Source organism: Protopterus annectens, chromosome 5.part0 (genome assembly GCF_019279795.1).
Source record: "Protopterus annectens isolate FY-2018-M chromosome 5.part0, PAN1.0, whole genome shotgun sequence".
In the NCBI taxonomy this organism is placed as follows: domain Eukaryota; kingdom Metazoa; phylum Chordata; order Ceratodontiformes; family Protopteridae; genus Protopterus; species Protopterus annectens.
The window spans coordinates 1,044,587,532-1,044,731,710 of record NC_056735.1 but is presented as its reverse complement, the minus strand read 5'-3'; positions in this window follow the sequence as shown (position 1 = coordinate 1,044,731,710).

Here is a 144,179-nt window from a genome sequence, read left to right as displayed (position 1 = left end):
GAGAGAGAGAGAGAGTGAGAGAGAGAGGAAAAAAATTATACCTTCAAGAAAGTTTGGGGTTGTGTTACAGTGGAAACAACATAACAGGTATGTGAAACAGAAATGCATTTACTGGCATGTAGTATATGAAATAGAATAATAGGATGTATACTGTGAAAGGATGTATGTGTGCCATCAGTACTTGTTCCTGTAATGATGTTGTGCTCAACAACAGAACTGGACAGTAGTGTCAGTCCCTGGGGACAGTGGGACATACCTGGCAAATGTATAGACCAGCAGTGAATGGCAAAGATGTGACCCATGATATCTGTGTTCTGTAAATTACTGTGGCCAATGGCTGGTGGGGGCATTAATACTGCCATGATAGACACATGAGTGAGTGACCACACCACCTGCAGGACAGCCAAGTTAAAGTGCAGCATAGCATGCCCAACTGCCATGGCAGTATAATATGCTTATCTAATGTTTGTCACCATATATACCCCCTTAATGTTACTCTAAGTTCACATGTGACAGCTGTCTGTGTTGCAGCAAGGGTGAACAGTTCAGCTGTGAAGTAAAGAGGGTACATGAGCGTGGTCCAGATGGTTGTATGCACTCCACATACAGATATTTATATGTGTGATACATATTCACAGCTGTGTACGTGTACAGAATACAGAACCTCGGACAGTTATACATTCACATGGGTTTATAAACAACACAAAATGATATCTACACATATATGCACATATGCATATATATATATATATATATATATATATATATATATATATATATATATATATATATATATATATATATATATATATATATATATATATATATATATATATATATATATATATATATATATACACACACATATATATATATATATATATATATATATATATATGTATATATATATATATGCATACAGACAGATATATATATATATGTGTGTGTGTGTGTGTGTGTGTGTGTGTGTGTGTGTGTGTGTGTGTGTATGTGTGTGTCTACATATATATCTATATAGCTATATACATTTCTATGTGTGTGTGTATATATATATATATATATATATATATATATATATATATATATATATATATATATATACATGTCAATACATTTCCCCTGCCATGACATGTGTGAGAGAACATCACACATCAATACACAACATATCTACACACCAGTACATGGCTGCAAGACGGAGTGTGGAGTGAAGTGTGTAACCCATGTTGGGAACACATTGCAATTGTATGAGATGGTGGGATATATATGTTGGTGAAGGGTATTAGGCACATATTGGTATGTAGGTCTGGTTGGGTGACAAACAAGACAGCATACGTGGCTGGTATATGACACATGTGGTGGTTAAAAACTGTGGACGCGTAGTTACATTTGGAATGTGGAGGCCATTAAGCCCCCACAAGGGAACATGGTGCCCACCCATGGACAGTCACAACAGCATCTACATGGACCTAAAGGTGCCTGGGCTGTGCGCTGGGCAGCAGGCATTTGCATATCGTACCTTGTGTATGTGTACTGCATGCCTCCAGGTGATGTAGCACATACCCCATGTCTCTGTGGAGCTCCCTATACACAATACCCACAACCTAACTGGATGACAGGCACATGTCTGTGTGTGCTCCATGGGGGGGGGCACCATCCTCTGAGGTGGTTCCACATGAAGGTAGTGATGGAACAGTAGATAATGAGGTTCCATGGTGGGCCACGGATGTGATGTGGACTGGTAACATGTGCACATTAGGTTGGAGTAGTGTTCCTGCTGGCAAATAACCTCTACACATACTGGTGTGTAACTGTCATGGGACATATGTGGGCTCTAATAGTCCACACAATCCCAGAACATGTCCAAAAGCATGCATGGATATCCCCAATACCACAGAATGGCAGAAGTGTAGCAATCACATAGCAGGCCTACCACATGCATATGTGTAAACATAGTAGCAGTGACAATGGCATGCACGTGAAATACCCTGTAACAGCCCTGCAATCTAGTGTCTCCACAAAGAGCATGTCTATAACCACATAGCAGAAAGTGTTGTACAATACAATATATGGCCCAATGGTACACATACTGGACACATACCACTAGCGTAGTGTAAACGTTATGTTGGAGCTGATATGGTGTCAGGAGACTGATATGTGTATTGTATTATGGCAAACTTGACATATGAGTTGCTCAGACATATTTCCATCATTATTTCTTTCAGGGGATATGGCACACCCAAGGAACCCCACCTACAGTGCTGCTGAGGAGGACATAATCATCACCAGCATCATCCACAACTATCAGATGTTGTTCTCATGGACAAGCCAGGACCAGCAGGAGAGAACAGCTATGTGGACTGATGTGGTCTGTAGGGTGAATGAGGTGGGGATGCACAGCTGTACTTATAATCAGGTCCACCACTATTGTAGTAACCTGCTCCGACAAGTACATTGTCATGCTGCTGTCATGCGGGGTGACCACCTTGCAACAGGGGAGACCATAACATCCATCCCCTCTCACCAGAGTGGAGGAGCTACTCATCAGCCTGGTAGCACCTGCCCACCCGCAAGAGCTCCAGACTTATATAGTCATGGATGTGGGTGCTACTCACACACCACACATTGAGCATGCAGGTAAGGTTACAGGGCATATCAGTAGACTACTGTAGTGTATGCATCTGTACAGGTAGACCATGGACATGTGAGATGTGTGGTATGTTGCTGTGTAGTACCAATAAACAGTAATGCATAAACTGTAGTACTGTGGACTTCAGCTGTTGTTGTACTGTAATATTGCAGCCGCCATATAGCAATGTCACAGCTGTGGCCACTGACATCAACTCTATCCCATCTCAGTGTAGGTACCTCTGGGATACCAGCAAGGCAGCGGCTGGATGCTGGTGAGTATGGTTTAAGGTTTTGCTTGGCAATACACTGTGCATGTCATAGCTAAGGTGTAGGCCATGTACACATCTAACACACCTACCCATAATGCATGCTGTACATGTGCACTGACACAACACGCACCTCACTAATGGGATTACCAGCCTCAAACACATGCAATACACAGTCCATCTCAGACAACTGTGGCTATACTTCAGTGCACATTGTCTAGGCACAGCTGACATCTGCCCAACATACACAGCTATGTCATACACAGAGCAGTTGAAAACGCTACATATAATGACATCCCACTCCCTCTGCTAACACAGGCTCCAGGGTCCTAAACCTAATCAACACATTACACAGAACATACTGGAGGGATAGGGGCCCTGTCCTGGGGAATCCCCACACTATGGAATGGACTACCAATGCATGTCAGGCAATGCTACTCATTGGCCCTCTTTACAGAACACTTGGCAATTGGATGGGGAATGGGGAATACACCCTGAGTAGCATGTCTGTATCACAGCCTGTCAGGGGCACAGGGGAATAAAATTAGTGGGTACTGCATGGCTGGGAACCCCTGTGGCTAGGCTTATGTAGGCCCCAGGACCAATAGACCAGTACTCACCTATGAACCTATGTGTACCAAAGGCAACATCAGCCAGGGCCCAATTACGGTCAATAATGGTCTCTACACTCACCGTAGGTACAGTACACTGTGTCTGTAGTCAGCCTAATGGTAGTCTACCACTCATGCATGCACCACTGATGATGACATATGTGAATACACATCAAGCATTCACTAAACACGTGTACACATGTGACCCAGGAGCACATAGAGGCTTTGAGCAGCAGCAGAAACACAACTGACATACAGAGGCACATCCTGCAATGGTGTGTACACCCGTGAGGTATGGTGCACAGTACATGCCAGGGTGCTGAACAGATCCACAGCAATGCTGTGGACATGGGTCCAGAAAGGACTAACCCATCATTTCTTACTGCACCACTGTTAAGAGAACTGTAGTTCTAAAGGCACCTTCGCTGACTCTCGAAATGCAAGTTGGAATACATATCGTTAATGGCGGGAGGCATGACTCCCTGCACCCCCCTCTGGGGGGCTGGAACCCACAACCCTCCTACTGTGACATACAAACTCCTAGTGTGCACTACAGTGGGGATAGGCAATTATTACCCATCCCCAGTATAGTGGCATCTGCAACCAAATTGCCTAATCTGCAATGAGCGAATGCACAGTGACATTCTCTCATTGTACATTCCATGCATGTATTGCAAGACTGTGCAATGTTGCAAACATACTTTTGGCCTTCCAGCTTCCGGACAAATGGATTTCGCCCTCTGAAAGGTGAGCCATATATATGCTGACATATATGCATTCCTAGTGCTGTATATATGTGGACATGTGGATATATATATATGTATATATATATATATATATATATATATATATATATATATATATCTATGGCAGTATGCGTATCTATGTATATATGTATTTATTGGCTTATATACATATATATATATATATATATATATATATATATATATATATATATATGTCTATACCTTTATCTACATATATAGATATGTTATATCCATTTAATGATAGATATATATACATATATATATATATATATATATATATATATATATATATATATATATATATATGTATACACACACACACACACAAATACATCTACATGGCAGAATACATTCCCTGTAGTGTTGTATACTTGGACTGGATGATATGTATGTGAAAACATCATAATTATGCATATCTGCCATGGCTTAGTAGTAAATCACTTTGTGTATGATGTGCAGTGTCCTGATTACGAGCTTTGCAGGAGCTGTTTATTTTGTTGCTGGGCACAAACCTGCTTATAACTGCTTTATGGTGCCTTAATCACTCTCTAGCCAATGGGCTGTGTTCTGTCCAGCAACAAATTGAGCAGCTCTTGCAAGGCTCAAACCAAAGACCCTGCACACCTTAGCAAACTGGTATACCACTAAGCCATGACAGGAACGCAGATATTCAATGTTTCAGAAACATATCAGCCCATGCAGCAGTCCAGAGAATGTATACCAACATCTAGATGTGTAACTATAGTGCAACCTTAACAGATACATCATACCCATATATGTATAGACACACATATATTCAAATATATATGTTGTTTTACTGACTCTATATACATATATATCATTATCTATGCACATATACCTATATATCTGTTATCAGATAAATATATCTATATAGGTATATATGGCCATACATCTGTAGATAGCAATTGCAGATTAACAAATACACCTATGTCCACATGCACCATTAATGGGGTTGAGAGGCCCCACACACTATACGTCTTGTTTGACTAGGTATCCCCCACAGCCAAACACATGCGCCCTGCAATACACTACAAGCACAGTCTGCCTCCCACAGGACATGTAATATGTGGAAGCTGTCAACGTCCCCAGGATACAGATACACAGACACATATATGCAGATACAGATATGTATATATATATATATATATATATATATATATGTATATGTATATATATATATATATATATATATATATATATATATATATATATATATATATGGGTCTACCTGACATGGTCGACAGTTCATATGGTCAACAGTTTATTTGGTCGACAGTTCATTTGATCGACAAGCATTTTGTGACTACACATACACATGCAGATATATGTACAGTAAGACACATATGTAGGAGGTGCACACAATATGGAACAGCCACTATGCCTACATTTAACACCTGAACAACTGGACACTGTAAGGGCTACACATACTAATGTCAATCATTGCCTGCAACATATACCTATAGAAAGGTCATAGGAAAGACACCACACACAAGTTTGAAGAAATGGGACTCTTTTAATTATGTACCATAACAGTCCTATATGCCATATCATATAGCTGTTCAAATACTGATAACCATATAAACGGAGTACAGCAACTGTGAAACAGTTACACTTATACAGTAGTCTGGAAAGGTTCACAACTGTTGCAGTCCAAGCCAAGCCCTTCAGAATGTACAATAGTGCTGAAAGACTGGGCCACAGGGTACCACACAATCAACAGTATGTACTGCAGGCATGTAGTTCAGCAGCCTCTGTCTACACTCTGTACAAACTGTGTAGAAGCTAATGACGTTTTGTGATCAAATGGGTTGTACCCAGAACATAACAAGGCATAACACACAGAATATTGTTAAAATTGCTGTTCTTAATCGTGGACTGAAGTTCATTCCTACTGTAATCTCTTGTGTACATGAGATGAAAAGTGATGTATATAGATTTGGTAGAAAGTTACATCTAAAAAATTTTTTTGGTAATGTACATAATCATTTACAATCTATATCTTCTGAAGACAGTATCGATGTCTCTTCAGAAAGTTTTTATTCCTGTACATCTGATGTAACGCCTGATGCATACTATAGATTTGATACTGAATGTGTCCAAACAACTAATGGTTTTGTACCTCCAGTTTTAAATAATGATGTCTTGCATTTTGTGAATATGCTAAACTTTTCCATTGCATCTGCATTCAGCGAATATATGAAAAATAGAGGTAACATACAATATAATTTATGTTTTAAAGAATGGAAAGCTCTAGGAGCATTGAGTAACAATAGACAAATTATTTTTAAACCATCTGATAAGGGTAATAAGTTGGTTGTTATGCATTTTTCCCAATATCATAAAATGTGTATGGATCATTTAAATGACAGTACTGTTTATGAAAAGGTGGAATGGAATTTATACAATACTGCCTTAGATGAGTATAAGGAGCTATTAGATAAAGGACAAAGGTTAGGCTATTTTTCTGCAGCAGATGTAAAAAAACAAATTTAAAACAGAGGGCTGCAAAATGGCTACCTTTTTCTGTCTCCCTAAAATACACAAAGATCTGAGAGCTCCACCTGGGAGACCCATTGTTTCTGGATGCAATTACTTTTTACACAGTTTAGGTGATTTTCTACATAACTTTCTCTTAACTAAAGTTAAAACTTTGCCGTCATACATCTCTGATGTCTTTGGACAAGATAAGGGATGTTAAATGGAACAGATGTATGTATTGGGTCACGGTTGACGTTAAGAGTCTATATACCAATATTAATCGTTCTTTTGGTATAGAAGCTATAAGGTTTTTCCTAGGTGACTATCCAGTCACAGAGTATATTGTTGAACTTATTTATTTTTCTTTAACTAAAAACTTTTTTGAATTTAATGATTGTCTGTACCGACTAAAACAAGGTACAGCCATGGGGGCAGCTTTTGCCCCTATGTATGCTAATCTTGCTATGGGTCTTTTTGAGTCTGAATTTTTATATAGGAATATTTTTTTTCGTAAATATGTTATTAAGTATTATAGGTTTGTGGATGATTTAATTTTTTTGTTAGAAGATGGTGAAGCTTTGGTATATCAATTTATCTTAGATTTACACAATAATAGATTTTCGTTGAAATTTGATGGGTTCAAAAAAGGTGTTTCTATTTCCTTTCTTGATATTGTGTTAAATATTGTTAATGGTAAAGAACTAGTTACATCAGTTAATAGGAAGTTTGAAGGAGGTATACAATATGTACATGGCACTAGCTGTCACCCTCCTCATACAATAGAAGGTCTACCATATGGAGAAATGGTAAGAATTTCCAGACTGTGCAATAATGAGAGTGTATTTAAAATGGAATTGAGTTCATTAATGGAAATGTTTCATCAAAGGGGCTATAGTGATGAAATAATAACAAATAGTTATAAATGATTTTTTGGATATAGGTACAAAAAAGTTATTAATAATTTGTCTAATAGAGATTTGGTACAGTTAAATGGTATGAATAATAGACAGAAAGCTATAATGTATTTTGTTACAACTTTTGGCTGTTTCAGTGATGAATTGGTTAAAATGGTCAATCATTTTTGGAAATATTTTAGTTCATTAAGTAGTGTGTCTTTATGGCTGAATGCACATTTGAAATTTTCTTATAAAAAAGGTAAAAATATCAAAGATTTTTTAGTAAAAAGTAAGTTTACTATGCCTGTAGTTACTATACAGCATAGTTTATCTATGAAAGGCACTCTGAGATGTGGCAAATGTAAAGCTTGTAGTTTTGTAGTGTCTCATTTTTCTTATATTAATAATATATATTTTAAAACATGTAATGTTTTCAATTGTAATTCTGAAGGGGTGATATATGCACTTAAATGCCCTTGTGAAAAATTTTATATTGGAGAGACTAAAAGGGCTTTTAAGGTTAGGCTTTTAGAACATGTTAGGGACATTATTAATAATAAGGAAGAAAGTTCTGTGGCTATGCATTTTAAAAATTTCCATCAAAGTAAAAATGAGGGGTTACAAGGTACTGTTTTAGAGCAAATACATCATTCCTGTTATTCTAATGTTAACATTAAACAAACTTTATTATATAAAGAAGCTGCATATATTTTGAAATTTAATACACTACATCCCCATGGTCTTAATGAAGACTTTAATTGGAGAGTATTGATTTAATGCAATGAATATGACTAATTTATATTAATTGATTTATTGTATAATTGTTTTGTGTAGTAGTATAAATGTAGTTTTGGTATTTGTAAGGTTTATACTCCTTGAAGGCTACAGCCGAGACGTCAGAGAGAGAGAATAAATTTGTTTTGGAAGTTGTGGATTCTCCTGTTGTTTTATAACACACAGAACAGTCTATATGGCAGGAGGCAGTAGGCTTGCAGTACCCCAAGTCATGTAAATAATATCAATATAGGTGGAGTATATGGTACTGTACATCCACATACCTTGTGGTAGCTCACCCCTGATACCACCACATTTGTAACAGCCTAGGTCATTTATGATGCTCCCCACCTGGACTCAATAATACAACACAATATACCACTGTTACATACACTGGCCTCTGCAGTGCATAAGGGTGCACATGTGCTGTGTAGGTGATGCCCACACATATATGGCCCCAGCCCCACTGTATGTGTGGGGAATACAACAGCAGTGGACTAATAGCAGCAATGGCAGTGTGATATACTCACAGCCTACTACAGAACAACCCCCAACAGCATGACATATGTGCATAACTTGGTATGTAGATGGGGGACAGAGGCTGGAACACATGCATATATGTGGAACACTGTCGCCATACACTAAGCAAGGTGCTGGTGTTACAGGATAGTCTGCAACATACCCTTAGTCAGGGAATTGAGGTTAGATATAGACATGAATGTAGCCATGTACTGATAGCATGCAACACACACATACTGCCATTGTCATATCTGACACAGGACCTGTGCGGTGGATGGACAACACATGAATGGCATACCTCTGCCCAGCAAGAGGTTAGGCCCACAGTAGTGAGCTATACAGACAGACCAGGGAGGGAGTGGGGGAGGCAGACAGATGCAGATACATGTCAGGGAGGGGTGAGAGGGTAAAACTGAAGCATGTTTGTGTAACACACCTACCAGTACAGGGTATCAAACCCCCAACAACTATGTAGTGCTATCACAGTTTGATGCAGTTATTGGATGCACCATATGGGTTACCTGATGTGGAGCACTCAGAACATATAGGTCAGGGTGAGTGACATCTGCAACAGGGATATGGTAGATATACGGTAGGTGTCATACGTGTGCCTATCTGCATGAACATGTCCCAGTGTCAACACAGGCACACTCATACAGGAATGCACACACATTGACACACTTGGCAGGGCCAGGAGTGCAACTCATCAGTAGTGGGATTGCCACAACACATCAATGTGCAGGTATCACATGCACCACACAGGTCATACGGAGGCCGTATGGGCAAAGAGTATGAGGAGATGTCAGACATCAGACAGTATGCTTCAGTATGCCCTGGGGGGGTTGTAGTGAGTGCGGATGTGGACAGATGCACCATACAACACACACACATGTACACACAGAATGCCAGTTCTGACATGCATGGGTGCATGTCTACATGGGAGTGTGGTGGTCAACTGTGCCAGCAGGCTGTACAAGGGTAGGCAATGGGTATACCATGGCATCAGGCCACATGACAATGGTCTGCATTTTGGCTCAGGGCTGTAGTTACTGCATTTGCCCATACAAGTGGGTATTGCATCCCCCATCCAGTCAGCTGAGTGACTACTGTGTGTGGCCGATGCTGTACACTACATGACACGTATGTGTTCCTTAGTCCATGACATGGATGGTGTCTGGGATGTGCACACCTCCAACATGCATGTACAGTGACATGTGGAACTGTACCTGGGGTGTCTGGCCCATACTGTGAATACAGCTTATCATCAGTTGTGCCAGTCTTGCCCACCTGTGGCAGGAACTGGTAATGGACAGCAGGTTTACCCTTCATCTACAATGATAGCATGCCAACAGCATTCCCTGATGTCAGTGTCATCTGTCCATACAGGGCATGTTGTCAGGCATGATATGTCCATTGTGAGTCACATGTGGAGGCACCACAGGTGGTACAGGTGTCTATTGGGGAACATGGTAGAGGTGCACTGTCTGCATGTACGTGCATATTGGACAGATGGTCAGGGTGACATGTCCTCTGTAGCCCACTGCTATCACTGCATAGTTACTATCAGTGGCCAATATGCAGTGGTACTAACCATATATTGGCTGTTGCCTAGGCATGTGTGTGCATATGACACATGGGTTGAGTGTGTGCTCTGGGTAATAGTGGGGTTGCTAATTTGGATTGGCTGGCCTTGATGTCACATGTATGGGGTATGGGTTTGCACCCCAGCCTCCCAGCTAATTTACATGTGTTATCCATGTATGGTTGACATTGTGATATATAGTAGGGCCACCATAAAAGTAATGAGCAAAACCCCCTCCTCATTGGCCACACACTCACCTCTACACAGGATACAAGTTACACACAAACACACACACACACACACACACACACACACACACACACACACACACACACACACACACACACACACACACACACACACCTGTTATGTCTGGGAGTTGAACCCCTACCTAGCTAATTTATTGCACTACAGCACTACACAGTTATAGTACATGCCACAGACATTACTAGAGTATTTTTTCCCCAAAGGTGTATTTCACAGTGACTGACATCATCAGGATTACAAAAGTAGGGCATTTCACCTATACTGCGAGTGACTAGCCTAAAATGCATTGCTCTCTACACAAACAGTGGGACACACACAAAACATCCTCAACTGTCATGTGCAGGTGTAGAACCCCTGCCAAGGCCTATGTTACACTACAGCATGAAGCAGTTATAGGATGCACCACAGGGATTACAAGGAGTTTTCTCCTCAAAGTAGTATTTCACAATGAATGACGTCAGCAGGGTTGGTAACGTACGGCATTTGAATTTTACTGCACGAGTAGCTTTTGATGCATTGCTCCATACACAGACATTGAAACACACGCAAAACATCCAGAACTGCCATGGGTGGTGATGGAACCCTACCACAGTTCTAAATCACAATACAGCAGTGCACATTTACAGGCTGTGCTACAGACATTACGGAGCTACGACTTTCCCAGAGGTGTATTTCTAGGTGAGTGACATCAGCAGCCTTGCCAATGTTGGGTATATGAAGTCTAAGGAGTGTGTATGACCTAAAAAGCATTGTCTGGCACTCAGTCATAAACAGACAGACACAAAGATACACAGATTCACACACACAATTGCCAAGACTGGAGTTAGAACACCTACCTAACTACTTTACCACACTACAGCAGTGCACAGTTACAGGACACGCTATGGAGATTACTGGGTTAGGATTTCCCCAGAGGTGTATTTCTAGGTGAGTTTCATCAGCAACCTTGCCAAAGTCAAGTATATGTATTGTACGGGGTGTGAGTGGCCTAAAAAGCATTGCCCTCCACGCAGTCAGACACACACAAGCACACAATTGCCAGGTCTTGGGTTAGAATACCTACCTAACTACTTTATCACACTACAGCAGTGTGCAGTAACAGGATGTGCTACAGAGATTATCGTGTGATAATTTCCCCAGAGGTGTATTTCTAGGTGAGTGACATCAGCAGCCTTGCCAAAGTCAAGTATATGTATTGTATGGGGTGTGAGTGGCCTAAAAGCATTACTCTCTACGCAGTCAGACATACACAAGCGTCAGGTCTGGGGTTAGAACACCCACCTAATTACTTTATCATACTACAGCAGTGCACAGTTACAGGACGCACTACAGAGGTTAGTGGGCTATGACTTCCCCAGAGGTGTATTTCTAGGTGAGTGACATCAGCAGCCTTGCCAAAGTTGAGTATGTGTATTGTACAGGGTGTGAGTGGCCTAAAAAGCATTGCTCTCTACACAATCAGACACACACACACAAGCAGACAGTTGTCAGGTCTGGGATTAAAACACCTACTTAACTACTTTATCATACTACAGCAGTTATCAGAAGTGCTACGGAGATGACTGGGCTATGATTTCCCCAGAGGTGTATTTCTAGGTGCGTGACCTCAGCAGCCTTGCCAATGTTGTGTATATGAACTGTACTGTGTGTGAGTAGCCTAGAAAGCATTTCTCTCCACACAGGCAGAGACAGAGATACGCACACATACACACACTCACACAGTTGCCAAGTCTGGTATTGGGACTACTACCTAACTAGTTTATCAGTACAGCAGTACACAGTTATGGGACGCGCCATGGGGATTACTGAGCTACAGCTCCCCCAAAGGTGTATTTCACATTGGATGACCTCAGCAGGCTTGTCATTATACTGCTATGGGGAGAGCGGCATGTGCATGGGCTGTAACCCATTCATATAGGGGCTGACATGCTGTATGCGGGGATACATGGGGTCATATGCCACAAGTACGTCTATACAGCTACTAGGTGACAACTTCCTTGTGCAGTCATGTTGCATAGCTGACACGTGCAACAAGCCATCATGCTGACAGATACAGGTGGCTAGTATCTGCAGTGAGTGACACCTGCACCTCATGTGTTTGCGGCCCTTTGGCTGTGTGCTGGGTGGGAAAGGCCCAGATGGCTCCTTGTCATGGTCACCCTTTTCAGCACATCTATGTCCATCTACCTTTGCCTTATTATAGCATGTTGTCCTTACATATATGTCTGTATTCCTATCCACTGTGTGTGCAAGGCAGGAGTGGTGCATACTGACATGTGTCTGCACTAAGAACTGCAACTGCCAGATATGTCTGGTCCACTGTTGTTTGCTGACATAGCCTTTATGTGCTTAAGTGTGTGAGCATGCCCAGTATGGCCTTTCAGTATGTTGTTGACTGACATTGTCTTCGTTCTTCTAAATGTTTGAGTATACCCAGTATGACCATCTATATTGCATGTGTGGATCAAGTCCAGGTAGTTTGTACTGTGGTGCTGACCTTTGTGTTTTACACTGAAAGGTAGCATGCTGTGTCTGCTGGGTATACATCAGCCATTTGGCATTGACTGTTTCTACATTTCTGCATAGCGGGGGGGGGGGGGCACCTGACTGTTTCTACATTTCTACACAGAGGTGGGGGGGGCACAACTGACTGTTACCATAAGTGTACATAGGATGGTGGGGCACACCTTACACTTACACAGTTGCTAGGACTGTACTGGTATGTCAGGTACACCATTTCAGTCTGTAGTCTTACCTATCAAGCTTGCTAGAGGTATACCAGTGTACTACAGATTGCAGCTTTCACTACCTACATATTAGTTTCTGATTTCCTTCACAACTTACATCCAACTGGCTGGCCTGCTGTATTCTGTCTGTGTAGGGCTAGGGTACGGGTTACCCATGGGGCTCATTAAGAGGTCATAGTACAGCATTTGTTTGTGTTTGTCTACACCTATCCTGTTGGCTGTGACTGTTGTTGGGTATGTGCCCCTCCCCACTGGCATGTGTGAGTCACTTACCTTCTGGGTGTCCCAGTATTGAGGTGGTGCTGCAGGCTGTCTATGTCAGATGCACATAGTACACTCCCTATATATGGCTGAGCACACGTAGTGTCATGTTTGGCATCCCTTTTACTGTATGTGCGAGTCGGAGAGAGGTGTCATTCTCTGGGTCCCTACTTTGTCAGTGCATGTGCTATGCATTGCCTCTTTGCCAAGGCCAGGGCATACAGGGCACGCCTCCTTCTGCTTACTGGGGCAGGATCAGGTTGTTCCTCCTCCGAGTCACTCTGCACATATGCAGGCCTTGGCACTGGTGGGGGGCTGTGTGTCCCTGCCCCATGCTTTTCCTGCTGCAGCTGTTTCCGCAGGATCATATTGTGTAGCATGGCACATACAAGGACAATTTGGGTACATGTAGTTGGTGAGTACTGCAAGGCTCCACTGGATGTGTCCAGACACCGGAACCGTGACTTGAGTATCCCAAACACATGCTCTATTATGATTCATGTTTGTGCGTGTGCCTCATTATGGAGTTCTTGTTCAGGTGTGTGTGCATTTCTGATGGGTGTCATCAGCCATGGCTCTAGTGCATATCCAGCATCCCCCACTAGGTGACCATGTGGGATGTCCCCATTTGCAAATGTCTGGTACAGCTGCATCAGATGCCAGATGTGGAAATCGTGGTAGCTTCCATGTCAGCCAGCACACACATTCATTATTATGCCTGGGCATCACACAAGACCTGGCAGTTGATGGAGGGAAGCCTTTGCAGATGATGTAGACCCTACCCCACTCACCTGGTGGTACTTTAATACATATGTGCATGCAGTCTATTGCACCCACTACCTCAGGGTATTCTGCTATTTGGTGGAAGAGATGCATATTGCTGGCCAACGCCTCACGAGTGATGGAGAAATATACATGCTCACCGACATGTGCTGACATGGCATCCAGGAACTGGTGGAGTACCCCTGGATGATGATGCCTGTGAGATCCCCATCATATCCCCAGTTGGCCTTTGGAAGGTACCTGTAGCTAGTATTCTTAGGCCTACACATACCTTGGTATCCACTGGGATGGGTACCCTTCTGTTGGATGTGTGTGTCAGCCGTGGCCGGCACAGTTCAACAATATGCTTTAGAAGGTCCCAGTCCACCCTATAGCACTCCACTATCTCCAGCTCATGTAGCCCTTGGTAGGTTACCGTGGGTCTGTACACTCTTCTCCATCTCCTCACTGTGGGTTGCTCATCAGCATTCATATCCTCACCACCCTCAGCCTCTTGCACATGCTGGTTTATGATAGCAGAAGCAGCCACTAACATTTTTTTTCTCTTGTTTTCGTTTTGTAAAATTTCCCTGTCTGTATACACCGGTGGTGCAGAGTTTCTGGGAAAAACAAGGGGGAAAGGTGTTTGCATAGTTTATGGTGGTGTGCTGGGCTAGTCTGGTCTGCTGCCTGTGTAATTGGCTGATTCTGATACATTTCACCTGTCAGCTAAGCTAGTTCTCCTTGATTACCTTCTTACTGCTGTTTTCCCTTTGCATTGCCTCCCTGTTTAAGCCTGGGGGTGTGCCGTGCAAAAGGAGTGTTCAAATGTGCACAGAGCTGCTAGGAGCAATCCTGAGCCACAGGTCTCCAATCCACTTACAGTTTGCCCGACAACCCCCCCCCCCATGATGTCACCTATATCCTAGTCTTGCACCCAGCTGCTCTCTTGGGACCTACCTCACACCCTGGGAAAAATTGGGATTCACTTAACCCTTCCCTCATTTGCATAGGATTGCCTGCTAATGCATAGTTACATGTCCCACACTGAGCATCCCCCCTTAGCAACCATTACTCACTGGCCAGGTTGCCTTCTGACTGCCATTTACTTGCATGGCAGAATACTGATTTTAGTTAGAATGCTTATTTTAGGTTTATTTTATTATTTACCCCCAGATCCCATTTGTGAGTCACTGCCCTATGCTTAACCAGGTGAGATTGTCGAAAAGAAAATTAAAAGTTGTTTTTTTTTTTTTAACAGTTTGCAATGCCAATGGCTTTCTGCTTGGATATTGGTATGCTTCCTCAGTGATATGCAGCCTTTATTTGGTGCTGTGTTTTGTAGAATGCAGAAATGTACTCGGTTACTAACCGAGTACATTTCTGCACACTGCACACGTCCTGCACAAACGGCTGCCAGCTTCCTGGATCACATATTACCCTTATTTGCATGGTTATCACCTGCAAATGAGGGCAATTTGCATACAGGAGCTCGGTTCGTGCAGGATTAGCCTAAGCGCTCACGTGCACGTCCCAGGAGCTCGTTTCTGGATCGCACATCAGCCATATTGCCGAAAATAGCTCTTAAACTAATCCTGCAAGCTATAAAGGGCTTTGTAAATCTGGGGGTATGTGTTTCTATTGAATAAGTTAATTGTGCGTGTTACCTTAGATATGTTACCCCTATATCTCATTAATGTATCCTAAACTATTATTTAACAAAGGAATACAGTTGGTTCTTATATAGTGTAGTTCAGTAATTCAAAAATATTCATTTACCATGTATAATATATTACAAATAAGAATAATAGCTAAATCCTATATGCAGAACATCTATTTATCCTGTGTCTACTAAACTAAACAAAAATATTAAAATAAGTAAAATAGTAATAAAAATAAATTTTAATTATGCAAATCACAACTGCTGCTAAATCCTAAACTGAGATTAATTTTGTGATTTTTTTAATTCTCAATGTTTACTAACCAAGTAAGCAAATTAACCTAATGTACTTTTTTCAGTTATGACCTGAGCCTAGATAATATTAAAAACATAGATAAATATAGATATTAGTATTAGATATTATGTGAGTAAGCAACAAGACTTATTAGTTTTAATATTTCAGACAGGCTAAATAGAGTAATATTGTGGAAGAATATTTGAAGAAATGTCATAAATATAAAACAGCAGATATTTAAAACCAAGTAAATAACTGTCAGATTCAGGCAAGCATATGTTAGACAACTGATAATGCTACACCTCTGCTGGACAGCTTACAATACACAACCTTTCTGTATTCAGGTTAAAGAAAACACAACGCTAAACTAAGTAATCAGATAAAACATAATAAAGTCAGTTGTTCATCAAATAACAAACTTACTTCTGATGGTAGAATATCAGAAAGATGCTTTTTAGATCATTGCATAGCACTGAGTATTTTAGTTGAGATCAATAGCAAACGTGTTTTATAGCTTTAATTAGTTAAAAATATAAAACTGTAAAAGTAACTGTAAATAAATTTAACATTGTTCATATTAGTAATATTAATTATTCTTATAAATCATTACGAACATTTTATGCTGGGAAGAAGGTCACTGTATGCTTATTGACTGCATCCGTGGCTTTTTATCCATATGTAGCATTGAACTTTCCCTGTTAGGAAAATGTCACATTTAGTCACTTTTGGCAAGTGTCTTACTACTTAAAATACTTATTGCATTCTTGATGACAATTTCACCTAGTAATATTCCGTAAATCATTACAACTTGTTGTGGGGGCTCTTATCCCCTGGTATATCCCTATTTATTTTAAAATGTTTTATTTGTTGAGGCTTTTCTGCCCTTATATATAATTACTTATCAGCTATTGTGATATATTTTTATTTGTGTCTGTGGAGCCTTTCTTTCCAACTCATTGTAAAATATTTAATCTGATGCAGGGCTTTTTTCTCCTAGTATATAATTGCTCATCAACTCATTGAAAAATATGTAATCTATTGCAGGGTTTCCTTCCCCTTTTTTAAATGTTTTTGAATTGGTTGTAAAGCTTTTCTTCCTGAGCTTCCATTGAAAATGGGCCATGGGCTCAATCAGACTTTCATGATTACCAAAGGACAAATAAAATAAAATTATATGAGTAGTTTCTACTAGATGCATTTTAGCCTAATTACTTTAATAATGTATTTTTCCTCTCATGATCTTCTACTGTAAGAGACTCTGTCTTTTAGTATCTATACTATATTCACATTAGTCTCTTTCATAGGTTCATAGGTGTGTACTAGGCTATTGGCCCTGCAGCCTTTACAAGCCTAGCCCATAGAAGTGCTCTGGTATCTGCCACCTGATGTTAGTTCCCAGTACCTCTATCAAGTAGACCCACTGGAGTGATCCCTGGGGTGAACTTTCTATTTCCCAGCCACTCATCAAGATTTCTCTTGAAGAGGGCCTGTGAGGTGCTCTGCTTGACATGTATGTGAAGTCTATTCCAGAGCATGGGCAGTCTCTGGGTTATTAACCTGTCCCTCCAGCATGTTCTTTTGATTGTGGTAATGAGGTTGAGGTCTCTGGAGCATGTGGTGTGGAGGAATTGGGATTTCTTTAGATGTAGCATTTTTAACAGAGCTAGGTCAGACATGGCTTTGTAAGTCAAGCAGAGATTGCCTCCTAGTAGACAATATGAGATAGAGAATAGCTGGAGTTTTTTGAGTCTGTCCATGTAGGACATGTGTTTAAGGCCTAGGATCCTCTTCATGAGGTACTTCTGTGGCCTTTACAGCTGTTGCATGTGTCTGGTGAGGTACATGCCAAGTGGGGCATTATACTCGATGATTGGCATAATGAGGTAAAAGTAGAGAGAGATGATGACCTTTTTCTTCCTGGATGCAAAATCCTTGGTAATGAATGTGCCACGTAGAAGGACTTTCTCACCACAGTGGCAATGCGGTGATCAAATGAGAGGTTGCTGTCAACCTGTGTGCCCAGATCTTTTATAACACCTTCAGTGTTCATTGAGGTCCCATTGATGTGGTAATTAGATGGAAACTGAGTTTTTCCCAAAGGGGATGACCACACATTTTTTGGCATTAAGCTTTGGAAGTTAATAATGGCTCCCAGCTTGCAGTCATCTGTGAACTTGGCCAGAGTCCCTCCATATTGGCCTGGACTTCTGAGAAATAGATGCCAAACAAGAGAGGATCCAGGACTGATCCCTGTGGGACTCCACTCATGACTGGTCAGCAGTCTGACTTGGATTCCACAACTTTTACACCGTGGGTTCTATCTGTGAGCCAATTTGCAACCTACCTAGTGATATAGGGTCTATATTAAATAATCAAAAGGGCCGTTCATCGAACGGCATTTTCGGTGCTAGTACATCGAACATGCTGTTCACTGAACTGTCCGTAGTGAGATCGTCAAACAGTGATGATCGGGAAATTTGCCCTTTCCTCACTGTAGTGTGATCTGGGAGTTGGTATATATAATTAGCAGGGGGTGTGGGGGGCTGCAGAAATCACTGAATGGCATTTTCGATGTAATGCCGTTCGGTGACGGGAGATTACGATTATTTAATATAGACCCGTGATATAGGGGTTGATGCCTAGTTTCGTGAGTTTATCAATAATAAACCAGTGACAAGTTGAGTACCACAGGGTTCAATCCTAGGTCCTCTCCTGTGTGGTATCTACTTCTCTAAAGTACAGGCTAACACAGAAGGTCTTTGGCTAACAAAGTTTGCAGATGACTGCAAACTAGGAGCCATAATCAAATCTCCTAATGATGTGGACATCCTACAAAAGGGCCTCAATGAGACAGATGCCTGGTGTCAAAGCCATGGCTTCAAGTTCAATGCCAAAAAGTGCATTGTCATCCCTTTTGGTAAAAACTCTGCACCCATGAACTACCACATAGGCGGTAGTCTACTTAACACTGAAAGTGTGATAAGAGACCTTAGGACACAGGTGGGCAGTAGTCTCTCCTTTGATAATCACATCACCACAGTAGTCATGAAATCCTTCTATGTGGCACACCTCATCACATAAGGTTACTCATCCAGGAAAAAAGAAGTCATTGCTCCCCTCTACTCATTACTCATTTGACCCATTATAGAGTACAATGCCCCTTTTGGTATGTACCTCACAAGACATCTACAGCAACTGGAAAGGCCACAGAAATACATCACAAAGAGGATTACTGGCCTCAAACAGATGCCCTACGCAGACCGTATCAAAAAACTCCAGCTTTACTCTGTTGCATATCGCCTACTCAGAGGCGATCTCTGCCTAACATACAAAGCTATGTCAAACTCAGAGCTGTTGGACATACTCCAAGTAAAGAAATCCCAATCCCTCCGAGCTACACGTTCTAGGGACCTAAACCTTGTCACCACAATAAACCGAACATGCTGGAGGGATAGATTCCTGTCTCAGAGACTTCCCATACTCTGGGACAAACTACCTATCTATATCAAACAAAGCTCCTCATTAGCACTCTTCAAGAAAAATCTTGATAATTGGATGGGAGATAGGAAATTCACCTCGGGATCACGTCTGTGGCTCTGTTTGACAGAGGTACAGGAAAATCATTTTCTTGGGTGCCAAAAGCCAGGGTACCATTTGGCTTGGCTTATATAGGCCCTAGGGCCAACAGCCTAGTACCTACCTATGAACCTATGAACCTATTCCTGAGTGGGAATGGTATCAAAGACCTTGGCCAGATCAAGGTAGGCTGTATGAACAGGTTGAGTAGGCATGATCTACCTTTCACAAAACCAAATTCCGGGGGATCTAGAATTTGGAGATTCCCTATATCCTTGTTAATTAAGTCCATGATGATGCACTCCATAGCCTTACATATCAGACATGTCAAGCTAATGGAGCAATAATTCCTAGGGTCTGTTGTCACTCCCCTTTTATGGAGAGGGATGACTGTAGCAGTGCACCATTTGATAGGGACAAAGCCTGAGGTGAGGTTGTGATTAAACAGGACACACAGATGTGGTGCCAGTTCACTTTCTAGTTCATGTAGATCACATCCAGGGATATTGTCGGGTCCCATGGAAGCTGTATTCTTGGCCTTGGACAATGCAGCTTTAGCCTGTGCTGCAGTAATGCTGGGTGCCTGGCATTCCTCCGGTATTGTGATTTGTACTTTGGGGGGGAAAGAGGGGTAAAGTTGGCAATATCTGTTGGCTCAGTATAGGAGGTACCCTTGTGCAGTAACTCAGAGCAAACCTGGGTATTGCCACGGAGATTCTTGATTTAACTATACAAGGCTTTGTGGTTGATTTTAGTGTCTGCCACACTTCTGCCTTAATAGCTGGCTTTAGAGGTTTTGATGAGAGATCTCAACTTTTTGTTGAGGCTAATAAGGGAGTTTTTCCAGTCTTGGGACTTCACCTTTTTCTGCAAAAGTTTTTACATCTGTTGCAGAGTTTATTAATGGCAGGGAACCACCAGATTGGTTTCCTTTTTTTTGAAGGAGAGCATCTTGGTTCTGTTGGGTATGGCTAGTTGCATGCATTTATGTATGTGTTCATACAGTGCAATGGTGTATGATTCAGTAGTCATGTATCTATTTTCCATTGACCTGGGTGCCATGAAGTTAGCCACCTCTGATTTTAGTAGCCCAAAGTCAGCTTTGGAGAAGTTTTTCATGGTGGTTACCTTTGCGGGGGGTGTGGGTGAGATGTGGATTTCCATGTTGATGAGTTTGTGGTCAGATCTACCAGGGAGGAATTGACTACTGGTGTAGAGCAATGGTTGTCCATGTGAGTAATAACCAGGTCAAGGATGTTGCTTCCTGTAGTGGGGGTAAGAATGAGCTGGTACAGGGCATTGGAACTGATGAATTCCAGGAAGTGCTGGGCCAGTGTATTGGTGCATGAGTAGTTTTCCCAGTTGATGGAGGGGTAGTTGAAGTCACTTAGTATGAGAGTGACCAGCAGGAACACTGGACAATTATACAACATATATGAATTTGGCAACTGTAGCATGGACTATGTGGGTCAGACTTCCAGACAGTTCAGGATTAGAGTGTCGGAACATTTAGGGGATATTAGAAATGCACGTATTACAAATGCTTTGTACAGACATACCATTAACCATCCTACAGCCAAATTCTCATTTATTATTATTGATCATATTATTGGCAATCGGTCATTCAAAACAGGTTGGCACGACATACTCAATAACAAGGAAAGAAAATGGAGTATTAAATTGGGGGGCCTTTTTTCCCCAGGACTGAATGATAAATTGTAAGTTTTCTATTCTATTAATCATATTTATTTGCACTTCATTTTCAGCTTGTTTGTGCTATTAGACACCATTATCAAGTAGGTTCTGATTAATTATACTTCATCTTTTGTTAACCATTATTTTGTATGGATTTATGGTAACTATTTAATTTTTTCCTAAGACAGGAAATGATGTCATATTCTTTATTGAAACTTGTGTATAAATTACTGGCTCCTGCCAGGGTTTCCTTTTATACTACTGAAGAAAGCTATATGCTGAAACCGGTCTAGTTCACTTGTTTCTATAATAAATTTATTCATTTCAGCTCATCTTGGGTGCTGGCACTTTATTTTGATGCACACTAGTTTGGTTGCCTTGCATCAGCCGTACTTGCTAGCTTTTTGTTGTTGCAGTTTCATTTTTGTGCTAGCTGTTGGCGTTTAGAGAGCTGTGGACTAACACCACTTTCCTGGTGTTCTTGGTTTAAGAAGAAGGATTTCTCCGGCTGTTTGATTAAACATTTCTACTTCATTTCCTGTCTTGGACATACTACAAACATAAGAATTTGATTCTTAGTGCTTTTTATCGTTGGGGACCAGATTGGATATTTTCCTACATATATTACATTGGATTACGTTCATCGGTCGTTTTTGGATGTTCACTGCCTATTAAGGAATCCTTTGTCTGGGATTATTACTTTTTCCATCAACGCTGTTTTGAAAAAAACATATATTTGGAGTTTGACTGTTCTTTGGGTGAATTCAAGTGCTTTGTTTATCCTAACTGAGGGAAGACTACATTGCCTGCTGATTTGGCTTAAAGGTACATTTTATCTTGTCTCCCTTCGTTGGCGACGGCTTGCTTTCTTTTCAGACTTTGGATTTATCCACTGAACACTATCGCTAAACTGATATTGAACTTTTGTGGTTGAGAGGTTGATTTTTTTATGCATTTACATGATTATTTCTAATATTTTATAAGTAACATCAGTTCATGTATGAATATTTACAAAGTGCATTCACAGCTCTGGACTTTATACTACATTTCAGTTTGTTGGTAACCTTTATCTTTTTATATTTTTTTGGTCTTATGTGCATAAGCTCTTTGAGCTTTTTTCTTAGTTTTGACTAATAATTACTATCCACCTTTGGTGGCTGGATATGAAACACCATTGTGTTTGTGAAGATTTAATTACATTTGTATATACAATAATAAGCCATTTGTTCTAGTACAATCATTGATTTTTAGACTACTTATCAATACATACTTTCAACCTTTTCTTTGACGCTTGCATATGTCCATTATTCAGTTTGCATTTGGAATATTGTCACTGATTTAAGAATTGATAGCTGCATAATAATTATTTTAGGGACTTCATTTGCATTTCCCATTGTGTTTTTTTTAAATAAGAACAGAATTGTACCAATATTTTTTACTTGGATGTTCAAGGTTATATATTCTAGATAGCATTGAATAGAGGTGCTTTTTGGTACCATCTGGCTCTATATTTCCAGCCTTGGTTGGTCTCATTTTCATGCCCCACATTTGTCACGGTTGTTCTTTTTACACTTTAATACGCAGCTAGGATGTTCCTCAACTTTTTGGTTGTAGGATAATATACACAGTTTGGGATACTAGCATCCAAGATTGTGATTTACTGCTTTGACATATATTTAAATTATTAACACAGACAGCTAGTATTACCCATTGGGTATCCATCTTGGGAATTTTACCCTCTTTTTCAATCAATATTGCATTCAGTAAGCAATATCTGTCTAGTGGTATTAGGGTGGTTTATTAGTATCCCTCAAGCATTTTTACGGTTTATTCTTACACCAGATTTACTGCTGACGGATCTGTGACTAAGGTTACTTTGCCAGAGACCTTGGCTTCTCCCTTATTTTGGACTCAAACTTGATCTATAAATTGACTTCTTTTGGTGTTTTTGCTCAGCACTGTCCCTGTTATTTTTCTGTCCCTCTATTTAGTAAGTTTTAGCTCTCAGGTTGGACTGTATTCATTTTCAGCAACTTATTGTCATGGATCTACATAAACTTTTGTCTGGCTTATGTGCAGACAAGGATGACATCCAAGTGTTTGGTATTAAAACAGCACAGACACGCCTTACTGAAGGTCAGAATTCGGATCCAGTTGACGGTTGCAATTTACTATTTAGCCAGTTGGGTAAAAAAGTTAAAATCCTACGGACAAATATATGGCATTCTAAATTATTTAAAGCTTATCAGAACCAACAGATTTCACCTAGAGGCCTTAGGTCAAAGGTACAACCATTAGTTAGTACACCGGATGACATTGTACTAAAAGATTGGCAACAAGCCCAACAGGAGGCTTCAATGTCATTTGTCAATATACTGGCTTCCTTCTACCATCGTACAGTCCAAACTAACATTGGAGATGTTGAGAAAATATGCAATGATTCACTATGATTAGTGTATTGGGCAAGCTGTTTTGCATAGGGGAAAGTGGCTTAGGTTGAGGGGCACACTGTGTAGGTGAGCTGTATGTCTTGTGGTTTGTGCTGTGTTGTGGTGGTTGAGTGCGTTTCTGCCTTGGAGGTCTCTGTTGTTTGGGTAGATTTCTATTTAGAGCCTCCATGAAGGTGGGTGTGTGGTTTGTGTTTTTATGTGAGAGTTGTGATGGTGGGTGTTCTGGAAGGCTATGTGTTGCATGTGGTGTGGTGCAGGTGTTGACCTTCTCCTCTTGACCAGCTATTCCAGTCTTAGCTTGAGAGTGCATGGCTTCCAATTTGGATATATAAGTGTATCTCTCACAAGTCTGAGTGTTGGGAGGTAAGAGGAGAGGGTTGTCTGTGTACATGAGGCAGTTGCTACATTGTCTCAGAATGCCCAAGTTCATCAGGTTAATAGGAGAAAGCACAGGGAACTGACGTTTAGACATGCCAGGAGGGATGGTCATTATCAGTAAGTGCTGGAGCTGTTTCCTTATATATTCCTTTTACAGGAAAAATGTTAAGGTGTCTGAGTCTGTACAGAGCACTGCCAAACACTTGAGGGGAAATTAATACATAGACCCTGAAAAGTTAAGGCTGAAGTATTTAGGCAGATATTCTGAAGTTAGAAATTAATCAAACAGTACTTACTGAAAAATAAAGAATTAGCTTGTCTAGAATGATGAAAAGAGGGGAGTCGCATGAATGGCTACTGCCTGGCTACTACTAATGCTGGTCTCACCACAGCTTCACTCTGCTGGGATACAATACTCCTTTGCCTGTTCTCTCACCAGAAGCAACATGTTAGCACCGATCCCAAGAAGAGAAGCAGGCTATGGTCTGTTTCGTGATCCACAGTTTTGTCCCAGATGATGCATTATTATAAGTTACAGTAATCTTGCCCTCAAATACTTCCCAAAGCATATTGGTGATAACATGGTGCAGACAGCAGCAGCTATATAATAAAGGAGGTATTCTGATGTTACAACATACATAAAAGTTGCATAATATAAAAAGGCAACAATTATTACACTATATTATACGAATTAGAACACTTTTATGATCCTAAAACAGCCAGATAACCCTTGCATAAACAACTGTAGCACTTCTCAATGCAAGAAAACAGTACAGGGCTGCCATTTTGAGCAATACAAGTCAACATGTCCTTGTAAGTCAATCCATCCAGAGCTGTGGCAGAAGTCATGTAATTTTATGAACAGCTATGGCAGAAACCAAAGAAGACTGCCTTGCCCATGTAAGTCCCATCTCGGTCTGCACAATGGTTAGATTTTTTTCTTAATTTAATATCTTGCTGCTGGTTTTCTAGTAAGGAAGATGACCTGATGTGCCATTCAAAGGAACTTCCTTCAAACAAAACAGGCACACACTACCAAAGCCACAAGAAAGGATTGAGTGGTGAGACTTCCTGCCCCGGACACTAGATTGCACAGTTCTGCCAGTAATAGCCTATTGTTATGTATTGCATGCATTACATATACATTACCATTCCAAGAAGGGAAGCAAAAACTGATGCTTCTCTTCTCCTTCCACAGTTTCCTGCAATAGCAACAATCCTGAGTACAGAAAATGGCAATGGAAACTGAGAAAGACTCAAATGTATTGTAAAATCATAACTTTATTATTTAAACACATTTAAAACACATTAAGTGCATTTATTCCTCGTTCGGGAACTTCATCAGAAGAATGAGTGCCCTGTATACAGTTGAAAATGGCTTCAAAAAAGTTTAAGATATGCCAGTTTAGGTATTTGTTGCCTGGGTCACAGCTAAAATAGTTTCCCATTCATTTCCACCAGCACCCCCAAGGTGGAACATCATGCCTTTAGCAATTGAGCTTCCACATTCATGTTTGCTTTTAGTTTTTAATTTTAGTTGTTTCTCATGTTTTTCATTATCTTTATTTTGTTTTTTTTTTACATTTATGGTTATTTCTGGTCTTAATTCTGTGCACTGTGGTATAAGGTACAGGGACAAGAAGGCTGTGATTGCTGCTAATTTCAGAGAGATACAATATCACAGACCCTTTAGTGTAGGTGTTTCAATTTTTTTAGTTTACAGTCATTAATTCTGAATACGGCCATGACTGCCATATACAGGTTTAGGCGTAATTACATGAGAGAGAGAGAGAGAGATTGACAGTCATAAGATGTTTGGTTTCCACGATTGGAGGGACACATTCACTACCAACCCACAAGATACAAAGAAGCCACAGCCCAATCGGCAATGAGTTAGGCAAATACATCTACCAATCCATGACTACAAAACTACGCCCCCACATTGGCTGTTCACATTCAAGCTAGACTAATGAAGTTAAGTAACCACACACCAATAATGATCCCCTTAGGAATGCTGCAAAGAAACTAATCGGATAGCTGTTCTTGTGCCCTAACCCCAGCCAGCCAATTAACTGTGCTTTCTAAAGTGACACCAAGTAACTCTAGCACCTATTCCCTTAGCAGTTTCTTAGTGAATCAGAATCCAGACTTAGTTTTCCATACACCACCTGTAGAACCAATTACACTAGCCTACGGCACATTTCAGCAATTTGTCAGCCCCAAACAAATCACAAACAAACACTTTATTCCTGTCATAACCATGGTCCTATCCATATAATTCAAGTATTAGCGTATCAAAAGTAAATCTAGCACCAATCGCCTTAGCTGTTTCTTAGTGAATCAGATTCCAGCCTTATTGTCCTGTCCACCACTCGTTCAACTAATTATGCTAGCCTACATCACATTTCAGTGACTGGTCAGTCTCCAACAAATCACATCAAAGTGTTTATTCCCACCATAACCACGGCCTTATCTGCATACTTTAAGTAGTAAGTGTATCAAAGGTAAATTCCCACTGCACTAGCCCAATCAGCTGGGTTTAATTTTCCACCTACCAAACACCCTCGATCACCAAAACAGCCCAATAATACAATGAAAATTACATCCAACCAAGCTCATTTCTGACTTTCACACAGCATTCTTTGGTTTATGGAATTCACCAATAAAATTTTTTAAAATTACTAAAGGTCCAATCAGGAATTTCTTGCGATATGTCATTATAATTTCTTTATAATCTAATTATCAAAACCAATCAGGTTTTATGAATTAGCCTGAAGATTTCTAACAATTAATGGAAAATATATAGTTTTCAGTACTGTATATAAATAAAAGCTTGAAACAAACATACAGAATGTTAAAATGGATTTTACAACAATGCTCATCTGTCTACAAAATTAAATAAAATACTACTCGAAAAAGGAGAATCACCACACTTTTTATTATCACTTAGACTAAAAAGTAATAGGAATTAATACAGAAATACAATAAAGTGAATACGCCTATTCAAGCTTGGCACCTCTGGTTAGATGTGGAATAGCTAACCATCATCAAAGTTTTGTTTTACGTTATGCCACAGTGGGAACATACAATACAGAATATAACTGAAGGTTAGAAAGGATTTACAGATTTTACACTAAAAAAATAAATTATTTATGTCACATCATGACCATGACCACTTCACTGACTTAAAACTATATTTGCTTTAATATAAGCTATACTGTGGACACATGATTATGCTATATAAATATCCACATTTTGAATTACTTCTCTGTCACCTTCTGGTACTAAATTCTCCTTACACCATGCACAAACAGGAAATATTCATTATCAATCACCACTGAAAGATTTACTACAGAATTAAATTAGTTTTCCTGTTTGAGTAGCAAGATTATAGAACTGGATACCAGCGAGTATGGCAGGGAACAATCCCAAAGACCTAAATTGATAACTAGTTGAAGAACTGTGTTAAAGTTCTTATTTTCTGAAACATAGACACACAGATAACCTCATAAAACATTTCTTCAGTCCTTCATCTTGACTGATATTGCAATGTTATATATTAGAACCTTATTTGTTGCACATTCCACAGCACAAAGTCATTTCCAAGTTATCTGAATTTGTACTCTGTGTTATTTGTCATTGCAGATGTGAACTATGAGTTGTAGTCTGATATCACAGATAGACTTAACATCAATAAACATAATGCTACTAGTACTGTTAGTACTAGTAGTGTTAGTAGTAGAGATGATTATTATTATTATTAGTAGTAGTGGTAGTAGCAGTATAATGATAGTAATAAATGGAACAAGGGTTAACCTTATCTGATTTATTTCTTATTCAGGAAACATACTGTATGCAGCAAATAATGCAGGTGAAGGAAGTACATTTTAAATATGTCTAGGAATGCAGTTTACTTTTTATGTTAATAAAACTTTGCCCTTACCTGAAAGCCTTTAGAGCAAACCATAGCAATGGCTATCCCATGTAGATAAAACGCTGTTTGAAGTTAAGAACATATACAATACATAGCATTTCAGTGATTTAGTTCTTGAATTTAGGCAATAGTAAACTTAATATAATCAGGATCCTTTGTGCCTTTCACAAAACCTGCTTGCTAGGTCACATATAGTTGGTGCACCTTCTTTAACCAAACTCCCAGCATACCTAAAATGTCTGCACCCTGTACCATTAGAAGGCATGACAATATATTGCCGATGGACTGGTTTGCCCTTTCAAGAGCTGAGGAACACAACACTGCATTTTTGAACACAACGGTGTGCATTTTTAAGTGCCTTTTGTTTTATAATATTGTCAGCATGTTAGAATTTTCCCATTTGCAAACACTTAATAAACAATTATTTTTCATTTACATCTCACTGCTTGTAATTTTAGTGTGAGTTTCTTTGTTTTAAGCTCTTATATATTGACTTACATTTTTGCCTTTGTGCTGATTTTTGTCTGGTATGATAAGATACATCTGGGGTATTTCCATATGTCTATGGAAAGATAATATTTATGCCTGCTCAAGTCTCCTTTTTTATGTATACAAAAATCTTTGCAGGCTCATCCATATTTGCCTTCCACATCACTAACCTTTCATTTTGAGTATCCTTGTATTTGTTGCACTGTTCTTTCACACTTTCTTGTCTTCATCCTTCCTAGATGACAATTGTTTAGCTGGTCTCACTCTTTGTTTTGTGTAGCTGTGCTAACCACCTTGGGTACGGGCGGCATTCTCAGAGTTTACAGAATTTCACTCAAGATTAAGCTAGAAGTATCCAATAATTTTCTTGAGTAAATAATATTGTTTCCTAGTGCTTTTTTTTCTAAATTTCCTCTAAATTTTATTTTCATTTTCTTAATACATTCACTTGATTGAGAGCTTCCCTGGTTATTTAAATAAATGAACTTTAAGAATATTATGAGAGCCATTAATTAAAGAAGAACCTACTATATTTCTAATGCTAAATTAATGGGTAACATTTCAAAGAACCAGGAAGCAACATGGTGCACGTATGGCAACTGCTCATCTGAAAAATCCACAATGTTAAAACAAAATAGCCAGCAGAAATGGTGGAGTACCAAACAGGGTGAACCAGTTAACAACAGAACTACTTAAGATAGAACAAGTTCTAAAGGATAAAAAATTGAAAAAGATCCAAAGGGACATAGGAGATTATGAAGGAGGCAAACCATTTCATATGCCTAGGAATGTTACTTTTAAGCTTCCTTATAATAAACCTTTGGCACCCAAGAGGAAAAGACCTAAATCTATTTTGAAACGCAGCTCAGAATTATTGAGCTATACATCAGGAGAGGATACGTCCTCCAACACTGAAGGGGAGGGAAACCACACAGATTCCTCATCTGATCCCAAAAGGAGGAGTTTGTCACACCCTCTGGGTTCAGACGAGGGGGGAGGAAACATACAAAATGTTAAACCCATGAAGGGTTTGGAAGGTTTGCTAAAACAATTGATAGAACGTTAATAAACAGTACAAATGTACATAATATTTCATCTGTACACCTAAATGATTTACAAATTAAAACTCTTAATAAAGGGCTTAATTTTGTTCCTGGCTTTTTTGTTCCGGAATATACTTTAGCACAAGATGTGATTCATTTTTGTTGTCTTCTTATTTGAAATTGTTTTTTGATGATGACATTGGTCAGGCAGTTCCAGGGTTTAGATTTAAAAAATCATCTTTTATTCCATCTATGTCACATTTGGTATCCACTTTTCAAACTAATGTCCTGAAGGATTTACATTGTAATCTCAAAGATTTTCAGGTATCTTACAACAATCTTTCTAAAGAGGAGGTACAGTGTGTTAATGAGCTTAAGAACAATAAAGACATTGTGATAGTACAAGCAGACAAGGGTGGGGCGGTAGTGATTCAGGATAGGGCAAAATATAATAAGGAAGCAATGAGACAATTGGGGGATAAAAAATATTATATGCCATTGGACCCAACTAATCACGTCCAAACCAAAATTGACTCATTCCTGTTACAGGCCCAGGGAGAGGGCATCATAACGGAGTCAGATAGAAATCAGTTGACGGTTTCATCTCCATGTAAACAATATTTTTATCTTTTACCTAAAATACACAAGGATGCCAGATGCCCCCCCGGGAGACCGATTGTATCAGGACATGGCTCAATTACCGAACCCTTGTCCGAATATTTGACTTATTTTCTGAAACCATTATTACCTCTGATAAGAGCCAGAATTCAAGACACTACTCAGTTTTTGGATATTATTTGCGACACTCAGTTGGAGCCTCTTTGGTTGCTATGTAACTTGGACATAACCTCTCTTTATACTAATATCCCACATTGGGCAGGTTTGCAGGCTTTGGACTATTGGTTGTGGAGATCTGTTTTTTTACCAACCAGGCTTTAACACTTTTTTAGTGTGCCTGGGTGAATACATTCTTACTAGTAACGTATTCTACTTCTAGGACCAATGCTTTTGGCAGGTCAAGGGTACAGCAATGGGTGCCTCTTTTGCACCCATTTATGCAGACCTTTTTATGGCCTATATTGAGGAGGTTATGATTTATGACTCTAATCATAATATATACATGGATGAATTAGACATCTGGAGGCAATATCTGGATGATTGTTGGTTGGTGTGGAAGTTGGATGAAATTTATCTTCAGGAATTTATTGGCTACCTCAATGATAATGTGTGGGGAATTGAGCTTAAAGTAAATTACCACAAATCTAGGATTGTTTTCCTTGATGTTGAGGTTAGCAGGAATCCTGATGACACTCTTTCCACTCGGATGTACAGCAAATTTCCTGAATATAACTCACTTTTACATGCTACCAGCTTCCACCCACGACATATCATGGAGAATATCCCCAAATCACAATTCTTAAGAGCCAAAAGGATTTGTTCTAGCCAACAAACTTTTGAGACCGCTAGAGATGATCTAATGTGTAGGTTTCGTGAGAGAGGTTACCCTCCAGGTACTGTTAGCATTGCTTGCCATTGGGATTCAAATCAGAACAGAGTTGACTTGTTACATTACAAAGATAAACATAAGGATTCATCTAATGATCTGGTTCATCTAGTTACCACTTATGGATGCAATACATGTGGGTTCATGAATATTATTAACAAACATTGGAACATTTTGATGGCAGAGGAGAAATTACACCCTTTTTTGAGGGATAAATGTGCTTTTTCTTTCAGGAGAGTTTGGACACTGGGATCCCTGTTTAGCCACTATAAGAGGGTGGGTCTTAATTCCCCTGTATCTATTCAACATACATTGAGAGGTGGCCCAGTGTTGGGTTGTATACCATGTGGCCACTGCTCTTATTGTAATAAAGTTCAACATACGAGGGAATTTAGTAGTTGCAATACTTCTGAAATCTTTAATATCAAGTTTTGGGCCAATTGTAATACAGAGTGGGTCATCTACCTAGCCACCTGTACATGATCCTCATTCTATGTTGGACAGACTCCTAGGTCTTTTCGCATTAGGATTGGGGAGCATCTCAGTGATATCAGGAACAAACATGCTAATAATGCCTTGTTTAAACATGTTTGTAAACATAATTCTGCTTCTTTCCATTTTATTGTCATTGACTGTATTGTAGGTAAATGTAGAGATAAGTTAGGGTGGCACAATTTACTGAATTTCAAGGAACGCAAATGGATCATCAATTTTTTTTTATTTCCACCTGGTCTTAATGACCAACTTTAATTGACCAATGTATTGTCTTTATGTCAGTGTATATATAAACTTATGTATGTAAATGGTCGTTATCTCCACTGAAGAAGGCTATTGCAGCTGAAACCGGTTAGGCTATTGCAGCCGAAACCGGTTTGGATGGATAGGTAGTAGGGTATACTACCCTCTACCTTAATCTTTATTGTATTAATAAAGTTTGGTACTCCACCATTTCTGCTGGCTATTTTGTTGTAACATTTCAAAGAAGCAGTTCAAATTCTGCTGCTTGGGCACTTGGTGGATTTTATTAGTATTAAAGAAATTGTAATGCCAACTTAATAAAATGTCATATTGTAGTATTTTTGAATGCATGTACACAATATTTGCATAGAAGTCACTAATGTAAGTGGTGACACTTCAAAATATGATAAGTTGCTAGTATGTGACAACTCCACTAAATCTCAGAAGTATATCATATTCAGAAATTCTTGTTCTAATTTTGATGTTCTGCTGCAATATCTAGTTACCTCTAATCATGGTTGGAGACTCTATACGATAGTGCTCCTGGAGATACAGACTGAGTACAAAAAGAACTATAAGTCATCTGGGTCTGGATGCTAAGGGTTCTACAGTACTAGTTTACCCTGAAGGAAATTAACCCTGTAAAGTACAATGCCTGTGCTGTTCCTCCTTTTCCACCTCCACGGTAATGCTCACCAACTCCTAAAATAAGATTTTCACAGTAAGATGCTCCTTTTATTGGTTTAGCTCAGCTATTCTCTCCAATACAGACAGGACCTAAAACTTGTTTAGTTTACTTATATTTTTTGAAACTGACATTGTTTCATTTTATATTGAAGCACAAGCCCGATGGCATTCATGGTATCTGAGTTAGTCATTTTTGGTTCCTGTGACAGTCATTCTACTTACAACTAATATGCACTCCAGCCAGCTAGTATCCATACGATACTTGAAATACAGGTGATCATGTGATCTTGTAAAAAAAAGAAATATATATATATATATATATATATATATATATATATATATATATATATATATATAAATATATATATATATATATATATATATATATATATATATATATATATATATATAGTTTCACTTCAGAATCCTGAAATATCACAATCCGGAATTTCAGAAAACTTCATTATCTGGAAGCCCAAAATCCTCAAAACTCAAAATCCTGAATCCCAAAAGACTGAAAACACACAGGATAAATATACTGACTATAGAGAACACAAACCAGATTACATTCCACCAAATATAAGCAGGGGGGCTGAGCCCCCCACACCCCCGCTACTAAAATATATCACCTCCAAGACTGCACTTCAGTACACTATCATGAGTTATGTTGTAGTATAGCAAGTTAAAAGGGAATGTTACTAAGGTTACAACAGGGAGTCTTGAACACATGTGATGGTATGTTTGCCATTTTTTTCTGTGGAGTGCAATCTTGAAGTTTATATATTTACTTAGCAGGGAGTGTGGGGGTGGGCGCAGCCCCCCACATGGGGGGGTGCAGGGGGAAAGCCCCCTGCCCATACTTGGTGAAAAGTGCTATCCTTTGTCTTGTATGTGTCTCTCTGTCTCCTTGTACTGGAATATTGTCATTCTTTGTGTCCTGTATATTTTCAGTATTTTGTGACTCAGGATTTTGAGTTTTCAGGATTTTGAATTTTCAGGATTTTGGGTTCCGGATTGTGATATTTCTAAATTTCGAACTTCCAAAATGTCGACATTTCATTCTTATGGTCGAGACCATAAGATTGAAAAATTTGAAACTTTGAAACTGAAATAAAAAAAACTTTTTGCGGGGGGGGGGCCCCCTTCCACCTCCTGCTAATTCAATATACCAACTCCAAGATTGTACTACAGTAAGGAAAATGGTAAATATACCATTCTGCTCTGTACGGCAATCTCCATTTAAACAGTCTGAAGTTTCAAAACTTCGGTCTTACGGTCTCGACCATAAGAAATTTAACATTTCGAAAGACCCATATATATATATATATATATATATATATATATATATATATATATATATATATATATATATATATATGGGTCTATGTCATAAGATCCAAAGTTCAAAAGACTGAAAATCAAGATATTGAAAACATTTTAATGCAGGGGAAAAGCCCTCCTACACTCCTCTTGTGGAGTGCTGTGCCCCCAACACCACCTGCTAATTATACATTGATCAGACAACAGTGTGGAAAGTCAAATTCCTATTTTGATATTTTAAGTGTGGCATGCGTGGATAGCAAGAGCATGTTGTTATATAGTTGAGTAAAGGTGACAGTAGTCATTCCTGTTTGGCAAAATAAGTTACTGGCAGCATGAGAAGTGATGTTAGTTATGTAGTGGAGATGCTAGGTAGGAGGCAGCAGCACAGACTCTTGTCATGTCAAGATGATAAAGCTCTGCCATGATTGAGATATGCTTGTATTTAGTATCTGCAGTGGGTCACGAGAGGAACAAAAGGGGATTTGGTGGTAGATCATTTTAGTAAGACTTGAACCAGTGGATTGCATTATATTGTCACATCACTAGCACTATCCCCTACTCTGGGTCAAGAAATTCAAGTAGTGCTGCTTGTGTTTGGGAAATGTACACTTCTAAGCCCAGGTGTTGTCCAACTTGTGGAGCTCCATTTAGATACAGGAACCCAGCAGCCAATCATGCTGACTATTGACAGTGTGACTCAGGAAGTCACACACAGCTTGTGTGAGAATTGCAGGAACTGTTAAATCTGGGAATAAGTCAACAATCTACTAGTTACTGGGACTCACTGGTGATGATGGTACCACAAAAAGTTGGAAGCACCACATTTTATGTACACTATCAAAAAGTAATCAGTCACATAGAAGCAGATAGAGACCATAATGAAAATGAATTTTTAAAGCAGTTGGACAGGCAAGGCATCTGATCACTATTGATCTAACTACCTATTGTCAGACACCCTTGATACCAGTAGCAAGTGGGAGGTCAGCATTTGTTAACCCATTTAAGTTGCACAAATTTATTCAAATACATTTGGGGATGAGAAATGTCCCAGTAACTTTCCAGAGGCTGATGAATCACAGCACAGCATGATGAACAATTTCCAACTGAAATAAATTATATTTCTAGTCAGTCCTGGAAGAAACATGTACAACAGAAATGTGTAAGGCAAATTAGGAAGGGCTGGAATAATTATTAAGGTAAATAATGTCAGGTAGAAATGGAAGAGTTAGCTTACAGTGGGCATTTTCTTGAGAGGTGGGAAAATCTGTGCAACATCTGCCAAAATAAAAACTATCAAGGCATGGCTTACCTCAGTTAGTAAAAATATATAGACATTCCTTGGAATAGCAGAGGTATTACAAGAAGTTTGTCCCCAGCAGAAATTTATTTTTCAAGTAGAAGAAGTTTTAACCACTTACTAGGGGCTACATTTAGTCAGGTTGCAACATTTGAAGAACCCTAATAGTATGTTTAACTTGATGCCCGCTGAACAATGTATTCAGAAATAACTACAAATGAGAACTGGGTAAATAAACTGGAAAACAAAAACAAAACCCAAAACCATTGCGAACATTAGTAAAAGACAGAATCCAACTGTTAGCGCTTTCATTCTCTTTACTTATAGAACTTCATCAGAATGATTATAATGTATTCAGAAATGCAAAATGAGTACAATACAGGCTTTACAAATTTTTCCAGCCCTACTTGTTTGGCAGGTAAATCACAGTAGTGACAGACCATAACCACTTAAAGTAGTTAAAGAGTGCAAATTATCAAAATAAGACTCCTCTGAGATGGATTCAGATATTGCAGTCTTGCAAAATGTCTATTACAAAAGTTGTGTTAATAATACAAATATGGATGCCCTCTCTATGCAAGAAACTGAGTAATGTGACATGAAACATATCTATTTCTTGAGAGTATCTCAGCAAAATTTGCATAAGTTCTGAAAGTATGAATATGTGTTAGGAAGGTAACATACAAAAACTATTGGAAAAGAAAACCAGCACTAAAAACTTAGAGAAAGGAGTCGGCACTAGACCTTGTGGAAGTTGTGGTCAATGTTTTTGCATTATTAAAACTACTAGTATTACATTGGGCAACTTAGCAAGGACCAAAGTAACATTTATTAAAGGGAACTGCTCAACTGCCAGGGTAGTTTACCTGGCTAAATGTGAAAAATGCAGTAGATTTTATGTTAGAAAATCTGAAAGCACTTTCAAGAGTAGACTCTATGAGCACAATTATATTCAAACTAAAAAAAAGAAACCAATGCTTTATACAGGCACTCCACAGTTGATTTGAGAGGTTCAGTTTTGGTATTTTGGAAATTCTCAATATGGACCAAAGAGGGGGAAACTAGAAAAACCTTTTAAGTAAAAGAGAGTTACAATGGCAGCTGAAGTTGGCTGCCAATTTTCCAGCTGGATTAAATGACTCTATCTCCTTAGTACCAGCACTTAAAGAAAGGGAAGATAGGTTATGAGGTTGTGTAACAAAGTGACACTTTTATTTATTTCCAATAAATTAAAATAATAACTGATTTAGAAACATATATACATATATTTTTACACTCCCATTACTGAAGGGTCAAATACAAAGATAGTTTTTGTTTTTAATATAATTATTTTGTTTTGTTTTTTTACAAAAAACAATTTTTAGATAAAAATATATCGTATGTACACATTGAGTCAAAATCATGGGATTTGTTTGGTGAATTGCAAAAAGGTTCATTTTTGACCACTTAAGTTCTTGGGTTGGTTATTTAAGTGTTTTACTGATTTTTACATTCATTCTGATGAAGTCCCCTGAGGAGGGATGAAAGTGCTCAGTTATTTCTGCAATAAATTTTATTGCTGTCTTCCTGACCGTGTGTAGTTTCTTTTGGGTATTAATCATATTTTTGTTGATTTAGTGAGGTATACCAAATTATATTTTATCTTTACATTATGAGTGATACTGGAGGGATGAGTAGCTTTGACTGGATGGTGCAATAGACAATGCAAGAGAGATGAGAGCTTAAAATTTAGGCTGTATGCTCACTGGCACTCTCCATTTGTCATTTTCAGTTGGTTGTGAGAAGCACTACAGTGAGAGTCTAATTTCATTGGCATGTATTTCTTGAGGGCCATCTTGTTTTTGAAAAAGACCGTCTCTGTCATTACTATTCCCCTTAGCTGATATGTGGGAAACATTTTTCAGCACTGTGAACATTGTAGTTTTCTTTACATTTCAAATTTTTGTGCATTTTAGTGAAGAATTCCAGAACTAACTAAATACAAAAAAATTATCTTCAGATAATTGATATTAAAATTTATGAGCTTATATACTTTTTTGCACTCTGTATATAATCAGGCTGCATATTACCCCACCATTAGTCCTTTTCATCTCAAATCCCTTTCTGTATACATTAATAAATATGGTGACATTTGTAATATCTAAAAAGTGACTTTAAAATGTGATTAAAAAGATATCACTCTGTTTCAGTAGTTAAACCCCTTGGAAAAGCATTTCTCTGGTGTGGAGGTCAGACCAACAGTTGGGCAGAGGCCTAGCACATGAGCAAACTTTGAAACACACCTAGCCTACTTTTCAGATATATCTAACAAGTTTTGGTGCCTAAAAGATTGTTTTAAGGGGTATATTTTGAGTGGTTTCTGTAAGCTAAGGCAGGGGGAGTCAAGCATTTACAGGATGCCTCTATCCATTAGAGACATAGGTGCTAGACAAGGGTGAATTTATGATTTCTCCTCCACATGTTGGGAAATAGGAAATTAGCCTTAATTAGCCTCTGCTATAGTCCCTAGCAGTGCATTTTCTCCATTGAATAACACCACAGTGATGTGACTGGTTAATTTAGGAGGCGAGAGTAACTGACTGGTATGGTGCATCAGGAAGTGAAGAAGTGAAATGCATACAAAATACAAACTGAATTATTCATACACCTATGCAATACATATAGCCTTTTGCTGCTGTTTTTTTGCAGGCAATTGTCCCACTTTTGTAAACTGTTCAGTATTCTTAACAGTGTGACTTGTTATACTGGTTCAGGTTAATCGGTGTTGAAATTTGTAAAATGAACAATGCTTCCTTATATGGAGAACAGTCTTCTCAGCATTACTGTGGGCACACTAAAATCTTACCTGTTAGTTATGCCCAGAACCACTAATTATCTGTTAGTTATGCCCAGAACCACTAGAAAATTGTGGAACACCTAATAACCTAATTAAAAAAAAAAAAGTGAAAATATCTTAGAAAAGTAAGGAAAATTGGACTCCCTGTTTAAATATCAGCACTCTGCCAGCGCACACACACACACACACACACACACACACACACACACACACACACACACACACACACACACACACACACACAAACAAAGACTCTGCACACCTTGATGGATCACCTAAACTTATACATATCAACTCCGAGATTGCTATACTCTGACAAAAGGGAATATTCTGGAAAAATGTCCATCTCAGTAAGTCTGCCTTTTTGGCCATTCAGTCTCCACATATGAGTACTTAGTGTAGTGGATCCAGGCATTTCACATGGATACCAGAAAATTGTGGGCTTTAATAGGCAACCTCATTACTTCAAATTGTATGTTACATCTTGTATTAATCATATAGCTTACTAGTCAAATGTGCTGCCATGTGTACTTGTTTTTAATGTGAGATTTTCTGAAATGCATTGCAGGCTAATTTTTACACCGAACATCTTTTATAACCTTAAACAACAGAATCACAACAACACATACATGGCCAATCATTAATTAAGATACTCCACTGAAACAGGTTATAGTAAAAACTTAAATACTTATGTCTATTTTGCTATAAAATGAATTTATAGATCAATTAGTGAATCATAGAATAAATGTGGCAACTGGGCCATGTGGCTATTTATTTTTTGATGATACCCACCCATAGACCTTACTTCCTTTTTCAAGAAGCAATGGGATAGTCATTTTGTGGTTGATTATATGAATTCCCATCCAATCCAATCCAAAACTAGTTACAAAAATAAAATTGCCAAAGATTCCAAAGACAACCAAAAGGCATTCTATAGCTATGTCAAGAATCTAAATGGCATTGCTCAGATCTGCTCTGAGCTACAACAGAATGACATTAAATATACTGATCCTAAGGATATTGTCAATATCCTGGCAGATCGATTCAGTGGAAACTTCACCCCCCTCTCACCCCCATATAGGGCCATCTCAATACCAAAAGATTGCCAAATTCTGGTAATAACGGCCACACAGGTAAAAAATGCAGTCTTCAAAGCTATGAATACAGCATCCATGGGATCAGACGACATACCAAACTGTGTAGTACATGAACTATAAAATGAACTGGCACCTCACCTAAGTGTCATGTTTAATCATAGTCTCACCTCAGGCTTCATTCCCACTGAGTGGCACACAGCTACAGTTATCCCACTCCACAAGGAGGGATCCATCTTGGATCCCAGGAACTACCATCAGTCTGACGAGCCTGATCTGCAAGACCATGGAATGTATTATCATGGAACTTATAAACAAAGACATTGGCAACCTTCAAACACTGGACCCCATGCAGTTTGGTTCGTGAAGGACCGATCATGTCTCCTGAACCTGATTGACTTCTTCGAATCAGTCTCCAGAGCTGTGGACAAGGGTAAAGTGGTTCACAGAGCCTATCTGGACCTTGCCAAGGCCTTTGACACCATCCCCCTCTCTGGAACCATAGATAAACTTACTAAGCTAGACGTTAATCCCTACATCACTTAATGGGTTGCCAACTGGCTTACTGACAGAACCCGCACTGTAAAAGTAGCCGACTCCAACTCCAGCTTCAGACAAGTGACAAGTGGAGTACCTCAGAGTTAAGTTTTGGGACCACTCTTGTTTGGCATCTACTTCTCTGAAACACAGGCCAACACTAAGGGACTCTGGCTAACAAAGTTTGCAGATGACTACAAACTGGGAGCGATTATTGAATCAACAAATAATGTGGATATTCTACAAAAGGGCCTTACAGAAGTAGATGCTTGGTACCAGAGCCATGGGCTCAAGCTCAATGCCAAGAAATGTATAGTTATCCCCTTTGGGAAAAAAACATGTACCCGTGAATTACCACATAGGTGGCAGTAGACTAAACACCAAAAGTGTGATAAGAGACTTAGGGACACAGGTGGACAGTGGTCTCACCTTCGATAACCACATCGCTACAACAGTCAGGAAATCCTTCTATGAGGCTTTTCATCCAGAAAAAAGGAGGTCACTGTCCCACTGTACTCATCTCTTATTAGACTCATTATAGAATACAACGCCCTGTTTGGTATGTACCTCTCAAGGCATCTGCAACAACTGGAAAGTCCGCAGAAATACCTCACTAAAAAAATCACAGGCCTAAAGCAGATGCCCTATGCTGACCGTCTAAAAAACTGCAGCTATAAACTGTCGCATATTGTCTACTCAGAGGCGATCTCTGCTTAACATAAAAGGCTATGTCAAATCCAGAGCTGTTGGACATGCTACACTTAAAGAAATCCCAATCCCTCAGAGGCACACGCTCCAGGGATCTAAACCTTATCATCACAATGAACAAAACATGCTGGAGGGATAGGCTCCTGACCCAGAGACTCCCCAGACTCTGGTATAGACTGCCCATACATGTCAAACAGAGCGTTTCTTTGGCCCTCTTGAAAAGGAACCGTGATGATTGGATGGGAGATAGGAAATTCACCCCGGGGATCTTGTCAGTCACCCTGCTAAACAGGGGCCCAGGTAAGTAAGTACTGTGGGAAGAAATAGCAAGGGGAATTGTTATGGCTAGGTTTGTATAGGCCCTAGAGCCCCTAGCCTAGTACCAACCTGTGAACCTATGAACCCATAATTGTCTCATTTCCTCTTAAAGGAAGATAATGTGTCACATTGCTTGACCTGAAGAAGAAGTTTGTTCCAGAGAAGAGGTAGTTCTCATGTGACACATCTGTTTCTCCAGCATGATTTGCTTATTTGCTAAAGCAATTTCACATCTTTGGTTCTAGTATTGCAGAATTGCTTGAATTGTGAGGAACTAGGAGGTCTTGAACTTCCAGATCACCAATGGTCCAGAAGATAAGTTATGGATCACCCCTAAGGACTTCATAGGGCACAGAATATAGGAACAAGGCCCCAGCCAGGTCTCTAGGCCTATCATATTTTTGTCAGGAAAATTTGGGTAGAGGGGTTTTTCAAATGCTTGATTTGTTTAGTAAGACACATCCCATACAGGGCATTTTATTCTATGATGAGCATGATCATTTCAAAATACAGGGAGATAAAGACTTATTTAGATCTATAGAAGGATTTACTGACCCCGTTTGCAACATGATAGGTAAGTAGATTCATAGGTACATACTAGGCAATCAATCTGCAGACCATTTCAAGTCTAGCCAAAAAAAAAATATTCAAAGTTTCCCTCTAGCTTCAAGGAGGGCAAGACAAGATAGACCAGAAAAGAATTTGAAGCTGCCTATCCAGTTATCTAGGTTTAACATGAAGGTGGCAAGGGTGCTACTCTGCTTGACATGTAGTAGAAATTTGTTCCAGAAGTGAGGGGTATGCTGAGATATGAATCTATCCCACCAATGTGCCTTATTTACCTGCTGATGAAGGTTTAGCTCCTTTAACCAAGTATTCAATGTGCCATTAGTTCTATAAAGAAATAGGAGATCAAATAGGGTTGAATCTTTCATGGCACGAAAAGCTAGACATACATCTCCACAGAGGAGTCTGTAATAGACTAAGTATAGAGAAATGGCTGACAGTCTCTCATGATCTCAATCATCATAATCTTAAGATTTTTAAGACCACTAATTTGTTTTAGTTATAAATCTCTGAGGTCTCTCAAATTGCGTTTTATGTTTAAATAAATACAGTTGTGTCATATTCAACAGGAATGATAAGACAGGAGTAAATGGGCATTAAGACTTCTTTGCATATAGTGGAGATGTCATTGGAAATTAAATGGGCCAGATAAAAGGCTTTCTGAACTACTGTGGAGACATGATGCTCAAATAACAAGGAATTATCATCAAGAATACCCAGCTCCCTTACAACATTGTCTGATTGGAGGGTTGTGTCTCCTTTACAGGAAGTGAAATTGTTTTGTTTACCAAAATGAGCTATGCTACATTTTCTTCCATTTATTTTGAGACAATTGCTCTTGTACCAATTAAGATGGTCAAGCCATGGTGGACCAATTGTGAATCAATTGAAGATCGAATAACAACACCCAGTTTGCAGTCATCTGCAAACCTAAACACAGGACAGAAGTGTTGGCCTGAAGGTCTGAGAAATATATGCAATATAGAAAAGAGCCCTGTAGTATTCCACTGGTAACTGTTTTGCTTTCAGAAGTGGCACCTGCTACTCTAACCATATGGGTTCTATCATACGACCAGTTAGCTATCCATCACACATAATGATAGTAAAGACTTATATTAAGATTTACAAGTCTGTCTAGATATGATGTATGCACAGCATAACCATTGTCCACTGCTTCAGATACTTTTTAAAAGAAATTAATGAGGTTAAAGAGGCAGGACCTTTATTTGATAAAGCCAAATTGATAAGGATCAAAGGTTGAGAGATTTTCAATGTCTGTATTAATGAAGCCTGAGATAATGTGCTCCACAGCTTTACATATGAGGCTAGTGAGACTAATGGATCTGTAGTTACTAGGGTCCGTGGTTGGGCCACCCTTGTGTAATGGCATTACAATAACCTATTTCCAGGCTTCAGGAATATAATCAGTGGATATACTTAGATTAAAGAGTTTAAGCAGAGGTTCAGAAAGACCATATTTGGCACTGATAATCAGGCATGCTGGTATGTTATCCGTGCTCATGGATGAAATGTTCTTAGTTTTTGAAAGGGCTGAGAGAACTTGTACAATGGTAATTAAAGGGGGTGGCTGGGACTGAGGAACCTGTAGGATAGTTATGACTGTGGGTGGAGTAAAAATTGCACTAACATTTTTAGCTTGGATATTAGCTATTTCCTTTGGGTCAGAGACTATAGTATTATTGTGGACTAGTTATTTTTGGCTTAGGTGGCTATTTTAAGTTCTTTCTCAATGTTGAACTTTAATGGTTCCCTTAAGCTTTTTGTGATGATCAATGGAAAGGTAGCTATCATCTATGATCCAATGTCACTCACAACATCTTCATTTTGGAGTGAGGTGTTCCTTATACTATTAGCTTGGTGAGGTGTTTGTTTACCAAAGGAAACAATATTGCATTTTTAACTTTTTTATTCTAGACTCTTTTCAGAGCACCAAGCTATTTACATGTGTAAGCTCACTTAACGTCTGCAAATCAGTAAGAAAATGAAGTATAATACCCAATTTACAATCGTCTGCAAACTTGATTAACCAGAGTTCCTCATTTTTCATATGGAGGTAAGAAAAGTATATTCCAATTGGCAGAAGACCTGCACAGATCCGTGTGGTATCCCACTGGTTACATTCTTGCTCTCTGGCAACATACCTGCCACCATCACAGTATGGCAGCCATCAGCCAGTTAGCTATCTATCTAACTACATAGAATGCATTTATTTATTTTTTTATAATATTGGCATGTGATGCTGTACCAAATGCCTTGTTGAGGTGTAGGTATGTAGTAGGAACAGTGTGACCACTGTCCACAGTCACATTGCTCCTTCAAAAACAGATCATCACATTCATTGAACAGGAGCTAACTTTAACAAAGCCAGATTGTTTGGGGTCAAGTCTTCTAAGATTCTTATATTATACTTCAGCAGATAAGGCTCATCAAGCTGATGGATCTACAACACCTGGAGTCAGTGGTGGGAGCTGCCTTTCAGAGTCACATAATAGCTGATGTGCAGCAGACATTAGGTACAAAGCCACTGGATAAGCTCAGGCTGAATAGTTGGAGGAGTGGGTCCACCAGTGCATGTTTAATGCTATTCAACAGGCAGTTTTCTATGTTCTCTCCCATAGAGCATGCATGTTTTGCTTTAGATAGTAATTTTAATAAGTGTTCTTTTATAATGATAAGCAGGTTGATAACTATAGTCATATGTGGGTTTTGTACAGCTGTCTGTGAGGTGAAAATTTCACTGAATCGGTTTGATAAAATATTTACAATAGTCACTTGATCAGTCAGTAGTGCCATTGTAAATAAGTTCAGTATAAAGTTGTGTGTTATTCTGTGACTTTGTGATGTAAATACTGAAGGATCTGCAATTTTCCTGCTTCAGAAGCCAGTCTTTGTTTTCCTGGTGGTAATTGTAAGTACCTTGGATAACCTTTTAAAGTTGACCATGATTTGCGGATCTTTAATTTTGCTATGTATTCTAGAGAGCATTTTTTTTCTTTTACTGTAATGTTTATTAATGTAGGTAGTCCACCACACTGGTTTGCTCACACCCTTCTTATTTTGCTTAGTTTTGTTAGGTATGGACAAACCTATACAGTTTTCTACATGAGTGTAGAATTTATTTGCATAACTATTAGTTGTGTCTCCATTAGGGGGATAACAGTTATACTTGAATGTTGAGACCTCATCATATAATAATAGGAAGTTTGTATATTTGAAGTTTTTGAATAATGCAATATTTACATTGGTTGGTTTGGGGATTTTGAATGAGAAGGTTATCAATTTGTGGTCAGACTTGACTGAAATGAATATATCAATGGGGTAGTGCAGGTCCAGATCAAAAACATTTTTTTAGTGGGCTCTTTGAATTCTTCTTTATGAAACTAAGGAATTTTGGGGCATTGCCTACTTTTGAAGTATAGGTCTACAAGTTTATCACTATATAATTATAGTGTACCAGGATGATGGAGGTTTTGTGTATGTAAAGTTCATCCAATGTATTTAAGAAATGGACCTGGCTTTTGGGGGTCATCAAGGGGACCTGTAACTTGCTATGATGTAATAGCTGTTTTTTATTTAGAGTGAGCTGACACTCAATACGTTTGGTTTGTGGGTCTCTGGGAATCAGCCTTGAGGTAATGTGGTCTTTAACAAATATGGATACTCCACCATAGCTTCTATTGGGTCTAAAGGCATGGTAGGCACAGAATCCTGGTATAGAGGAAGGGATTTCTGTATTTTTAAACCAGGTTTCAGCAATAATGGACATATGAATGTACTCTGAATGTGGTTAACTTCAAGCTCAGGCAATTTGTTATTCAGACTCCAAACATACAGCAGAGCCTCAGTGATATTGCCCTGTGCTTTGTTTTGTTATATTTCTTTTTTCAGTTTGGTAGATCCATTATCTGGATTCTGTATTAAAAAAAAACATTATGGGGAGGGGGGTAGCAAAAAGCTTTAGCCAGTATGTAGAAGTCGTGGAAAGATGGAAAGCCATCAGCTGCAGTGACACATACTGGAACCCCTTCAAATGACACCAATTATTCAGCCAATTGTTGAAATAAGTGATCTTTTCTTAGTACCCTGGCATCATTCTCAGTGAAGGGAGGATTCTGCTCTGTAGTCTTTCCTGAAGATATGCTCCCCAGGCAATACATTTAACAGTAACATTTAATTTCTGAAAATTGTCAATAATAAATGGGTTCATGTGTATTTTGGTATCTTTTATGAGAATTCTATCACTTAACATACCTCGCAATATGCAAACATTGAGAATGGTAGCAAAAGCCCCTGAAAAGTAGGTGCATCCAACCAGAAATCTGGAGAGAAAATTAGTATAAAAATTGAATATCAAGTTACACATAAATCTTCCTACTTCAAGAAGGAATATGGGATGCTACACAGAAACATATGTTTAAAAATAAAGTGACAAAAGTGATGGAAAAATGTAAGCGCATTATCAAAGAGACAGTGAAATTCTGTAGACTTTAATGAAGAGTATTGCAAAATTCTACCATACAGTGTCATTTATTTTTGCTTCTAAAAAGGAACATGTAAGATGTGAGACCTCTTTAAATGTTTTGTGCCACTAGTATGTTGGTTATGCAGGGTGGTTTTCTGTGTACTACAGAGCTTAAAAAAGCATGTGTGATAAGAGGGTTTCAGAAAATTACGTGAAGGGGTAAATCATGGCTGGAAATATGGATACACTTTCAAAACAGGGGCAGCTCAGAGGTTTGCGCTTATACTAGCATGGAATCTCTGTATTCAATCCCCTTAAATATATTCAACATTTTAAATGGCCAACACATTTAAGTTTCTCACATATTTGTGAATTTATATTAGGAAAACTTTAAAACCAGTATTCATAGTTTGGGCTTAATAACTTAAGATTATCTATGAGCAGAGGTGCTACATGGATATATAAATAAAATCAATGAAAGTCATTTGTGATGACTAAGGAAAACCTGCCCACCTCTAGCAAAAGCGAACATTGTGTAAAGTCCAGTATTTTGAAGTTGTGAATTACTTTGCCAAAGCTTGAGGGTTCATGTTACTTTTTTATTTCTGAATATTACAGGGGAGTGTGGCTAAATGTAGTCATGTCTAAAACATTTAAGGAATACTGGAGACTGTGCAGAGCTTAAAAATAACTTTTCAAAAAGAAAAGGGGTTTACAGTGTTTTATATGGGGGTATCTTTTTTGTGGACACCCTGATGGTTTCATTAAAGAATAGAAAGAAGGTTATAGGAAAGACTGAAAAAAAGGGAGACAAAAAAGAGGGGAACATACAAGGGAAACATCAAGAGGGTTTGTGCTGGAGGAGGTCAGAGAGGATGGACACTATGTTTTTGTTGGGGGATAAACCACCTATTTTTTTTGAATATTTTTTATATGAGAGTTTACTGTTGAAAATAGGTAAGAGGGTATAGGAGAAAGGATAAGGGAAGAAGGGCTGAGGAAGTTCCAGCAGTTGTGCCAGTCCACAGAGCATCAAACACGTCCACTGCCAGATGATGTTACAGTGGAGGACTCTGATACCTATGGGGTAGTGGCTTGTGTTGGTAAGGGAGTCGACCCCAATTGAGAGACCATGTCTTGCACATGCTCAAGAGAGGCTTCAACTGGCTGAATTTTCCTGTTCAATACCTTCAACAGCATGTCCTCTATGAAGTTACGAAGCTGCCTTTTGATGACACTTGCCAGGCTGCCATGTGCATGGGTGCCTGCAAGACCGCTGCCTCCACCCTGACCCTGCAAGAATGTCCCCAGACAGGTAGAGATTGAATGTTCCCTATCCTGGGAGGTACCTGCTAGGCCTGATTCTGAGAGATTTGAATGTGTAAAAAAAGGAAAATAAATAGGAATGAAACAAAACAATAAAGGAGAAAGAAATACATAATCAAAATAAGAAAAACAAGGGGAACAAAGGGGAGGCAAGACATAAGAGAAAATGCACAATAAATCCACACATCATGTTTACATGTCATTTCATACACTACTGAAATATTGCAGTAAAATGGGAGTAGTCATTTGAAAAGAGCTTCTGTACTTAGGGGTGGGAGGTTGGCATAGGGGGTGAGAGGTTGGCATAATGGTTAAGTTGTTTACCTTACAAACACAAGGTACATAATTTGATTCTCAGATGGGGTAACTAGCTAGGCTTAAAATGGCCCACAAAGCCAGTTAGCCTAGTACTAACCTATGAAAGAATGATAGGAGTAGTGCTTATGTGTACTTCAGATGAATTCATGTGGCAAGTGCTTGTGACTTATTGAAGGGAAGTGCGTATCTCTAAAGTTATGTACATACAACACTTTTGATACAGTACTAAAATACCTTTTGTAGTTATTAGAAGCAATCAGGTACAAACAGTAGCACTGGCTTGAACTGTAATGGTTTCAGTTCCATTTCTTTCATCTGCAAAGCTATAAAAATACTTTCCTTGTGACCAGTACAGAAAACAGTTGTAAAAAATGCAACTTTATATATGGATATATTTCTCTTTCTTTTTGACAGTAATATAATGATTTCAAATCTTTTCTTATACTTTTTATACATATTACTAGCTAGTAAGACAGAATTTTGTTGTTTCAGTTGTTCTTACCAGAAGATTCAACTAGCCTTCCCATTCTTCTTTGTTGTTACTGGTGATTATATTTCTCCTGAGTTGTAATTAAAAGAGAGAAGACAATTCTTGCTAATCTGTATTTGCATTTGTTTTATATATTGTGTGTGAGTGGATTTGTATGTATTCCTGTTTAAGCTCTAGCTCCTTTTTGTTTTCTCTTTTATTTTCTCTTGCATAGGCATATCTGTATGAATTTGTACAATACTACGCCAATATTCCCTGTCATGTAAGAAAAAATTAAATGAAATACTATGCTGTGCAAGTAATACTATGTTCAGGAGTAACTTACAAACACAGAAACATATGGAAGCTTGCATTTCCTTTGCTGTATAAATGTATCTGATTTGACACTGGTAATGTAGAAGTAAAACAACATTTCTCAGTAAACTTTGTGCTGTTCATTTACTTGGCATAGCAACCCACAACCCCCTCCTCCAACCTCCAGTCTAACTAGGACATGGTTATCTCTGACTTCAGCCATGTTGTATATGCAGGTAGAAATACTTTGCTACGCATCTGTATCAGCTGTATTTCTATTGCCTACACAAAACTGGCTTCATGTAATGTAACTATTAAGTCATTTTATGCAATAGCAATAAACTGTAATGTGTAATTTTAGTTTTATTTTCATTATTTGCAAATCCATTACCAAATACTTCTTCTTGTAACCGAGTACATAATTTACAAAGATTTGCAGAGATTATTATTTTACTAAAAGTATGCCATATTTGTATATATTATTAAAATCTGTTAATACATTAGTCATATCCATCTTTTTTTAAAAAACGATGCATGTATGATTACAAACATGCTCACGATTTCCTATGCATTTTATAATGGCATTATAAGTAATGCTTTCAGGTACACATATCTTTCTTGGAAAATACCTCTAGTTATGCAAACTTGTTAAACTTCTTTTATATTTAACATGACTAAATGAAATAGTGAACATTAAGAAACAAAAGTTTTTTTTTTTGCATAAATAGAACTCTGGCATTCTCGCTGCTAGTGGTCCTACTCACTTGGCCAGCTGGTCAATGCTACTAATAGCCATGGCACTGGTGGCTGGAACAGGTTATACCTGTCAGAGTTTATTGGTGGTCACCCAACTTCTACCAGATACTGATTTTTTTTCATATGGTATGCTTTATGCATGCCTTGATCTTTTCCCAATTTGAATCATTGAGAAAGTGGAACATTATCATGGTCTCCTTGTTGGACCAGCTTACAGGTGATGTCATCATTCGAAGTGCGGAACAACAATGATGAAAGCATGGTCAGAGATGTATTAATTAAGCAATAATGCATGATTGTTGTGGGTAATACTGGAATTATCTGCGGCTGGTGTAATTTGATCACAATGGTAAAATCCAGCATTGCCCACACCAAGGAGTGGGTTATTGCTATTATACAAGATTATTTAAGAAGGAAACTGCTTACCTTCCTCAAATAATGCCTTTGTATAATGCACTGTAGTGTTTTGTTGTGTTTTCATAGGTTTATAGGCTCATAGGTAGATACTAGGGTCTATATTATAAGATCAATGGTTGAAAACATCGAGCATATGGTCGACACCATATGGTCGATGTCTTCAAATGTCGACCTTATAAAAAAACAAAAAAAAAAAGAAGAAAAAAGTACCCTAATGTGTTTAAGCAGGCGCCCACACCCCCTCTTACTTAAATATACCAACTCCGAGACCGCTTTACATTGCAGTAAACGGAAATCTCCCCTTACGGAGATTTCCATTTACATGCTCGAGATTCTGAGCATTCAATATTCTCATGTCAATAATGTCAGATTCGACATTGTCGGCTTTCGAGAATATGATATAGATCCAGATACTAGGCTATTGGCCCGAGGGCCTATATAAGCCTAGCCATAAAGGTACCCTGGCTTTCGTCACCCAAGAAAATTATTTTCCCATGCCCCTATCAAGCAGAGCCACAGAAGTGATCCCTGGAGTGAATTTCCTATCTCCCATCCAATCATCAAGATTTTTCTTGAAGAGTGCTAATGAGGAGCTTTGTTTGATATAGATAGGTAGTTTGTTCCAGAGTATGGGAAGTCTCTGGGACAGAAATTTGCCCCTCCAGCATGTTCTGTTTATTGTGGTGACAAGGTTTAGGTCCCTAGAGTGTGTAGCTCGGATGGATTGGGATTTCTTTAAGTGGAACATGTCCAACAGCTCTGGGTTTGACATAGCTTTGTATGTTAGGCAGAGATCGCCTCTGAGTAGGCGATATGTGACAGAGTAAAGCTGGAGTTTTTTGAGATGGTCTCGTCGGGCATCTGTCTGAGGCCAGTAATCCTCTGTATGAGGTATTTCTGCGGCCTTTCCAATTATTGTAGATGTCTTGTGAGGTATATACCAAAAGGGGCGCTGTATTCTATAATGGGTCTAATGAGTGGCGAGTAGAGGGGAACAATGACGTCTTTTTTCCTGGATGAGAAACCTTTTGTGATGAGTTGTGCCATGTAGAAGAATTTCCTGACTACTGTGGCAATGTGATTATCAAAGGAAAGACTACTGTCCATCTGTGTCCCAAGGTCTCTTATCACACTTTCAGTGTTAAGGAGACTACCGCCTATGTGGTAGTTCATGGGTACAGAGTTTTTACCAAAAGGGATGACAATGTACTTTTTGGCTTTGAGCTTGAGGATATGGCTTTGACACCAGGCATCTGTCTCAGTGAGGCCCTTTTGTAGAATGTCCACATCATTCGGAGTTTCGATTATGGCTCCTAGTTTGCAGTCATCTGTGAACTTCATTAGCTAAAGACCTTCTGTGTTAGCCTGTACTTTAGAGAAGTAGATACCAAACAGAAGACGACCCAGGACTGAACCCTGTGGTACTCCACTTGTCACTGGTCTGAAGTCAGATTTGGAGTCTGCTACTTTCACAGTGTGGGTTCTGTCAGTGAGCCACTTGGCAACCCATCTTGCGACATAGGGATTTATACCTAGTTTAGTGAGTTTATCTATAATTCCAGAGTGGAGGATGGTGTTGAAAGCCTTGTCAAGATCTAGATAGGCTGTGTGAACCACCTTACCCTCATCTACGGCTTTGGTGACCGCTCCATTTTTTATGCACTGCGCATGCGTATAGGACTTATGTTCCCATGCTTGCACAGTACATAAGTGCTGTGCAACAGAAGCAATGGAGAAAAAAGAATTGCAGTTGCTCTTTTATTTCTTTTAGTATGAGGCAAAAATGTGGTCATTCTCTGAAAATCTAGATAGTTCAGAAGTACGACAGTGTGCCGAGTCTGTGCAGAATACAAGGAAAATTGGGTACATTTCCACTTCTTCAGATTTGCAAAACATATCTGATTTTTCTTGTATTTGGTCTGCCAGTGTAGTATATATCAAAGAAAAAGTCTGACTGTTCAATAGTACTTCAGCAGCCGGACTTTTTTTCTATTGGTACATGCTCAGTTTACAACAGGAACACTGGTTGGGCTGACCAATAAATATGCACATTTTGTTAATACTAATGAGAAGTCACAGTATAATCATAGGTTCATAGTTTCATAGGTTTGTACTAGGCTATCCACCCTAGGGGCTATACAAGCCTAACCATAACAATTACCTGGCTATTTCTTCCCACATTATTTACTTCTTTGGACCACTGTCTAGAAGGGCAACTGATCTGATCCCTGGGGTGAATTTCCTATCTCCCATCCAGTTGTCAAGGTTCCTTTTGAAGAGGGCTAAAGAGGCACTCTGCTTGACATGTATGGGCAGTCGATTTCAGAGTCTGGGGAGTCTCTGGGTCAGGAACATATCCCTCCAGCATGTTTTGTTCATTGTGATGATATGGTTTAGATCCCTGGAGTGTGTGTCTCTGAGGGAATGGGATTTCTTTAAGTGTAGCATGTCCAACAGCTCTGGGTTTGACATGGCCTTGAATGTTAAGCAGAGATCACCTCTGAGTAGACGATATGCGACAGATTATAGTTGGAGGTTTTTTAGACAGTCAGCATAGGGCATCTGCTTTAGGCCTGTGATTCTTTTAGTGAGGTATTTCTGCGGCCTTTCCAGTTGTTGCAGTTGTCTTGAGAGGTACATACCAAACAGGGCATTGCATTCTATAATGGGTTTAATGAGGTATGAGTACAGTGGGACAATGACCTCCTTTTTTCCTGGATGAAAAGCCCTTAGTGATGAGGTGTGCCACATAAAAAGATTTCCTGACTGTTGTGGAGATGTGGTTATCAAAGGTGAGACCACTGTCCACCTGTGTCCCTAAGTCTCTTATCACACTTTTAGTGTTTAGTGTACTGCCACCTATGTGGTAATTTACGGGTACATGTTTTTTCCCAAAGGGGATAACTATACATTTCTTGGCAGTGAATTTGAGCCCATGGCTCTGGCACCGAACATCTGTTTCTGCAAGGCCCTTTCGTAGAATATCCACATCATTTGGGGATCCAATAATGGCTCCCAGTTTGCAGTCATCTGTCAACTTTGTTAGCCAGATTCCGTAGTGTTGGCCTGTACTTCAGAGAAGTAGATGCCAAACAAGAGCGGTCCCAGGACTGAACCCTGAGGTCCTCCACTTGTCACTTGTCTGGAGCTGGATCAGGGTTAGAACGATTCCCTGTGGAGTTTAACATCACGGTAACCAAACCCTGTTCACTAGCAGGGGTATTATAACAGCTACTTATATAATTGTCAAGTTTGGTTTAACCAAAACTAGTTAACTTCTCCTTCTATACTTGATTAAAATGTAAATATATGATTAATAACTGCTATTTCTAATTCTCATTGGCAAAGGGTATTTTTTTGTCCAGTAAGACCAGTATGTCTCATATAGCAGCAGTCCCCAACCACCGGGCCGCTGACCGGTACTGGGCCATGGATCATTTGGTACTGGGCCTCCAGACATGAAGTGAAACGAAAAAGTGAATGTGTGTATGTATGAATGTGTTTATGTGTCTGTCTGCATATGTGAGTTAATGCGTACATAAAAGCAGAATGAATGCGTGTGTGTGTGTGTGTGTGTGTGTGTGTGTGAAAGAAGAAGAGACTGTGTGGCTATTAGAGAGAGTGAGCAGTGAGATCAATCGAGCCATTATTTTACACTCGCTAAGCAGCACTTTTGCTATTTAGCGAGTGTAAAATAAAGTCAAGGAAACTGAAAAAAGTATGTGCGTGTATGTTTTTGTCTGTGTATGTGAGTGAATGCGTGCATGAAAGCAGAAGAGTCTGTTTCTGTGTATGTTTTTGTCTGGGTGTGTGAGTGAATGCGCGCATGAAAGCAGAGAAGAGACAATGTGTGTGTGTGTGTGTGTGTGTGTGTGTGTGTGTGTGTGTGTGTGTGTGTGTGTGTGTGTGTGTGTGTGTGTGTGTGTGTGTGTGTGAGAAAGAGAGAGAGATAGATTGAAGAGTGAGAGTGATCCCTGGCAGCAGCAGCAATGCAATTTGCATACATCTCAACAATACTATTCAACCACCTGCACAATAAATCTGGACAGAGCCAAAATAATAGGGACAGATTTTAAATATTGCTCTTATAAACTTAGAAAGTCAATAAGGTTGCCATTAGGTTTACTTATGTCTCGACCATAGAAGAGCAATGTTATGCTGTTAAGCAGAATGTACACTTTTTTTTTTGGTAATTATTGCCAATTTTCTTTTTATTGTACTTTGAAGCTTTTCTCCCCAGGTCTTGGTTGAAAATGGACTTCTAGTCCAGTTGGGGCTTCCCAGTAAGCAAATGTCAAATAAATAAATCAATATTATGTACTTTATTATGCTTGTGTGATGGCCAGTCCGTGGAAAACTGTCTTACATGAAACTGGTCCTTAGTGTAAAAAAGGTTGGAGGTTGCTGTCATATAGTACTGCAGAATTTTTCTTTTATTTTTTGGGGGGTTGGGGTGGAAATAAATGTCATTATGCATGTTATTTTTAACTGTTAAGAAGTTATGATTTGTTTGAGGTGCTAAGGTACTATACACAATGTTGGATGGGCAAGGATTACACTTCAAATTGCTGCAAATTTGACATTAAAATGACTCCATTTTGTATTACTATAACTACATTCTGATTTTTTTTTCAATTAACACCAGATAAAGTACCTTCTATCCATCTGTGGGGATGACTATGACACAGAAAATGGTGGAATACAAATCATTTGAGGTGATATGGACACTGCTCCATCTTATTGTCTGCAGCAACCCCAATACTCATCTGCTCATCAAGGTTGATTTAACATTAGTAATATACATTTATATAGAGAAAATTGAATGCTGACAAGGAATGATGTAATTAAACATGTCACAATTAATAATTATTGATGAAACTTGTACATCAGCAAACAGTGGGAATTAAGCCAGAGTGCATGGTAATTGTCCCACTCAAGCCTTGTAAGTATGCATCACTGTATGATATTCCATTATTATTGTTTTCAAATATTTTTATAGGGTCAGTATCAGAAATAAACAGTCCAACAACAGCAATGCATTTTGATGATTTCAGCAGCAGAACGGATGCTGTTACTGATGCTGCTGATGATGATGGTGACACACATATTTATTAGGATGCCTGAGGGAAGTGGCAGGCAGCCCCCAAGTTTAATGACGGGATCTCTCAGCCCACAACATATTAGTAACTCTGTAGAAAGTGACAGTGCATCACAAAGTCAAGCACAAGTTGACATGTCACTAGCACTTGTACAGGAGGTACACCCCTGCACCTCTATACCAGTATTTCCAAACCCAGAGGAACACTTTGAGGATGATGGCAGGCATTCAGAGGTAACAGTGTCCAAAGTAACAGCTTTATGAAAGAGAATCATGCACAGGAATTACAGCTACTGCAGGAAACACATAAGGCATTGTCTGTCATCGGGAAATGTACTATGACATTGTTAGAGCTCAGAGCACTGCCACAGAGTCAGCTGGAAAAGTTGAGAGTCCTCTAGGGTATGTGTGATGATTTCCAGCACTTCTTGGAAATGGCAGAGAACAGGGATAATGCTATGATCACACTGATGTGTAGTGTAGTGGCACATCAAGCATGCATGGCTGCCTCCATTCGTACACTATTTAAGACATACCAGAATCAAGCTGGAGTCAGGCTTGCCAAAGGCAGAGGATGAAGTACTGTCCAGATACATAGACAAGGTCACAGGATAATACCACTGCATCTCTGTACAGTAATGTCAGTAGTCAAGGTAAACAAGCACAACATATTTCATGCAGTCCATGTCACTATTTATCTGCACCTGTCATAATATCACATTCTAGGTCATGATCACATCACATAGCACTGTCAGGTCAATGACAGCAGGATCACCTGCATCAAGCAGGTCATTACATCTGACCAGCTCACCTTACAGTTCTCATAGTAGCCCCTCCTCAAAATTACTCACATCATCACCTAGTTTCTCTATAAGAGATGTGTATGACTTATTTGATCTTGAATTATTGTGAATCAGCTTTGAAGACACATTGTATGTTTAACAGGAATGGGGTTGCAGGTTGTGAATGCATTCATTTCATCCCGCAAAACTAGTATGTACACCATTAATGAAATGTAAACAAAAACATGCTGCATGGATTACCATTCCTGCAGGTGGCAGTTACAACATAAAATTACTAATATACATATAATTTCTGGAAAAATATATCATAAGCAAATAATCCATTAAAATGAATAGCTAGTCATGAAAACTAACACTGTTGCTACTTTACCCTCCCTACTGCACAAATTATGATAGATTTTTATGTTTCTGAAGTCAGAGATTATTGTGTATGAAAGCATATAATTAATCTGATATGCAGTACAACAGAATAATCTAAGAAGAGATGGCATAATATAAAAAAACAATACCACTGAACCCTAGTGCATTTTTCCCTGCGGTTTTCTCCTGGCCACTGTACAGGCAGCACAGGTTTGAGGACCTTAACAGATACCCTGCAACTCTAACTATCTGTCCAGAAGCCACCATTTTAAGCTTAAAATAATACCACTGAAGTATGTGTCCCAGTAAATAAGTACTACATAAGCTAATATTTTAATTAATGCTAGACTTTATAAGCACAACAAGAATTTACAGTGTTTTTTTGCTAGTCACCATGAAAAGCAGACGCCAGCAGCTCCTATCCTTTCTCTTTGGTTACCCACTATCCTCATACTGTTTCTTTGTATATTCTCCTGTTCTGCACTTTACCCTTCCCTGAATTCATTTCTAGCCTCTCTAATAATTGCCTTTCCTAGTGCACCTGCCCTATTTTACTGTCTTCAGACTCTTACATATTAATGTTTTTTTTATGTTTTGCCCTGCTTTTAGCTGCTAGTAATACCTCTCTCTCCCCCTGCAAAGCCCCTCTCTATTGTAGCTTATTTTAACCATACAGCACTGGGTTTCCTTCATGTAAATCTACTTGTGCAGCTTGAGGCCAGTGTCCTTTTGTAAGCTTACTTCTTCCCATATTTTATTTCTTTTTATTTTATTTCTGGTGACTATACCTTTAGAAAATTTATATCCTTGTCTCTCAAGATAGTTTTTCACTATCTTTTCTGATTGTTTCTATGACTTCATCTTGACCAGGGTGCTAGCCCAGCCCAGTATTAGTCATTACCCCTCCCCCTCACCTCACTTTCTCTTCCTAGTCTTCATAAGTGCCTCACAACAGCAGGAGCCATTTTGAAACCTTCTTTCCCCTTCATGCTGCTGAGCATCTGCTGCTCTGTGTAAGGTAAACTTTTGATTCTTTGGCATTAACTGTTTTGTGATGTATTTTCTGTTGCCTTAACTGCTTTAAATCTTACAATATTTGGTGATTATTCTGTTGCTTTATCGGCCTTAGGTCATAAAGTATTTTGTGATTATATTTAGATGAATGTTGCTTGCATATGCAGTTTTGGTGTACTTTTTCTCGAGACTCTAGTTTTGTGAATATTTAAAGTCTATTTTCCCTGTCGCAAGGAGCTCCAGCACCTTATGATCATGGGTAGCTTAGCATTTGAATTGTACTCATATTATTTCTTGTTTTTTAATGAAAGAAAACTGTAAATGTGAATATTTACCAACTAAGTTTCTTGTTGCAAAGAGCAACAGGCACCTTAACTTCACATTTAGATGTATCTATAGTATTTCCATTGTAATTTCTTGGTGTAGCACTAAAGTAAAAGGAAGAACTATTGCCTGAAAGTGTACCAGTTGTTGTCCTCAGTATCCTGGATTTCTGTTTTCCTGCTTTGTGAATTATTGCCTTGTGTATGTCTACACTGTGCTGTTGTTAACTACTGTTGTTCTGCATTACTTTATGCATAGGTGTAAACATTGCTGTGTTCTTAGCTAGCTATGTGTGTAAGACACTCATACAATGGAAATTAATGCTAGGTATACTGTCTCTGCCTACCTGTATTAATTTTTTTCTCTCTACCCATGGTATTTTTGTCTCTCGCTCTTTTCCTGAATTACTTGCTCATAACTAATCTCCCTCCTCTCTGTTTTTATAGCCCTAGTGGATTTTCCCTGCGGTTTTCTCCTGGCCACAGTACAGGCAGCACAGGTTTGAGGACCTTAACATATACCCTGCAACTCTATCTCTCTGGAAGCCACCATTTTAAGCTTAAAATAATACCACTGAAGTATGTGTCCCAGTAAATAAGTACTACAGAAGCTAATCTTTTAATTAATACTAGACTTTATAAGCACAACAAGAATTTAGTGTTTTTTTGCTAGTCACCATGAAAAGCAGACGCGAGCAGCTCCTATCCTTTCTCTTTGGTTACCCACTATCCTCATACTGTTTCTGTGTATATTCTCCTGTTCTGCACTTTACCCTTCCCTGAATTCATTTCTAGCCTCACTCATAATTGCCTTTCCTAGTGCACCTGCCCTATTTTACTATCTTCAGACTCTTACATATTAATGTTTTTTTATGTTTTGCCCTGCCTATGACTTCATCTTGATCAAATGCTTAACTATTTACTCATTGAATATTCAGATTCTAGCAAATAAAGTCACTGAGCTGCACTCATGGATAGCTCTCAATACCCCTCACATCCTCCCCCTATCGGAAACCTGGCTCAAGCCACACATCTCTAATAGTGAAATACTCCAGCCAGGTTATAATATCTTCCGATCTGATAGACCTGTAAAAAAAGGTGTTGGCGTGGCCATCCTCTACTCAAACATTCTTAACCTCTCACCATACCCTTCCCCAATTCCTGACTTCTTCCCAGCTGAAATCATCATCCTTAACTGCCATCTGAATCCCCATAAAAAACTTGCAATTGCCTCTATCTACCTTCCCCCTGGTAACAATCTTCCCATTCTTGAAAACATCCTCTCCTGGTTCTCCCACAACATACCATATAAGACACTTGTCCTTGGTGATGTCAACATTGATTGGTCCAAACTCACAACTGACTCCCCCCAACTCAGTATCCACCTACACGGCTTCCACCAACTTATAACATCTCCCATTCACTTCCATAAAAATTCCTCTTCCAGCTCCATTATAGACTGGATCCTTACCAATTCCCTCCACCAATATCACAATCCCACCACCTTACCTGACTCCCTCAGTGATCATCTCCCTACCACTATCTTAAGACACTACTCCCATATTCCTAAACCCCACCTTATCAAAGACTGTTGAAAACTATTGACTTTCAATTCATCCCAATTTAACTCCATTCTCCACAACATAGATTGGTCCATTCTAAAACTCCTCCCCTTAAACGATGCTGTAAGCACTTTCAATAGCATCTTCATGAATACTCTAAACTCCTTAGCTCCCTCTAGGAAGATCAGACTAAAATCAAACCATGTTCCCTGGCTCTCCAAAAAGACTAGGTCCCTTATGAAACAAAGAGATCATGCTTGGGAAAACCTGGACTAAAACCAAACAACCACCTTTTCTTCAGAAATACAGGCAACTGAGGAACCTTGCAAAAAAACATACAACTAATGACAAAAAGTTATACTATAGCTCTGCTCAGCTCAACAACAAATCCAATCCTCAAACATTTTGGTCAACTCTCAACAACATCCTCTATCCTGAAAAGCCCTCTAATCACTCCCCATACCTTAACTCTTCCTCTCAGGAAACAGCTACCCTCCTGAATAAACACTTTATCTCTTCCATCCAAAATCTGGTAACCTCTAAGCCAAACTCTACTTCGACACCCACCTCTCCAAGTCCCACTAACACAACTTTGTTTTCTTTTGAGCCAGTTCCCATTACTTACATCAAATCTCTACTACTCAAGCTAAAACCTTGCTCTCCTTCCACTGACAATCTATCGCCTACATTCCTCAAATTTGCTGCTGACTCAATTGCCTATCCTGTATCTATACTACTTAATCAATCTATTCTGGAATCAACTGTCCCCACCCTTTGGAAATCTTTCTTCACTATCCCTCTTCATAAAGGTGGAAACTCCACGGACCCCTCAAACTACCGACCCATTGCCATTCTGTCCCCCCTCTCCAAGATATTAGAAAAATGTATTCACTCACAGCTTCTCAATCACCTCCTCACACATCACTTACTTACCCCTACCCAACATGGATTTCATGCTCACCACAGCACCACCACTGCCCTCCTCTCCTTCACTCATATCATTGCAGAGGCCCTAGACAACAATAAACTCATTTCCTGTCTCTTCCTAGATCTCTCCAAAGCCTTCAATACTGTCTCTCATCCTCTACTACTATTCAAACTCGCAAATCTCTACCTATCCCCCTCCCCACTTGCCTGGTTTAATAGTTATCTATCTGGCAGGGAACAATCTGTCAAATGGCTCTCATCCTCCTCACGTTTCCTTTCCATCTCCACTGCTGTTCCCCAAGGCTCCATCTTGGGACACCTTTTGTTTAACATCTTCACCAATGATCTTTACACCTCATGCAAAGAATCCTCCCTTATTCAGTATGCCGATGACTCCACACTTGTATCCGTCTCAAATAACATTCCTGAACTACACTCCCTGACCCAACAGACCCTACTATCCACTGAACAATGGCTCTCTCACAACCTATTGATCCTAAATCCCAAAAAGACCAAACTCCTACTTTTCCTTCCCTGTTCCTTTCTCATCACAAAACCTCCTTTTTTATTACATCTTCTAACAATACAAATATCCAACCTGACACCCCCACAAAACTCCTAGAGGTCATTATCGATGACAAACTCAAATTTAACCTACACATACTCCAATGTATAAAAAAAACAAACCAGAAACTAGGTCTGCTATATCGGAACAAAAAATTCCTAATCCCTGAATCTAGACTTACCCTGGGCAAGGCACTCTTCCTCCCCTCTCTCTTATATGCCACCCCAGTTCTTACCAATATCCAGGCCTCCACTCTAAACAAACTGCAACAGACTTACCATAAAATAGCCAGATTCATTACTAACTCCCCATACAACTCACACCACTGCATTTCTTTAAACTCTCTTCAATGGCTTGAAATTCTCCAGTTTCTGCTATCTTATCAATTTCATATGCTACACTCTATTCTTTATAAACCCTCCTTCTGTCCATCTCTATCTTCCTTAGTCTCCATCTACATCCCATCCCGGACCCTCCATACTTCTAACCAACAATTACTTGATATCTACCACCCAAAAAGGTCAGTAGGCAAACTACTCTACAAACACTCCCTTGCCCATGCTTGGAACAAACTTCCCCTTGACTTGCGTTCAATCTCCCACACCTCACACTTTAAAAAATGAACTAAAAGCTTATCTTCCAAGTTCCAGAACCTGCCCTTGCCATTACCCTACCTAGTCTTCCTACCCTTTATGTACCCTCAAAAGGACCATACTTAGTACCTCATTACACTTCTCTCTCCAATGTGTCTACTATGCATTTGCACAATTTTATACAAACAAAAAATGTTCATTGTTGACCTATTGAACTATATCAATGTAAAATTGTTACTTAGCTTCTTTTTAATGCAACTTTAACTTTATGCATGTATCCCAACATATGTGAATTGTTTTGCTATAACTGCTATTATATCAATATTATTTAAAATTGTACTTGTTTTAAAATGTATTACTGGAGCTTTTCTCCTCGGGTCTCCACTGAAAATGGGCCACAAGCACAGCTGGGCAAACCCGGTTTACAAATGTCAATAAATAAATAAATAATTCATTTTCCTTTAATCTGCAATGCATTAACTCAGTATTTCACTGTTAACAATATTCATTTGTTTAATATAATTAAGTAATCAGTAAAGCAGTATTTATTTATCAAAGCAGACAAAAATGTGAATTATTTTTATATGTTGCCTTATGATACCGCTGAACAGGGGTCAGTGAAGACATGAGTTTAAGTAACAATAATTTGAGTACATTTTCTAAAAGAAAATAAAAAAGTATTCTAAGATAAAAAAAAATATCAGATGAACAGCAACAGCAGACAGTACACCACACAGCATAACCTACAGCTATCACTGCATGCATCAGTTATACTCTAAGTGACTTTTACAATAAAAGAAGTACTAACCTGAATGTCATGGTCTGTAGTTGTGGATTAGAAGCCACCTCTTTACCTGTACATGTACATGCCATGCATGAACCTGCCTCATGGGGTCGCTTACCACTGCTGCTGGCTGGTCATCATTACTCATATTTGGAGTAGAACTAGGAGCTGCAGTGACAGCATTAGTCACTTCACCACCAGACCAGCACATCATCATTTTATACAGAATGCAACATGCTGTAAACATTCAGCACACAGTAGCTAGAGCAACTGATGGGCATCCCCTAAACTCTTCCAGACACCTGAATTGCTATTCAGGGAGCCAAAGAGCCTGTCAATGACAATAGAGGTCTGGGGCAGTGGTATATTATACAGATCATCTGCAGCTCCACTTGGATTCTCACTTGTGTTATCAAACATGGCTCCAGTGGCTATCCAGCATTACCTGGGTGAGGGTGGTGATAGGAAGACAAAACAAACAAAAAAAGTTTAGTATTCAGTGAAACATTTTAATGTGAATAACTACTTAAATGCAATATCAAAAAAATATTTTTCCCCCTTGCCAACAAGATGATCACCGGGCATCTTATATATAGGAAGAGGTGATCCAGATATGGGGATCATGTGCATTGCCACAATGCTAGGCAGAGACATTGGTGATGCACCCCCACGCATTACACACTCCCTGGTAAGTAATGAAATGGTAGCCCTTTCTATTGCAGTACTGCTCCCCCTGTGGACAAAGAAGGGCCCTAATTACAACATGGGTGCGATATATCTCACCATGTACCTCATGTACATGTGCCAGCCCACAAAAGGCATGCATAGTCCTGACTTGGTCCTGAGGTGACAATGGGAAATAGATACAATGACCCACACATGCCAAGAGTACATCCAGAAACTGCTGCAGTGTCCTTGAGAAAGAAGCCTGTTAGATCCACAGCATATCCCCAGTCTGTCTCTGGAAGTCCCTGTAGCAAATATAGTGAGAGCAATACCTTGGTGTCCACAGGGATAAGAAGTCCACCTATTCCGTTAGTTCGTTATGGGGTTCATACATACCCAGTAACACTCTTATAATGTCTCTTTCCATTTGGAACCTATCCAGAAGTTCCTGATTATCAAGTTACAGTGAGTTTTTCTTTGCTTATATTTTTACCTTCTTGCCCGGTGAGTGCTATTAGTCACAACCTGTTCTGGCCAAGACAAGACAAGCAACTCAGACCTGGAAATAGCAAAGCTAGCAGCAAGTGAAAGCATTTTTGCAGATTGCAGCTCTGATAGATTTGGTGAGGCTTTTCTTTATATAGCACATTTGTGACTAGCTCAGAAAAGCAGGAAAATCTGACTATGAATTGCAAATGGTGTAAAACATACTTCATTACCGTATAACGATTTACATCACTCCTCATTTACATCTCATTATTTGCACATTCAAGATCATTGCACATTGGTGCAAATGGCCTCTGTGAATTGCATCTCAGCTGTACTCATCCACGAACATCTCAAATAGCCTCAGTGCATTTGCATAACTGACTATGTATATCGACATTACGTTTACAGAACAAAGCTTTGTGATCACTTCATAGTCTCTTCACAATAAATGGGGACATTTTCACCTCTTTTTACACCCATTGTTTTAAGTCTTTTTATTACTGAAAAGATTTCTTACTTCTAAAGAACTCTTACACATAGTCTGAATGATGAAACCAAGCTTACAGTAATTAATTTGAAAGATTATTATTGTGACTTTCTTTATCATATACTACAACATGTTGTTAAATTGTTGACACCTTTCATTAGATTTTTTCTGGAATAAATGAGGTTTGTTAACAAACCAATGTGTCCAGGAACATCTTCAGAGTGGGGTTAGATAAATATATTAGTTGGAGTTAGGAGTATGGGGGAGGGGTTAAATGGAAAGTTGGGATAATTGGGAGGAAATGAAGTAAGGGTAAGGAGGGGCTTAAGGAGTTTATGCAAGTGTAACTGGGTAAGGCATCACATTTTGTCATGAACTTGCTAAGGCAAGGTCATGTCCGAGACAACCTGTAGATGTGCCAGGAATGTAGGTAGGCTTCAGGTTACTAGTAGATGGTCGGTTGGTCGATGGTAGGTGGTTGTATGGTTTGTATAATTATTTTTTTTCTCATTGCTTATTTGCTCTGGTTTGAATATAGGACCAGAGCAGCGGGGATAGTGATGGTGGTGGCATTCATGCCATTGACTTGGCTTTGCTGGCTTAATTGTGTCCTGTTGTCATGGGGTACTTTCAGATTTTGAGATAAGGGAGGGCCTTCGCAGTATCACTGGTATGGGGGGGGGTTACCAGCTAGTGGATATCCCCTCCCCAATAAAATAAATTAACAAAAATAAATAAATAAATGAATGAATATGGTATAAAACAGAGGGGTAGGCAGGGGTTGGTGCATGTGGCTGGCTGTGTTTTTCTCATTTGGCTTCCTGAGCTTCTGCTGCTGATTACTTGATGTGGAGGGCTGCTGTGTAGAGGCTTGGGGTGAACTGGTTGATTGGGAGATATGGTACACATGTTGGTTAATCAGTGGTCAAGGCGGCACTCTTTTGGATCTTTCACTTTTTGCATGTGCTGCTTTCTCCCTGTATCATAACCATGCTGGGTGCTCTATTCAGCTGAAGCTGCGAGTAGCTTTTCCTGGGTTCTGAGGAAGGTTAAGTAACAGCTGCCGTGGCGCATGCACAGTGTGATGCTAATTGCAAGTAGAGTGGGGCCGTACCTCTTAATGGTGCAGCTTTTCACAGAATGGGAGGGGAGTTAAAGGAGTATGCCTCTTGGCTGTACAGAGTTTTGCTGTATGTCCACATTGGTGCCATATATTTTTGTGAGTTTTATGACAAGTAAGTAGCAAATCATTTCAGATCAAAGTTTGACAATGAGGACAAACATTTGAGTTTCAGATTTCCTACTCTTTGGCACATTCATGCTAAGGCAAGACCTATTATTCTGTCAACTTTGAGTTTTCCTGAGTTCTGCCGGCTTTCTGGGTGGGTGGGGAAAATGTTTGAGTAGTATCCCCGGCTTGGACTTTTGTTTTCCCTGGTTTCAGGTTTACTGTATTTCTGGATTGACAGGTTGAGAGGTTGTCAGAGGGAGTGCTTTATTTCTTGTATGGTGGATCATGGTTTGGCTCTGTTGCGGTTCCAAGGTTCCACTGTTCTGTCACCGTAGAGGTTGCTGATGTGCTAGGATTTGTGTTGACATGCGATTTCTAGATGGTATGGGACTCATGTGAGTGTCATTTGGGTGGCCATTCTTAGATTTTCCAAAAAAAAAAAAAAAAAAAAAAACATTGGTGGCATACCTAATAACTGGTTCATGTTTCTGCCTCATAATTTTGGTCTGCTGCTCTTAAAACTTGTGTTTTTTCTGGCAAATCACTGGGATGATCTGAGGAGTGAAGCCACCAACTGGTGACATGCATTTGAGTTTCGGGCTTCACATCTTTTGGAGTTTAGCACAGGCCGTTTCTCGGGCAACTTTTTAAGTATAGAGCAATGTTTGAAATCTGTCCCTGTTGCACTTCTGTTATAGCAAAAGGAATAAATAACAGCCCAGTAAATTTTATTACACATTGCGCTCAAGTAAAGCATTTACCAGAATAGGATGCTAGGGAAGAGATATAGATAGGCGGTGGAAGTCTGAGAAACTTGCCACAGAGTTGCTAGCTGCACTAAAAACACAACAGAGCTAACATGCTTTGCTAGTGAAGTTTCAGATCCAGTTGCTTGCTGTGTCTTGTGCTACATTAGCTTTTTTTTGACTAGTTCTTAATGGAATGGAGTACTGGGCGGAGTTACTGCAAGCTTATTGCAACATGCACTTTTAATAAACGTGGTTTTCTGGCAAATTAATGGCACCTTACTAATGAAGGAAGTTAGGAAATAACAGACGTGCGTTTTAGACTTCATACCCCTTCAGAAAATTCATGCTTCTGCAAACCTCATTTCTTTTGGATATTAGTCCCACTTTATTTTTGGTTTATCTAAATTTCTTGCTGTAAGAGGTTGAGTGGTATGCCCTCGTAGTGTCAGGTCAGCCATGCTGCAGCACAAGGGTGCTCTATAGTGAGCGAGCTCTATTATATTTTGAATTAGGCATGCCAAGGGTGTGCAGTTTGCCTTTAAAGGAAATCTGTCCTTTAGTGACATGGTGAATTTGCATCTTTTATTTGGAATAATGCATACCTTGCCCCCTAAGTGTGAGTTGTCTGTGTTTAGGTGTGGCCTTGACCAGCTTTCTTGCTTCGAGCAGTTGAAACATATGACTAGGGTGAGAGCATGAAGTGTGGGGGGCATGAAGTGAAACAGAATTCTAATGGTTTGTTAACAATGGCAACTAGCAGGGTCAAAGAAGGGTTAAGGTATACTGTTCATTTATACAAGTATATAAAAAAACTTAACAAAATAATATGGTTAATTGTGATTATCCATGGATATTAGTAAGGTATTCCTGATATGGATTGTCAGTCCATTGGCAGGCATGGGTCTGTGCTACCATGGTCATCACTCGTACACACCACAAAACTCCAAAAAATAACACAAAATAATGCCTTGCAATTGAGATTGTAATAGGGCCTTGGATGTAGCAAGGGAAGATGGATGTATTGAGGGCATTCAGAGGGTTGGCAGGTTGTTTTCAAATGTGTTTTGTGCATTTCAGATGATTTATTTTTCTTTTTTCTTGCAGATGGTGGTGCTACCCTTGGTGTTTGTTTCTGGAATGCTATGTAATGGGGTCACAGATGGTGTCAACGCAGAGTTCGTATCAGCTGGAAGGCTGAAGGAAGTGGTATCATTAGGTGACAGATGTTGCTGCAAGGTTTTTTTTTTTTTTTTTTTTTTTTGCTGGAGCTGCACAGAGTGAGGTCATGGTTGCTGATACAATTTTACCTATTCATTTTGGTGTGTAAGAGTTTGTGCAGGATGTGAGTACTGCAGGGACTAGTAAGGATGAGATGCATCAGAAGGTCAGTGAAATAGGTGTTTAGGTTTAATTATGGGGAGGTTGGGGCCATCCACAGGTGGGGTAGAGTCATCTCCAAGGGCAGCAAGGGGGGGCCTTTTCACATTTGCTTACTGGAAAGAAGTGTTAGGAACAGGGGGAGTACAAGGATATGGGGTATAGGCATAACAATTGAGATTGGGTTGGATTTTGGGAGCCTGATGACTGATTAGTTGGGCTTTCCCCAAGGGCAGTGAAGCGGGTCTTTTGAATTTTTGCTTTTACCGGGAAGAAGGGTTTGGAATAGGGAGTACAAAGATATGTGAATTCATTGAGGTGGATGGGGTTAGTCTGCTGGCATTAAGAAGTTTAAACAGTAGGTAAGGTTTTGAGGCTTTATTGGTTTACCATCTACATGTGAGAGAACCACTGTGTGTTAGGTTTCTTTAGGTGTTAGGTTTTAGGTAGTGTGTGGTGGTTTGGTTGCAGTAGGATACTGCCTTGGCCATGTCAATATTTACATTTTTCACTGGCTTGAAATGTATGGGTAGGTATTCAGTGGTACAAGTGACAGATGGGGAAGGTATGTTGGTTAATTTGAGTTTACAGCATCCTGAATTGTGTGGGTTAATTTGTTACGTGGATAATTTTTGGGGATTTCTTAAAGATTTTCTATTGAATCAAAATATGTAGGGCTATTCGTCACTTATAAAGGGAGGTAGTGATTGTGGAGCTATGGAGGAGTAGGAATGGGGGATGGTTAGGTTATTCAGTTAGTTCATTATTTTTTTTCATTGGGCTGATCAGAGGTTGTATGTTATATGTGTGACTTTAAGAGTGGGTATGGCTTCATGGGCATTGCAAGTATGAGAGTGTTGGGGATAGGTAGGACGTAGATGTTCCAGTCGCTAGGCTGAAGTTATAGGGATTAAGCAAGGCATTGTTTTGGGTCTTCTAACAGATGTTTAAGGTTTGTTTCGTTATTGGCTGTGAAGTTGATGCATTGAAAGGAAAGCTTTAAAGGGGAAATCCAATGCAAGCAGTAGATTAAGGATGTCTTCAGTTTTGCTAGCTGCATTGCATTGGTCATGGGTATTTGCATTGGTTTGCAAATGTGGCAGGAGGATAGGGTTGGGCCATAAATCTGGGGGGATTTGTTTATGGCTGGTCCATCAGAAGGGTAGAATGACTGGAGGAGGGATGTGGGACTTTGAAGTAAGTTTTAATTTAGCAGGGATCATATATTAGCAAGAGAAGTTGGGGGGAATAGGGGCCATTTTCACTTGGTTGATATGACAGTCGTATGGTTTGCTGGTGCTGTTAGCCAAAGCATGTTAGGTTGGGTTAGAAGGATTAGATGCTTGTGGCAGGATTCTGGGTGCAGCTTTTATACGTAAAGCATATGGAAGGGTGTTGCTAGCCTGGTCAAATTGTGTTGCAGCCACCAGGGGTTAGGAGATTAGTGGGACAGATTGTTGAGTTATTTGATTCAGGGTTGTGAGCAAGGTGGGACATTTCAGTTGGTCAAGGAGGTTTTAGCTGCAATTACTACAGTTCCATGGGAGACAGAGTTTTGTTAATTTATTATATTTTGGGTGGGGGTTCATACTGGAGGGGTAGGTCTGATAGTGTGATGATCAGCAGACATCAGTAAGTTTGTTGCAAGGGTTGGCGTGAGTATATGGAGGGTCATTGGCTTACAGTTTGTGTGCTTATTGCTTCATGGATGTATTGATGTCATTAACAGGGTAGTTTTGGTTGCCAAATGCTTTCTTGCCTTATAATGGAGAGTGGGTATGATGGCAGGATTATTTAATTGATCCATTAGAAAATGAAATCTCATTTTGGTCATTAGTATATCCATTGGGTGGAAAAAGAGGATGCAGTTAGTCATGATGTCATATTATTGCTCTTGTTTTTTTTTTTCCGTAGGACATTGGGCTTTTTTGAGTGTACATTGTTCTGGTGTGGTTTTGCATGGCTTGGGTATAGTGCTTTGGTGGTGCATTTGGCAGATAATGACCTGGGGAACATTGTGAGGCTACTATTAGTGGTTAGGTAAGTGAGAGTTTAGCCAATATACAGAGGTTATGCTAGGTATGAGGTTATGGCTTGTCACTTTCGCCTTGTAGAGGGATCAGGGTTTAATTTTAGCTATTTAGGCATTTGGCTACTTTGGTTATTTATGAGTTAGGACTTTGGGAGATGGGGACATGGATCCAGTTTGGTTAGAGAGGATGCCATACACCGAATTATGTTTGGCTTAATGCCTTTTAATGAGAGGTTAGGTTGGAAGTGTGGTAGGAGAGAGGGAGAACAGTCTTGTCAGGCTGGTGGGTGGAGAAGAGGGATAGACTTGACCTGTTTTGTTCCCCCTCTGGTGTTGGATGTTCATTTCAATGAGATGGGAAAAGAAAGTGAGCAGTTGGAGACTGCTTGATGAATAAGCGAGCGGAGGTAAGGACGCTGCTTATTTGGTTGGATGTTTGACTCTAAGTGGTAATTGAAGTGAGTGGTGGGACATTGCTTCATAAATAAAGTAAGCAAGTGGAGGTATGAATGCTGCTTACTGGGGCAGCTTCAACAAGGTCACTGTGTTCTGACTAACATTATATGAATGTTTATGCTGGGATTAGAATCAGCTATAATATGTTTCAGTTGTAATTAATAAATGTTGGTTAACAAAGTTATGTTTATGGAATTTTAATAAAGGTCGTCAAACGTCATTCAGTGCAATGTGTTTATTGAAGGGGACCTGGACAAGTAGTTTTCAATCATTTTAGTTCAAATTTTAATGCTATAAATTCTTTAAAAAATGTTGATTTTGTGTGAAAAACAAACTGAAATTTCCAGAAATCTTGGAAAACATCTGCACATAATTTCACTGCTGGTTATCATTTGGCATTGTTTGCCCACATCATAGCATGTCAGAGCTTTCTTTGTCACAGATGAAAGATTTTAAGGAGCGATTGCTTGACTGGAGGTATCGGGACAGATCTAATTCAAGAGATGTGGTGTGGAGAACAGCGCCCTTGCAGAAATAATTGCATTAGAGAGCTTGTAATGTCATTTGAAAAGGGGGTATCTATACTAGGTTTAGATATTTCTGCTATATTGTTTTGCTTCTCAGCTAAGGGAGACATGGTGCTTCATTGCAGACTTCCCCCCTCCTGCTGATAGTTTTACTGTTATATTTAACTTGCAGAGCATAAGATACACCTTGTACAGAGTTCACCCCTACAATAAACATGCAACAGCACCTACTGACGAGCATATTTTTGGCAGCTACAGTTCAGTCTTAGTTTGAGTACTCATTAAAAAAATCTAAACATATAATAAATAGTATGATACACTTGAAGTTGCTTTGTATATGTTGCAGATAATACAGATTATTGCTTGAATTTGTAGTGCCCTAAACCATATCATAGGCATGTATGTTAATGTTGATCTTACTAGGAATGTTATCTAACAATGCCTTACGCTAGTCTACATGGAATGCTAAAAAGCATGGCCATTTAATAGGTACCTCATTGAAGCGAAAAATATGAAACATCTGCTAATCAGCTGTACCACTACCATTTTGGAATATTTGCCAATTGTTGCTATTGCCGATAGAGCTATGGAACTTGGCTTGTCAGTGTAACGTACAGTAGCTTTGCTAATATTATTCTCTAGTCCAGCTATTGTTTTTATGTCTATTTATCACTCAGCAGAATTATCTCATGTAACTCAGGCCGGACACCTGGATACCAGACAGCCAGCAGCTTACTGACCTAAGTTGGCCAGCAGCTTACTGACCTAATATCAGTGTGCTTTGCAGCAGGTACACACTGATCAAAAAAGGCACATACTCCCATTCCACTATTACTATGTGTTCCTAGTAAAGGTCAGTATAGGCCAGATCCTTGTCACTTATCACTACTAATTCCCATGCCCATCTTTTGGCGACATTAGTCATTGTGACCAAATCACCTAAAGCCAATTGTTACACCTTTAAGTAGTAATCCTTGATGCAGCATAAAGACTGTGATCTGTGGTTTCCTGTCTAGAAGATACATCACAGATGATACTTAAAGTGATTAGTTTACATAACTCTTCTCCCAATAGGCATCACCCAGAGTATGTGCTGCTGAATGAGTTCATTCAATTTTGGGTGACTTGGAGGTGGAAATACTCAGAACGTTTCTGGGAGGCGAGACGAACACAACAGAAACAGAGTGAAAATATGCAATCTTCACACCCAAAATTGGCCAGAGATTAGGCTTGAACTTTTTACTTTGTGCTTCAGAGGCAATGACATTAAGCATTATGCCAAGCATGTGCCAATTATGTTACACACGCAACATCTAAATCTATATTTATACCTTTTCCTTTTTAACTACATACATTCATTTTTAGCAATAGGAGTCTTTCATGCATTCTGATTTTGGTCAGGTATACCTCATCCTGTCTGAACCAGGGGATGGTCCCTTGCGATGAAGTCTATGTGCTATAGCACAATGAATCCAAAAGCTTGGGTAACAACTCCCTACACATCCTTCAGTTAATGCACTATTTGCTTTCTCAAGCAATTTATAACTCTAAGTCTTTCAGCAAACATGTCTAGTTATGGTCATAGAACATATTAACAGAATACAAACGTAATTTTTCTTTAACAAGGCAGTATTTCCCTCATAGATATTATACCCAAATAATTGCCCAAAAGCAAAATTAACACATCTGGTTAAATAAAAATTTCAAATATGTGATTCAGTACTGACTGCAGTGATGGCCAGATAGATTCATAGGTTGATAGGTGTTTACTAGGCTAAAGACCACAAGGGCCTTTTAAAGCCTAGCCATGCATCCCAAATCTCTAATAAGTTCTGATACCCTTGATAAGTGTAAGCAGTGGTTTGGGAGATGAAACCATTTACAGGTTGCCTGTGTCCATTAGAGACAGAGATGCCAGACTAGGGATGAATTTCCTGTTCCACATCCAACTGTCCAAGTTGCACTTGAACTGGGTAGGGAGGAATTCTGTTTCACATAGATGGGGAGCCTGTTCCATAGACAGGGTACTCTCTGGGATATCTACCTGTCTCTCCAGCAGGTCCTATTTATATCACAGGCAAGGTTTAAGTCTTTAGAATGGGTAATTCTGGTGCTGTTTATTTTGTGGATATGCAGGAGGTCTGTCAGAGTGGGGTCTGACAATGCCCTGTATGCCAGGCATAGATCTCCCCTCAAAAGCCTGTAGGAGACAGAATACAGGGATAGGGCCTTGAGGTGGTCTGCATAGGACATTTTCCTTACAGATCATGCCATGGCACTTAGGGCATTTTACTTGCAGATCATGCCATGGCATTTTTTCCACTGTAGTTTTCATTTCTTTGTGTCCAATCCAGGCATGTATGTATATATGTATGTAGGTATGTACCCAACAAAAGTTGTAATTTTCAGGCAACAAACTCTCCAGGCTTTCATTCTCAATATGCCTGGATCCATCTCTTGACCCAATAAATGAATGAATTCCCCACTAGCCACATTGGCCTGCAATCTGCAAAAGAAAACAAATAGGTAGTTTTAATATATAATGACTTCACGGTATGCTGCTTGTACTACTGGGCTACAATTACCCCTTACATCTTCCCATTCTCTTAACTAATTCCTTTCATTCCTTACATCATCCTCCCTTTCCTTCCTTTTTACTTTTTCTCTTATTTTATCTGATGTAGCACAAAATGCCCATCTTTGTGTTTACTTGATGTCTCTTGATGCCCCATCCATGGCCAAAGCCAGCACTTGAAGGAATGAGATGAGAAATATTCCAGGTTAAGGTCTACATGTTTCAAAGCTGCCTTTACTGCTGCCTCAAACTGCTGAACCTCAATACCTCTCCCCTCCATAACTACTAAAAACAAAGGTTCTTTAGGCCTTATGCTGCTTAGCAGCCTACTAGGTTTAACCACATTTATCACTAGGCAAGTTAACTCCAAATCTCCTTTTTCCAGAGTGATCTGTTGCTCATTTCTAAATCAATTAGTCGTAGGTGTTTTTATTCATACCAGAATCTGTTCTTTTAAAATAACCATGTCCATCTCTGGTCAGAGGTTCAGCAGCCATATCCTTCCTCAGAAGTGCACTAAACCTTAAACCTCTGCAATATAGGACAACTGGTATTGTAGCCAAAGTACCATTGGCCTATAGTAGTGGTCTGAAACAACTCTAACAAGGCAGGCAATATATCTTGACCTAGTCTTTATGTTTGATCTTCCTGTCAGTCTGAATTTAGACCCAGCCCTTAACATCTTCCCAGCTGTCCATTGATTGGTGAAGTATACAATCTTCTTTTGTCTGAATAGAAAAAGTAAGCACTGCCAGATCCACCCTAATCATCTTGATAATCGGAGCTGTTCCCATGTGTATACTAAATACCTTAATACCAAACCCAGTGACAGCTCTATGCTGCTGCTGCAGCAATATTCCTACAAGTGTGTTAGATGACCCACATGACCTATAGTAGGGCATTCAGGTATTGGAGTCATGACTGTTTTATTAGTCATCCTGCTTGTTTTTCCAATCACCCATTCCTTCTATGGAGTCATTGTCTGAAGATGATCCAACCCCTATGCCAATGATCAAAGCTTGTGCAGCTGTAAGTGGGAGATGCCATTAAACACAGTATTTTACATTACTAGGGTAGTACAAAGTACTTAAGGACATTATAAACAAATAAAAGGTTACAGATATGATACTTTAAAGATCAAAAGCTAAAGGCTGTTTTAGAATTAGGTTCACCAAGGCATCCTTTAGAACTGAAAGCAAGATAATAAATTTCAAGAAAGCCAATACAATGTTGAACAGACATTAATATGTGGGCATCTGCTGTGTGACAAATGATGTACTTCGTTCTATAGGTATAATACATTTTTTTGCAATAAATTAAGTCTCTTGTTTATAATAAAATATTTGAGCAAAGCTAATAAAAGGCCTTGTATGATATTCTCAGAATTTTGTCAGCTGTTTTTTATTCTGTTCTGTCATATAAATGAAAGTGTTGGTATTAACAGAGACAGGTTGTAAAATAACTAGACCATCTGATTTTTCAGTTATAGCTTCTGGTTGCCTCTATAAGATGTTAATTTTTATTAGCTTTTTTCCCAAGGAAACTAATCATATTGTCTTCAGTTGAAAGTACTCAAAAAATGAAAGCGTATTTAAAGCAATTCCTTCTTTTATCCACTTATGTGACTAGCATAGCTTTAATATAAACTTATACAAGTGTCCCAAGACTATCGAGGTTGTTATCTATCTTTCAATGACAAAGAGCAGTTGCCCTGTAAAGAATTGGGACTGGAAATATAAAATAAAAAACCCTTAATAATGTTTGTGCAATTGAATACTTAATGCCTCAGCTTCGAGCTATAATGCAAATTAAACAATTACTGTATGCTTGTACTTTACAAGATGGAAGGCTGAATTACATGCCTCACTGAGCTCATGCTCAGTACTTCCTAGTTTAACCCATATTGATTTTTATACCACTAGAATGCCATGTATAATGCTGTTATCAATTTCACTGTTAAAAGGTTGATTATGAGCATTTCCCCTGTGCATTGTGTTCTGTCATTTCCGTTTCATGTGTCAAGCAATGCATTGTCTCCTCTCCTGTTGATCTCCTCACATTGTTTGTTTTGCTACTATTATTTCTTCTTTTGTATAAATGGCTACACTTTTCCTCTTGCTATTATCCTTTGTGCCTGTCCTATACTTGAGCCTGTTTTATTTGGTATACAATACTTATGTAACCTAAATCGGTATACCAACACATCATCGAGGATTCATCTGAGCAGAATTTCAGTGAGTTTTTTTTTAAATCATTCTTCATTTTGGAAACCTGTAACTAAACTAAATATGAAACAAAGAGGACTAAATAAGTCAAATGAGGCCAATTATGAGGTCAAGAAAATCTGACAGGCTAAAAACAAAATTACAAAGTCTTCTACAGCTATCTCTGAAACCTCAAAGTCAGCACACATCAGTGTGCCGAGCTGGTGGTCAATGTTGCCACCTTCACTTGAGGAAATTCACCTCAAATGTTACCTCTCCCCACCTCCCACCCATGAAATACCAAGTAGTATAAACCTCAACTATTAGAAGGGAGCAGGTCCTGGCAATGCTGTCTATGCCAAAACACAGCATGAATGGGCCATAAAAGGATCCGGGTTTATATCACAACATCGAAATGTCAAAACTTCGAATGTCATAACATCAAACCCAAAACCATGAAAGCTGAAAACCCCAAAGACTGAGAACAGCGATTTTTTTGCCCTGGGAAAAAAATTGCTGTTCCAGTAAAAAACGCAACACACACGAACACTGCAAACTATTTCTAACGTGGGGGGCTGTGCCCCCCACACACCCCCTACTTAAATATACCAACTCCGAGATCGCACCACAGTGGAGGAAATAGCGAAGCCACAGAAATGGCCCACCAAATTATTTCCCTGGGAAAGAATCTGATGTTCCACGGCTTTGATATTTTCAGTCTTCAAACTTTCAAGTTCGAGGTTTTGGTGTTCAAACTTTTCAGCATTTGAACTTTTGATATACACCCAAAGTATCCCAGTATGTCTACTAAATACCGTATTTCTCTGTAAATAAAACCTAACCAGAGAATAAGGCCTAGCATGGTTTTCCAGGGTGGTCATGATATAAGTCCTACCCCAAAAATAAGCCCCAGTTAAGATCGTCAACAACACATGGTGGATGTGTTGAATTATAAAATAATAATATTATTGATACCTGTTGACTGAGATTATCATATTCTGCTTGCCATTTTAGGACCATTCGGACACCCAACTTCTTCTCTTTGCAGAAAGTCATAAGATTCTTTCCCAGGAGTCCTCCATGATTCTTACTCGAACCCTAATCCTCACTCACACTTGACATTTGAGATCTGTGACCCATAAATACTGGTGAGTGTACTTTGATTGGTCAAAGTACAGACAACGCACAAAAAACGTGTGCACTTGATAATGAATGGGTGTGGTTGTGTCTTCTTAACGGTCACCATTTTTGTTGCCACTCCTGCCTGATAAGTCTTCAGTTAACCCCCCCCCCTCCCCCCTCCCCAGACAAGATGAGTGCAAAAAGAAAGAACTATTCCACTGAGTACAAGAAAAAAAATCATGGAGGACTCCCAGGGAAAGAATTTGATGGCTTTCTGCAAAGAGAAGAAGTTGGATCTCCGAATGGTCTGAAAATGGTGAGCAGAGTACGATAACCTCAGTCAACAGGTGGACAAGGGAAATCTAAAGAAGTGTAAGTGTGGATCAGGTCAGCAACCATTATTTCCTGAGCTGGAAGACATCATCTGTGAATGGATTGCTAACAGGAGAGCAAAGGCTTTGGTTGTGTGCAGGGCTGATATTTAAACATTTGACCTTGCAATGGCACCACAGTTAGAAATATCCCCAGAAGAATTCAAAGCATCACAACATTGGCTGGATGGCTTCCTTCAGTGATATGAACTGTCACTAAGAAGATCGACAACATTGTTCAAGCTGGAAGATACTGAAGTTATTAAACACGCACTTGCATTCAAGACCTTTGTTGATGGCATCAGTTTTTCTAAATACCAACTCTCCAACGTGATTGCTATGGATGAAACTGCAGTGTTTATGGGCCAAGAATTTCAAACAACAATTGATCAGAGGGGTGCCTAGTCAATCTACATTCCCTCCACTGGTTATGAAAGTGCACGAGTTACCTGTATTTTGGCAATTCATCTAGATGGAAAGAAAACCCCACCTCTAATCATTAGTAAGGGCAAGAAAGATAAGATTGAATGTGTTTCAGGCATTTACATTCTTGAAACCGAAAAAGCCTAATGCACACAAGCAGTTATAAGGAAGTGGGTCGATGTAATAATGCCACTTGTTTTGCAAGGTGGAGGAGGAGGTCCAGTAGTCTGGATTCAGCCAGCACTCACCGCACTAAAGACATGAAGAACTTCCTTGCACACAGAAGAATAGATCAAATAATGATTCCCACAGGAATGACTGCCTGTCTCCAGACTCTTGATATTGCAATAAACAAGCCATTCAAGGACCATTTGTGCATGGAACTCAATGACTATATTGAAAATAGAATGGAGAGAAATCAGCGTGGAAACTTTGTGAAGCCTAGCCTGCAAGATGTCATGACTTGGTAGAAGAATTAATGGGATTAAATCACTGACAGCTGTGTTGCCAATGCACTGTGAGCAGGCTATGTGGACAAGCAGTTCTCATTTAAGGAGAGCTCTATTGCTGGGCATGACAGATTGGGGGCAATGGTTCTACAGGAAATGGAGTCACAAGAAATTTAGGCCAGAATTCGGGGGTTGGAGACTTATGACAATGTTCCAGAAGAAGATGACATGACTGTATTTGAATAACTTTTCTGTTACTGGGGCAACAGAATGGATTGCTTCTGATTTCAGCTGCCAGCAAGCTCTTGTCAGTTTTTTAACTTTATTGTATTAAGGTAACGTTTCATTATCAAGGGGTAATTACAAAGTAAGGCCACTAGTTCCCAGACTTCATTTTTATGACTTTCCATCATTTTTTTCTTACGGTTTGGGTAAGGAATAAAGAAAGCATCACCACTCAAAAAGTAAAAGTTATTCACCTGTTTTATTCCCCTCCTCCAATACACATATTCAGATTTTTCTGCAGTTTCTGTTAAGCACGAAATATTGCACTGTGAAAGCCAAGGCATAGATATTCTGAAGTTGAAATGTTTTTTTGCACTGTTTATGTAGAATTCTCACACAACTGTTAACACGTTACCTAGAACTGTTGCCCAATAATGGAAAAGTACCAAATAAATGTCAATTTGTGTACATGACTAAATGTCTATTTGTGTACATGAATAAATGTAGATTGTTGTATGGGGGGGGTAAATAAGGCATCCCCTGATAATAAGCCCTAATGTGTATTTCTGCGGGGGAAAAGTATAAGACCAGGTCTTATTTTCAGGGAAATACAGTAGCTGAAAACATGAACTATCAGGGCCACTTGAGTCACTTTTCAACTATTGCCTCTAAATAGGCTTTGTGCAACAATAATGGAGGACTGCAGCAGTTATCCCTCTTCACAAGGGTGGACCATCAACCAAGACCAGAAACTGCAGACCTATTAGATTGACTAGTCCTAATATGAAAAGACATGGAATGAATTATCATGGAAATGATCAGAAAAGATATAGGCAAGCTTCAGACACTAGAACCAACCAAGTTTGGCTTTGCCAAGCAAAGGTCATGCCTACAAAACCTGGTAGACTTCTTTAAGAAGGTAAAAAGGCAAAGGATTAGTGGAAAATGGTGCATCCCACATACCTGGACTTGGATAAGGCATTTGGTATAATACTCCACTGGAATATAGTTGATAATTCACCAAATTAGGCATCAATCCCTATATAACTCACTGGATTGCCATTTTGCTCACAGACAGGACCCAGGAAATCACTATTGGTGAGACCACCTCCATAAGAGACTGATCACCAGTGGGTTACCTCAGGGCTCTGTACTGTGACCACTCCCATTTGGCATCAGCTTCTTAGAGTTGAATTTTACTGCCAATGGCCTTTGGCTGACCAGTTTCACAGATGACTCAAAATTGGGAACTATCAAATATTCCCCCATGACACAGACATCTTACAAGAGGGTGTAATACAAATGCCAAGAAATTCATTATAGTGCCTTTTGGGAAGACTACAGTCAGGCTAATTACTCTATCAAAAAGACACCCCTAAGAGTTGACTCAATATTCAAGGATCTAGGAACATATGTAGACACAAATCTGACCTCTGATCAACATGTGGCCAAGGTAGTAAGAAAAACATTCAGTGTCACCAAACTTACAAGTAAGGGCATGACATCCAGGTCAAAGGAAGTCATAGTGTCACTTTATTTGGCCCTTATCTTACGCATAGTTGACTATAATGCCTCCTTCAGCAAATACCTGACCATATATATGCAACAGCTGGAATGTCCACAAAGCTTGTTTACCAGGAGAATCCCCTGGGTATCCTAAAAGTTACCAAGAGGTGATCTATCAAGGTACCCTCTGATCCAGCTCCGAAGGAACTTTTGCACATCCAAATCAGAACCACTAGAGCCAATAATTATAATAGGTCAAAGGAAGTCATAGTGTCACTTTATTTGGCCCTTATCTTACGCATAGTTGACTATAATGCCTCCTTCAGCAAATACCTGACCATATATATGCAACAGCTGGAATGTCCACAAAGCTTGTTTACCAGGAGAATCCCCTGGGTATCCTAAAAGTTACCAAGAGGTGATCTATCAAGGTACCCTCTGATCCAGCTCCGAAGGAACTTTTGCACATCCAAATCAGAACCACTAGAGCCAATAATTTAAATTCTATCTGACATAAGTAACACATGTCGGCAAGACAGATGTGTCTCACATGATCCCCATACTTTGGAACAGGCTTCCCATCCATACAAAGCAGAGCCCATCCCTAACCCTGTTTAAGTGTAACCTTAACCAATGGATGGGAAATTGGAAATTCACCCTGGATCTGGGCACCCATGTGTCAGATAGACAGAGGCAGACAATAATGTCCAAACTAGCATAACCCCTCCTAATAAATGCCCATGATACATAGGGACACAATTGGGTGGGTTGCACTGTTAGGCTTATAAAGGCCCTGTGGTCATTAGCCTAGCATATAAGTATGAGCTCACATAGCTGGATTGTGTGAATTAGATAATGCTGGTCATTTACAAAAAAAACAAACAACTGCAATAAAAAAAAAAAAAAGATTTCACGTTAGTCATTTTGATATTGGAAAATCAATAAAACATAACTAATAGTTTTGTATCTTGTCCAAATGTTTTACAAGTAAATATGACGGTGTCTGTCACATACACAGCACTGCTTCCTCAGTTTTGGCTATAATTCATCTTCAGTAACATTTTCAGACTGACTTTGTTAGAGTTCATTCGCCATCCATTAAATATGTTAGAGAACCATACTGTAGAAGTGCAATGGACTGCATACACATTCGCATGGATTTACTATTCCTCCATGCAGGGCTACCTTAGTCCTGCACGGAGGCGGCCATTTAGGAGCAGGACGGCAGCACGCCATGCATAGTAATGAGGTGCACTGCCTGAGCTTCTAAGCTTACATGGAGCATGTAAGAGTGCAAGGGGTGTGTCTGAGAGCAGAGCTCTCAGAATATACATGTCCCCACAATGAAGAACAGCAGAAAGGGGTATGAAATGAGCAAGACCGCTCATAGGTGACCGCATATTCCCACCAACAGTCCCCCTTGTGTACACAGAAACAGTATATATCAATAAAATGAAGAAACTCTTTTTTTTTAAATCCGATTAAAGCTAATCATCGGTGCGCAGGTGTGCCCATCACTTAGCTATGGTTAATGCAGCTTAAATGGCTGAAGAGTATAACAAGGAAGATATATGCAAATGAAGCAGCATAGCCATAGTGTAGTGAGCAGAGCATTCACCTTACGAGCAGGCATTCCTGGTTCGAGTCCCACTGCAGCACATTTCATTTTCCATGGCAAAGCACATTATGAGTAATATTTATGTTGCATAACCCACTAAATAACATATTTTCATAAACTGGAGTACTGCAGTAAATGCACATGTGAAGTGTCAGTGTCATAATGATTAAGGCACTAGTAAGCAGGTTTAAGCACAAATAAGCAGTAGCAAGCATATTTAAGCACTAGTAAGCAGCCTTAAGCCTGTTTGCGGGGCGGTAAGCAATGCCTACACTGGTTAAGCAATTGTAAAGCTAACTTTCTGTAAGCAGATGTAATGGTAGGTTAGCAGTGCTTACCGTCACACAAACCCACTTACAAATGCTCAAATGTGCCTTAATCACTCTGTATCCAACGACCCTTGTTCTGCCCATCAACAAAATAAACAGCCATACAGGTCTCAAACCCAGGACCCTATATATCATAGTCACAGTAGTTAACCACCTAGCCATCACAGAAGTTCCGAAGAATGAGGTATCAACAAACAAGTCTTCACCATAGTAAAACAAAACTGAACCTGTGAAAGGATCAGTATACAGTCATATGTTCCATAACACACTACATAACATAAATATGTGAACTGGAGTACAGCAGTAAGCCCAGAAGTGAAGTGTAATTATAACAGAGTGTTGAAGTCCCCAATAAAACACAAGGACCCCATAGAGTGTACGTACACATTAATCATGGATACCAGGCATACACAGAAGGTGTAATGAATAATAACTCAATAATAACTCAATGCCAAAAAGGAATTATAATGCAAAGTCTAATGTAAGCAATGTTAAACATTGCACAGGGCAGCTTAGGAGATGTAAGCAATGTGTAGGGCAGCTAACTCATTGTGCCCAGTGGTATAGCCCTTTAAACAATGCCAACCATAGGTAAGCAGGTTTGCCCATAGCTTAGCCTTTTCAAAACTGGCCAATCACAGAAAAGTGCAGGAAATCGGCCCTACCTAAACCCAAGAGGCAGGAATACATCTCATAACTGGTTATAGCTTCCCCTTGCAGACACTATGGCAGTAAGGGGAGAAGATGTTCACTTCCGGGCACAGCGCTGGTGCATCCAGGAGTCTAAGGTCATGGCAGGACTCCTTGTCAAAGATCATGATCAGAGACTGCTGCAGGGCCAGTACCAGGGCTTCCAATATAAGGCAGAGGCCTGGGACCATCTCGCCCGTGACCTCACCAGTGCCACTGGCATACCCTGAACTGGTGAGCAGGTCAATCACCACTATGCTGATCTGAAGTGGCATTAGGGGTACCTCTTGGGGGAGTGGCTACAAGAGACAAGAGCGGCAAGGGATGTTTCAGTCGTGTGTAAGTATCACCCCAGTATGTGTGTAATAATTGACAGCTCAGGTATATCATGGATATGTATGGCTAAATATTCCTCATGTCTCCACAGCTGCAATGGAGTGGGCCGCGAACCAGGAGGCCGACATCAGTCACCTGGCAAGGTTGCGACGAGAGGCAGTTCAGTAATACTTATGCATTTACTGTCATAGGAAATAAAACTAAAAATAGTAGTACATTAATTGCCTATATAAAACCTGTATTGTTCAAGGCAAGTACTACATACACTAAAGAATATGGCAAGAAGTGTCCCATATTGTATGTATGTCAATAAACTTGTAATAGCCTGATAAAACAGGTCAAACTGCTGGACTGCATGTGTATATTCTGGTATCATATGGTAATGTAGATTTGCAATCATGTAATAGTACTGTTGTAGTAAGCACTCTGTTACCCACACCATGCACCATAAATTGAATGTGTAGGAATGCCTGTATATGACAGGTGTCATCCCCAGAGGCCGTTTAGTATAACTTAGAGACACATAGACAGTAAACAGGGAAAATGCAGACAAGAAAAACTGACTAGCACATGCAACTGAGATGTGAACTGTTGTTTTTTTAGCACACACAGCCACAGTTCGAATCCTGCCAGTGGTAGAAGTCTGCATACAGAATCATACCCCACAACTGTATGTCCAAAATGTCCAGTAAAGTGGACTATATCTGTTGCCTGTCAACCTGTCCCCCTGGGAAATCAGTGGGATGGTCTCAGACATATAGGCAGCAAACAGGAAATACAACTGATTGACACACATCTATGAGAACAAAGTTGGCACAATAGCAACTCCCCAATATCTTATGTGAGTAAGAAGCCAAGTATGTCCCATTTACACCCTAACTTGTCAAGTTGTGGTCAGAGTATGTACAGTAACAGAGTGATACGTATGTATGTGCATAATAGTAATGTGGAATCGGGTACTGTGTGTGGGAACATTCAGGTAGTGCTAATAAACATTCCCCCCACAGGTCTCTCAGATATCTACACTGTGCCCAGAAATACAAGAATAATATGCAGCTGCTCTGAATAATGAGGTATTACACATCACTGTCACCCACACTGTTCTACAACATATAACTGTCTAGGAAATCTGCATAAGAGTGTTGTAATACAAGGTCAGAATGCAAAATCACAGGGGATTAATAAGACAGAAAGCAGGAGATATACAGCAATGACTATATAGCAGACTCATCTATGATGGACAGTGTTTAAGTTGTAGCAGACACAGCCATGATCTGAATCCTGTGAGTGGAATTAGGTTGCATACAGAATCATACCCCACAACTTTACAGATGAGGCCAGAATGTCCAGTATATGTACCCATATTTGCTGTTGTCCCACTGGTGATTCTGTGGGATGATCCCAGATGTTTAACCAGTACACAGTGAATACAAGTGATTGTCAAACATCTATGAGAACATACCTGTCATTTTAGCAACTCCCAAAACTGTTAGGAGTGAAATATTTCAAGTATGTCCTATCTACACTCCCATATTGTCAAGCTGTGATCAGAGTGTGTACATTAACAGAGTGAGCTGTATGTGCATAATACTAATGTGTAATCCGGAACTTTGTGTGGCAACAGTCAGGTAGTACTAACAAACATTGCTACCACAGGTACGTTGGACACGAACAGTGTGCTGAGGAATACAAACCATTATAACCTGTACTGGTACTGTTCACTCTGGTATTGTAGGGAATTGTGAGTGTTGCAGTTTCTCTTTATAATAAAGTATCACTGGTCACTGTCACCCACGCTGTGCTACATAATATAACTCTGTAGGAAAGCATGTATATGTGTGTGTCATGTTACTAAAGGTGGAAGAGGGCACTATTCTAGATATGTCCCAGCACACCAGCATGTGGTCAACACATGGCCAGAGTCTGTGCAGAAAGAGATGGATAGCTATGTGCATAACATCAACCCAGAATCTTGGAGTATGTGTAGAAACAGTTAGTTAGTGTTAAAAAACAGTCCCTCCACAGGTATACCAGGTAAGAGGTGTATACTGCAGGTAAAACCAGTTATTGTCTAATGATGATGACAGCCATATCACTGTCCAAACTAAGGCTATAGGGTAGTGTAGTAAAACTTGTAAGGTACAGATAACAGTACTGACTAGGAAAGTAATGTGGACTACAGGAATATACTAGTTGTTAATTGACATCTTTCTCTCATCCCCACCATATCTCCAACAATAATCAACATACCCACCCTAACTGGTATGTAATGACTCTGATGATGTCCAATTGTTTGATAAATATTTTAATGGTTCCTATGCATGTGCTTTATTGAATTATTCCAACATTGGTGGCATGGTGCCATCAATGTACCTGCATGCTGTTCTTATTACCACCGTGGTCCCATATATGTATGTGTTCTGTTTGCCATGCAACTGTTACATATCTGGTGTCTGGGTTTATGAGAATATCTATGCATGCTGTTATACCAAACCCTGGAATGTGTTGACTATTACTAACCCACATATGATGATGAAATCTAAACACTATAGCATGCTTGGGAAGGCCAGTCCAAGTAGACCCACCTGTCCCACCTCAGCTGGCCATGGCACCTGGCACCAGCATATCTGGGCCCCAACCAGGGACCTCCCTGTCTGTTGATCCTTTCACCACATTTGGGTGGAACCACCTCGGGGTATGGGGCTCTCCCTCCCCTGGGAGTGGGCATGGACAGGTACTTGTCACCCATCGTCAGGTCTGGGCTGTGGTGCGTAGAGATTGACTAGCAGTTTGGTGATCTTCTACGCCAGCTTGAGGGAAATGTGTCATGATTAGAGAGTCAGCCTGGCTCTATGACTCAGCCCCCAGCACAGCCACCTTCAGGGCTGTGAAGGTGCAGTGGTGACTGCCAATGGGGGGGGGGACCTCAGTCCCACTGTTACCACTAGGGGTCTTGTGGGCTTCCAATATCTCAACACTCTTCCCCATCAAGGTGTTTAACCCCCACATGTGTCATATACCGTCCCTGTATGCATCTTGTTTTGTCCGTTAACCTACCCAACCTACCTCCCCAAATATGCCTACTACCCCTCCCCAAAATCCCACTCTCACCTAAAAAAAAAATGGGCAATGTGTTCCCACAAAAAAATTCTCGCCCTATACATAGCTGTCCATTTCGCACATGTGTCCACTGGACGCATGTTATCTGGTCTAATTGGCATAACATATTATTGTTGTCCTCACCCTCTCCCAGGGGTTTGAGTGTCTAAGACTACCTCCAAATTCAGTATATATATGCACAGCTGTTGCTGTAGAAGAAATGGGCAGTTATGGACCTTCCTTACACCCTTCCTGCACATCCCTGGCTATTTTTCCTACTGACTTTCCCTCTTTTTGCTCATTTTTCACCACGTTCTTATCAACCCCTTTTTCTTTTCTTTTGAAGAAATTAGCGTGGGGGTAAGCGGGAGTAAGCAAGTTTAAGCAGCAATAAGCAGGTTTAAGTCAGTTTGCATGTGGGTAAGCAATGCCTACACATGTTAAACAATTCAGAAGCTAATAGTGTATAAGAAACTGTAACCGGAAGTTAGCAGTGCTTACCTCCACGCAAACCCGCTTACAACTGCTTTAAAGTCCCTTAATCACTCTGTATCCAATGGCCCATGTTCTGCCCAGCAACAAAATAAGCAGCTTTTGCAAGGGTCAAACACAGGACCCTGCACACCATAGCTAAAGTGATTTACCACTAAGCCATGTCAAATATACGTAACCCTGATGTTTTCAAAAACATATCCAGCCCAGTCTTTCAACAGTACAGAGAATGTATTCCAACATTTAGATGTATGCGTGTGTGTAAATATATTAATATCTAAACATATACAACATATATATATATATATATAAATATGTAAATGTATATATAAATATATATGTACATATACACATGTAAATGCCTACATCTGTAGATATGTATGTCTACATCTATATGTCTAAATATATATGGCAGGTTTTATATATATATATATATATATACATCCCTAGGATACATATACACAGACACATATATGCAAAAACAGATATACATGTATATGTATACATATAGATATATATGTAACTATACATACACACTCAGAGGTGTGTACATTAAGTTACATCTATAGTATGTGCACACATATGGAACAGCCACTATTCCTACAGTTACCACCTTAACAAATGGAGACTGTATGTGCCACCCATACAAATGACATTCATTGCCTGCAACATATGCCCACAGAGATGGGTTGGGAGGGTGGCCTAATGGTTAAGGTGATTACCTTACAAACACAAGGTACAGGGTTTGAGTCTCACAAGGGATAATTGGCTATGTTTAAAATGGCTCACAAGGGCAGTTAGCCTAGTACTAACCTATGAACATAATCAAAGGCTATAACACCACACACAGGTGTGCATAAATTGGAAAGCTTTATTTGTGTACTATTACAGATGTATATGCCTTGTCATATAGCTGTTTAGACATGAACATCCATATAAACTGAGTAATGCAACTGTGAAACAGGTATACTAATACAGTAGTCCAGAAATGTTAACAAATGTTGCTGTCCAGGCCAAGGCCATCAAGTACTATATTAGTAAAGACAGACTGGGCCACAGGATACCAAACAATCAACGGTAAGTAATGCAGGTGTATAGTTCAGCAGCCTCTAACTATACTCTGTAGACAATTCCTAGGGGGTAAAGAACACAGTTGACACACTGGGATGTAACTGTTACATAACATGGCACAACTGACACCATCACAAGCACACTGACAAAGCAAAAAGTCTGTATGGCATAGCAGGCTCTACAGGCATGCCACAGCACAGAGTAACATACACCTGTGTGTAAGTGCATCACCACAACCAATGTTAACCCAACCACAACTACATATGGCATGCTAACGTACTATTACAGTAGATGGACTATCTGTTCAACACCAACCTCATATGTGCCACCCATACACTAACCCTACATATACTGGGCCGCTACACAGTGTGGTCCGCTGCCTGTCTGTGGTATGGAACATGATAGTGTATGGCCCTAAAAACATGTAAGCCAATAGGGTAACATACAGTGGAGCAGAATGTAACATCAGATAGTACAGGAACAAGAACAATGACATCTGCCACAGTCTGTACACAGGCCAAGGTACATATTAACAATACATACACTGCCAACAATCATCATATGTACACAGACCTCAATACTGTACACATAACCACAGAATGTCCAGGTTATGTCATAAAATATAACTCCTACTGTACATTACAAGTGTAGCAGTCTGATATCTCACCGGGTTGTTACCAGATATGATGTCACTAATTATGGTGTACAGTACAAACGCAGCCCTTAGTGCATGACATATGTACAAAGGTTGTCAGGGTTGTGGCTGGAGGTACATACACAGGGCCAATATTGACATGTTGCTCTGATAACCTCATACATTTACTGTTGTAACAGGGTTTGTTGCAACATGTGTCTTATGAGGGATTTGATGTCAGTAATCCTCACGGCTGTCACCATCTACAGACTGCAATCCTCACACTACCTTCTGCAGTTCACAGATAGGTGCTCAGTGGGTAACATCTGAAACAAAAGGCACCACACACTGGCCAGTCCGCAGATGGCCTTACAGATGGGTGTTCCCTCATTAACATAGCACTGACATGGCAGGTATTAAAACATGTAGGACAGCCATATCCAGACACACCCTGTTAAACCAACATTACTCCAAATGCAACATAGCAGCACTTACAGTCTGTAGTCAGGTCAGGCATATCCCCCTCCTGTGTGTTGGCCTGTCTCCACAGTGTATGTTGTTAGAGGTACACCCCAGTCCACCTGAGATGCTGTTTGCCAAACAACAGATCGAATTCCTGCTCACAGTGAATAAAAGGCCCAACAGCAACATGATGTTCCTAGATATTGGTGTATGTTTCCATGCAATTGACTATTGGAATATTACCACAGCTGTTCCACATGCAATCAGCTAGAGGAAGGATGCAATTCATGCAGAGACCATCAGCTGATCCTGAGAATCACTTAAAATACACATGCTGCTGCCTAAGCAAAGTAGGTGTAAGTCTCCACATCCACCAGAGAGGAAGTAAGAGAGGCAGCCAGAGGCACAGAAAAGCCAGGGAGGGGAGGGAGAGTAAAACTTACACATGCTTGTGTCACATACCTATCAGTACAGGGTATCAAACCCCCGACGACTATGCAGTGCTATCACCTGTACATGCAGTTATTGGATGCGCCACATAGGTTACATGTTGGAGAGCTGTCAGAACGTATATGTGATAGTGAGTGACATCTGCAACAGGGATATGATAGCTATGTGGTAGGTGTAGTACCTGTGCCTGCCTGCATAAACAGGTGTCAGCGTCAACATAGCTACACTCTCACAGGGACACACACACATTGCCACACTTGGCAGGGCCAGGAATACAACTCATCACTAGTGGGATTGCCACAACACAGTACTGTGCAGGTATCACATGCACAACAGGGGTCATATGGAGGTTATATGTGCAAATGGTATGTGGAGGTGTCTGGCATCAGACAGAATGCTTCAGTATACCAATGGGGGTTGCAGTGAGTGTGAATGTGGTCATACACATCATACACCACACACACAGAAATGGGTGCCAGTACTGACATGCATGTGTGTACTGCTTCATGGATGTGTTGTGATTGATGGTGCCAGATGGCTATACAAGGCTAGGTGATGGGTATATCTTGTTATCAGGCCACATGTCAATGGTCTGCATTGTGGCTCAGGGCTGTAGTGTCTGGAGTTACCCACACAGGGGGATATTGTATTCACCATCCAGTTACCTGGGTGACTATTGCGTGAGGCCAATGCTGTGCATTGCTTGCCATGTATGTGTTCCTTAGTCCATGATATGGACAGTGTCTGTGATGTGCACACCTCCCACAATCATGTACAGTGACATGTGGAACTTTACCTGGGGTGTCTGGCCTATGTTATGTACACTGATTGTTATCATCAGATGTGCCAGTCCTGGCCTCATATGGTGGGAACTGTTCATGGACAATGGGTTGGCCCTGCACCTACATTGATAGCATGATACCTGTATTCCCTGGTGTCAGTAGCATCTGTCCATGCAGGGCTTATGTTTCAGGCATGTTATGTCCTTTGTGGTCACATTTGATGGAACCACAGGTGTTGCAGGTGTCCAGTGGGGAACATGGGGGAGGTGCACTGTCGGCATGTACATGCCTATTGGACTGATGGACAGGGTGCCATGCCCTCTGTAACCAACTGCAATCACTCCATGGTTACTATCAGGGGGCAATATGCAGGATACTACCAACATAGTGACTGTTGCCTAGGCAAGTGCGTGTGTGTGTATGAGACATGGGTTGAGAGTATACCATGGGTATTACAAGGCTTGCTAATGTTGTTTAGCTGGCATTGATGTCACATTTAGGGGTATGTATTTGCACCCCAGCCTCTTGGCTATTTCACATCTGTTATCCCTGTATGGGAGACATCGGGCTATATACTTGACCCACCATATAAGAAGTTTGCAAAACCCACTCCATATTGAGTACAGTTGTACACACTCACAACCACCGCCACACAGGATACGAATGACACACACACAGACACACATCTGTCATGTCTAGGATTAGAACTCCTACCTAACTAGTATATTACACTATAGCACTACACCACTATAGGACATGCCACAGAAATTACTGGAGCTCTCCTTCCCCAAAAGTGTATTTCACAGTAAATGACATCAGCAGGATTGCCAAAGTAGTACATTTGAATTGTAGTGAGTGTGACTAGCATAAAATGCATTGCTGTCCACACACACACACACACACACACACAATCACACACAAGTGACAGTTCTGGGATTAGAACTCCTACCTAATGATTCCATCACACTACAGCAGTATGCAGTTATAGGACATGCTACGGAGATTACTGGGCTACAACCTTCCCAGAGGTGTATTTCTAGGTGGATGACATCAGCAGCCTTGCCAAAGTAGAGCAGTTGATTATATGGAGTATCTTCTTCTTCTTCTTTCGGCTTTATCCCGGTTAGGGGTCGCCACAGCGGATCACCTGTCCGCACATTGAATGGCAGTGGAGTTTTACGGTGTCGAGTTGCCAGCCCGGCGCCCAACCTTCCACAGAAGGCACACTCACATGCACACCTAGGGCCAATTTAGAGTGTCCAATCCACCTACAGCATGTCTTTGGGATGTGGGAGGAAACCGGAGCACCCGGAGAAAACCCACGCGACCACAGGGAGGACATGCAGACTCCGCACAGAAGGCACCCCAGCCGAGGATCGAACCAGAGAACCTCTTGCTGTGAGGCGGCAATGCTAACCACTGCACCACCGTGGACGCCCATAGTTGATTATATGGAGTATGACTACCCTAAAAAGCATTGCTCTTTACACAGACAGAGTCAGAAAGACACACACACACTTGCCATGTCTGGTATTAAAACTCCTATCTAATTAGTTTATCACACTACAGCAGCATGCAATTATAGGACACGCTACAGAGATTACTTGGCTACAATCTTCCCAGAGGTGTATTTCTAGGTGGATGACATCAGCAGCCTTGCCAAAGTAGAACATTTAAATTGTATGGAGTGTGAATACCTTAAAAATCATTGCTGTCTACACAGACAGAGTCAGACAGACAGACACACACACACACAAATGCCACTTCTGGGATTAGAACTCCTACCTAACTAGTTTACCACACTACAGCAGTACGCAGTTATGGGATGCTCCACGGAGATTACTGAGCTACAGTTCTTCCAAAGGTGTATTTCACAGTGGATAACCTCAGAAGGCTTGTCATAGTAGGGCTATGGGGAGGGCACTGTATGTGCATGGGCCATAACCTATTCATCTAGAGGTTGACACACCACATGTGGGCACACACAGAGTCATATTACACAGATACTTGTTTACAGATGCTAGATGACTACTTCCTTGTACAGTCATGTTGCACAGCTAGCACGTGCACCACTTAGTCTGTAATGCTGGCAGATACCAGTGTCTAGTATCTACAGTGAGCGACATGTGAACCTCATGTGGTTGTGGCCCTTTAGCTGTGTGCTGGGTGGGACAGGCATGGATGGCTCCTTGTCACAGTCACCCTCTTCCACACATCTATGTATGTCTACCTTTGGCTTATTATAGTGTGTTGTCCTTAGATATATATCTGTATTCCTGTCCATTGTGTGTGCAAAGCATGTGTGGTGCATACTGAGGAGTGTCTGCACTAACATCTGCAGCTGCCAGATATGTCTGGACCATTGGTGTTTGCAGACATGGCCTTCACGTGTTTAAGTGTGTGAGCATGACCATTATGACCTTTCAGTATGTTGTTGACTGACATTGGCTTCATTTCTCCAAGTGTGTGAGCATGCCCAGTATGCCCGTCTGTACGGAATGTGTGGATCAAGTCAAGGTAGTCTGTACTGCAGTGCTGACCTATGTGTTGTACCCCTACAGGTAGCATACTGTTTCTGCAGGGTATCCATCGATCATTTGGCATTGACTGTTATTACATTCCACATTGGATGGAGGGGCACACCTCACTATTTCTACATTTCTACACAGGATTTGGGGGGGCACCAAGAAGAACTGAACCCTCACTTAAAATCACTATTCAGTCTCAGCCTTACAACAGGATATGTACCCAAAAGAATGGCGTACAGCAACAGTGGTCCCACTCCATAAAGGTGGTGCCACAACAGACCCCGGAAACTATCACCCTATAAGCCTAACTAGCCTGGTCTGCAAAACTATGGAGTGTATCATCATGGAAATCATAAACAAAGACAGTGGGAACCTCCAAACACTGGATCCTACCCAATTCAGCTTTGTTAAGGGCAGATTTTGCCTCTTGAACATGGCCGATTTCTTTGAAACAGTCACCAAGGCCATAGATGAAGGGAAGGTAGTCCACACAGCCTACCTTGACCTTGCAAAAGCCTTCAACACAATACCTCACTCGGACATCATAAATAAGCTCACCAACTTAAATATCAACCCCTATGTCACAAGATGGGTTGCAAACTGGCTTAGGGATAGAACCCACATGGTCAGAATTGCAGGTGCCATGTCAGACTCTAAACCAGTTACAAGTGGCATCCCCACAAGGCTCAGTCCTGGGACCTCTCTTGTTCAGTATATATTTCTCTGAAGTACAGGCTAACACAGGAGGACTATGGCTGACAAAGTTTGCAGATGACTGCAAACTGGGAGCCATAATCGACTCGCCGGCTGACACAAGCATCCTCCAAAAAGGTCTCACAGAGATGGATAACTGGTGCCAGAGCCATGGCCTAAAGCTAAATGCCAAAAAGTGTATAGTCATACCCTTTGGCAAAAACAAAGTGCCCACAAATTACCACATGGGTGGTAATCCATTAAGTACAGAAGAAGTAATTAGGGATTTGGGGATCCAAGTAGATTGCAATCTCTCCTTTGACAATCACATTGCCAAAGTGGTTAGAAAGACATTCTATATAGCCCACCTTATCACAAAGGGGTTCACATCTAGATCAAGAGAGGTCATTGTGCCCCTCTACTCATCACTCATCAGGCCCATAATTGAATACAATGCCCCATTTGGGATGTACCTTACCCGACACCTGCTACAACTAGAAAGACGCCAAAAGTACCTCACCAAGAGGATCAAGGGACTCAAACAGATGCCCTACCCAGTTAGGCTAAAGAAACTCCAGCTCTACTCAGTTGCTTACCGCCTACTCAGAGGCGATCTGTGCCTGACATATAAAGCCATGTCCAACCCTGAATTAATGGACATGCTCCACCTCAAGAAATCCCAATCCATCAGAGCTACATGTTCCAGTGACTTAAACCTCAGCACAGAAATAAATAGAACATGCTGGAGGGACAGATTCATATCCCAGAGGCTCCCCTCACTCTGGAACAAAATCCCAATCCATGTTAGACAGAGCCCCTCAATGACCCTCTTCAAGAAACATCTTGACGTTTGGATGGGAGATTGTAAATTTACCCCTGGGGTCTCTTCAGTGTCACTGCTAGACAGAGGCACGGTAAACTAACCTTAAATGGGCTATCTTCTGTGACCTACTATACAGAGGCACAGTCAACTAATCTAAAAAGGGTGGTGAAAGCCAAACACACTCTGGCTAGGCTTGTAAATGCCCTAGGGCAGATAGCCTAGTATCAACCTATGAACCTATTACTAGATTTCTACGTAGGATGGGGCAGGCACACGTGACTATTTCTATATTTCTACACAGGATTGGGGGGGGCACACCTGACTGTTAATACACATCTACGTAGGGTGGGGGGCACACCTGACAATTGTACACATTTGCTATGACTGTACTGATATGTCAGGTACCCCATTTCATTCTGTAGTCTTACCTATCATGCTGACTAGAGGCATACCAGTGTACTACAGATCTTAGCTTTTATTTAACTACATATTAGTTTCTGAATTCCTACCCTTCAGAAATGACATCCCACTGCCTGACCTGCTGTAATTTGTCTGTGTAGGTCGGGGGGGTTACCCATAGGCCTCATTCGGAGGCCATAGCACAGCCTTTGTTTGTGTTTGTCTACACCTGTCCTGCTGGCTGTGAATGTTGTTCAGTATTTAAACCCCCCCCCTGACTGGCATGTGTGAGTCAATTAACTTGTGGGTGCCCCAGTATTGAGGGTGGTGCTACAGGGCTGCCTATGTCAGATGCACATAGTACACTCCCAACACATGGTTGAGCACAGGTAGTGTAATGTTTGGCATCCCTTTTACTGTATGTGAGTCAGAGAGAGGTGTTATTCCCTGGGTCCCTCCTGTGTCAGTGTATGTGTTATGCGTTGCCTCTTTGCCAAGGCCAGGGCATACTGGGCATGCCTCCTTCTGCCTACTGGGGAAGGCTCAGGTTGTTCCTCTTCTGAGTCACTCTGTATCTGTGCAGGCCTTGGCAATGGTGGGGGGTTGTGTTGCCTTGCCCCGTGCTGTTCCTGTTCCAGCTGTTTCCATGAGATCATATTGTGTAGCATGGCACATACGAGGACAATTTGGGAACATGTAGCTGGTGAGTACTGCAAGGCTCCACCAGATGTGTCCAGACACCGGAACCGTGACTTGAGCATCCCAAACACATGCTCTACTATAATTCTGGTCTGTGCGTGTGCCTCATCTGGAGTTCTTGTTCAGGTATGTGTGCTTTCCTGATGGGTGTCATCAGCCATGACTTCAGTGTGTATCCAGCACCCCCCACTAGGAGACCATGAGGGATGTCCCCATTGGCAAATCTCTGGCACAGCTGTGTCAGATGCCAGATGTGGAAATTGTGATAGCTTCCAGGGCAGCCAACACACACATTAATTATTATGCCTGGATATCACAGATAACCTGGCAGTTGATGTAGGGGAAGCCCTTGCAGTTGATGTAGACCCTACCCCACTCACTGGGAGGATCTTTGATGCATATGTGCGTGCAGTATATAGCACCCACCACCTCAGGGTATTCTGCTATTTGGTGGAACAGTTGCATATTGCTGGCCAACGCCTCACGAGTGTTGGGGAAATATACATGCTCAATGACATGTGCTGATATGGCATCCAGGAACTGGTGGAGTTCCCTGGATGCTGATGCCTGTGAGATCCCCATCATATCCCCAGTTGGCCTTTGGAAGGTACCTTTAGCTAGTATTCTTAGGCCTACACATACCTTGGTATCCACTGGGATGGGTTCTCCTCTGTTAGATCTGTGTGTCAGGCGTGGCTGGCATAGCTCAACAATTTGGTGTAGACGGTCCCTGTCCACCCTATAGTGCTCCACTACCTCCAGCTCATGTAGCCCCTGGTAGGTTACCCTGGGTCTGTACCCTCATCTCCGTCTCCTCACTGTGGGTTTGTCGAGAGCATTCACATCCTCACCACCCTCAGCCTCTTCCACAAGTTGTTTTATGATAGCTGTTGCAGCCCCTATCATTTTGCTGTTGTGAGTGTTAAAAGTTACCTGCTTGTTTACACCGGTGGTATATAGTGTGTGAAAAACTAGAGCAGAAGATGTTTGCATAGTTTATAGTAGTGCTCTGGGCTGGGCTGGCTGCTGCCTGTGTAATTGGCTGATTCTGATACATTTCACCTGCCAGCTATACTAGTTCCCTTGATTACCTTCCTACTGCTGTTCCCTGCTTGTTTACACCGGTGGTATATAGTGTGTGAAAAACTAGAGCAGAAGATGTTTGCATAGTTTATAGTAGTGCTCTGGGCTGGGCTGGCTGCTGCCTGTGTAATTGGCTGATTCTGATACATTTCACCTGCCAGCTATACTAGTTCCCTTGATTACCTTCCTACTGCTGTTTTCCCTTCCCATTACCTTCCCGTTTAAGCCTAAGGGCACGCCACACAAACAGAGTGCTCATATGTGCACAGTGCTGCTATTTCCTGGTTTAACTGTTTTTCAAAACCTTTAAAACCGGGTGTGCAGTGCGCACATCCACTTAGGCAATGTAAAGAGTGCTAGGCAGATTCAGACACACACCCTAAGCTAGGAGCAAACCCAGGCCACAGGGCTCTAATCTGCTTACAGTATGCCTGACACACCTCCCCCATGATGTCAGCTAACTCCTAGGCTTGCACCAAGTTATTCCTACTCTTTCACTGTTGGGACCTGACTAACATGCTGGGGAAAACTGGGAATCACTATCATTCCCCTCATTTGCATAAGATTACCTGCTAATGCATAGTTGCATGTCTCACACTGAGTCTCCCTCCTTAGCAACCACTACTCACTGGCCATGTTGTCTTCTGCCTGTGATTGACTTGCATGACAAAATAGTGATTTTATTTAGAATGCTTAATTCAGGTTTATGTTGTTATTTCCCCCCCAATCCCGTTTGTGCGCCACTGCCCTACACTTACCTCATTACATCCAAGTGACTCCTCCAGGTGCATCTGCAATTACCTCCTACTGCTCTTCTAGGCATCAAATATTACTTGTTCATATTGCAATTATAACTCCAAAAATCATGTTACATACAAGGTATCAGAATATTTTATCTTGAAGCAGACATGATGGCAAACAAAGTTGTATTGATATCTGACCTCTGTCAATGAGTATTTGTTAGAATTATAAGGTGATAACTTAATTTTTAAAGGCTCAGGCTACACTCACTAGGAGTTAAAGGTACACACTCAAAAGGGTTGTACTGGATGGAATGAGTTAAACAGTGTGATAACTTAATTTTTAAAGGCTCAGGTCACACTCACTAGGAGTTAAAGGTACACACTCAAAAGGGTTGTACTGGAGGGAATGAGTTAAACAGTCAAGATCGGCTAAAAAAATTAAAATTTGTTTTTTTTATTTTTTTTGTCTGTTTGCAATGCCAATGGCCTTATACTTGGCCATTGGCATGCTTCCTAACTGATATGCAGCCTTTATTTTGAGCTGTCACAGCTCCATTTTGGATGTTGCAGAAATGTACTCTGTTACTAACCAAGTACATTTCTGCAGATTGCACTAGTCCTGCATGGATGGTTGCAAGCTTCCTGGATCACAAATTCACCTCATTTGCATGGATTTCTCCTGCAAATTGGGTGATTTGCATACAAGGGCTTAGTCCATGCAAGATTAGTGCAGGAGTGCTGTTCCTGGATCGTACAACAGACATATTGCCTGCTAGAGCTCCTGCACTGATCTTGCAGTAATGTTTGGGGATGATTATTGACAAGAACCTAGATGTAATTACCATATTTCAAATGTTAAAATGAAATATTAGGGAATGATACATGTCATTCTTTGAAAATCTTTAAAGGTACTGACATAAATTGTTATGCTATTTTATGTATTTAATAAAAATGTTAATAAAGTGGATACTTTCTATTTAAAGAATAGGTATGCATTAATTTTAATGTCATTGTTTCATACCTTGCATTCCTTCTATGGGCATTTGGAATGCTCATTGGCTGAAACAATAAGTTTAGAAGTGCTCTTCACAATTCTTGTGCATGATATGTTTGTAAAAGTATTGCAAAGTCCTACAGTTCAGATGGTGTAATGGTACATTGCTGTGAATGTAGTGCACAGTATCCTGGGTTCAAGACTTGCGAGGGCTGATTAATTTGTTGCTGGGCAGAACAAGGGCTGATGGAGACAGAATGATTAAGGCAATTGGAAGTGGTTTTGCGTGGAGCTAAGCTTTACTAACGGATGGTTAAATTCTCTTAGCTTCACTTAAGCAGTGTTTACACCCACACTAATTTTAATTAAAGAAAAGAAAAAAGTGTGATAGGAAAGTGGCGAAATAGGGGCAAGCAGGGGGTTAAACATTAGGAAAAGCAGCTAGGGATGTGCAGGATGTGTGTAGGAAAGGACCATAGCTCTACATTTCTTCTGCAGCAACAGCTGTAAATAATGAGTAGAATTTGGAATTTACAGCCTCACACCCCACAGAGAGTGGTGTTGGTGACAGACATTTGCAGAATAATCTGTGGATAGATTGATTTGATTCACTGTACATGGGGGGATATGTAGAGCTATCTATGGGGCATTTTTTTTTGTGGGACAGATGCCCTTTTTCTTCTTTTAAGGTGAGTGTGGGATGTTGGGGATGGGCAGTAGGTATGTTTGGGGAGGTAGGTCGGGTAGGATAGGTTGCATTTGCAGATAGACAAGACAGCAGACAGGGGTGGTATATGATGCATGAGGGGGTAAACACCTTTGACGGGGAGGGGGGTTAGGAATCTGAAGCCCATAAGCCCCCAAATGGATACAGTGGGATTGAGGACCCCACCATTGGGCAGTAATCACTGCAAATTCATGGCCCCGAAGGTGGCTGTGCTGGGGGCTGGACAGGAGAGGTGGCCTGACCATAGATGTTCACCAGGTGGCCCTCCATCTGGCACAGCTGGTCATCCACCTCTGCTCAGATGACACTGCTCACCATACCCCAGACCTGCATGCAGGTGACAGGCTCCTGTCTGTGCCCACTCCCGGTGGGGACGGGTCCCGTCCCCTGAGGTGGTTCCACCTGAACATGGTGCAGGACCAATGGACGAGGAAGTCCCTGGTTGGGTCCCAGATGTGCTGGGGCCCCACAGCCAGTTGAGGTGGGACAGGCAGATCTGCTGGGATCTGCCTTCCCAAACGTGCTACGGTGCTGAGGTTTTAAAAAATATGTTGGTTCGTCATGAACAACACATTTCAAGATTAGTTATAACAGCATGCGTGGGTGTTCCAATTAACCCCATGAAACAGATTTGAAATGGTTGCATAGCAAACAGAACATGCGCATAAATGGAACAAGAGTATACATTGTAACAGCATGCCAGTAACATTGACGGCAACCGGCCACCAACAAGGGTATTTGAACAATGTATGTTAAAATGCAACTAATCAAATATATGAACAATAATAGAACACAAGTCCCAACATTAGGTTTGGGGCACAACATACCCATAGTATATGAATTATAGTATTGATCCAGATAAAGGGTAGGGGGAGAAACAAAAAGTCCATTACCAACTGTTTATGCTTTTATTTCCTACAACAGTACTGCTCAATACTCTATGGGTCTTCACTCACTTTACATCTATCTATGGTCCATAGCTTCTGTAGCACTAACATACCTATTGAACTGTCAGCCTGGAATGGTATGGGGCAAACTATGACAACTCTGGGAACATGACTAGAGGGGACTCGTACATTTCAGGGTTACATATCTGGCACAGAAATGGTACCCTGAACTGCTGTTATGTGAGCGTGCTACTGGCATACTTCAACTGACTTCCTATCTGTGTCCAGGGTTAATAGCAGCAGTGACCACTAGCCATAACAGCATGACACTTGAGAGACATGTATTGGGAAGAATGCATATGGTATGCCCCTATCCTGCTGTCATTTGTAGGCATGTGGTGGGACAGTTGAACAGTTGTACACAGTTTATTAGTATACCCTTCATACAGCTAATACCAACATTTCCTTATCTGTAAAACCCATGGAGAAAATATCTGTTAACTCTGCCTGACTGTTTTTACATTTATTCCTGATTCTTTTTGTGTAGATATACACACATCTTAGTACCACTCCCTGGATTCAAATCATGTCTGGGTGTGCAAAACCAATAACTAATCTATTTTTCATAACATTGAGCTTCTGGGGAACTGTGTTTTCTTGTTTTACTGGTTTCTGCCTAATAGTCTCTTGGTTAGACAGTCTGAACTTGTAATCCTGTGATGCATGTATGACAGATAGTATACTATGTATTAATCTTTTGGATTACTACAATCTGGAAACCAAAGGATAACACAAGGCAATGCTGCATGGAACACACTTTGATACATTACACATTACTATTCAGGATTCAGAGCTTAGTGCAGTATATATTTCACATTTCATTTGTATCTTGTTTTACAGCTCCATACTAAGTCTACAACAACATACCAGAGTAAACACAACAGTTTCTGTTATAGATGTTTATTACAAATCAATATTAGTCAGACAAACTTTATTTATTTATTCGGTTAACAGAGTAACAGTATACCTTCTAGCAGTAAACAATGTACTCCTTATTTATTTGCACAATATACTGCAAAATAGATTTTTACTCACCAGCCTGTCAGCACAGCCTCAGCAGTCTGTCAGCATGGGCTTTAATATTACTAGCCCTCTCTGTTGCAGCTATAGGGGAGAAAAATGAATGTTATGCATACCTGTCTATCACATCCTCAGGCTAGAATCTGGTACACCTATATCTGTGATACATACAAACTGCTGGAGCAATGTTGTCCCTAGCATCTTGGATCCACTGGTCTAGGACTGCTCACTTCCTCCACTTTAGATTGGCATAGTGGTGCCAGACCTGCTCACCAGTTTGGGGGATGCCAGTAGCACTGGTGTGATCACAGGCGAGATGGACCCAGGCCTACACTTTATATTGTGAGCCCTAGTACTTGCCCTGCAGCAGTATGTCGTCATGGTTACTTACAAGGATTGCAGCCATGACCCTGGAATCCAGGATGCCCCAGCACTGCACCCTAAAGTGTGAACCCTCACCTACGCCGGCCATGGTTTCTGCACAGGTTGAACTATAACAGGTACTGGTTGTATTCCTGCCTGTGCAGTTTAAATAAGGCCATATTCCCACCCTTTTCCATCATTGATCGATTTTGAAAATGTTGAGCACAGCTTAGTGGTGCACAAAGACGGTAAGCCAATTTTAGCAGTGCTTATAGGGGAAATTGTTGACCACTGCTTAACAGTACGCAAATCTGCTTAGCTGAGCTGACTGCTGCTTGGCATTCACATCTAAGCAATGCTTAAAATGGCTAAGCATAGCTGAGCACTGCTAACCATTGCACACTTTTAATTTTTAAAAATATCAGACTAATGACTTAATTTAGTTAGTGTATATGATTTACTTAACATGACGTCCCTCTATGTGTTTTCATTCCATTACCGATGGGTGTGACTATACTGTATGGGACACTTGTGTATACATGTGTGGTTTCACATGTTATATGCACTCACACTTCCTTTTTAGACCAGCTACACTACCCTGGTTGACAAATATCAATTGCTACATAACTAAAAAAAATAATAATTTTAACACTGCTTTCCTATGTAAAAATGAAATGCCTGTTTTGGTACTTGAACTATGAATTCTCAATGCAATATCTAAGGAATGCCCCTATTTTTGTGCCTTTGTTCCCCCTTTATTTATGATGTTGTACAGTTCTCTTGCTTTAGGAGGTTGAGAAGAATGTGAGGCAGGCATCTGGGCATTCTGCTGAAACCTGTACAGTTAACGGCTATGGCCGTATGGCACTTTCATATGGCTGACATTTGTCTTTCAGCCTTCATACCCTTCTGAAAGTCCGTGCTACTGCATACCTTTTATTCTATCAGCTTTCTGGGTTTCTCAGTGCAATATTTAGGGTATGTCCCTATTTGTGTGCCTTTGTCCCTCCATGATTTATGGCTTTGTACAGCTTTCTTTCTCTAGGAAGCTGAGAAGTATGTGAAGCAGGCATCTGGGCATTCTGCAGACACCTGCTCAGTTGAAGGCTATGGATGTATGGCATTTCTACAATGCAGGGTGCATGTGACAGAACCTGTCACACACCCCCTGCATTGTTTCTTGCTCCTCTAGCTATTTCAGTATCCATGGACACTGAAATGCTCATTTTATTTCATTTCAGTGTCCATGGGAACTGAAATAGTTTTAAAAAATTGCAGTACGGCACTTTCTGAGTGCAGGGGGCATGTTGAATGTGTGTGCACTGCTTAGATATGCCCCCTGCACTCAGTACTCTTCATGTCCATTTAGCCTTAGCAGCGGCATGCCTTCATGAATATGCAAGGTGTGCTGCTGTTAATGCTAATGCTAAATGGACATGGTTCACTCCGTGCAGGAATAGCACTATTCCTGCATGGAGTTTAGCAAATCCCAGGGCTGATGTGTTGCAGAAAATGATGGATAATTAACATTCATATCTTTATCTGTGTAGACTAAATGATGAGCTATAATGTTATTGAGAGTGGGACAACAGTCAGGTCCTTTGTGACTCAGGTATTTCTGTTTATAATATTTTGCACAAGACAGGTCAAAAAGACACTGTAGGGAGTTGATCAGTGTGTAAAGGAATGTTATTCTTACCAAGGAAAGAGAGATATCTTAACTAGTCTCACAGATTATACTTGCTCAAGTGCTGTTAAATTATTTTAGTATCAGTGTACTTTTTGGTGGGATGGTGTTTTATGCAAAATATTGACATTCCTGCATTGAAATTATTCTCTCCCATTGTCCAGACAGTATCCAGCTCAAAAATAATGCATAATTTCTGAGTGCAGGGGGCATGTTGAATGTGCGTGCACTGCTTAGATATGCCCCCTGCACTCAGTACCTTAATAAACAACACCAGATAACTACTAAAACAAAATATGGTCTAAAATTACTAATCAAAGTCCTAAAACTAATAGCATACCTAAGGAAAAACATCACCAAAGATGGAGACATCCATCCCAACCCAGGCCCTACAAGCTCAACAGAGCACATGAAACATCCACTCTCCCTTAGACTGGCTAACTCTCTACTCATCTGTCACTTAAACATAAGAAGTCTGAACAACAAGGTTCACAACCTACATGCCATGCTTGCAACCTATCTACCTGACATCATGTGTCTAACTGAAACATGGCTTAAACCATCAACCAAAGACAATCAGATAATGTCACCTGGGTTCAATATACTCAGAGCTGACCGTATAAAGAAAAGAGGAGGTGGGATAGCTGTCCTTTATAAAAATACGCTAAACATCCTAACTAACCCCAAACAACCCCACAGGTTGCTAATGCTGAAATATTAGCTCTAAAAATACAACTAAATAAACTAAAAAGTGTAAACCTAATAGTTATCTATATACCCCCAGGGAACAATATCAAAACTTTAGAAGCCATCTTAAACTGGATAGATAACAACTATCCACAAGAAACAATAGTCCTGGGAGATGTTAACATTGATTGGAACCAATGCTCTGCACGGTCCAATCCTACTTCTTTAAATCTCCATGGTTTCTCTCAGATTATAACCACTACCACCAGACTAGGTAATAATAAACAAAAAGAAAGCATACTTGACTGGGTGCTCGTCAAGGAGCACCCCCAAAAATATACCCCGGGGACTCTCCCCAATGATCTTAGTGATCATATGCTTACATACATTATGAAAGATAATAAAACCAATGCTAGCATGCCAGTGTATAGAACGATCAGAAACAAAAAAAAAATTTGACCCAATAAAATTTAACACGGAACTTAAATACTGTAACTGGTCAAAATTGAAATTCCTTCCCCTAGATGAGGCAGTCTCACATTTTAATGAAACATTCCTTACCATACTTGACTCTCATGCTCCCAAAAGGGTATCTAGAATCAAAACTCACATAGCACCCTGGCTAACCACAGAGACCAAAACCAAAATAACTAAGAGACAAAGCATGGAACAAGTGGCGTACCACCAAGTTACCACTAGACCGGGTCATCTTCCAGCAAATAAGAAATGAAACTAAAAAGGCCACCGCTCAAGATAAGAAAAACTACTTTCACAACCTACAAAACAAAAACCAAAAGAACCCACAAAAATTCTGGGCAGCATTGAACAAACTTCTGCAACCAGGAAAATCCACCACTCCTACCCCAGAAACTCTATCTGACAAGAACCAAGAAGAAGTAGCTAACAACTTTAATACCTTCTTCACCAAAACCATTCAGTCACTAGCTAACCAGCTACCTGCTCCCTCTACCACACCAAACAATACGACACCCAACTCTCCACTATCCTTTAACCTCCAACCCATATCCACCGCCTTCATTCGATCCCGATTGAAAAAACTAAAGCCAACTACCCTCTCAGCTGATCTTCTACCAGCAGAATACCTGCAAATTGCTGCAGATGTCATAGCCTACCCCATTTCAATCTTAATTAACAGAACCATTACTGAGTCCACAATCCCAGCAATCTGGAAAATATCTTACGTCATACCTCTTCATAAAGGAGGAACATCCACTGAACTCTCTAACTATAGACCAATAGCCATATTATCACCACTTGCCAAAATTATGGAAAAGTGTGTGCATAACCAACTCATGTCCTATCTCATCCAAAACAAGCTACTAACTGACTGTCAGCATGGATTTAGACCCCACCATAGCACGACTACTGCCCTCCTCTCTTTTACCGAGAAAATTAACCGTAACCGGAATAGCAAAAATATTTCCTCGGCTCTCTTTCTAGATATGTCGAAAGCTTTCGACATGGTAAACCACCAGCTACTTCTCAAAACCTTAGAAACCTTACATCTAGACACCCAAGTCCTAAACTGGTTTCAGGCCTACCTCGTAGGCAGACAACAGGCAGTTATGTGGCAGAGCAAGCTCTCCTGCCTACTACCGAACAGCATAGGTGTACCTCAAGGGTCCATATTAGGACCTCTTCTCTTCTCAATATTCATAAACGACCTCCATTCAGTTATCCCCGAAGCCACCTGCATCCAATATGCAGATGACTCAACTCTCATCTGTTCTAATCCCATCCTTGATGACCTTCTAACAACTACCCAACACTGCTTTACCATAGTTGAAAATTGGCTAACTGACCATCAACTCATCTTAAACCCAAAAAAAACCCAACTACTTCTCTTCCACCCAACCAACCCAACACCTTTCACACATTTCACTATTCAATCCAACAATGGTACTATTATCTCTCCTACTACCAACGCTAAACTATTAGGAGTAAACATTGACAATAAACTACGATTTGACACCCACATTGACCAAACTATTAAAATTATAAACAAAAAACTAGGGTCTTTATATAGGTTAAAAACCTTCCTAACTCCAGCCGCTAGACTAGCTACTGCCCGCTCACACCTCCTATCCACCCTACTATACGCCTCCCCAATCCTTACGAACCTCAACAAGTCGGACCTCAATCGTCTCTCCACTTGTTATAACCACATTGCTAGATTCATCACTGCCATACCCTATAGAACACACCATTGTATTAACCTGAAAAAACTTGACTGGCTAGAACTCCCTAATCTTCTTCTGGAATACCAACTCATAGAAGCCTTTAAAATCCTGAAACATCCAGAGAACACCCCTGCACTAAAGAACATACTAACCCCTTACTCCAACCTAAGTTCTCTTCGCTCATCTAACAAACTCCTAATACAAACTAGCAAGTCCCATAACCTAGGCGGGGATACACTGTACTCCAATATTATTGGCAAGGTGTGGAATTCTCTTCCCAATAAGCTAACGTCTTTACCATCACTAGCTCTATTCAAAAAAGAACTAAAAATCCACTATAAATCACATTGGCTTTGTCCTTGTACGAACCCAGACTAACATTCCCATGAGCAATTCTACATACAAGTGGGCAATTATTGTCTTATTCAACTAAGTGTGAATTAACCTGAATATAATGAAATGTAACCAATTGTAGCTTCTATTGTAATAATCTTCTCTCTCTTAATACTAAGTAAATTGTCTTTATGTCTTTGTAACAATATATCATTGTTTAACCCTGTTGGAGCTTTTCTCCCCGGGACTCCGCTGAAAATGGACATGTATCCAGTCAGACTATCCCGGTCAACAAATGTAAAATAAATAAATAAAATAAAATAAATAAAATTTTGTGGTACATTACGATTGGTGAAAGGTATTAAGACATGAAACAAAAAGACGCTCTTCTAAAATTTAACCTTAAAGAATCAGTCTTCATCTCAGGCATCAGTGATGGCAAATATAGATAAAATGTCTGAACATAGTTTCTGCAGGGACTGTTTTTTTCATCCTTTTCTTGTTCATCATCATAAAATATATATCCATAACTCTGTACGTATTTATCTATCATAGGTTTATAGGTTCATAGGAGATTACTGTACTAATGGTACAAGAGCCCTTAAAAGCGTAGCCAGTTTTACCCAGATTTTACCCAATTTTCTATCCCTTGGAGAAAGATAACAAGGGTCAGCAAGAGGGGTTTTGACTAGTTTTATGAACTGCCTCTGTCCATCAGGGACATGCGGAATACCACTGGAGTGAATTTGAAATTTCCCATCCATTGGTCCAGATTGTACTTCAAGATGGTCAGGGAAGGGCTCTGCTTTACATGAATACGAAGTGCATTGCAGAGGAGGGTGAATCTCTGTGGCATATATATGTTTCTCTACCATGATCAATTCATGCCAAATATCAGGTTTAGATCTTTGTAGTGAGTAACCCTTGGGAATATGCAACATTTCCATCAGGGCTGGATCAGAGACTGCATTGTATGTCAGTCACAGATCATCCCTCAGTAATCAGTAGGAAACTGAATACAGTGCTAGGGCTTTTAATTGTTACACATATGACATGTTTGTTACACCCAGTATTTTTTTTGGTGAGAAACCTCTGAGGATGCTCTAACTATGGCAGGTGCCTAGTGAGGTACATGTCAAAGGGTACATTTTATTCAAGTATTGGTCTGATAAGGACTGAGTACAGTGTTACTATGACATCCTTAGATCTTGATGCCATGCCCTTACTTATAAGCTAAGCCATACAGAAGGATTTCCTAACCACCATGGACAGGTGGTGGCCACAGTCCAGATTACAATTTATCTGAGTAGCCAGATCTCTCACCACTGGGTCTACTCTTAGGGCAGTGTTACCAATGTTGTAATTTGCATGGCTATTTGATTTCCCAAAGGGTATTATTATACACTTTTGCACATTTGGTTTGAGGCCACGAATCCAGCACCAGTTGTTAGTTTGCATCCGACCTTTCTGTAGGATATCAACATTGTTTGGGGAGTCAATGATTGTCCCCAATTTGCAGTCATCAGCAAACTTGATCAACTACATTTATCTTGACATCTGAGAAGTATATTCCAAGTGGGGGGGGGGGGTCAGCTCTGAGCCTTATGGTACTCCACTGGTGAATGACCTCTTGCTGGATACAGATTCTCCCACTCTAACAACATGTGTCCTATCTGTGAGCCATTTGGCTATCCATCTGGTGACATAGATGTTTATGCCTGAGTGGGGTATTGTGCCAAATGCCTTGGCCAGGTCAAGTTAGGGGGTATGCACTGTCTTGCCCTTATCCATGGCCTTGTTGACCTTCTCAAAGAAGTCCACCAGACTGAGCAGGCAGGACCTGTGCTTGTTGAAGCCAAAGTGGATTGTTGTTACCCAGGCAGATGCTTATCCTTTCCATAGACTTGCATATGGGGTTAGTTAGACTTGTGGGTCGATAGTTTCCTGGGTCTGTTGATGGCCCCCATTGAACATAGGGATGACTTTTGCTGTCCTCCACTCTACTGGGACAAAGTCTGTCTGGAGACTGCATTAAAATTGAGATCTGAGTGGGTCTGCTAGGTCATGTTTCAGGCTATGTAAGTGTCACCCTGGGATTCTGTCAGGCAAAGGAATGATAGGGTATATTTTATGGGGAATGATTGGAGGTGATTAGGGGTTAAAATATGAACTGACTTTATCAGCCAGCAGGATTGTTATTTGTTTTAGCTGAGCATAAATAGTGCCATCTACAGCCAGCTCAGCACATCACTGAGGATTTCACTTAAGATTTTGGACATAACTAAAACATGCTTTGTGGTTGTCCTTTGCTTAGGAGGATATTTGGGTCTTGTATTTAGCTTTAGAAGACTTGATTAGCTCCCTGACTTGTCAGTTGAGACTGAGGGATTTCATTCTCTGTTGTGCTCCCTCCCACTTATTTCTAGAAAATAATTTCTTCCCTCTGTTGTAGAGTCTATTTATGCCAGGGGTCCACCAGGGCAGCTTGTTTTTCCAGCTAGACATGGCTTTAGATTGGTCAGGTACTGACATTTCTATACAGTTGTTTAAGTGGTTGCACAGGGCATTCGTGTATACTTCTGTGTAGGTCTCCATGTTTTTGGGGTTGGAGGGATATTTAAAATTACCTAGGCTATCCGTTAATAGGAAGTAATTTGCCTTGGAACAATTGATTAGGATTTGAGGGTTTGATAGGGGTTCAACCATTACATTTATATCAAAGGAAACCAATTTATGATCCGATCTTAAGAATGAGGACATTACACTGGGAGGAGTGCGATGCACCCACATGTTTGTGAGTACTATGTCAAAGTCAAAGTCAAAGTAAACTTTATTGTCATTCAGAAATCACACAATTGCAAAAACTGAATGAAATTCCGTATCTCCAGACTCAATGTGCAGACAATGTATAGACTATTTTCGCAGACATTTACACATGTTGCACCTGGCTATTACATCACAGACATGCAGGTAGACAGACTAATATTGCACATAATTAGAAACATATTTTAACACTTTTTGAACTGAACACTTACTTGCATGAGACTTTAGTATTGCACAGTACTTGGTTAAGACATTGTATTGATCCTTGCACAGAAAGAGACATTGAGTATTGCACTGTGACCATTACAGTATTGCACTATGGACCTTACAGTATTGCATTATGGTCAATTTATGAATTTGCATGTAATGCACTGAAAGAAGAGATATTTTACTGCATTGCTACTGCCCTAAATGGCCTATAAGTTACAGTCATGGTGAATATTGCATTAAGTATTAGGTGAGACTGGTAACCAGTTTCTTGAACAAATTGAGACAGTTTCTACTGACTCAGCTGGTCATCATGGAGTATAGTGGCTATAAGAGTTCAGCAGCCTGATGACATTAGGGAAGAAGCTGTTCCTGAGTCTCGTAGTTCTGCAATGTATGCTTTGGAAGATCTTTCTGGATGATAGATGCAGGAACAGTCTGTAAGCAGGGTGAGTGCAGTCTTTAATTATTCCTCTGGACCTGCTGAGACATCTGGATAAGTACAAGTTGTGGATAGGTGGTATGGTGGTCTTAATGATCTCTGTTCTGTTGCTGTCTTCATTACTCTCTAGAGGGATCTGTGCTCAGCAGTAGAGCAGCTTACATACCATACTATGATTTTGTTCGTCAGGATGCTTTCTATCATACCTCTGCAGAAGGTAGTGAGAATTGCTGATGGGAGATTTGCTGTCCTCAGCCTTCTTAAAAAGTGCAGTCTCTGGTGCACTTTCTTGACTATGGCATTTGTATTTGTGTTCCAAGACAAGTCCTCATCGATGTGCACTCCCAGAAACTTCGTGCTTCTCACTCTTTCAACTGTTTCCCCACTGATGGCGAAGGGAGAATGTCCCTTGCAATTTTTCCTGTAGTCCACAATTATCTCTTTTGTCTTGTTCACATTTAGTGATAAGTTGTTATTTCCACACCAGGTAATGAATTGTTCCACCTTATAACCATATGCTGTTTCATCGTCATTGCTGATGAGGCCCACCACTGTTGTGTCATCAGCAAACTTGATAATGTGATTTGTATTGTACCTGGCTGTACAATCGTGTTAACAGGGTGAACAGCAAGGAACTTGGCACACATCCTTGTGGAACTCCAATGTTAAGAGTAATGCTATCTGAGGAGTTATTTCCTATGCACACTTTCTGAGATCTGTCTGTGAGAAAGTCAAGAATCCAGTTACAAAGTGGAGTGTTGACGCCCAGCTGGAGTAGCTTCATTACCAGATGAATTGGGGTGACTGTGTTGAAAGCAGAGCTGAAGTCAATGAATAGTGCCCTCACGAAGGTGTTTTTATTCTCAAGGTGGGAGTGCAGAACAGCTGTTTAAGAGCACTTGCAATGACAAAGTCCAGGAATCTCTTAGCCTCCATGTTAGTGGTCATATATGTTTCTTAGTTTATGGAGGAGTAGTTAAAATCAAGGGAGAACTGTGTCTGAATTTTCATAATATAACTACATCCCTCACGTACTGTGTTGGACTGAATGATAAGTGACTCTAGTAACTTCAGGTATGAGGAGTAGACTTTATGGTTCATGGTTGGGGACCTGTAGCTAGCGATGATATTGTGGGGGATTTTGCCTATGGTCAGCTGGACATGAAGTAGCTCAAGCAAGTCATCCTGCTTGACCAATCTAGAGGTGTGATTGCTTTCTATGTGAATGGAAACATCTCTTCCTTTCATTTTTTCATTTTCAGAGGGTGGTCTGAATGTGTGACAGGCATTGTAGCCTTGCACTGCTGGGGTACTTTTTGCAGCCTTGAACCACATCTCTGTAACTGCACAGATGTCAGCATTCCCCAGGGCAAATAGAACGTCCAGGGAGTTGAGTTTTTTGTTAAGACTCCTAGCACTGAGCAGTAGTACCTTCAACTTGGCATTAGAATAATTTGTTATGTTGGTAGTTCTGGTGGATTGGCACTGCATAAAAAGGCACTATGGGGGTGACTAATGCCTTGACCAGTTTTTGAAAGCTTAGCAGTGACAGGTGTAGACCATCTCTGGCAAAGCAGCATGTTCTGTCAATCATGTTGTCCCAGGCATACAAATACTGGATCCCCTTGGAATGACACCAGTAGCTAAGCCAAACATTGAAATCAATCATTTTCTGTTTGTATTGTGGTCTCATTCTTGGTGAGGGTAGAATGCTGCTCAATACCATCCTGCAACACATATTAAAAAGATTCATCATGTCTCTCTTCATATAGTCCAGGGAGGCACATCTCAATTTATTTACACCCATATGGACTATGACTGAGTCACATTGGTGCTAGTTGTTGAGTGACCCGAGTGTCTGAGTGATCTGATGAATTCAGGCCCCTGAAAGGCAACTGACTGTAACTCTGTCTTTATCTACTCTGGTCTGGGGTGCATCTTAGTGTCTCATGATTGAGTCTCCTATGACCAAGATGTTTGAATGTGTGGTGTTTCACCTTAGGACTTGCTTGTGGAGACAACTGTGATGTGTATTTTTATGTGTAGTGGTTGGTGTTGACTTGGTTTTGTTTGCATGTGGTTTCTGAGGGCAGTGTACAGAAGGCCTCTGATGTTTGGGTAAGTTACTTGTGAGCACCACCACAATGTGACTAACATTGAGCAGCTTCCCTGCCCCCCGTAGAGGTGGTTACTGACTTGAAACTGTAGTTTTATTTTCCCTTTTGGGTCTATTCCTGCTTCTTTCCAGCCCCTGCTATCAAGCACGCTTTAATGTGCTTTAGCGCGATTTAGCACGGAGTTGCCACTAGAGCAGCATCGGGCAGCGCCGGTTAAACAAGGTTAAACTCTTTCTGGCTCCAGAAAGTCTGTTCTTCAATTTTTCCCTTAGAACTGCTCTGTTAGGAACCTAAACAGTTTACACCTACACTAAAAAGTGCAGCACTTGTTCCAAATAGCTTTTTCTTCTCAAAAAGCTCAGCACGTGTCTTATAAGCATATCCCTTGTCTTATAAGCATTCTCTTAGCAGGTCAAGCACTCCCCTGCTAAGCCCACTACTTTTCTGTCTCATACCAACTCATAATTCTTTCTAGCATGTTGAAGGGTCAGATGCTGGCGTCCCCTCCTGCCCAGTTGGTGAATCTGGGAATTCTGAGACAATGTTACAATTGCCTCATGTACACGGACAACCCTCTCCTCCTCCCACGTAACACTAACACTTGTGAGAGATGCAGCTATTTAGCCAGACTGGAGGCTGAGCTCTCTCAACTCAGGACTGGCAAGACCAGGCAGGAGGAGAAGGCAACTACACACACCACAATACCAGTCTCACATAACTCAACCACACCACTGAATCAAACACATAAACACACTAAGACATACTCGGAGGCTCTGAGTAAAAATTTACCTAAACAGCAGAGGCCTCCAAAGCAGACACCCAAGCAACTGCAAACTCAGTACACCACACAAACAACACATAAACAACAAAATCAGTGTGCAAAGCAGTCACTGCCCTTAAGGCCAAATACAACACCAAACATACTTGTCATAGGTGACTCCATAGTCAGACACACTGACGTCCCGCTCACCAGACTGAGTAAGGAGAAGGTCACAGTAAGCTGCCTGTCGGGCGCTAGAATCCGCCACATAACACAAGCACTCAGGTCTCTCAACAGCAGGTACAAGTACGACTCAGTCACTGTCCACGCTGGTGTCAACAACCTGAGATGTACCTCCTTGGACTACATGAAAAGAGACATTGAGGAGCTCTCTGATTATGTAGCCCAGGCAGGTATGACCCTGACATTGAGCAGTATCCTACCTTCACCTAGAATGATGCCACAATACAGTGATAAGATGATCAGCTTTAATAATTGGCTTAAATTCTGGTGTCATTCAAAGGGGATCCAATGTCTGTCTGCCTGGGATGACATGCTGGACAAGCCACGCTGCTTCGCAAGGGACGGCTTGCACCTGTCACCCCTAGGCTTCCTGATATTGGCAAAGGCTCTTGCCACCCCCATAGTGCCTTTTTTAGGCAAGGCTCAAATTCTAAACCTACCACCCTAGAACACAAAAAGTAAAAAACTAAGGGTAATGCTGCTCAATGCCAGAAGTCTCAATCTCAAGATGCACGCACTCGAGGCCCTTCTCAGTATGGAGAACATCGATGTCTGTGCTGTGACAGAAACCTGGTTCAAGGCTCCTGAGAGCACCCCAGCACTATCAGGTTTCACCTCATATCATGTGTTCCGGCCCCAAAATCTGGACAACACCAAGAAAGGGGGGGGTGTCCATATTCATAAAGGACACCCACACCTCAAGGTTGGTGGCAACGCACGATGCATCGGAGACCATCCAGGTGCAATTAACCATAGGCAAGACTGCTCTGCAATTTGTAGCATGTTACAGGCCACCCTCTCAAACTCAGGAACCTCACATGGCCTTCCTGAAAACAATGGAGGGGATAAATGTATCTCCAAACACCATCATACTAGGTGATTTCAACTACCCTAATATAGACTGGGAACACTACTCAAGCCCAAACACTCTAGCCCAAAGGTTCCTGGAGTTCATAAACTCAAATGCCATGGAACAACTAGTCACCATCCCCACAAGAGGAGAAAACATACTTGATCTCATCATCAGGAACATGGGATCACAATGTTCAACACCGGAAGTATACCCCTCAGTGGTGAGATCAGATCATAAACTAATCTCGCTGGAGGTCCTCATCCCGCCCCACCTGAAATAAAAAGACCACAGTGAAAAACTTCTCAAAAGCCGACTTCACACTTCTAAAAACTAGTGTGGTCTCCTTTAAGGCCCCTGAGCCAGTGGTAAACATTACTCAAACCGCTGAATCACTTACAAATGCCTTCTACCAGCACCTACAGGACTGCATGGATCAGGCAATCCCAAACAAAACTAAGACTCTTTGTACCAAAGGCAAGCGTCCAGTCTGGTGGACCCCAGCCATAAACAAGCTCTACAACAAAAGGAGGAAGCTACTACAAGATAGAGCAAAATCCTTGAAAGGTAAGACACCTTTGATCATTATAAGTAAAAAACTAAGAGCTTTCATAAAATCATCCAAGGCAAATTTTGAGAGAAAAATCGCCAAGGACTCAAAAGACAATCATAAGGCCTTCTTTAGCTATGTTAGAAACCTAGGAGGAAACTCCCAGATATGCTCAGAATTAGTTCAAAATGATGTGAAGATTACTGAACCTACGCACATTGCCAACATACTGGCTGACAGGTTCAGTGCAAACTTCTCCCCCCCTCCCCCCCAAAAGGAGAGAGATCTATACCAGAGGATTGTAGCCTCCCAAACATCTCAAACGCCCAGGTGAGAACTGCTCTCTCCAAAGCAAAAAACACAGCATCCATGGGACCGGATGGTGTCCCCGGCTGTGTGCTCCACGAACTCAATGAGGAATTAAACCCGCAGTTAGGACAGCTGTTTAATCTTAGCCTCACCTCAGGATACGTACCCAAGGAGTGGCGCACGGCGACTGTGGTCCCACTTCACAAGGGCGGTGCCTCCACCGACCCTGGAAATTACCATCCCATTAGCTTGACAAGCCTTATCTGCAAAGCCATGGAGAGGATCATAATGGAACTCATAAATAAAGACATAGGGAACTTGCAGACTTTCGATCCAACCCAGTTTGGCTTTGTCAAAGGCAGATCATGCCTTTTAAACTTGGTTGACTTTTTCGAAACAGTCACCAAGGCCATTGATGAGGGAAAGGCAGTCCATACAGCCTACCATGACCTGGCAAAGGCCTTCGACACAATACCCCACTCAGGTATCATCGAAAAACTCATCAGCTTAAATGTAAACCCATACATCACAAGATGGGTTGCAAACTGGCTAAGTGACAGAACCCACAGGGTCAGAGTTGCTGGAGCCATGTCAGACTCAAAGCCTGTCACAAGTGGTGTCCCACAGGGCTCAGTCCTGGGTCCACTCTTGTTCGGCATCTACTTTTCTGAAGTACAAGCAAACACAGGAGGGTTATGGCTGACAAAGTTTGCAGATGACTGCAAACTGGGTGCCAAAGTCGAAAACACATCTGACACAGATATCCTTCAGAAGGGCCTCACAGAAACGGATAACTGGTGCCAGAGCCATGGCCTAAAGTTAAATGCCAAGAAATGCATAGTCATACCCTTCGGGAAAAACAAGGTTACCCCTAGCTACCATATAGGTGGCAATCCACTGAGCACAGAAGAAGTCATCAGGGATCTGGGGACCCAGGTTGACAGTAGCCTTTCATTTGACACTCATGTTGCTAAAGTAGTTAGGAAAACCTTCTACATTGCCCACCTGATCATGAAGGGATTCGCATCTAGATCAAGGGAGGTCATCATCCCCCTGTACTCATCACTCATAAGACCTATGATTGAGTACAATGCCCCATTCAGAATGTATCTGACCCGACACCTGCAGCAGCTGGAAAGGCCCCAAAAGTTCTTCACCAAAAGGATAAAGGGCCTCAAAAATATGTCTTATGCTACCCGACTGAAAGAACTCCAGCTCTATTCAGTCTCATACCGCTTGCTCAGAGGTGACCTGTGCCTGACATATAAGGCCATGTCAAACCCTGATTTGATGAATATGCTTCACCTCAAAAAATCTAGATCCCTCAGAACCACAAGGGCGGGAGACTTAAACCTTGACACGGTTATTAATAGAACGTGCTGGAGGGACAGATTCATCACCCAGAGACTCCCTATGCTGTGGAACAAAATCCCGGTACATGTGAGGCAGAGCACCTTGCTGGCCTTGTTCAAGAGGAATCTTGACCAATGGATGGGGGATCGCAGATATACCCCAGGGATTACTTCAGTGTCACTGCTTGACAGAGGCACAGCAAAATAATGGGCATAGTTTTATTCAAACTAAAGGGGTGGCGAAAGCCAAATAACTATGGGCTAGGCTTATAAATGCCCTTGGGCAGATAGCCTAGTATGAACCTATGAACCTATGAACCTATATGTTGGTTTATATTTCAATACTCTATTTAGTGAGGGAAATGATGTGTGTTTGTGTGCTGACAACCTGTTTGTTATTAGATTTGTCAGTATGTGAGAACAGTGTCTGAATTTTCAAAATGCAACTACATCTCTCACATGCTATGTTTGTTTGTTTCAGGATTAAGCGGTTGTCAATATGCATGAAACAATTGTTGCATTGCCTCAGAATGCCCATGTCTACCATGCTGGCCACAGAGATAGCAGGAAAGCGCCTGTCCATGGTTTCAGTTTTTTACTATAGGTTTAACCAGGGAAAAGAGTGGGGAGATTTAACTGGACTAGGATGACAGCACATGGACTAAGAATAGATACTATACTCTGTGTGAACTGCTGCTATCCAACAAGGCAGTGCTAGTTTGCATGTAGCTCAGATGCTCCTAGATCAGCAGGGGGACTGGGAAAGGTTGTAGAGACAGTTATTCCAAGGGAAATTTTAACTTGATGGTGTTCATACCTATACAGGGCACTGAACACAAAATAAGCTTTTAGCCAGTAGCCCCCAAGTCAGATAGGCCTGCTACAACACAATTCTGCCACAAGAGTGCAGTCAGAAAACCCTCTTAATGTAAAAATGCTGATCTTAGAGCTGAAGTGCAGGGAAAACATGCAATCTAGATACTACAGTCCTGTAAGACCAGCAGACACAGTGTAATGAAGTACTACAGCAGCAGCAGTGGAAAAAGTACAGCTTTGAAACTGCACTAAGTGAGAAATGTAACAGATAATACAGGATTATTATCAAATATGGTAAAATAATCATCAGAAGTGCAAAATAATACTTATCTATCTACCTGTCTACTTATCTATCTATCTATCTATCTATCTATCTATCTATCTATCTATCTATCTATCTGTCTGTCTGTCTATCCATGCTTGCTATATTTACAGAGCTTACAGAAAAGTCTGAGAATTTATGCGGGTCAGTGTTTCTTTTGCAACATCAGCCATACATGTGAATCCCAGCCAACAATACTGAATCAGTTTGGTTAATATATATTTCCTTGACCAAACTGTAGTCAAGTACATTGGGAGGAAGAGAAGTTTTTCAGAGTAATTAAGACAGATAAATGTCCTTGAAGAGTTAATATTGCAAGTAGTAGATATTCAAAATGTGTGCTTGTTCAATTCCTATACAACAGCTTTTGTGGTGTGTCCTCTTTTAGTAAAATGACAATAAATAAATAAATAAATAAGTAAGTAAGTAACACTTGGCCCTCCTGTTTTATTGAATATAGTTTTGCTGCCATTTGGCAGATTACAAGAGTATTCCCATGCACTTATTTTTTTAGAACAAATCATTAAGTGAAACTGTTACATGTAAGTTGAAGTAGACAATATTTATTTATTTCAGTTTGGTGACCGGGCAAGTCCACTTGGCCCACGACTGCCCATTTACAGTGGAGGCCAGGGGAAAAAAAGCTCCAATATAACAAAAAACATTAAGATACAAAAGTAACTAAGTTACAAAAGTAAAGTACAGTTTACATGAATCAACATTCTGTATCAGGCTTAGTTGACAAAGATAATTTTGATGTATGTGGAAGGCTGTACTCTGGAGATTCATTCAGGAAATACCTTTATAACAATTGAAGTGTAGTAACATTGTACATAACAATCAATTAAAGTAAGGAAACAGCTTACATGCATTCATTCGACATAAGAAGCTATTTACAATATTTACAAGGTAGATATAGGGCCGGATTCAAGAAACCTCCGTGTAAGAGTTAATATGCCTTACACGGAGGCTGCAGTCTAATGGTAGGATGTCAGCATGCCATGCATATTCATGAGGGCATGCTGAATCATACCCTAGGCTAACACGGTCCATGTAGGAAAATAGGGGGCATGTCCGAATGCCGAGTTCTGCAAAGAGACACGCCCCCAGAAGAGTCAGAGTCCTGAAAGTAAACACCCACGAGTGAGTCTGTGGAAATGTCAAGGAATACAACACCACATGCACTCAGACTATAAACCCAATTGTAATGTAAAACGTAAAAATAGCAGTTTAATTTCTTTTTTTATAATTTCCAAAATGTTTGCCTGTAGTTGCGCTTGTTTGCGCGGGTATGCCCTCCGATCAGCCACAGTTAGCAGACATTGAAAAGCATATAAGATCTAAATATGGAAATTAAGCCAAATAGCAATAGCGTAGCGGTAGAGACGTTGGCAAAAGAGGAGGTAGTCACGGTTCGTGCCCCCATAACATCATTTTCCATTTTTATTTAAATAAGCATGAAACAATCCCCTGACATATATATATATATATATATATATATATATATATATATATATATAAAACTAGAATTTAAGTAAAATGTAATGAAATGGGCCATGTATTTTTGAAGAAATCCGACATAATAAAATATAAAAAAAGGATCAGAATTGCCCATAGCTGAGCAAGGCTTTAGCAAGCTGAATATGGGTGCCCGTAGGTGAGCAGTGCTTTAACAAGCTTAATATGAGTGCCCATAAGTGAGCAGCACTTTAACAAGCTTAATATGAGTGTCCACAGGTGAGCAGCGGTTTAACAGGTTTAATATGAGGGCCTGGAGTTGAGCAGCACTTTACCATGCTTAAAATGAGTGCCCGTAGTTCAGCAGCGCTTCACCCAGCATAATGTGAGTGCTCATAGCTACATGACGCATTACCCAGTGTAAGCCGTTTGCGCGGAGCTGTGCAGAGAGCCAACCAGCTTACCGGCGGGCAACATTGGGCAAGCTGTATCAAAGCTGCCTTTACAGAGACACACCTCCTAGCCTGTATAGACAGTAGTAAAATAAAAAAAGCAATGCCCGGGGTTGAACCTGGGATACTGTGCACCATAGTTAAAGTACTGAACCACTAAGCTATGACAGTTGTACTGAGAAATGCAGTATTATCATATATATAGGAATGAATGGAAATAGAAGCATGACAAAGTAGGTTTTTTAAGCTGATAAATATCCAAAACGGCCAATCACAGATATGTGTGGGAAAACCGGCATATATAAGCCCCATAGGCAGGAATTCACAGCATAACTGATTGTGGTACCCATTTGCAGTCAGGATGGCAGGTGCAGGAGAGGGAAGTCACTTTAGAGCACAAAGGCGGGGTGTTGAGGAGTCAAAATATATGGTTTGGCTCCTCGTCCATGATCATGAAGCACAACTCATGCAGGGCCAGGTTCACTGGGTTGCGTACAAGGCAGAGGTGTGGAACCTGTTGGCACATGATCTCACCAGTGCCACAAGGCATTCTGAGGACTGGTGAAAAGGTCTGTCACCACCATGCAGACCTGAAGCAATGGAAGGAGGACCAACTGAACCGTTGGATCCAGGAGGCCCGCCAAATGCCCAATGCCCCACTACTGAGTAAGTATCCATGTAATTAAGTATGTAAGAAATGCTATCCTAGCCTATAGTATGGAGACGTATGTTCCAATATTACTTCCTTTATATTACAGCTGCAGGTGTTCGTTCCATGAATCAGCGAGCCTATGCTGATAGGCTGCTGAGGTTGCGCCACCAGACAGGTTAGTAATTATTTAGCTGGTATTGTCATAGAATATAAGTGAGACAGATTGTAAAAGAGTTCAGTGTTGTAACCCACTAATAAAGGTCAAATAAGCCTAAAAGAATGATTCTGCTAGTATTGTAAGATTAGATAGGTGATGCAGCCTGGAAAATAGTGTAATGCAATCCAGTAATAAAGATTAAACAAGTCTCAAATAGAAGTTTCCACCTGTATTGTAATATCAGATAACTGCTGCAGCCAGAAAATGAGTGGTAATCAATCAACAAAGGATAGACAAGTGTCAAGTACATCCTTGTAAATTCTGCCATATAAAATAAGTGAGTCAGCTGGAAAGGGTTGTTGTAGACCAGTAATAAATGTTAATAAAGCCTAGAATTAAGTACCAGTCTGAAATGTAAATATAAAATAATTGAGAGAGTGTGAGAAAGACAGTTTGAAGCTACCAAGAAAGCTGTAATAAGTCTGGAATAAAGGTATACTGCAGTCACTACATTATGAAATGAATGAGACAGCCACAACCAAAGAGTGTAATGTGTTAAATAAAATACAGAACATGGACTGTGTCCGTCCCACAAACTGGATATGTTGCTGTACCCTTGCATTATGGAAATAGTATGGTTGCATGAAATGCTGAACATCCACAGTTGTCTAGACCCATATAAATCAAATGTAGCAGGATGCTATACCTGAACACAGCCAGATATGAGCATATATGAATAAAAATGGAATGTATATTAATGTAGCAGTAACATCCCCATCACCAACATTCCTAAGGTTACACACAGGAAACTGTACTAACACATGTAGGGGATATATATCTGCATCTACTAGGAATGTACAGTATATGTATAGGTAGTTTTAGTTGTTAATGTAAAATTTATCCACCTTACCCTATTTTCACAAATGATGCCATTCCACACCAAACCGGGTATGTGTATTCACAATTAATTCCCATGGACATTTGTCCTGTTGGTTCATACATATCTGCATGTATGTTGATGCATGTGCCCCGTTCACATATCCAAACCTGATGGCCTGTTGCCACCAATCAACCCTGCATGCTGTTGGAATGTGCACTGTTGTTCTAAATATGCATGTGTTATGCTTGCTGCTCAATGTTCGGAATTCATGGGTGTATGGTTAATGGGAATACTGATGCATGCTGTTACAACTAATTTTGAATGGTGTTGTTTGTTACTAACCCAAAATGCCATAAAATACTGCTAAACATAGGACAACAGGGAAGGCGGGTTCCAGCGGACCCACCTCTCCCACCTCAGCTGGCGAGTGCACCTGGCACCAGTGCCCAGGCTGGGACCTCCTCCTCCGGTGGCCCTGTGCCACCTTCAACTGGAAGCGCTGCAGGGGATGGGGATCATCCCCCCTCTGCAAGCATGGCCGGATGAGAGCCTCCACTCACCCTCCATAGGGTCCGGTCTGTGGTGTGTAGTGAGATCAGGTGTTTTGTGACTGATCCCCTACACCAGCTTGAGGCGAGGATGGCACAACTCACGGGTGTGCCTGCCCATCCTATCTAGCCCCCAGCACAGCCCCGGCCTGGGCTGTGAAGGCACAATGGTAACTGCCTATGGGTGGGGATTTCAGTTCCACTGTTGCCATCTATGGGCTCATGGGCTTGCGATATCCAAACATCCGTCCCCGTCATTTGTGTTTACCCCCCCACATGTGTCATACTCCACCCCTGTATGTGTCTTGTTTGTCTTGTCTGTTAACCTTCCCAACCTACCTTCCCAAATATACCTACTTCCTGTACCTCACATTCCACTCTCACCTGAAAAAAAAAATAAAAAAAAGGGCACTCCGTTCCCACAAAAAAATATGCTCCATACATAGCTGCCCAATTCGCACACATGTCCATTGGACATGTAAACTGATAATTCTAATTGGCAGTACAACATATTTTGTTGTCCTCACCCCTACCTCAGGGGTGGAAGGTTTCAAATTTCACACCAAATTTCACACATATGCACAGCTGTTGCTGATAAAGAAATGGGCAGCTATGGGCCTTCCCTACATCCTTCCTGCACACCCCAAGCTTGTTTTCCTACTGTCCTACCCTCTTTGTGCCCCTTTTTCACCACTTTCCTATCTCCCCATTTTCTTTTCTTTAAAAGAAATTAGCGCGGGTGTTAGCGGGAGTAAGCACTTTTAAGCAGTAGTCAGCGGGTGTGCGTTTGTGTGCGCTCAGCTAAGCAATTGTGCGCATGTTTAAGCACCGCGCAAACCAGCGCAAACCCACTTACAGCTGCTTAAAAGTGCCTTAGTCACTCTGTATGACAAGGCCTGCAGTCAGCAAAATTAAACATCCTGTCAGTCTCGTACCCCAAACCTTGGAAACACTAGTCTGCGTGAATTACCACTGAGCCACAGCAGATATACAAGAACTTGGTGCTGAAAGAAATTTATCATGAAATACAAGGAGTGAATGTAAAGGGAATATAGGAAGGCCATTACACAAAACTTGTTCCCTGAAACCTTACTGGCAATTCTTGTGGAATTGCATTACATTAGCGTGATAAGAGAAACAGCCATGCTAGGAGGTAATACTGTTACAGTAGCACCTTACAAACCCCACACAGTATCAGTGCAGGATAAACACTGCCATATTTGAATAGGTATGAGGCCAGACTTTCCAAATGTGACTGATTTACAGGGATATCCCTGATTTGCAAAAAAATGTTACCTGTGCCCCACTGACTCCCTGTGAAATGTACTAACAGTAGGCAGAAATGTGGGGTATCCCACATAATGGTGACTGTCATTAAGTTAAAGTAGACACTACTTGCATGTCAGAAATGGTGTAGTAATACATATGCTCAAAATACCCCACAATCACAATTGCAGAATATCTGAAATATATCACGGGTGTATCCCACTGATATGTACCTTTCCCTGAGGCTGGTCAAATATATACCTGAGAGTATCTGAGGCCTGCAAGTGTCAGAAATACACAGGCATATCAGCCTGTCTGCTGTTACACACTCTGGGAATAGCTGTAGAATTACTCCCACAAGCACACCCTCATGTAGGAGTACAACACAGAAATATCAAAGGATGTAGCCATCTAACAAACTAATGACAGTATAGCAATTTACAAGCACTGCATGTGCCTTATATTCATAATTGTTAGTACAAAATACAAGGCCCTAGTACTGCTCAGCAGCAAAATAAAATACCCTTGTAAGTGTCAAACCCCAGACATTGGGCTCACCAGACTGCATGCAGTGCCACCAAGCCACAGCAAACATATAAGAACTTACTACTGAAAGAAATATATCATGCATTACAAGGAGTGAATGTAATGGAAAATAGGAAAGCCATAGCAACACATTCCAGTAAAGACAAATATCAGGCCTTCAAGGAGTGAATGTAAAGGGAAAATAGTGAAGCCATAGCAACACATTGCAAGAACTACTGTTGTATACCAGTTAATCCACAACTCCCACAGGAAAGTACATACTCCCATGTAAACAGTGTTAGCATTAGCAGGTGTGAGTTAACATACACACTGAGCATAGTGAAATGGAAAAAGCAACAGTCAGGTTTCAGTACAACATGCATTTCAGTGGCTACAACACAGCCTTAGATATGAGAGACATACCAACCTTCTGACTGACACAACAGTATCCACAGCAAACCAGCATGGTCCCCACCTTGCAAAACTGAAAGGCCTACACCTACCTAACCTAACATTTTATAGCAGTGTCCTGAAATCACAGTGAGAACTGCAATTACCACACAGCAGGCTGCATGCAATTAGTAAATGCTAGCCACCAATTGGTGCAGAGGTCATCACATGCACATGTGCAGATACCTACAAAAGCAGCCTGTACTGCCAGTCCACACATGCAATAATATCATTGCAGCAACTGGAGGGAGAGAGAGAGAGAGAGAGAGAGACAGAGACAGAGACAGACAGAGAGACAGACCAAAATAAAACAAACAAAAAAAAAGAAAATTCAAGCCAGCCAGCCATCCAGGCAGCCAGCCAGCCATCCAGCCAGCCATCCAGGCATCCAGGCAGCCAGCCATTCAGCCACCCAGGCAGCCATCCAGCCATCCAGCCACCCAAGCAGCCAGCCAGCCATCCAGGCAGCCAGCTAGCCATCCAGGCAGCCAGCCATCCAGGCAGCCAGCCATCCAAACACCCAGGCAGCCAGCCAGCCAGCCATCCAGGCAGCCAGCCAGCCAGCCATCCAGGCAGCCATCCAGCCAGCCATCCAGGCATCCAGCCAGCCAGCCATCCAGGCAGCCAGCCATCCATCCAGGCAGCCAGCCAGCCATCCAGGCAGCCATCCAGCCAGCCATCCAGGCATCCAGGCAGCCAGCCATCCAACCACCCAGGCAGCCAGCCAGCCATTCAGGCAGCCAGCCAGCCAGCCATCTAGGCAGCCAGCCAGTCATCCAAACAGCCATCCAGCCAGCCATCCAGGCATCCAGGCAGCCAGCCATCCAGCCACTCAGGGAGCCAGCCAGCCATCCAGGCAGCCATCCATCCAGCCATCCAGGCATCCAGGCAGCCAGCCATCCAGCCACCCAGGTAGCCAGCCAGCCATCCAGGCAGCCAGTCAGCCATCCAGGCAGCCAGCCAGCCATCCAGGCATCCAGACAGCCAGCCATCCAGCCACCCAGGCAGCCAGCCAGCCATCCAGGCAGCCAGCTAGCCAGCCAGTCAGCCATCCAGGCAGCCAGCCAGCCATCCAGGCAGCCACCCAGCCACCCATCCATCCATCCATCCAGCCAGCCAGCCAGCCAGCTAGCAAGCCATCAATCCAAAAAAAAACAGCTGTCAGAGACAAAGGTAATGTAAACTGCATAAGCTAATAATCTACATACTGTGAACAGCCCATATGTGTTAGCAGTCTGTATCTATATGTATATGAAGATGTGCATAGGTCAAGCAACATACTGCAACTGTTAGTGAAGGCTGGACATGCATATGTAGCTGAAGGCTGCTATGTGCACATATCAATGTAGGTTGTAGTGTGTGGCATGGAAAACAGCATGCAGTGCAGGTATATGTCATGTGGTGGTGAACTTCTGTGGGACTGAGCCAGTGAGGCCTGCTATAGCTATATGGCTTGAGGACAGCATAATGCATTATGCACAACAGTGTGCAATATCATTACAGAATGGTATGTCTTACAACTGTTGCAGAAGTGATATTCCCACCATGAAAGGTGGGCAGTCCATGTACCTACATGTGCATGTATATGTATATGTACAGCAGCGGATGTTAAGAAGTGTGTGTGTGTGTGTGTGTGTGTGTGTGTGTGTGTGTGTATATATATATATATATATATATATATATATATATATATATATATATATATATATATATATATATATATATATATATATTTATATATATATATATATATATATATATTTATATATATATATATATATATATATACATATATATATATATATATATATATATATATATATATATACATATATATATATATATATATATATATATATATATATATATATGTAAAACTACAATCCACTCTGCTACAAGTCCCATGAAGGCTCAGTGTCTCTCCAACCTAACACCACTCTTAAGTATTCAACTGCGGTACCACCTTTAACATTCTTATAAGAGAAGCGCAGTCCGGGTCTGAACTGTCTGCAAACAGCTACAGTTAACTTTGAACCTAACACCACTCTTAAGTATTCAACTGCGGTACCACCTTTAACATTAACACCACTCTTAAGTATTCAACTGCGGTACCACCTTTAACATTCTTATAAGAGAAGCGCAGTCCGGGTCTGAACTGTCTGCAAACAGCTACAGTTAACTTTGAACCTAACACCACTCTTAAGTATTCAACTGCGGTACCACCTTTAACATTCTTATAAGAGAAGTGCAGTCCAGGTCTGAACTGTCTGCAAACAGCTACAGTTAACTTTGAACCTAACACCACTCTTAAATATTCAACTGCGGTACCATCTTTGAGAAGCGCAGTCCGGGTCTGAACTGTCTGCAAACAGCTACAGTTAACTTTGAACCTAACACCACTCTTAAGTATTCAACTGCGGTACCACCTTTAACATTCTTATAAGAGAAGCGCAGTCCGGGTCTGAACTGTCTGCAAACAGCTACAGTTAACTTTGAACCTAACACCACTCTTAAATATTCAACTGCGGTACCATCTTTGAGAAGCGCAGTCCGGGTCTGAACTGTCTGCAAACAGCTACAGTTAACTTTGAACCTAACACCACTCTTAAGTATTCAACTGTGGTACCACCTTTAACATTCTTATAAGAGAAGCGCAGTCCGGGTCTGAACTGTCTGCAAACAGCTACAGTTAACTTTGAACCTAACACCACTCTTAAGTATTCAACTGTGGTACCACCTTTAACATTCTTATAAGAGAAGCGCAGTCCGGGTCTGAACTGTCTGCAAACAGCTACAGTTAACTTTGAGTATGTGTCTACCTGTTTGAGCCAATCTTCATTTTCCCCTGGAGAGCACTGTGCTTTGGCTGTAAGCAGCCCCCCCCCACCACCACACACATCTTCCACTTTCTCATATTCCCTTCTGTTAGCAAATAGTATCCATAACTGATCAATACTGTGTGTTTGTTAATTTAAACTATGACCACAGTAGCCTACAAGGTTATCCTGTTTTTCCACCTGAGAAATTAGGAAAAGACTTACAGTTTCAGAGCAGTCCTTGGTCAATTGTGATTGTTTCTTAACACATACTTGTCTTGCTTTGTGATTCTTTCCAGACCCTCATACAAGACCCTAACAGGGTCTCTACCTGCTTCGCTCCCCACCCTGCCCCCTATTCCCTCCTGCCCCCAGTGGTCCCACCTTTATTGCACTCAAACCCCTCCCATCTTTCCACTAGCCAACCACAGCGCTAACCCAGCACTACCTCCTCCATATTCCCTCTACTTTCACACCTCCTTAACTGACATGTACAAGCATACCTTTCCTTTGCTCACTGCATGCACTCTCCTTGCATATCTTACATCCTACCAAAGCTCCATCATTCCCCCATGTAACCACTACCACTGTACTACTACTTACACCACCACCCATGTCTCACCCATCCTCAGCTCCCCTCCCACCAGCTCAAGAACCATCCCTATGCACCCCCCACATATTCTACCAACTATATTACTCAAACGTAAAGCATCCCTACAACTTAACATAGTAACCCTCCCACCATACCTATTACCCACAGAGCACAATCATAAAGTTTCCGTTATAAACAAACACATTCAAAAACTGAGAAAACTAATAATCTTATGCATATCAAAACTAGCCCTAAGTGGAGACATCCACCCCAACCCTGGCCCTAACATCTCCAACCCCAATCCTCATAATCAGACTAGAAATCACAACTTCTCCCATATTACATCCAATAGAAAGCCGAGTGACTTCCTTCTACTAAGCCTAAATATTAGAAGTATATCCAACAAAGTCCATGAACTCCATGCCACCATTGACTTATACTCCCCAGATAGTATCATTCTGACAGAAACCTGGCTAAAACCTCACATTACCAGTGAGCAAATACTACCTACAGGTTACGGCATACTAAGAGTAGACCGGCTAAACAAAAAAGGAGGTGGTGTAGCTATAATATTTAAACAGCATCTAAACATCCAGATCTTAAAATCATCAGCTCCACAAATAGGCAATGAAGAAATAATGTATACCAACCTCAAAATTAACCAAAACAAAACCATCAACATAATTGGATGCTACTTCGCACCTGGCCAAAACATCCCTCCACTAGAAAACCTCCTCAGCTGGTCTACCCACCATCTCCCCCAAGAAATTATCATCTTAGGTAATTTCAATATTGACTGGCAATCCTGTTCTGGCAACAATCCAACCCATCATGTACACCTTCATGGCTTCACCCAACTAGTCCAGTCACCAACAAGGATAAATAAATCTCCAGCAAGCACACTACCCTGGATTGGATACTAGTCAGTAAGAACCCCCAGTCATATATAACAGGCTGCTTATCAGATAGCCTCAGTGATCACTCCCCAACATTCCTACTCAAAAAATACCTGTACCAAGCTAAACCTGTCATCTATCATCAAATAGGTAAAAAAATAAACTTTAATCCACTCACATTCATCTCATCCCTCAATGAATGTAACTGGCATGCTCTAAAGTACCTCAGTCTAGATGACGCAGTTGAATTTTTTAATACTACCTTCCTGAACATCCTTAATTACCATGCCCCCATAAGATTTTCCAGAACCAAAGCACAACCCTCCCCATGGCTGCAGAAAACCACTAAGTCAGAAATGAAAAACAGGGATAAAGCCTAGGAGCACTGGTGCAAAACTAAAACCCCCGCAGCTAGACAAACATTCCTAGAACTACGCAATAGAGTCAAAAAGCTAATAAAATGGGACAAATTCTAATACTACCAGTCTGCCCTAGACTCCTCACAACACAGCCCCAAACAATTCTAGTCCTCCATAAACTCCATCCTCCACCCAGGTAAAGTCAGTACCCCTCCTCCTCACATCCCTCACTCCTCAGAAAATATTGCTACCTCATTCAACACACACTTCACCCAAACCATACTATCACTAGCTAAACAACACAACCCCCCTCCTCTCCAACCAACACCTTCAACTAGTTATCTCCCCACTGCCTTCTCTTTTTCTCCTGTACCTACCTCCAACATAAAAAAAATTCTTAACTAAACTTAAACCCACCAAATTAGCAGCAGACAACCTCCCAAGTGAATACCTACAAATCGCAGCTGATGCTCTGGCCTACCCAGTATCCATCTTGATTAACCGATCTCTGTCAGAAAGTTACGTTCCCACATTGTGGAAAGTCTCACATATAATTCCCCTCCACAAAGGCGGACCCTCTGCAAAACTAACCAATTACCGCCCCATAGCTATTCTCTCTCCACTCTCCAAAATGCTAGAGAGATGCATACACTCTCAGGTCTCATACTACCTCCTTACTAACAACCTCCTTTCCAGTACTCAGCATGGTTTCTGACCAAACCATAGCACCACCACTGCCTTACTCTCCTTTACTAACACTATCCTTCAGCATAAAAACAATGGCTATCTCTCCTTTGCTACTTTCCTAGACCTATCTAAAGCATTTGACATGGTCTCACACAAACAACTTATCTCTGTCCTCAATAACCTATCCTTCTCACAATCAGTCACCAACTGGTTTCAGAGTAACCTGTCTGACCGCCAACAATCCGTTGTATGGCAGAATGACAAATCTCCCCAACTACCTGTCTCCATAGGGGTTCCACAAGGATCCATCCTTGGACCCCTACTTTTCTCTGTTTACACCAATAATCTAACCTCTGCCACCAAACATGGCACACTCATCCAATACGCAGATGACTCAACCATCATCTGCTCAGCCCAGTCCCTACCCAAACTGCAAAAAGTCTCACAGGAAGCCTTTTCCTCTGTTGAAACATAGTTATCCAATGCCCAATTAATACTCAACCCAAACAAAACTAAACTACTCATCTTCCAACCTACCTTACATACTCAAAACAACTCTCACTTTAACATCACAGCAAAAGACAACACCACTATATACCCAACTGAACACACCAAATTGCTAGCAGTGGAAATAGACAATAAACTAAAATTTGACATTCACATATCCATGACCATAAAAAAGTCCACAAAAAACTAGGAGCATTATACAGAAATAAACAATTTCTCACCAAAGCAGCAAAGATTTCAGTAGCAAATTCCCACCTTATCTCCACCCTACTTTATGCCTCTCCAGTATATACCAGCCTAAGGCAATGTGATCTAAACAAGCTAGAGACCTGCTACAACAAAATCGACAAATTCGCCACAGGGGCATCCTACCGTAGTCACCACTGTCTCTCACTTGCTGAACTGGGCTGGCTTGAACTCCCTCAGCTCCTTCAGTGGTATCAACTCTCACTCGCCCACAAATTAGTAAACCATCCACTAAATGCCCCATCCCTCCAGAATCTACTCCAACCCTATTGCACCACCAGACCACTAAGATCCAGCAACAAAAATCACTTGCAGATCACTAAAGCCAATAACTCTGCTGGCGAAGCACTATTCTGTTGCGCCATAGCCAAATTGTGGAACTCACTCCCACCCACAATTACCTCCGTACCATCATGCAACAACTTCAAAACTTTATTAAAAGCGCACCTAAAAACATGCTGGCTATGCTCTTGCAACTCCCACTCTAATATCATCCACTCCATCCAACTACTACCTTTCTTTCACCTCCACTAACTACCTTGATGATAGCAAGCTCAGATGCTCATAAGCCTAGTACTTATTATACAGCAGGGACTTCTCATTGTTACATTTGTTAATGCCTGTTATGTACTTCACAGATAAAGATTCTAGTTGTCTACTGATGTACTATGTTTCTTCATCTGTAAATATGTTGTAAGTAATTTCTATGTTAAATTGTTGATCGCTATGTAATCCAATGTAACTACTGTCTGTTTATTTTACTGTGGAGCTTTTCTCCCCGGGCCTCCGCTGAAAGGACACTCCCGGTCAACAAATTTAAATAAATAAATAAATTATATATATATATATATATATATATATATATATATATATATATATGTACATAGACAGAGAGATCTGTATAGATACATAGAGATATATGGATAGATAGAGAATATGTATATACATATAGATATAATAGACAAATACATATATAGATATACATTTAAATACATACATGTATACAGATAGATATGAATGTGTATATGGTTATATATAGCGGTGTGTATATAGATATATATACATATATGTGGATATGTATATATATTTACATATATATATACATATATATTTATAATATATATATATATATATATATATATATATATATATATATAGATAGATATGTATATATTGATATATATATTTATATGTATATATATAAATATATATAGATATATATATAAAGAGAGAGTGAGAGAGGGGGACATGGGGGCAGATGTACTGCAACAGGTGCCTGGTGACCAAGGCATGGACAGAACACCAGTGTTGATACTGCAGTACCATACCCCATTCCAAAACATGTTACCCACTAACTACCACATAGGTGGTTGCCTGCCTGCCACTGGAGGTGTCAGAAGGGAACATGGGACACAGGTGTACAATAGCCTCCCCTTTGATATCCACAGTGGCACACTAGTCTTGTAATCCCTGTACATGGTACGTGTTATCACAAAAGGTGTGTCAGCTAGGGAAATGTAAGTCAGTGTACCCCTGTACACCTCACAATGTCCTATGCAATATGTACCTCCCATGAGAACTACAGCAAATGGAAAACCACAGACATACCTAACAAAGACTGATAATGGCCACAAACACATTCCCTTTGCAGACTGACTCACAAAACCACAGCTAGAGTGCCTTGCATACTGCCTACACAGAGGTTACCAGTGCTGGACTTACAGAGTTATGTCACACCCATACCAGCTGGCCAACCACCATGGCAACACCTCACAATCCGTCCAGCCTACATGACCTAGGGCCCTAATCCCTGTCACCGCCCTAAACAGCACATGCTGGAGGTACAGGTTTCTGTACACAAATATGCCATACCCTGGACTAAACCACCCAGCATTAACAAACAAGGCTCCTCATTAGTAGATGTCATACATACCCCTGATGAATGTCATGGAGATAGGTAATATGCCCTGTGAGTCACCTGTGTGTAACCATTTCATAGGAGCAAGTAAAATCACAGTACATGTGTACCAAAGGGCAGGGTAGCATATGGCTAGGCTGCCCTAGGCCCAGGGCCAATAGCATAGTACCTACCCATGACACAATGCACACACACATGGACTCAGTGCAATACCAGCTATGTGACATTGAATGAGTGTGACACTGACTGTGTGCAAGGTCTGTAAAGGTGTGATAGCTTAGCATGAGTTTGTGTCTGTCATGGTAGTTGGTGTCCTTGGTGTGAGGCCAGAGAAAGATGTGTCAGTTATTGGGATGCAAACATAGTAGATTGGCATATGTTGTGCCGTAGTTACCTGTGTACAACTGTGGTGTCCCATCATAGGCAGAAGCAATACATGAATGCTTAGTAAGTGGTACTGCTGTTGAATCCAGCTCACATATGAACTGTTGTACTACCTGATGTTGTAGACCTAAACACTGCAGTATGGTGTATGTTCACATTCTGTGGTAACACTGTTTGGTGTGTTACCTGTAGTCTGCACAGATTACATACCTCATGCATAGGTATCTATAGGTAGGGGCACACAGTACTATAAGGTACACAGTTAATGCTCATCTGTGTCGTCATACATTTGCATGTAGTATGTATGTGTAATGTGTGTGTAATGATGCCTGTACCATGGCTGCAATCACATGTGTGTTACAGGGTATATGTGTGTACCTGGCAGCATGTATACTCTGTGACAGCAGTATGCTGGCTTTAGTAACAACTGTGCACGTATGTCAGGTAGGGGTATGGCATCAAAGACTAGGGTGGATTACCATTGAAACTGTACATGTGTATTGTATTCATTGCATGGGATGACAATATTCTTCATCCATTTGCTTGATACATACCCCAGTGTGAGGTTGTGCATTGTATCCCAAACAGTGTGCCGAGTGCTGGTGTATACTAGTTTGTTGTATGGAGTGTGGCAGGCACTGTCAGACAGTTGTGGGCTGAGCACTGATATGTGGTATCGAGCATGTGTATCCCTTGATAGACAGACAGATGCTATATGTGGCAGTGAAGTGATATCAGTACATTTGAATATTAAGTGTGTCACATGACTTGCTCACATATTTTTCTTTTCCTTCCTTCCAGGGTGATGGTACATCAGAGAAACCCACCGTATACAGCAGCAGAGGATCAGGAGATCCAGCAGAGCCTGGTGCATAATTACTCTGTGCTGTTTTCCAGGACCAGCCAGAACCAGCATGAGAGGGCTGCACTATGGCAAGAACTTGTCCGTCGGGTAAATTACATAGGCATGCATAACCGGACATATGAGCAGGTACGCCTTCACTGCAGTGATTTAATTAGGCATGTCCAGCAGCGTGCGTCTGATATCCACAGGCAACAGCTTACCACAGGTGGTGGGGTACCTATCCACCCCCCCTCACCAGTGTGGAGGAGCACCTCCTAAGTGTTGCGGCTCCAGGTCAACAACAAAGACATCCACAAACATGTGTCATCATGGAGGCCAGAGCCACCCAGCATGTTGAAATGGAGTGTGCAGGTAACATCCCGTATCTGTAGTTGACTGTTCTCTGTACTGGTAGTCTATGCGTGTGTGAGATGTGTACTGTTTGTGTAGCTGTTAACCTGCCCATTCTTCTGCAAGATTGATATTCTGAGCATAATCTGTACACCTGTGAAAGCCACCTGTTGTACTACTGTACTTTATCATGCTCACAGTATCAAAGGCCACTGGCAATCACTCTCATATGTTTGCATGTCCCTCTGGAGTGACAGCAAGGCAGCCAATCCATGCTGGTGAGTGTGTAATAACAATACTATTGCTAATGACATGTGCATGTCATATGGAGGCGTAGTGTGTGCACATGTAACACACCTACACATAATGCATGTTGTGCATGTTTGCTGTGAGACTATGCATATCCCATTATTCTCAGTAGCTGCCTCACTCACATGCAATACACAGAGCATGACACACATGTGTGGCAACACAGTACTGGACATTGTATAGGCACACCAGATACACATGTACACAACACACACACATGTTTGGCATACACACTACACCTTAGCCTGCTACACATGTCCAATTATGACATCTGATGTATGGCCAGCCTTCAGCATCCCACTTATCTACGCAACACACATAGTATACCTGAGGGGTAGAGGCCTATCATGTCTTTGTGCAACAGTCTGGAACAAATAATACATTCATGTTAAGCAATGCTCACTATTGGCCACCTTACACACCCATGTAACATGTGGCTGTGTAATTGTGGATGTAGTCATGCTACTGCACTTCAGGTACAGCATGCTAGCTGCCTGTCTGGCACACATTATTATTGTTGACTGACCACAGGAAGCATGTTGATCATGGCTCACGTTACAACACCACATCCAGTTCCACTGACCACAAAAGTACACATAGCTGTTATTGTGTAGCACCGTCATGTGTTTTGTGTGTGTGTGTGTGTGTGTGTGTGTGTGTGTGTGTGTGTGTGTGTGTGTGTGTGTGCGTGCGTGTGTAAATCTATGCACCCACAGCTTGTAACACTTGCACAACATTGTTATGTCCTTGTACACATTGTGTCCCAGGGTGGAGACAATCACTGAACAACTACACACAAGCATCAAGTACACATATACTGTTATTAACAAGGTCTGTCTACAATTGCACTGCATGTTCCTGTGCAACACATAACCTGCATGCTGACATGTGTGCAGTGATGTTTTTCCATGTGAAACAGTCACCCACCCTAAAACAGTATTGTGTATGTGTTGGATTGCAGGTGTGTCTGTGTTTGTATCTGCTGTACTGAGGAGTGTGCCTGTGTGTTTGTGTGCCTGTGTGCATGTGTGCATGTGCACCTGTGTGCATGTGCACCTGTGTGCATGTGTGCATGTATGCATGTGTGCCTGTGTGCTAATATCGTGTACACATTTGTAGACTGTGTTTCCTATCTTCCTCTCACAGGTGCTGATGTTGCTTTGGTGGAGTGCAGCAGGGAACCTGAAGCCACTGCTGGGGATAGTGCTAATGATGATACATGTGTAATGGCACAGGGAGGTGTGACAGGGCCTGTCTTTGGTCATCCAATTGACAGTACACAGCAGTCAACCCCATCAATGCGCACAGTCATCCTGCCGATACATCCATTGTCACCAATGTCCTTAGCTGAGGGACAGCATACAGTGGGCATTGACCAGGGTAGTGTGGTATCATTGGCACATGCATCCCCTCACAGCAGCCATGGCCAGATTCCTGACATGGTCCCACACAGGCAGATGTCCAGGGGTTCTTGTGGGAGCATCCGTGGTCTTACTGCCCCTGTCAGACGTGCCCACAGAGGTCTATCAACCTCAGCTATGTTCCGGGCTGTAATGCAGGCACAGGCATGTATGGAACGGTACACCAGACACGGTCTGAGGGAGCTTAGAGCACATTGCACCGATATGAATGACACTATGCGTGACATTGATTCTGCCATCCATAACATCAGCGAGGTCATTGATAGACATTGGGGGGACACATTAGATCTGTTTCACAACTACATGTCCAGGAGCCAGGACAGTGCAGGACAGTTGAGGCGTCGATGTGGATGTCTGCCAGCAACATTATCAGCTGCCAGTCATCGCGGATGACAACAAACCCGCAGCCACTCCCATAGTGCCAGTACCAGCCCCAGCAATGCTGGGTCTGTGCTGTCATTAGACCGTCCTAGAAGACCACGTGCACATGGCTCTGGACAGTCCCAGCAGGGACATGTGTCCATTCAACAACCCACTGCTTCTGATGACAGTTCCCAGTCTGGCTTAGTACTTGATACTGTCCGAAGCACCCCTGCCAGGCACAGGTACCATGTCCGTGGCCAGAGACAGTGACCTGTATGACCTGGCAGGTACAGTCTTTGGCTGTCCACAAACACCTGTATATGGCAGCCACATGGTGGAACTGTGTGCATGCATACACACACACACACATAATGCTAACACCTAGGGCTAACACATACACACACACATTGCAGCAATGTTGCCCCATCTTGTACTGTTGTACCTCACTAACACACACACACACACACACACACACACACACACACACACACACACACACACACACACACACACACACACACATGTCGATTGGATGTGTCAATGGCAGACTCTGGCAAACCAAGTACACACCCTGTGCATATGATGAAACTGTGCCACCTCCTGCCATCTGTAACATTGATGCTGGAACAGGATAGCATGGTACTGATGCACAGGGTGACTACATAGCACTGTAGTAATATTATCATGTTGTTAACAGTACAGTGTAATGATATTGTTGTGGGTAGATTCGAGCATGCATGATGCATTAACTATGTTTGTCATTGCAGTTTTGTATACACCAGTGTTAATTCCCAAAGTGTACTGTCTGCACATGTGCCACATGGCTGTTGTGTGTACCTGTGCCTGCATGTGTTGGGGTGTGGACAGTACATGTGTGATGTTTGCATCACCGATTTGCAGGTGTACATTTATGAACATGGTCAGCATGGAACATGACATGGTTTGACAGTATGCTGTGGGTGATACAGTTTCCACATATCAATGGTCTGCATTCTGGTAGTATACACAGGTTACATAGCCTGACATTCAGTGGTCATTACATGGTGTCTCCTCAACTGATACACAGACGTAGGAACCTGGTGTCAGTGATATCCCTGCAGTACTACACTATACCAGTAGCCATTGTTACTGAGCCCCACACATCCCTGGGAACAATACCCTTTGGCATATAGCAACCTCATGTACATGCCAATACACTATGGATATGTCCATCCATGACTGAAATTACATACAGTGGCCTACAATGCATTCTACACATGACACACCTAACCACCACAAGGGTATCATACAGACAGATACCTGTTGTCCAAGCCATGATAAATTGCTGTAATGCTACTGTGGCATTGTCATCGGCATATAGTTAACATAGTATTCCAACAGTACCATGTAGGTGGTAGCACCCATCATGTGGAATGGGTAATGGTGTGTACATGTGGACAGGTGTTATCTTGTCTGTCCTGTGATATTCACATTTCCAAAGGTATTCTGCATTCCCTCTGTGTATCACCTAAGCAAGAAGGTGTCTGTATGCATATCGGCAACAGTTGCCATACACCTACACCAGATGGCTATCACTCACAGACTTTGCTGTGTTTTAACATGTCTGACATATACAACAGACATGAACCGTCACCCACATTAATCTAGCAAAGCTTTCATGGGTGTGTGTCACATAGTTCTCCTAGGACACAGATCACTGTAGTAGCTTGCATTGTCGCCGACATATATTTATGGCCTAAGGTCTGGTAAGCTGCGGCACATGGCGGCAAAGGTAACAATTGTACTCATATGGGGCAGGCTTCACACATAGGAAATATTATAGGTCACAGGTACATATACGTATGTGGCAAACACATACCTGATGTGTGCATGGCAATTACTGTTATAATAATATGTCATACAATAATGAAAGCAAAACACACAATGCATTCACAAACTGTGTGACAAATGCACACATGGCATTTGTAGGATCCAAACCCCTACCTAACTAGGTTATGGCACTTGAGAGAGATGCATTAGCACAGCTTGCTATTCCCATTACTGGATGATTTCCTTTCTCCTGCTGTATTTATAGGGTGCTGACATCATCTGTGTTTCCAAAGAAGAATGTACATCTTTTAGTGTGTTATCCCAGTCTTCAAAATGGCCATTCCTTTCACAAAGAACTGCAGACATACCATAATGAAAGCAAAACACATAACACATTCACAAACTGTGTGGCAAATGCACACATGGCATTTGTAGGATTCAAACCCCTACCTAACTAGGTTATGGTATTTGAGAGAGATGCATTAGCACAGCATGCTATTTACATTACTGGATGAGTTCCCTTCTCCTGCTGTATTTATAGGGTGCTGACATCATCAGTGTTTCCAAAGAAGAATGTACATCTTTTAGTGTGTTATCCCAGTCTTCAAAATGGTCATTCCTTTCACAAAGAGCTGCAGACATACACACCCCCCTACACAGCGTTTGCAGGATTCAAACCCTACCTAACTATGTTATGATACTTAAGACAGACACATTAGCACAGCATGCTATTTGCAATACTGAATGGTTTCTCTTCTCCTGCTATATTTATAGGGTGCTGACATCATCAGTGTTTCCAAAGAAGAATGTACATCTTTTAGTGTGTTATTCCAGTCTTCAAAATGGCCATTCCTTTCACAAAGAACTATACACATACACACACCCCTGCCCTCCCCCACACACAGCATTTGGAGGATTCAACCCCCTACCTAACTATGTTATGATATTTGAGACAGACACATTAGCGCAGCACGCTATTTGCATTACTGGATGAATTCCCTTCTCCTGCTGTATTTATAGGGTGCTGACATCATCAGTGTTTCCAAAGAAGAATGTATATCTTTTAGTGTGTTATCCCAGTCTTCAAAATGGCCATTCCTTTCACAAGGAATTGCAGACATACACACACCCCTGCCCCCCACCAGCACACACACACACACACACACACACACACAGCATTTGCAGGATTCAAACCCCTACCTAACTATGTTATGATACTAGAGACAGACGCATTAACACAGTGCACTATTCACATTACTGGAGAATTTCCCTTCTCCTGCTGTATTTATAGGGTGCTGACAACATCAGTCTTTCCAAAGAAGAATGTACATCTTTAACTATCCCTCAGTATGGGGGATAACAATATCTGTGCATTCACAGAAACCTAGTTCAGGGTCACATATGCACACTGGCACTGCCATGTTATGTTCTATACCATGCTTCGTGATGACAGGACTTGTGACACAGAACACAAGTAGGGGGTGTATCCATGTACATCACAGATACACACACCTCTGGGTTGGTCCTACTGCATTAAGCATGACAGGCCATACATATACACCTACCATTGTGCAAAACTGCCTTTTGGTTTGGTGTGTAGTTCAGACCACCCACCCATACCCAGTAACCACACTTGCCTTTCCTGGGAACAGTGTAGGATATGAAGGTCTTCACACACACCATTATAGTGGTTGACTTCAGGTACACAAATATTGACTGGGGATACTACTCAAGCCCTCAACATCACCCTACAGCCACTACAATTTGTGAATCCATGTGCTATGGCACAACCAGTCACCACACCCACTAGGGGGAATACATATTGGACCTGATCATCACCAACATGGGGACTCTATGTTCCACACCAGAGGTAGAACTGTCATTGTTAAGATCAGACCATGATCAACTTTCCCTGGACATCCATATTCTGTCCACACACCCAGCCAAGGAAATCACTGTAAAGAATTTCTCAAAAGCAGACATTGCACTTGTGAAGACTGGGGTGGAATACTTCAGAGGCCCCGTGCTGGAGGTTAATACAGACCAATCTGCAGAATTCTTTACAAACGCATTGTATGAGCAGCTGCAGGTATGCATTGATCATGCTATCCCACATAAAACCATGACTCCTCCAAAACAGGAGATCTGTCTGGTTGACCCCAGCCATATATAAGCTGTACAACAGAAGGAGGAAGCTACTACATAACAGAGCAATATCCCACAGACCCAGATAGATCATAACCTCTCCTTTGCTAATCACATTGACAGAGAGTCATTGCTAAGAACTTTGTATAGCCCTCCTTCTCACATGGGTATTTGCATGTAGATCATGTGAGGTCATTGTGGCCCTCTACTACTCACTCATCAGGACCATGTTTGACTACAATGCCATTTTTGGGGTGTACCTTACCCAACACCTGTGGCAACTACAGTGAACACAACAGTACCTCCCCAAGAGAATCATGGGCTACACACAGATGTCGTATGCAGTTCAATTAAAGGATCTCCAGCTCTACTCAGTTGCTTAACACCTACTCAGAGGTAATATATGCCTGACGTACACAGCCATTTCAAACCTAGAAGTAATGGACATGCTCCACCTCATAACATCCAAGACCCTTACAGCTACACACTCTAGGGACCTAAACCTCAGCACAAACATAAATAGGACATGCTGCAGGGACAGATTCATTACTCACAGGCTCCCCTCACTCTGGAATTGAATCCCAATTAAAGTTAGACATAGCCCCTCACCAACCCTCTTCCAGCAAAATACAGCCGCATGGATGGGAAATTGCAAATTTATCCCTGGGATCTCCATTGTGTCCCTGCTTGACAGAGGCACAGCAAAGTAGCCTTAAAGGGTGCCTTCTGTGACCTACTTTACGTAGGCACAGTAGGCTACTCTACTGGGGAGGCAAATGCCAAATACACTCTGCCTAGGCTTATGAATTCCCCAGGGCAGACAGCCTAGTGTTCACCTCTGCACCTATGTTTATGTTTGGGATGCACAATATTTGTTGCTGCTACTGTTTCCAGGTCTTTATTGCCATAGCTTTCACAGTTTCCGTGAACAACGTGTGTATCTGCGTAACATGTTTGATCATGACAGGGTTCCGGTATATTAATATATGTGCCTGTTGTCATTTAACTGTGTGCACAGGGTGGATTGCTGGATCGTGGGAGGTTCCTGGCTTAACACATACAACTGCCAGATATGTGTGACTGACTGCTATACTCAGACATGGCCTAAGTGTGTGAGCATGCCCAGTTCAGGCTTTCCATGGTTTGTTGCCTGACATGTGTCTCATTTATCCAAGTGTGTGAGCATGCCCAGTCTGACCTTTCCATATGTTGTGATCTGAAGTCCACTACATTTGTGGTTGTGTGTGAACATGACCAATATTGACATTAATACTGTGTGTATTGGAAGTCATGTTGTGTTCTTACTGCCAGACTCCTTTGTGTCATAACTCAACAGGGATTATGCTGTGCTTGCAGGGTTTCCATGGGATAGTTTGCAAAGACTTGGCAACATTCTCTCATACTGTCTGAACATTGCACTACTGTCATGGTGTAGTGGTTCAGTACTTTCACTATGGTGCACAGTATCATGGGTTTAAGTCCCATCACTGCTGTAAATGCTCATACTGAGCAGACCAGACTAGTTAAGTTGGGCAACTATGAGCATGCTGCATTTTGTTCAGCTATGGCCTACTTAAAACAGGCTTGTCCAACATTGCTGTGTATTCACCAACTTAGGTGGACATTGGCAAACATTACTCCACAGTGACCACAGTTGTACTACTTGGTGTGTGTGATTCTGTTCATAGGTTCATACTAGGCTATCTGGCCTAGGGCATTTATAATCCTAGCCAGAATGTGTTTGGCTTTCAACACACATTGTAAGTGGAGTTTGCCATTACATTTTTCATGGTTAGTATATTGTGCCTCTGGCTAACAGTGATATAGAAGTGATACCCAGGGTAAACCTACAATCTCCCATCCACTCATCAGGATTCCTCTTGAAGAGAGTCAATGAGGGACTCTGACTAACCTGGAGTGGGAGTTTACTCAAGAGTGGGGGAACCTCTGGGTTATGGATCTGTCACTCCAGCATGTCCTATTTATTTCAGTCCTGAGGTTCAGGTCTCTTGAGTGCATAGCTTGATGGGATTCTGATTTTCCAGGGTGCAGCATGTCCATTGATTCCAGGTTGGACATGGCTTTATACATCTGGCACAGATCGCCTCTGGGCAGGCAGTATGCCACCGAGTGGAGCTGCAGTTTCTTTAACCGGGCAGTGACTGGCATGTGTTTGAGCCCTTTGATCCTCCTGGTGAGGTACTTTTGTGGTCTTTCCAGCTGCTGCAGGTGTCTGAAAAGGTACATCCCACAAGGGGCATTGTACTCTATTATGGGCCTGATGAGGGATAAGTTAAGAGGCACAATCACCTCCACTGATGTAGATGTGCTTACCTTCATGATTAGGTGGGCTATATGAAATGTTTCTCTGAACACTTTGGCCACATGGTTGTCGAATGTGAGATTGCTATCGACTTGGGTCCCCAGGTCCCTTATCACTTCTTCCATACTTAATGGACATATGTAGTAATTTGTGGACACTTAGTTTTTGACAAAGCGGAGGACTATACAGTGTTTTGTGTTTAGCTTGAGGACATGGCTCTGGCACCAGTTGTCTGTTTCTATGAGGCCCTTTTGTAGGATGCTTGTGTCAGCTGGAGGGTTGATTATGGCACCCAGTTTGCAGTCATCTACAAACTTGTTCATCAACAGTCCTTCTGTGTTGGCCTGTACCTCTGAGAAATATATATACCAAACAAGGGAGGTCCCAGGACTCAGCCTTGTGGGATGCCACTTGTAGCTGGTTTGTGGTCTGACATGGCTCCAGTATTTCAGACCATGTGGGTTCTGTCCTTGAGCCAGTTTGCAACCCATCTAGTGACATAGGGGGTTCTATTGAAGCTGGTGATCTTATCTATGATGATCAAGTGGGGTACTGTATGGAAGGCTTTTGCAAGGTCCAGGTAAGCTGTGTGGACCACCATCCCCTCATCAATGGCCTTGGTGACTGTTTCAAATGACTCAGCCAGGTTTAAGAGGCAGGATCTGCCCTTAACAAAGCCAAAATGGGTAGGATCCAGTGTCTGTGTGTCCCCAATATGTTTATTTATGAGGTCCATGATGATCCTTTCCATAGCTTTGCAGACCAACCTAGTCAGGCTTCTGGGGTGATTGTTTGCAGTATCCATTGAGGCACCACCTTTGTGGAGAGGGTCCACTGTTGCTGTACACTGCTCTTTGGGTACATATTGTGTGTTAAGGCTGACATTGAACAGTGGTTTTATGTGTGTGTTCAATTCTTCTTGGGGTTCATGTTGGACACAGCCCAGGATACCGTCTGGTCCCATTGATGCTGTGTGTTTTGCTTTGGAGAGGCTGGCTGTTACCTGAGCATCTGCGATGTCAGGGGGCCAACACTCTGCTGGGATAGATATTTGCCCTTTTGGTGGGGAGGGGGGGGAGTTTGCACTGAACCTGTCAGCTTGGATGTTGGCAATGTCTGTGGGTTTGTTGTATTGTTTGTCATTTTGGACTAATTCTGAACATACCCGGGGATTCCCACACAGGTTCCTACAATAAGTAAAGAATGCCTTGTGATTATCCTTGGTGTCCTGTACAATTTGTATCTCACAGATGGCCTTAGACAATTTTATGTGTGGACGTTGTTTTTCAATAATACTGGTCAGAGATGGCTTCCCCTTTTGTGATTTGGATCTATCATATATTAGCTTCCTCCTTGTATTGTATAGTTTGTTTATGGCTGGGGTCCACCAAACAGGATGCCTGCCTTTGGAGGATTGGGTCTTGGTTTTATTTGGGATTGCATGATCCATGCATTCCTGACGGTGTTCATAGAATGCGTTTATAAAGGTTTATGAGGTCTGGGCTATATTTTCCACAGACACAGGGGCTGTGAAGGATTCCACCTCAGTTTTGAGATGTGTGACATATGCTTTAGTGAACATTTTTCACTGTGGTTTTCTGGCCATGGGCTGGGGTGGGGATGTGAATATCCAGTGAGATTACTATCTTGTGTGATCGTACCAGTGAGGGATACACTTCTGGTCTTGGGCATAGAGTCCCCATGTTGATGATGATCAGGTCCAGTATGTTTTCCCCTCTTGTGGGAGTGGTAGAAAGTTGTTCCATAGCATTTTGGTTTATAAATTCTGGGAACATTTGGCCTAGGGTGTTGGAACTAGGGTAATGCTCCCAGTATATATTTGGGTAGTTGAAGCCACCCAATATAATGGTGTTTGGGGAGATCTTCATATTTTCATGTGTTCTCCAGTTGGCCAAGTGTGGTTCCTGGGTTTAGGAGGGTGGTCTGTAGCAGGCTATGAACTGGAAGGCGGTTTTACCCACTGTTGGTTACACATGGGTAGTCTCTGATGCTTCATGCTGTGCCACCAACCTGGGGGTGTGGGTATCTTTGACAAATATTGATACTCACCCTCCTTTTGTAGTTTGTTCCATGTTTTGCAGCTCTAAAGCATGGTATGAGGTGTACCTGTGAATGCTAGGGTGCTCTTGGGAACCTTGAACCAGGTTTCTGTTACTGCACAGATATCAACATTCTCCATGCTGAGGAGTGTTTGGAGTGCATGCATCTTGCAGTTTAGACTTCTGGCATTGAGTAGCATTACTTATACTTTCTTATCCCTTGTGATACCTATGGAGGTGGGTTAGTGTTTTGAGCCTTACCTAGAAAAGGCACTATGGGGGTGACAAGAGCCTTTGGCAATATCCAATAGGCCACAGGTGATAGGTGAAATCCATCCCTAGCAAAGCATCATGTCTTGTCGAGCATCTCATCCCAGGCTGACAGGCATTGAATCCCCTTTCACTGACACCAATACTTAAGCCAATTGTTGTAATTGATCATCTTGTCTTCATATTGTGGCCTCATGTTTGGTGAGGGTAGGATGCTACTGAAGGTCATCAAGTTTGCATATACAACATGGTGGTAAATGCTGTTTAGCACTACCTTACATTGCTTAACACATGGCAATCATGCCTCAGGTGGTGCTGCAGGGCTGCCTATGTCGGATGCGCATACTGCACTCCCTATACATGTTTGGCAACAGGTAGTGTCAAGTTAGGCATCCCTTTTACTATATGTGCTAGTCAGAGAGAGGTATTATTTCCAGGGTTCCTACTGAGCCAGTGTATGTGCTATGAGTTGCCTCTTTGCCAAGGCCAAGGCATACTGTGCATGCCTCCGTCTGCCTACTGGGGCAGGCTCAGGTTGTTCCTCCTCTGAGTCACGCTCTGCCTGTGATGGCCTTGGCATTGGTGGGGGGCTGTTTGGGCCAGACTTATGCTGGTCCTGTTGTAGCTGTTTTCTCAGGATCATATTATGTAGCATAGCACATACCATGACAATTTGGGTACATGTAGTTGGTGAGTATTGCAAGGCTCCACCAGATGTGTCCAGGCACTGGAACCATGACTTGAGCAACCCAAACACACGCTCAATTACATTTCGTGTTTGTGCGTGTGCCTCATTATGGCGTTCTTGTTCAGGTGTGTGTGCATTTCTGATGGGTGCCATCAGCCACGGCTCCTGTGCATAGCCAGCATCCCCCACTAAGTGACCATGTGGGATGTCCCCATTGGCAAATGTCTGGTACAGCTGTGTCAGATGCCAGATATGGGAATCATGGTAGTTTCCAGGGCAGCCAGCACACACATTCATTATTATGCCCTGGGCATCACAAATGACCTGGCAGTTGATGGAGGGGAAGCCCTTGTGGTTAATGTAGGCCCTACCCCGCTCACCAGCTGGTGCTTTGATGTGTATATGCATGCAGTCTATTGCACCCACTACCTCAGGGTATTCTACTATTCGCTGGAAGAGATGCATATTGCTGGCCAATACCTGATGGGAATTGGGGAAATATACATGATCACCGACATGTGCTGACAATGGCATCCAGGAACTGGTGCAATACCCTGGGTGCTGATGCCTGTGATATCCCCATCATATCACTAGTTGGTCTGTGAGGTACCTGTTGCTAGTATTCTTAGGCCAACACATACCTTGGTTTCCACTGGGATGGGTTCCCCCCTGTTGGTTCTGTGTGTGAGGCGTGGCCTGCACAGCTCCACAATTTGCTGCAGGAGGTCTCTGTCCACTCTATAGCACTCCACTATCTCCAGCTCATGTAACCCCTGGTAGGTGACCCTGGGCCTGTACACTCTTCTCCGTCTCCTCACTGTGGGCTGTCCGGCAGCATTTGCATTGTCACCACCCTCAGCATGTTGCATATGTCATCTTAAAACAGCAATGGCAGCCCCTAGCATTTTTTGTCTGAGTGAAGCTTTTTCAGTTTTCACTTCTAGTAGCATACTCCAGTGTTTCAGTGTCTCTTGTGAGAAACAAACTGCACTGTTGTTTGCAGAGTTTTAAGTGCTAGGCTGGGCTAGGCTAGTGCGCTGCCTGTATTATAGCCTGATTTGGATTGTTTTTACCTGCTAGCTCTACTAGTATCATCTGGTAGCTTCCTGCTATTTGTTGTGCTTCCTTTTTCCTTTCTGTTTCCTCAGGGGGAGCGACGCGCATACAAGTGCAAACACGCTCACAGCAGCTCACACACATGCATACATGCTTAGACGGACTAAAACTTGCTTATTCAGGCTAAAACGCGTGCACACCAGTGCAAACATGCTTACAGGTCTTCCAACAGTCTTATACATGCTTACTCCACCTTAAACGCGTGCACTCACGCTTCCATGCATGCACTCTGTCTTACTCAAGTTTACAGGCGCGCACACGCACGCATACCCGCTCAGCAAGAAACTTTGGTGTTA